The 121,896-nt window shown below is 45.0% G+C and overlaps 5 protein-coding genes, 2 long non-coding RNA genes and 3 other non-coding genes across 22 annotated transcripts; 4 read left to right on the forward strand and 6 right to left on the reverse strand.

The window, feature by feature from the left end:
* The first annotated feature begins 18,157 nt into the window (after positions 1-18,157).
* On the forward strand, positions 18,158-25,286 carry LOC130536178 (uncharacterized). Of its 2 annotated transcripts, XR_008953300.1 has the most exons (4): positions 18,158-21,282; positions 22,117-23,550; positions 24,105-24,278; positions 24,531-25,286. It is a non-coding gene; the product is annotated as an uncharacterized LOC130536178 (long non-coding RNA). The 2 variants fall into 2 exon arrangements; XR_008953299.1 differs by lacking the exon at positions 18,158-21,282 and having other exon boundaries at positions 21,542-23,550.
* A 1,955-nt stretch (positions 25,287-27,241) lies between these two features.
* trnak-cuu (transfer RNA lysine (anticodon CUU)) lies at positions 27,242-27,314 on the forward strand. Its single transcript has one exon. It is a non-coding gene; the product is annotated as a tRNA-Lys (tRNA).
* Positions 27,315-30,820: 3,506 nt separating this feature from the next.
* Positions 30,821-39,421, reverse strand: LOC130529492 (ras-related protein O-RAL). 2 transcript variants are annotated; one of them, XM_057039772.1, is made up of 5 exons: positions 39,215-39,351; positions 33,207-33,415; positions 32,824-33,032; positions 32,254-32,431; positions 30,821-32,087 (listed from the first exon to the last, which is right to left on the reverse strand). In XM_057039772.1, the coding sequence occupies exons 2-5, from the start codon at positions 33,318-33,320 to the stop codon at positions 31,965-31,967; spliced, it is 624 nt and encodes a 207-aa protein (XP_056895752.1). In that variant the 5' UTR covers positions 33,321-33,415; positions 39,215-39,351; the 3' UTR covers positions 30,821-31,964. The 2 variants fall into 2 exon arrangements, with proteins under 2 accessions (XP_056895752.1, XP_056895746.1); XM_057039766.1 differs by lacking the exon at positions 33,207-33,415 and having other exon boundaries at positions 39,215-39,421.
* Positions 39,422-39,749: 328 nt separating this feature from the next.
* On the forward strand, positions 39,750-39,831 carry trnal-aag (transfer RNA leucine (anticodon AAG)). Its single transcript has one exon. It is a non-coding gene; the product is annotated as a tRNA-Leu (tRNA).
* A 256-nt stretch (positions 39,832-40,087) lies between these two features.
* Positions 40,088-41,410, forward strand: LOC130531171 (uncharacterized). The gene is made up of 3 exons (XR_008952029.1): positions 40,088-40,698; positions 40,912-41,019; positions 41,209-41,410. It is a non-coding gene; the product is annotated as an uncharacterized LOC130531171 (long non-coding RNA).
* Positions 41,351-44,489, reverse strand: nepro (nucleolus and neural progenitor protein). Of its 2 annotated transcripts, XM_057042976.1 has the most exons (10): positions 44,351-44,489; positions 43,912-44,002; positions 43,598-43,752; positions 43,404-43,492; positions 43,198-43,314; positions 42,882-42,959; positions 42,550-42,806; positions 42,214-42,272; positions 41,946-42,142; positions 41,351-41,844 (listed from the first exon to the last, which is right to left on the reverse strand). In XM_057042976.1, the coding sequence occupies exons 2-10, from the start codon at positions 43,994-43,996 to the stop codon at positions 41,508-41,510; spliced, it is 1,374 nt and encodes a 457-aa protein (XP_056898956.1). In that variant the 5' UTR covers positions 43,997-44,002; positions 44,351-44,489; the 3' UTR covers positions 41,351-41,507. The 2 variants fall into 2 exon arrangements, with proteins under 2 accessions (XP_056898956.1, XP_056898965.1); XM_057042985.1 differs by lacking the exon at positions 41,351-41,844 and having other exon boundaries at positions 42,214-42,232.
* tex30 (testis expressed 30) lies at positions 44,216-45,484 on the reverse strand. The gene is made up of 4 exons (XM_057043000.1): positions 45,380-45,484; positions 44,990-45,226; positions 44,650-44,919; positions 44,216-44,504 (listed from the first exon to the last, which is right to left on the reverse strand). The coding sequence occupies exons 1-4, from the start codon at positions 45,395-45,397 to the stop codon at positions 44,343-44,345; spliced, it is 687 nt and encodes a 228-aa protein (XP_056898980.1). The 5' UTR covers positions 45,398-45,484; the 3' UTR covers positions 44,216-44,342.
* A 121-nt stretch (positions 45,485-45,605) lies between these two features.
* Positions 45,606-50,334, reverse strand: poglut2 (protein O-glucosyltransferase 2). The gene is made up of 10 exons (XM_057042964.1): positions 49,879-50,334; positions 48,567-48,772; positions 48,277-48,482; positions 47,433-47,510; positions 47,149-47,321; positions 46,830-47,067; positions 46,503-46,712; positions 46,320-46,409; positions 46,081-46,185; positions 45,606-45,959 (listed from the first exon to the last, which is right to left on the reverse strand). Exons 1-10 carry the CDS (start codon positions 50,070-50,072, stop codon positions 45,942-45,944), a joined length of 1,518 nt encoding a protein of 505 aa, XP_056898944.1. The 5' UTR covers positions 50,073-50,334; the 3' UTR covers positions 45,606-45,941.
* Positions 50,335-53,070: 2,736 nt separating this feature from the next.
* Positions 53,071-121,129, reverse strand: stxbp5l (syntaxin binding protein 5L). Of its 10 annotated transcripts, XM_057033112.1 has the most exons (30): positions 120,202-121,129; positions 109,435-109,532; positions 91,553-91,634; positions 90,183-90,283; positions 84,249-84,383; positions 79,962-80,025; positions 78,563-78,646; positions 77,427-77,550; positions 76,821-76,896; positions 76,498-76,652; positions 76,335-76,407; positions 75,505-75,652; positions 75,235-75,302; positions 74,794-74,834; positions 74,125-74,339; positions 73,794-73,966; positions 73,460-73,585; positions 72,489-72,640; positions 70,122-70,190; positions 69,167-69,232; positions 65,979-66,083; positions 63,775-63,828; positions 61,734-61,913; positions 57,970-58,071; positions 56,714-56,953; positions 55,244-55,607; positions 54,829-54,994; positions 54,267-54,378; positions 53,914-54,134; positions 53,071-53,622 (listed from the first exon to the last, which is right to left on the reverse strand). In XM_057033112.1, the coding sequence occupies exons 1-30, from the start codon at positions 120,367-120,369 to the stop codon at positions 53,581-53,583; spliced, it is 3,804 nt and encodes a 1,267-aa protein (XP_056889092.1). In that variant the 5' UTR covers positions 120,370-121,129; the 3' UTR covers positions 53,071-53,580. The 10 variants fall into 10 exon arrangements, with proteins under 10 accessions (XP_056889092.1, XP_056889110.1, XP_056889129.1 ...); XM_057033130.1 differs by lacking the exon at positions 70,122-70,190; XM_057033149.1 differs by lacking the exon at positions 65,979-66,083.
* On the reverse strand, positions 91,287-91,360 carry trnat-cgu (transfer RNA threonine (anticodon CGU)). The gene has a single exon. It is a non-coding gene; the product is annotated as a tRNA-Thr (tRNA).
* Positions 121,130-121,896: the final 767 nt, after the last annotated feature.

A 121,896-nucleotide genomic window follows, 5' to 3' on the forward strand; every position in this document is an offset into this window, starting at 1 on the left:
GAACAGAAACAGATCGCTAACCAAACTTTGGAACAATGAGCTGAATTCCAGGAAGTTCGGTCCAATAGCAGCTCTGTGCTTGTAAAGCTTCCTGAAACCAGAGGTGACTGACCCGGCGGGGCTAAGCTAAGCTAGGAAAACTGCTTATTTAACATCCAAATGTCGTCATAGATCACACATTAACCCGCGGATTCTTCAGGCAGGCATGTTCACGTGTACTCGGGCTGTGATGTGAAAATGAAGTTGATACCTTTCAGGCCACGTGATTTTACATATGAAAATGGAGTGTGATGCTGCCTTCACACGTTCCACTTCATCGCTGCAGAGGAGTGTCAGAGCCTGCTCTTTTTTCTTTTTTTCCCTCCCTTTTTCCTCACTCTAGTTTTTAACAGATCTGATTATGGTCATAAAATGATGTCTATGCTACTTATGTTACAGAGCCTTGACATTACAGCCGACAGCTAGCACATATTTCTGTATTAAAAGGAAAGAGGTAATTAGCTTTCTGGCACTGCAGGAGCAACAAGGGGCCACAGTCCCGGGCAGATGTCAGGGATCAGTATTGAGACGGCCATAAACGTCTGTCCGACATGGAGAACCAACAGAAATTCTTCCAACGGACAGCAGAGGTTAGGAATTCCATGAATCACTGATTTTTGTGAGTGGCCTTGCTGGCTTCTATTGATGATAACAGCTGCAGAAAGATCACAAGAGCCCACACAGGCCACACGTTTGTAGTAACATGGAATCCACGAACGCTCCTCGTGCAACCGTCCCCTGAGTGCATCTTTTCATGTGAAGGGCGGGTAAAACACTATTGACAGTGCTGCTTTGATACCATACTCATTAGGGGTTACATATCCCCATTGTCTCTACCAGAAAGACCCCCCTGGATGCAGGCCTCCACCGCTGAGGCGGCTCTGGGTGCTCTTGGGGAATGGTTTAAAAATCCCGCCTCTGGAAGCAGACATGGAAGAGTCAGGCCTGTTTAGATCTTGTGTGGTTTCTTCTTCGTTTGACCCTCGTGGCGCTCCAGTCAGATGTGACGTTTGTGGTCTCTGCAGGGAGCCACGCTGACTCAGTCCCCAACGGTGATTGAAGGGGCCCATTTAAATTGTTACAGTCGTCATTAACGTTTCAGTTGCTGATGGTTCGGCCCTTCGTAGAGGACACTTGCTAAGTGCCTCGAAATGTGCGTGGTTAAAGCAACAAGGTTTGTGGTCTCTTGCGCCAACCAATCAAGGGTGAATCCTTGGCTGCCTCTGCATCCCAGACGCCTTCTTCCCAGCAACACAGAACAAGAGTTTTGATGCTGATGCTCCTCTTCATTGTTTCAACAGGAGATTCTGTTGGATGTGAGAGGAGCCGGGTGCTGATCCTCCACCTACACACTCACAAGGCAGAGAGAAGCGGCCCCGCCTCGTCATCGTAATGCCCCTCATGGCTGCTCTTCTGCCAATATTGTATCAATGCCTTTAGTCTTTACATTGCTTCTCAAATATTGACAAAGCTGTATTGTCATTATTGATTATCCTGCCGCTTTAGTATAGTCGTGCAGTTAGTTGACCTGGAAACCCATAATTAAGACCGTTCACGCACACCCTAGCAGCAGCCACATTCTTTACTGCTCCTTTTTTGCTTTCCCCCTCCTGTTTTAGGTGATTTTTATCTATTCGTCACAGCAAATTATGGGTGCTTTCATCCGCTGTGAGCATTATATGAGTTTCACGTGTTTGCAAGTGCTGTGTAGCACTGCGGCACATCTAAGTATTGTTTCATTAATGAAGAGATTTAGTCATTGCGTGCTGGAAGACGCAGTGTGATGCGTGCGATGTCAGATTATACTTTTGTTCCCTCTTTGTTCAGAGGGATTTCAGAGAATCGAGGATCACATCTTACAGCTGCATACTATCATTTCTGTTCACACAATTTAAACTCACCGCTTTGCTCACAACCCTTTGAGCACATTGGACTCATTGTCATGTAGGCGCTTTGTCATTAATTTGAGGGGTTTCTTTTGTTATAGCAGCACTAATCACACAATGCAGCAATCAAAACGAACCCACTGCTGGGCCTTTCTTGGAACGTTTATTTCCTGGCTTGGGTTATAATCTCCTTTTCCTAAATTTGTACTGCTTTAGATCACAACTGGGAGTTGGAATGCTATTTAGATTTGCTTTTATATTGACTTTGTGGACACGTGGCGACACAGGTCCACCACAAACAAGCCTCAACGGAACAGAGCGGGATATTTAAAAAAAAATCCCCCACACCAGTTCATAACAATAGTTCAAGGTAGGTATGTGCTGAAAGGTGAACCTCGTAATTACATTTGATATTGTAAATAATCATTTTGCGTTCCCCTGTGTGTTGCATATATATATGATAGAGCAAGCCCCAGTCACCTGCACGCCCGTGTTTAAATGTATGCTAATATATTAGAACCGTATAAATGAAAAATGGATCACTATTGTACGAGGCTAAACTCTCAGGAGCCTGAACGGACTGTTTCAGCAGCCGGGGCCCAGAGCTGAAGGCACTGTGAATTTCTCTGGCAAAGCTCGGTGATTGGCACCGGATGGATGAGTGCAGCCTGAGGCGGTCCAGTGTTGCTGGATATCAATCACGCTTGATAAATGGCCCTCTCTGCTGAAAACAAATGCCCCCCCTCCTTTACCACTGATTTAGATGAAGCAGCCAAAGGACATCAACATCCCATCGGTCTCGCCCGCTCCCCACCCATCAAAATACACCTGTTAGCCATCTTTTAGTGGCAAGGCAAATGTCCTCTAAAAACCCGCAGAGCCTCAAGGAACACAGAAGTTTTTGGCGTGAAAGAGGGCCGTAAATAACAGATCTGATTTCAGGCCGTCCAGCGGCCATGTGGCTGCACTGTTTTATGTTTCTTTCCTCTTAGCTATAAAAAGCTGCACATTTTCCACCAACGCTCAGAAAGTTCAGCAAACTTTGCATCGTCATGGAGCCGAGTGCATGAGGTTGTTTTCATGAAAACCCTCCATCCATCCATCCATCCATCCATCCATCCATCCATCCATCCATCCATCCATCCATCCATCTGTCCACCCAGCCATCCATCCATCCATCCACAAAACCTAAACAGGCTAATTATGCATTTAGCCTCTTAAAATGTACGGTACTTAAGGTCCTGCAATCCATCCATCCATCCATCCATCCATCCATCCATCCATCCATCCATCCATCCATCCATCTGTCCATCCATCCATCCCTCCATCTGTCCATCCATCCATCCATCCACCCACCCACCCACCCATCCATCCATCTGTCCATCCGTCCATCCATCCATCCATCTGTCCATCCCTCCATCCATCTGTCCATCCCTCCATCCATCCACCCACCCACCCACCCATCCATCCATCCATCCATCCATCCATCCATCCATCCAGCCATCCATCCATCCATCCATCCATCCATCCATCCATCCATCCATCCACCCACCCACCCATCCATTCAGCCACCCGTCCACACACATCCACACACACCTGCACACCCAAACCATGCTCAAGCATGTGGACATGCACTAAAAGGTTACCAAGGTAAAATCTAAACAGGTAATTTGCGTGCTTGTATTAAGGGAGAAACAGAGGCAGATCTCTGTGACCAGACTAAATCGGGCCCAGTATTCCAGCACAGGAATATTAATTGTGGTTCCACCTTGTGTACGCAGCCTTTATTGGATCCCCTTGTTCTTCCAAACGAGCCTGAAAATGAGGGCAGCTTGTTCTTTTCCCTCATTCCCCCATTGATTGTTTACCTAATAGGTTAGCATTCGAGATGAGCTTTGTCTCAGGCATTATTAATTGAGTCCCTAAACTGACAATGAAAGAAGGTGTTTTGTTTTTTCTTCCCCTCTTATAGAAGGCTTTTTCCTCAAACACAGAGAGAGAGAGAAGGATAGAGAGACATAGAGAGAGTGCACTGCCCTATACTTATCCTTGTGTCTCCCCATACATGAGGACGGTCTCTTTGCTGGTGGTTCACTGCCCCCAATAGGCCACAACAGTAAAAAAACTAATTCTGAAAATGCTCCATCATAACTACAGCACAGAGGGCAAAAACATACAGCTAAGAATTCCATTCCGGCAGATATTTACACATACATTCATCTCAGTAGATTGCAGTAATGTATGTATTTATTTATAGAAGCAGAATCAATGTAAACATGATGAACAATGGAATTAATTAAAATTAGCTGCCTCAGTTTAAAGTGACTGGGCCGGTGCCTGACAAAAGAAAATTGCTGGCCGGCTTGAATCGAGCCTCTGCTAATGTTATTAGCGACGCCTTTGCCAGTGATATGGCAAAGAGATTTGGGGGTGTTTAATTAGCAATGATAAATGGAGCTGCAATTTTGTTTTATAACAGAGGCTAAATCAGCGAAGGGGCATAAAACTAAGATGTGGGGTCATGTGGGAAGGGCAGGACAATTTCCAAGTCACACAGAAACTCCCTTTATTTAATAGCTGACGAATTGGAATTGACTAAACGAGAGTGACGCTTTCCTAAAAACCTTAAAGGAGGTAATCCTAAAAGGCCAAAATGACTCTTTAACATTGAAAAAAGGAAAGAAAGTCTTCTGCCTTTGGCGTTTTGCGACATAGATCACACTTCCTGGTCACCTCTTTGTGTCCCTGTGCTACAGCAGATGTTGTCTTGAAATGATCCCAAGCTGCTTCTGTCTCGATACTGCAGCGTTCTCCTTAGCTCAGGTTCTCTTGGTCAGTTGCTTTACTGCTATTTTAATCTGCTGACGTGCCGGCTGCATCTTCCTTGGCGGGTTTTAAAAAGTCCCGTCTGACTCATCATCATTGTTTCTTCATCTCCCTCATGGGTTCAGGTGGCATACAGCTTTCTTTTAGAAGTGCTAACAGAACCCCACACCAGCAACATCTGCTGGAGGGAGCGAGAGTGTAGCATAAATTCACCGGGATGGTGTGACTGACCAATCTTTTGCGCACCTCACCTGGATTAAGGGCACTGGCAGATTCACAATTTCCGCAGGCTGCGGTGCAGAGAAAGACATTCTCCTTATTGATCGCAGCTCACAGCTGATATCTCTAACAGCTTGTGTTTGTCTGATGTCTGCCCTTCCCCCACTCACTGACCCATTCTTAGCTCGTTCTGAAGCCCTCTGACTGACTGGTAACAAACGCTCATCCCCGGGGCTCCTCAAACGGCCGCCGGTGACTGGCTGCTGCTCCCATGCAGGAATCGAGGCGGCTGGTTTGGGGGATTGAGCTGACTGGAGATGGATTCCCACTGTCATTCTCTTCTCAAGCATGCCAGACTATTTGAAGAGATGAGCCGTGTTTGAAACAATGTCTCTAATTAGCCACACAGGCCTTTGCCTTTTCGCAGAAAGCTATTATACTGCTCCATAACTTCCACCGCTGAGCCCTGAAAGGGAATAAATAACATGTTCAGTTTAAATATGCCATTGTCTCCGCGCCGAAAATAAATTGGCAGCACAGAACTGCATTTGTGAGGATTTGTAAGTGTGTTAATGGTATTAATAAGTAGACGCGTGCATGCATGCATAAGCTAAGGGTGCCCTGTAACAATGACGGAAACGGCAGAGAACTGGGTCTTGGATGATTAACAGCTGCCTCTTTCTCCCAGCGTGTTAGTCTCTGGAGACACATCATCTTCCTGATAGTTTCTAGGCTGAGCTTCGGCCTTCTGACAGATGACAGAGAGACGCCCGGCTACGCTTCCTTTGTCTAGTTCAGGAGGGCAGACTGCTGCACCTAGCTTTATTCATCTTACAAATGACTCTATCTGGAGGCGCCGATGTTTAGACTGCACAGGTAACTGATTGAGAGTGTTGGCCTGATGTAAGATCCACTCTTCTCCTGTGTCCATTACATTTTCCCCACAAAGACATTTGAAATTCATAAACCCTCCTCCTGTTAGTCCCAAAACAGGTGTTTTGTCTTGTGCAGCATGCTGGTAATCGGGTTTGATGTGGTCCTCCTCAAAATTAGTATTCTATTAAACCAACCCTTGAGTATTTGTGATACTTAACAGATAAAAACTTGATCCCTCCTTTCCTAATTAGGCAGCACGTGGCCTTGAAGGGGGAAGAAGAAAGAAAATGAGGAATCCTGAGGTAATTACATCTTTTCCACGTTTCAGTTCAGAGTTGTTTCTCTTTGCTGCCCTGCTGTAGTTTCTCCATCCGTTGCTCGGCTCCTATGGAGACTGACCTATTTGGAGACGAAATGTCAAGCACGAGGCAGGGAACTGATGAGAGAAATAGCAGAGAAAGGAGACAAAAGCAGACCAAAGCCTGCACTCAGATCCACTCATGCAGGAAATGGAATGGGGAAAAAAAAGAGAAAAGAAGATCCAGTGTTTTCACAGCGAGCTTCCCCTGAGAGGTCACCCACTCTCACATTTACGCGGTCAGACGTGGGGTGAAGGTGCTACATCTCCTCTCTGATGGTTAACAAGATCAGAGTGTGATTACAGGCGGAGCGAATGTTTTAGATTTGTGTCGTGCATCTGGTTTACCCGCTCCAGGAGTGCGTCTGCGCCTGTTTTGGCTGAAGCAGCTGTAGGACCCCAGGCTAGAGAGGAAGGTGGGAAGACATGAGCAATGTTTTCATAAAGTTTTCGTTGCCCGTATTGTGTTATCTCCAGTCGAGGGCAGTCGCTGTGACCACCGGCTATATGAAAGAGGAGTTTATCCAGTCTCCCAAAGACAGAACTACTGCGACCCAAACAATCTGCTCAGGTTTAAAGAGCTTTTTAATGATAAACTGAAGAAAAAACACACACACACACATCATTCATGTCACAGCCTTGCCCAGTTTTCAATTGGCTCAGGTCCACTGCTTTAAACTGATGTTTCATTCATTGTTTAATGAAGGAAAGTGGTCTTTCAGAAATGTTTTATCTTAACCCGGTGCTGTTTTTTAACATTGATCTTTAATTTTCCCGTGGTACTCTTGATCAGAAGGGGGCTTTAATGGCTTTTAAGGAGGTTTAAACTATCATCAAAGTGCACCAAAGTTCTGCCAACATGTTCCCAGCCGCCGAAATAGTCGGGATCTGCCCCATCGTTTGTGGAGGGCGCCCGTTTCTGCTTGCGTCACCAATAACCATAATCCGTAATTGGATCTTCGCCACATGCCTGCAGTAAACAGTGCATTAGGTGTTCCATTAACCTGAACACCGGCGAGCCGCGGAGCCGCCAGCGCGCTGCTCCTCCTGTCAGTCAAGCAGCAGGAGCCGCTTCTCAGGAGAGGTGCTGAAGTGGCAGTTTATGAAAGCTGACAACATGGATAAGGCGTGCTGAGGGAATACCCATCGACCACTTTTGAAAGACAGCACGGAGCTAAAAATACACACGGTTGCCAGTGAGGGAAAAGGAAATCAGTGTCTGACAGATGTTTGATGTATCCGCATTATTGAGCCTTTATTGGGTCTGTTTTCATGGAGCGCTTTCAGCCTCCCGCAGATTGATAATCTCTGTGGCATATTTCGTCATTTTAATGGCAGCGTGCCCCCCTCCCAAACTAACCAGACACGACTTAGATGATGTTATTGTACGATTTTTCACAGGGGCTCAGAGACACTGAAGAACTGACACCGAGCCTCTGGGATATGGTGTTCGCTGCTTCCACTTTGAAGATTTAGCTTTGATAGCGCGCCGACGTTTATCCACAGCAAATGCCGGCGTCTCCAAACTACTAAAATGTACAAAACATCTCGATCACCCCCCCCACTGCTATCAGGTGTAAAGATGCTGTGGCCAAAACCACTCAATCCCAGGCAGCAAGAGAAAACAGCTGGTTAGAGTTGCAGCTCTATTTCCTTGGAGTAGTTCAAATCACATAAATGCCGATATTTAAAATAGTCAAGAACATCTCTTGGAAATTACTTGTCTCAGATTATACGGGTCTAATTGAACCCTCTTCTGCACAGGCTTTACCAAAGCCACATTTATCTTTGCAGTCCAAAAAGCTAAAGTCAAATGAAGGATGATTCCATATTCCACGAGACAGGTGGCAGCCCCACCCTAACCCAAACCCTGACCTCAAACTAAACCCAAATCTACCTTCCCCCCTAAAACCAAGTCTTAAAATTCCAAAATTAAAATTCCAAACACTCCTTTGGACTTGTGAGGATCAGCCAAAATATCCAGGTTTTGACCGTCAATTAAAAAGAAAAACCCTGAAATTCATGTTTTATTACGTGCCGTACGTTGCCTTTTTCCAAGTGGATTCAGTCAAACCCTGATTTCAGCCTGCTCGTTTCCCCCCTGGACACGGTTATTTTAGATTGAAATATGTATAATGAAACCATTGTAACCCCATCTGATTAGGTACGTTAGGAGTTGGACTCTGGCTTTATTAAAAGTTTCTTAGCACTCTCCATCGAAACGGCCTCAGGGGTCCAGCAGAACTCAGGTGTCTGGAAAAATTAAGTTTCAGTCTTCAAAAATCCATCTCTCGCGTTTATAACCTTTAAAAAAGTAAGAAAGAAAGATATTTAAGTTCTTACAGGCTAATTATTGAGGACAAATCACACCTTTCATCTCATGTTTTTTTTTTTTTTTTTGCTTTTTCGGTAATTAGATGGAGGTTTTTGATCCTTCCCTGTTCTCCAGAACTTCGACAAGTGAGTCCAGACTAATGTGACGGGTCCAGAGCGACGCGTGACGTGTTCGTTCACCTGATGCTGTCATGGAGGAGAGCAGACAGGCCTGTGTGGCTCTACTCTATCAGCCAGGCCATTACACCTCTGTAAGGACAATCACCTGCAGCATCCCTGAAGAGAGAAGGGATGATCAAGAGATGAGGGTCTCGAGGGGAATTCTGCAGCGCCAGGGGCGCTTCGGTTAATTCCCAACACGCAGTGAGAAGGAAGCTAACCTCGAGTGTCATTCGTTGACTTCACCGTCAATTTGTTTGTTTATGATGTGCTGTCAGGCTGACTGGCGATTACCTGCCGAGCGACTGCTGCACACCGATCGCCAAGTGGAAATTAATAGAACGGGAAGGATCACTGTGGAATAACAAAGCAACACTGACGCTCCCATCCCCAGATCCCCATGGGAATACTTCCAAGCATATTCCCCATTTGATATCTAATATGCAAATAAAGCTATCAAATGAAACCACATAGCTCAGTTGACAATAAGGTCAAACGTGTCCGGTTGCAGCCTTTGTTGAATTAGGCCACTGGAACGTTGGGAGAACATACTCTGCAAGGTCAATTTTACTGACTCTGGATGAGTAAAATGGGTTGGAAATGATTTAAAGGGTGTTTGCGCGCGCTCATTATTCCGTGGGATCTTCTGATGCTGAGCAGCAAAACAATGGAAAAGCTCACCTGCTGTTTACAGCGCGGAGCCAAATCTGCAGGGCCACAGAGTCCTGCCTCAGAATGTTCCACTGCAGAGGCGGTGGGGGTGATTAGCTGGTTCCTACCGGAATTTGTTGGATTCTGTTTTATGTTTCGCTCCATCCATAATAGGGCCTCGATAGATCGTTAATTTCCAGGCATGTCCCATAGATGCTCAATTAGGACGGGATCTGAGGAAATCGGGGGCCCATTTTCAAACCCTGAGCTCATTTCACTAAACTGTGGGACTTAATTGCCCCATTAGTGCTAAAATCAAAATAAGTTATAAAGAATTCAGCACTGACTCCTGATCTGCGTGTTTGGTTTTTATGTTGCTGTTGTAGAGCGTCGGAACAACACCTCAACATTCTATGTTACTGTACTAGAACATGTTAGTCCTTGAGGTGACATATAAGGTATAATTGTGAGAGGTGTGTATGCTAATGAGCAAGTGCTAATGCTAATCTGCAGAGTGGCGTGTGAGGAAAAGTTGATTAAACACTGTGAATGCAGTCAACATATTCACTAATAACACAAATTTATGACATTATAAATGAATCTGTTCTATGCAGTATTTAATTTTCTGGTTATTTTCTGTCTCCAAATGAACATTTGTTGGTTGTTGTTGAATGGGGGAAGATAATATGAACTATTATCTATTAGATTGAGTGAAAGTATGAAAATATAGTTGCTTTTGTATGAAAGTTTTTCATGGGAAAATTAATGTTTGATTTAAATATTGACTTTCCCTTTAGAGTGCTTAGAAGGGGATTTTAATTAAAAAAGTGAGTAAAACCGAGTTAGAAATTAGGTATTCATTATACCAGTAATTTCTTTTTTAATCATTACTGTAAATAACAGGCAAGACAGTGGTGCTGCAGGTCAGAGCTGCATGGACTTGATATTAAACAGGACATTTTTTCACTACAGTTTTTTTTTGGGGGGGGGGGGGGGGGGGGGGGGGTTATGCTGTTAGTAAAAATGCACAATGTACTGGTGTTAAATTGGAGGGGGGAAAAGCATTCATCTCTATTTTAGTCTTTTTTGAATAATTGAAGATAAACAGTTTTTACCAAAGTGAAAGAAAGTGTTCTGCTGCACAGTTGAGTGGATTTTATCCAGGAAACTTCTCTCCTCATTCGGGTTGAATCTAAACGATCGTGATCTGAGAATCTGCTTCTGCCATGTTCTTGAATCTACCCCCCCCCCCCCCCCCTCATCGCACCTACAACTGTGTGGCATTTAACCTCATTGTGTATAAAGAAGAGCAAACTGTCAAAACGTAAAATGACATCGTGTCCTCGAGGGATCGGAACCCGTTCCTGCCCGATGCAGAGCAGCACCAGTTCAGTTATAAGGTTTAAAAGGATTATTGTTTAATTACAGGAATGCACAGTGGTGCTGCGACAACTGGGGGGATTTTAGGAGTTTCTAGGATCTCACCCCCCCTTCCCACACACACACACACACGCACGCACGCACACACACACACACACAACTATGACTTTATTTGATAATTTCACACAGATTTTGGTGCACTTATTTTACATATTCACCAAATATTGCTTCCAAATCCAAGTCTGATGACAGAGATACAACCTGAGCTAGTTTCACGTTGTACCACCTGTGTCCACTACAGCTTCACTACCACCTGTGTCCACTCCAGCTTCACTTCCACCTGTGTCCACTACAGCTTCATTACCACCTGTGTCCACTCCAGCTTCATTACCACCTGTGTCCACTACAGCTTCACTACCACCTGTGTCCACTACAGCTTCATTACCACCTGTGTCCACTCCAGCTTCATTACCACCTGTGTCCACTACAGCTTCATCACCACCTGTGTCCACTACAGCTTCATTACCACCTGTGTCCACTACAGCTTCATTACCACCTGTGTCCACTCCAGCTTCATTACCACCTGTGTCCACTACAGCTTCATCACCACCTGTGTCCACTACAGCTTCATACCACCTGTGTCCACTACAGCTTCATCACCACCTGTGTCCACTACAGCTTCACTACCATCTGTGTTCACTACAGCTTCACTACCACTGTGTCCACTACAGCTTCACTACCACCTGTGTCCACTACAGCTTCACTACCATCTGTGTCCACTACAGCTTCATTACCACTGTGTCCACTACAGCTTCATACCACCTGTGTCCACTCCAGCTTCACTTCCACCTGTGTCCACTCCAGCTTCATTACCACTGTGTCCACTACAGCTTCATACCACCTGTGTCCACTCCAGCTTCATTTGGACCAGATTCTGATCCATTTGAATGCTCTAAGGACATTGAGAATAAACCTGTCTGATTAAGAGCTTAAATCTTACTACCAAAGGCTTTAACTACTACATTTTTGTTCCATTTTTGTGAGGACTTGTACAGACATGTGAGACATGCACAAACACACAACGTTCAGACGTTATGACACAATTCTTAAACGTCTCTCATGTCGTTGAATGTGATGGATGTAGATATGGTTAAAATTGCCACCAAAGCAAGCGTCCTTGAGCTTTCCTCAAAACCAACCAAGTTTTTTTGGCCATCCCAAGTGGAACGCACCTTAAAAGGCTTTAGTCTGTGCATGTGGCAAATTGAACCTGTAGCGACAACATGACAAATAGGGCTGAGCCGCAGCCTCGCAGGCTTAAATCTCAACACGGACCCCGGCACTTTCAAACCCAACAAAAGCGCCGCGGTTAAATCTATGCAGCCGAAAAGAGCTACGTGATTGTTCGGTGAGGGGTATCAGACAAGCACGGTGCGTGATGGGCGCTCTGCAGCCGGAGAGCGCGCTAGCATCACTTTCTGCGAAAGTTGTTTTAATTGCGCCATCAGTCAACCTTGCAACTTTTCTTTCGTGTCCCCAATGCTCTGGGTGCTTTCATGTGTGTCTCCAATTATGGCATGCCTCCCTTCCTGGCGCTCTCTCTGAGCACATTCATGTCTTTCCTCTCTGCACACTTCTGTCCTTGCTTTTCTCTGCTGCTCTGTCAGTGGATGGTCTTTACAGTGTAAGGACATGTCACTCATCCCCGTTGTAATGATCTCCGCAGAGACCCGGTGAAGCTGTTCTAAAATCCCCAGTCATTTGTTGGAGGGCTGTTGCCATATTAATAAAAAAGTCGCGACACGCTGCAGCTGGCAAATCAGAGCCTTCAAGACGTTGCAGAAACGTCGGCATCCAGATGAAGGGTCATTTTAAAATACTACACAAGAGGGAGGAGAGAACAGCTGCAGTGGGTCCTAAAGTATTTTCAAAGAATCTTTCAGGCACCGTTGAAGCTGATAATTACTGCGCAAGGACTTGTGCCACATTCACATCACACACCAGTGTGTGCACAGGCTGCCAGCGCAGGAAAACATTTGTCTTGGCCTCATAGTGGTAATTAAAAGTATGATGTGAGAATTTTCTATATCTCCCACCTGGTGTCCCATATTGCTGGAAAGTATGTCAACCCAGGCGGTAAACACAACCATTAATCATGTGCCAGCGGTCTACGGCAATGGAAATAAAAAGAAAGAAAATGAGGTGATAATATAAAGCGCTAATATATCTGGCACTATTTAGGGAAACCGAGGCGCTGCGCAGTCTTTGACGCAGCAGAAATGATGACATAACCTGTGCGTTGTTGGGTTAAGCAATCCCTTAAACTTCTATGATTGGTGCTTTCATCCAAATCAAAACGATCCGAATGCCTGACACCTTTATACTGTCAATATGTTGATATTTAATCGTGAAGTGTTTTACTTATTGGCCACAACAGCAGTGTTGAAGACATATTTCAATCCGTAATGATTCAAATACCTTCAGAGAGCCGTTGCTCAAGTATCACTGAGGTTAGCTACATTTTTACTGCCTCTCCTGAGTTTTCACCGACGCTTTAGTCTTTTTATAGCTGATGTATAAAAAGGACGCTTCTTATTGCCATTTTATCAAATTGCTGTCCACAATATCTACCCGACTTTTTCCAGACAAATGACTGAGCAAAGCTCGCTCCTACTAAGCTAAGGTCAACAAATGTCACTGCTCCTGCGGCAGGATGCACTTTTTTCCATAAAAATGTCATGATGGCTTGTTGCCACTGAGGAATGTCACATGACATTTTCCAGGAAGAGCAGGCTGTACATTTAATCTGCCGTTCATAGGTATTATAAGAAATTTTCATCATTAGCAAGAAAAAAAAACAGATCCTGAATAAAATATTATGTGTTAATGCTTATGTAAAATGATGCAGTGCTAAAACTGTGCAGAAGCATCTGAAAGGAAGAGACAAACAGTCAAGAAAACAATAAATACCATGTAGAAACATACCCAACTGAAGACTCCTGGTGACTATAATGTGTCATACTGTACAGGGGCCATCGGCTGTTCTGATGGTGCCAGCGTGAATGGGTGAGTGTGGAAAACATCATGCAATTACGAGCCCATTTACCTAAAATAACACAAGATTAGTCCTCAGCACCCATTACCAATGCCCTTTTATATGGAGCCGGCTTTTATCACCACAGTGCTTTTATAACAGAGGCTTTTAGGGTATTTAGAAACATTGTAATTCCAAAAGTATTGACCAGCAGCCATCTTGGCTAAACATGCAACATGAAATAGCAAAAAAAAAAAAAGAAATGTAAAAATTGACTTTGAAATTAAACCTTTCTAAACCTCCTTTTTCACTCTTGTGTGGATGCCTACTGAATGGATGCCTATTACAGAAGATGATAGTCTCACCTCTTTCTTTACCTCCTGTCATGGAGGGTTCATGAGGAGAGTGTAGTTTTTCATCCAGTGACGGAGCTGCGCAGGGACCTTGGTGACAGAGTTGGCTACAGTATATGCAACCATCACCACACGTGTTGAAGATCAGGCTGCTCAATGCTCTCTCACTGAAAAACCTTTCAAAGAATGAAACATCCACTGGAAGACCAGGCGCTGGTGAGATTGAAATGCATCTCTAGGTGTGCGGTTCAGTGGCTGAAAATTGACCCAGGGAATGAGAGGAACTCTGCAGGAAAGTGAGGGTCAGAAAGGTCATCAGTTCATTCAAGTGCCACGATTACTAAAAGCTGAACTTCAGCATACCCCCGCGAGTTTAACACGGAGGAGAGGGTGACTAAAGGATTTCTGATTTGATTTTTCTACCTAGAAATGTCTCCAACTTGATGTGGCAACAACTAAAATGTGGCAAACTAAACTTCTGAACCTAGAGGCAGCAACGACATCTCTGGGTTTCCACCCACCAACAGTCGGACAGCGGCCAAGGGTGATATTAGGATATACAACAATTGTTTTCACTCTTCTTTGGCTTCAATATTCAAGTCTGTGTAACTGTCACAATCTTTAGTGGTGACATTTGTTGGGTAACCTCAGAAATCTGCATTGGCTTTTTCAACTTTTGAGGGGGGCAGATTGGGCTTTAGCATGACCCACTCTCCTCGGGGTTGCAATTCTGGCAAATTCCTGGATGATCACGGCGGTGTCACCAAGCAGAATGGAAAGACCTGCGCGGTAGGGTGGTGTAATGTGATTCATGGTAAGGGACAGCTCTCTGCATGCTGCACGATGTCTCTGAGAGAAATCTATTGTCTGGAGAGTGAAGCAGCACTAAACCAGTCAGTGGTACACATGCGAGGAGCTGTTGAGTTTTCTGGGAAATCAGAGACACCTCAGAAGCAGCAGGTTCCCCTTTGTCAATCTGATACTCTTTCATTATCTACCAGGTGGAAAAAAACATACAAAAAATATGCTAATAGAATGTCTTGGCTCTATGTCATCTGCATGCTTGCAAGCCCTGGCAGCGAGGAGGCACATCGCTCGAGTATGAAAACCATCTGTAATTGAGTTGGCAGCAACACGTCTGGAATGCAGGTGAAAAACCGCACGAATGGCTGTGGAGAAATGCTTCTCGCAGATTTGTGCTGGCACCTGAGTGCAGGGTGCAGTCAGGTTCACAGACTCCTCCACAGGGGCTGGATCCCGCCACACACAGCTGTCTGCAAGGAGCTGTTTCCCTCTCCAGGGATAATTTGTGGCAGTGTATGGTGAGACATCTATTCCTTCTGACACGGTCGGGAGAAATGGGAGCATTTAAAGGGCCTTATTTGTCATAGTTTGTCTTGAGAGGGGGAAAAAAATGTATTACCACCGAGGTCACTGGCCTTGAGGCACCCGGGCCTGGGTTATTGTGCATCATTTTCATGCTCCTCTGTTCGGAGTAGGTGTGCGCTCTCTCTTACTCCCGTTCAGACTTAAGCAGACTTGTGTCATAAATTGATACCACAGGTAACTGTCACACTCATCACATCCAACACTAAAGCTCCGTTATTTAGGGTTCGGCGCTCGATACACTGAACAAACGCTTGATACGAGTGGGCTGCAGGACGAAATAGCATGGCGCGTGTGGATCGCTGAGTGCAAATTAGCAACACTGCAGAATAAATTAAACACATCGTACTTAATTTATTCCCATTTTGAATTCACGGCAACTCGCTGTAGCTGCCTCATACTTGGCAGCAAACTTGCGAAGGAATACACAGCGCAGGCAACTTCCGCGTCAATTTGACTTGGTTTGTCAAACGGCTCGCATGAATAAATATTCCATCTGTCGGAGCCGCTCTCATCGCCAGCGTTGCACCTAATCCTCCTCCTTAGACGTCAGACCGCTCGGGCTTCTCCTCCAAGTCTCCATCTCTCTGAGGGAATCAAACCCCTCTCGCCTTCCAACAGCTTCCAAGGTGACATTTTAATCTAAAACCTCTCTTTGCTGTTGTCTTCAGCTCATCCGCGCAATGCTAATAATGCTAGCAGATATGCCACACACACATCCAGGGTGACGTCACGTATTATTGTTCTCTGACAGGCAGTAGGAACACATGTGAGTAGAGAAGCGGCGCTCACATGCACAAACTCAACCATAGCCGGGTTAATGTCATCACAAACAGGGAACAGAGGTGCGAAAAGAAATAACGCACATTCCCGCCAACAACTGAAGACATGGAAATAAAAAAGACCTGGCAGCAGCGCGACGCAGCACCAGAGAAAATGCCAAATGCCTTATTAGCGGTTTGGTACCATTTGCTGGGAATCAATGGGCGACCTCAGAGGTCACAATAAAGACCTCCTAGAGATACAAATCATGGCAACCCGTTGACATAACAGAAAGAGGTTGGTAAAGCAGAGCTGGAGAGTACCTCGCTTATAGACAACTCCTCCTGTTCTGCACTTTGGGAGGGATGTGCGAGTGCTGTTGAACACAGGCACAGGTGGCGTCAGGGGCCCCTTTGGTCCTGTATGATGGTTCCACCACTTCAGGCTCAAACTGCAAAAAAAAAAGAAAGATCTTTTTTGGGAGAGAGGGGTAAAAAGGATCACATAGCATCTAATTTGTGTTTATCCAAATAATGAAAACAGTGTAGGGAGGAAATTATCCACGGCTCATTTAAATTGCCTAATTAAGTTCTGTTTAAGTTCCATTTCATGCTCGGTTTGAGAAATGGTGGTAACGGTGGATGATGGAATAAGAAGCCTTCCAAACACCAACATGTTTTTGGTGAAACAGCAAGATTTGTGCCACTTGATAGTGATACGCGCTGATACATCCGTGCCTGATTCCTAACTGGGAAAGCAGCCCCAGGTGGAACCAGAGCTCCACTTCCTCGTCACCTTTCCAGACAAAAATCCGCCACTGAAGTCAAGTCTACATCCCATTGTTCAGTCTCTGTTCTAATTAATGAGGTGGGGTCTCTCCCATGACCAGCAGCAGCAACAGCTTGACCCTTCTTGACCTGAATGTAACAATACCTTCATTAAAACCATCGCGCGCCGGTAATTACCCGACAATTACGGCTGCTGCTCCAAAAAGGTCTGCTGGGTAATTCTGCCACTGAAATCCTTGTGAAAACAAAGACAATGGATGGAGAATGTCTGGGAATGTGTCCCAGTTAGTGCAGAGTACATGTGGATTATGTGCTTGTTTGTTCTGATATGTGCCAAATTAAATTCCATTTATAAAGGAAAACTCTTCATTTTTCCTGCTACACTGAGAGATGAATGTAGTCATTCATCTCCCAGTTTTCTATTAAATGTACCAGAAGTTGCTACCCAGCGATAATCCTGGTATAGGCAGAAAGACCAAACTGACCTTGCGGCCTTCAGGCAGAATTCAGGACGTTTGTGTCACACTCAAGGCTAAAACACCCACAACTCCATCAACAAATGGTGCCGCTGTGAGAAATAGAATAATCCTTTCTGAGCTGCCTTCATCTGCTTTAGTTCTCTACCTTTCTGTAATGATGTATTCATTACTTCCTGTGTCCTGCCTCAAGGTGACAGTAAGTGTCTTCACACGTTCCTTATCAGAAATCCATCTGTCTCGGTAATTAGATCGACAGACACAATAAAGAGCAGGCTCACCACGATTCCCCTGAGCCACAAATACAGTATGTCTGCCAGTTTGACAGACTGCATTGATCCACAGCGTCCCAGCCTCTCCGTCTATAGCGACACACATTAACACCTAAATGTTTGGTGGGTGTTTTCCACCGTTACAGTTCGTCCTCTCATTCGATGCATTTTAGAAGGTTTCTGCTGAAAGGCTGAAGATGAGTCATTATCCAGGCTCCATCACTTATACATCAGCTGCAATTCCATCAAAAGTACCCCCCCCCCACACACACACACACACTGTGAAGGGAGTAGTTTTGTTTGTGCTTGGCGAGATTTCGCCGTCGCTATCGCTGCAGCCCGTTCGGGGTGTAATCCCAGCTTCCGGTGAAAGAGGTAGATCTAAACGGGCTTTAGCTGAGCACCAACGCTGTAACCTTTCCAAGACGTTACGCAGCAGCAGAGATTACGGGACGGCACGGCGCCTCTAATCTTGTTTTTTCATGCACGTCGTCAGCACTTTGCCTTTGAGTGAGGACAACCATCCATTGACTGTAAAAGAAAAGCAACATTTCCTCTCAACACTTTCATTGGTTTTATAGATAATATCAGTGAGTGGAGCCGGGCTCGGGGGGGAGTTACTCTACTAAAAGATCGCACACAGCAGCATGTGGGTCACGCCGCTGAAAGCACAATCTGCCTCGTTGGTGTGCGACCTGCACGCTATCTGAGATTACGATCAAACTGAAGATGAAATAGAACAACAAAGGATTTTATTTAACTCATTACCAGGAAAGACGACGTCCCGAGGATTCATCTGTCTGTGGTGTTAATGACATATCTGGCTCTTGTTGTGCCACAGATGGACGCCCAGACTTCTGACACCCCCCCTCCCCAAAGCCACTGCAGGGCCACGAAAACGCGGCCACCGATGATGACGAGGATGATAAAGTCACGTTCCAGGTCTTCTGACACGCGCAGGATGGTGGCAGCAGACACAGGGGATAAAAGAAGAAGCTTATCTCTGTAATAAATCCAGCTTAATTCAGAGGGCTGATCAGTATGCCGCCGGGCCTCTGTTTCACACGTATTCGGATCTGTTAATGCAACGGCCCAGCGTGTGTCAGAGGATCTGTAGAAAAAGTTGTGATGTCTCCTCTGTTGGCCCCAGAGAGTTAGGGCAAGGGCGGTGCTGAGGGGGGGGCATTAAGTGTGATGTCAGGGTGTTCAAAAGCCACATAAAAGAATTTATTTTTTCCACATTTGATAATGAATTACTTCTTTCCTGAGGGTTGATTAATACAAGAAAAGCTCATTTCAGTCTCTCTAATTGCGAACCCGCACAATAACAGGCTCAATAAGACGCCTCGCCAGGCATCACCGCGGCTTTATTTTCTTCAGGGGTAATGAAACCAACACGGCTCCTTCAGCTAATATCTCTCACCCTGTCATATTTGGAGAAGCCTTGTTTTAACAAGCCACAGATTGGGACTGTCGAGGCTACACGGAAAACAACACTAGACGCATGTTTATAAGACAAGGACAAAGGATATTTCCCTGTAGATGGAAAATAAATGTGATAATTGGGTCCCTCCACAGTATCTTTTATCCCTATATGATGTGCAGTGGAATTTGAGTGGCAGCTAGCAGGGCGCGGATGCAGGCAGCTCCTGCTGCTGTATGTTTAACCTAATCTCAATCCTTGGGTTGTCTGGCTACGCATCGCCATGGCACTAATGCACTTTGCACCACAAAAAGATAAATCACTCTGGACACTGCGACACAAACTGGAGCAGAGGTTCCTTTGATCCGAGTCCCGCGAGACCTGCGTGGATAGCAATAGCTCATCGCACTTGCACGTGACCCGCCGCCGCAGATTCGCAACATAACTTTACGGTTTTGCTGCATAAAATATGCAAATATTATGCTTCTTTTAGTTCTCCCTAATACCTGAGGGAGATTGGAATGTAGGTGCGTTAAAGACCTTCTGGCTGCAAATCGACTAGGAAACAGAAAACCTGCTGATTAGCACGGAGATCAAACGTGCTGCTGGGATCCGAATAGGAAGTAATCCCACAGCAGCGGGACGGGTCAGCACCTCCCGAACAAATAAAAACGGCCCTCGTGCAAGGATCAGTGTCCAAGCATGCGTGTGATAACACGTAAACATTTAATCGGCCATGAATTACTAAATGCATACATCCCACCATTTGTTTGAATTAAATATGTGAATATGAAGGAGATTTCTATTCCTAAAAAGAGATCCAAACACACACATGCATTTAATATGTTCAAATAGATCCAAGTGATCACTATCAACAGCAAATATGCTAATGTTATTGCCAGTCAGTTTGTTTCCGGATGATTTGTTGGCTGGCGGTCTGTGGAAGCGCCTGGATTTCAGAGCAGATATGCCTGTATGTTCCACAACCACAAACAAACAGCCAAAAGCTACTAATTACACTTCCATAGGAGACTGCCAGGAGTTTACAGCCTCTGATGAGGACATTTTACTTGTCAAGACCCGTTTGCAGTAATAGCCTCTGCTGCTTGTATCATCGTGTTACTTGACAATATCAGGGTGACAGCCAAGTAATGTGTCTCTACGCTAATCAAATCTTAATGAAACAGGCCTCGTGTTGGCTGCACTCATAAATTAATTCCCCATAATGATGAGAAATTCATAGATCCCTATCCTGCAGAATGGCTTTCAGATACATCCTGGTGACCATCAGTCAGTTTATTACATTCACTGATCTTCCTGAGAGGTTCAGTCTTTCTACAGAGCGGTGTCAGGCTGTGTGCAAATCCTTGGATATGCATCGGCAATTCATGAGAAGCTCAAGCATTCACTCATTAAGAGTGGATGTCCACATAAAAAACCCTTCTCCTGAATCCCGAATCGGCTCTCCTACGTGCACACGGTGCCACAGATGTCTCTCCAACACTCACAAGCTGTGGCCGACACATCTTGATGCTGATTTTTCCGGACGAGCTTCCGCTGATGAATTTAACTAAGCAGCGCGGCTGCGTCCAAACGTCTCGGCTTTGCACGCGTGTGAAGTTGGCGCAGGACTCAACCCAACATCTGCTCATTGGGATCCCCTCTATCCATGGCCTGCTGCGTTGGGGTACATCTGTACGGCTGCACACACTGGAAATGAATTCATCTATCTTCAGTGAGGTCTCTGGTGTGATTATTACCCCACATTCTCTGCAGGTACAGTATGTCTGCCGGAACCCTTCATTCTCTGTTTGAGTGTGATACTAATGAACTGCTTCTTCCCAGATTTTGAGTGCTGCGTTTGCTGCATCAAGATTGCATGAAGGTTTTTGGGCGGTTTGATATGAACCCTTTCTGCCATCCCAACAGCTGCTCCAGTTCGGAGAAGCACCTGATTCCAACTCCTGTTAAGACCAGTTTACCTTCCTGCGACCTGCCTGATCTGACCTCGGATCCATGCCAGTTTACATCAGATTCTGGTCTGGGCTACTACAAATCTTGTAAGTTGGGATACGTGATAAATTCAAATATAATGTTTGATATGTTCTGTGGGAAAATAAATTCTGCCCTTTTTTGATCACCATTACCTTTTTTCATTATCACAACAAGACTCTTAATGGTTTAACTATTTCTGATCAAAGCACCTTTATTAGATAATAATTTGACTCAGCTTTAGCAACATCACGTTTCACCTTAACGTGTCCAGTCCTCGTAGATTTGCAGGGAATGATTTCAAATGCATTGTTTTGTTTTTTAAATTAAAAAAAAAGACTGAAACACAAAGATTGATACTCATTCAACAAAAAGGAAAGTCAAGTGCTTTTCACTTTTTGAAGCAGCAAAGCCACTAATATTACAGGAAATAAAGCTTAAAATTGAACACTTTCAAGGTAAAAAAAACAAAACAAAACAATAATAAGTGAAGCTGTTTGGGATTTGTTGAAAGTAGGTGCCACATTACTGTGCTTCTTTTAAAGTGGTGAGCAATTTTCCAGAAATTACACATTTCACATCTGAAGTGATGATGACTGAAACTCTTGAAATAACTGTTATTGTCAGTGGTGACATTTGGAAAATGGAGCCGTGAAGTCAGCATATGAAGTCAGGTTCAACAGAGAATTAAACACAAACGGCTGGATACGTGTGAAATAGTGATTAATTAATGCAAAAAATAATATTTCAAAAACAAGAAAAAGATTTGGTGCAATCATGTTTACGACTAAAGTGGAAACAAAGAATCATAGAATCGCAGTTTACACATAAAATCCTATCAGTGAACGCACTCCTTGTATACAAAATGTCTTTCTTCAAAATAATTTCCTTTGTCTTTTCAGAAAAAATACGTTTTACATCTGTCCAAGAGATTGACGTCTCCGAGTGTCACAAGACTCAAACCTGCCATTTTAAAAACCAATTTCTTTATTTTAGAAAATAAAAAAAAGACTGACGGGTTAGAAACAAGAAAATGCTCAAGCAGAGACCCTGTTCAAGACCCGGAGAGAGCCCAAATGGTGCAGCTGGAAAGCTCTGAGCTGATGACGTAACAGAGGACAAATGTGACGTCGAGACAAAAAAAGGACGATTACCAGAGCTTGGACCACAATGGTCCAAACGGGAAGAGCCACAAGTCTGGAAGTGTCTAATTAAACGGATATTAAACGGACCTTGGGACCGTTCCGCCCACATCAAAGCGGTAGCACGCTGTCGTGGAAACGGCCACATCCGAACCATGCAGAGCCGGGACAGTGTAGCGCTGTTTTTATGGACGTCCAAACATGACTCCAGTAACATTTATCACGCATGATTTCCAACCAACTAAATGAAACAGATGTTAATCTAATCAACATTTCAGTGCTAAATTAAGTGTAATTCCGCCGATTGGCCACTAGGTGACCAAAACATGGACGCGATTTAAATGCCCGACATGGGATAAAGATTAATGCATTCATAAAGCAAATTAGTGTCTTAACAGCCTGGCAAAAAACAAGGTTTTGTTTTTGGTTACGGGGAATCACATTAGCGACGATTGTACAGGATTTTATATTTAAGACGTCGACATCGCTTCCACTGATTCTTCCCAATTAAAACACTGAAATATGCTGCATAATTCCCTGACTGAGCCCTGGATAGTTTGAGACTGATGAACAGCAGGAAATTAATGCGCACGGAGACACTGAAAGCTGTTACAGTCCGCCGTCTTTTGTGTGTAATTTAAAGGGGTCGAGGCTTCTTGTGGCATGTAGGCAGAAGCTCCAGCGGAGTGTGTGTTCGCCTGAGGGCAGAAGATTAAACCGCTCACGGGAGGGGGGGGGACTGGTCATTGTAGCTTTTCCGTGGAAAACAACAAAGTAGATGATTGAATAAATTTTGAGACAAGCTTGATAAATTGAAGCCGCTTAGCATAGCTCCAAGCCCGCTGGCGCTACCCCCGGCGAGCGAAAAGCTGTATAAGCCCAGCCAGTCATATGCGCCATTCAATCTTTCGACAGCCAGTCGCGTCGCCGATCCAATCTTTCGACAGCCAGTCATATGCGCCATTCAATCTTTCAACAGCCAATCATCTGCGCTTTTCAATCTTTCAACAGCCAATCATCTGCGCGATTCAATCTTTCAACAGCCAATCATATACGCGATTCAATCTTTCGACGTCCCGCCTTAAATTAAACTGCGGTCTCAAACTTTGGAAAAGCCAATCGATCCTAGAGTTGATTTATTATTTAAAAGTCTGCCCGCTGTTTATTCCGGACATCTACGTGGATTTTGACAAGGTACGTGCGCAAATTGCGGTCTGTTATTCGTTACGTTTTTTTTTTCATTTCACATAAAATATCACCGTAAATGCTTAATGCAATATGTCCAAGTCCTGTCAGGCATTTGTAACGCTAATGTAACTTGATCATCGGGAGTTTTGCAATAAAGTTTGTGCAGTTGCTGCCGGAGCTTTAGCTGGTTGTATTTTTTTTCTGCCGATGAAATTGCTTGTTTTCTTTGGCAGTTGTACGCTGGACTGCGTCGTTTCTGATTACTTGTTATAACATTATGTTATGTTATGACAGACAAAAGAAATGGCATGACCTTTACACTCAGGTGAAACGACCAACCTAAAACGACTTACATTAATCATTTCAGATAGCAGACTACATTTTTCCCTCAGGTATAGACAGAAAGGATATAATCTATCTAGATTTATAACTATTAGCAGGATAAAAATACCTCTGAAGAACTTAACACGGTGAACTGTTACATTCAGCAGGGTGTTTACACATTTATTAGTCAGCTATTATGTTATGTGAAACAAGAGTAAGTTTTTTTGTTGTTACAGATAGAAAAGTGCCATCTGCAGCTGAGTTATGTTATGTTATAACATGACAGAAAATGTCTACCAAAAAAACCTCCAGCCGTGCCTCCTCCACCTCCAGCCGTGCCTCCTCTTCAGTCATCTACAGTTTTGCTTCAGCCCCAGCTTCCTTCTTCCATGTCCTCTTCACAACAGGATGTAAGTGATAAATAAATAAATTCTCAGTCGATCTATAGATCACCTTCCACCTTCCCCAACTATTCTATCCTGCCTGCTCCCGGTGAATCCTGTCTGCTGTCTATTCCTGATAATAAAGCTGTGTTCCGTCGAACTCCGGTGTTGCATTTGGGTTCTCGTCGGGTCCCTGACATCTGTCTGTCTGCAAGAATTTAAGTAGTGACAAGGAAATTGTGATGCCACAGAAGCTAAATATCAGTTTTTATTTTCCAGGCTGGAGACAACCGCAGCATTCCTGGAACGGACCGTGTAGATGAACTGGCTGAATACTTGGTGGAGCTACGAGAGCAGACGGGATTGACCCTGAACAATCAACAAGTTAGCACCATTCTGGGTTTGTGGCAGAGTCTTGACAAATTTGACAAAGACAGGATTGTGTATGCTGCAAGACATCAGGACCGGTTGCTAACTGGGCGGTTCAGGTCTCCTAAAAAGAAGGCTGTGTTCACTCCTGGGGTGGAAAGTACAAAACGGTGGTGTGTTCTTGGCTCAAGTGGTTCACCAGCTCAGTGGCCAAACTGCTGTCGCCTGATAGAGACCATCTTCGCGAGGCTGTGCAACATTCATACGAGCCCCAAAAAAGAGGACAACACAGCGTATCTCGATGGTCTCTAATTTTACAGGACTACAAAAAGATCCGGCAGCTGGTTCTGTGCAATGGGACACTAATGCAGCAGACAACCCTTCAACTTGTTGTAGTGAACCAGACCACCCTCATGCAGTGGTATAACCAACGGCTGAAGGGTCAGGAGGCGTCTGTTCTTTTGCAAGGTGTGCAACTGCCAGCTGACCCATTGCCCTGTGCAAAAACAAAACCCATCTCTCTGCCACAGTACCAACGCCAGCCCCCAGTTTACCAGCTGCACACCTACAACATGCCAGCAAATACAGCTGGACAGGCAAAACCTAGGTTACGGCAAATTGATCCTGCAGTTGCCTCCAGTGGACCATCAGCCACCCTCTTCAGTACAAAGGAAAAAATATACTGTCCAAACACTGAGGCTCTCACCAAGGAACAGTGTCTGAAGCAGATGAGACAGTAATGCAATATTGTTACTTTTAATATGCTTATCCCTGTGGCCTGTTCTGCCCTTTTTTGATCACCATTACCTTTTTTCATTATCACAACAAGACTCTTAATGGTTTAACTATTTCTGATCAAAGCACCTTTATTAGATAATAATTTGACTCAGCTTTAGCAACATCACGTTTCACCTTAACGTGTCCAGTCCTCGTAGATTTGCAGGGAATGATTTCAAATGCATTGTTTTGTTTTTTAAATTAAAAAAAAGACTGAAACACAAAGATTGATACTCATTCAACAAAAAAGGAAAGTCAAGTGCTTTTCACTTTTTGAAGCAGCAAAGCCACTAATATTACAGGAAATAAAGCTTAAAATTGAACACTTTCAAGGTAAAAAAACAAAACAAAACAATAATAAGTGAAGCTGTTTGGGATTTGTTGAAAGTAGGTGCCACATTACTGTGCTTCTTTTAAAGTGGTGAGCAATTTTCCAGAAATTACACATTTCACATCTGAAGTGATGATGACTGAAACTCTTGAAATAACTGTTATTGTCAGTGGTGACATTTGGAAAATGGAGCCGTGAAGTCAGCATATGAAGTCAGGTTCAACAGAGAATTGAACACAAACGGCTGGATACGTGTGAAATAGTGATTAATTAATGCAAAAAATAATATTTCAAAAACAAGAAAAAGATTTGGTGCAATCATGTTTACGACTAAAGTGGAAACAAAGAATCATAGAATCGCAGTTTACACATAAAATCCTATCAGTGAACGCACTCCTTGTATACAAAATGTCTTTCTTCAAAATAATTTCCTTTGTCTTTTCAGAAAAAATACGTTTTACATCTGTCCAAGAGATTGACGTCTCCGAGTGTCACAAGACTCAAACCTGCCATTTTAAAAACCAATTTCTTTATTTTAGAAAATAAAAAAAAGACTGACGGGTTAGAAACAAGAAAATGCTCAAGCAGAGACCCTGTTCAAGACCCGGAGAGAGCCCAAATGGTGCAGCTGGAAAGCTCTGAGCTGATGACGTAACAGAGGACAAATGTGACGTCGAGACAAAAAAAGGACGATTACCAGAGCTTGGACCACAATGGTCCAAACGGGAAGAGCCACAAGTCTGGAAGTGTCTAATTAAACGGATATTAAACGGACCTTGGGACCATTCCGCCCACATCAAAGCGGTAGCACGCTGTCGTGGAAACGGCCACATCCGAACCATGCAGAGCCGGGACAGTGTAGCGCTGTTTTTATGGACGTCCAAACATGACTCCAGTAACATTTATCACGCATGATTTCCAACCAACTAAATGAAACAGATGTTAATCTAATCAACATTTCAGTGCTAAATTAAGTGTAATTCCGCCGATTGGCCACTAGGTGACCAAAACATGGACGCGATTTAAATGCCCGACATGGGATAAAGATTAATGCATTCATAAAGCAAATTAGTGTCTTAACAGCCTGGCAAAAAACAAGGTTTTGTTTTTGGTTACGGGGAATCGCATTAGCGACGATTGTACAGGATTTTATATTTAAGACGTCGACATCGCTTCCACTGATTCTTCCCAATTAAAACACTGAAATATGCTGCATAATTCCCTGACTGAGCCCTGGATAGTTTGAGACTGATGAACAGCAGGAAATTAATGCGCACGGAGACACTGAAAGCTGTTACAGTCCGGCGTCTTTTGTGTGTAATTTAAAGGGGTCGAGGCTTCTTGTGGCATGTAGGCAGAAGCTCCAGCGGAGTGTGTGTTAGATTAAAGATTAAACCGCTCACGGGAGGGGGGGAGACTGGTCATTTGTAGCTTTTCCGTGGAAAACAAAGTAGATGATTGAATAAATTTTGAGACAAGCTTGATAAATTGAAGCCGCTTAGCATAGCTCCAAGCCCGGCTAGCTCAGTCGGTAGAGCATGAGACTCTTAATCTCAGGGTCGTGGGTTCGAGCCCCACGTTGGGCGCTTACAACTTTTTGGGAGGTGGGGGGGTAGTTGAAGCAATGTTCGCACTGACTCGCCTTTCACAATGGTTCCATATTCTTCTGTATATGATTGTCTTTTTGCAGTTACCGTGGTAACAAAGCGGTGACGCAAAGGGTAAAAGCAAGAGGAGAAGCTGAGGGGAAAAATATGAGGAGGAAATAAAGAGAGCTGGGGAGAGGCTGCAGAGAACGTCGTGCCATTGAAATGGAGTTTATTTCAACATTTTTAACATTTTTGTTAAACATGTTCGTCTATTCGCTTTTGAAAGGCGTCCGATTGGCGAGTTGGTTTAGGAGGCTCCTCCATTCCGTTTCATCCAAATCTATTCATCAAATAGAAGATTAGCTGTGCACATCGTACTTTATACTTCTATATATTTATGTGTATGACGGAGGCAGAGTTCTGTTTTCCATGACATCATTCTGGATCTTTTGTTCCGCCGACGCCCCGTTGAGGACTAGTTGAGAGAGCGCTCTACTTGTTCATAAAAGACTGGGAAAAGAATCGATGGTTCAAATGTGCTTTCTTTCTCCCACTGACAGCCATTTGTGTTACCCTGTGAGGTGTTGATAGCTTGGCTATTACAGACACAGTGGAAGTAGAAGAAATATGGGTGGTTTTTTCCTTGACAATCCAAATAAATCTGCTCTCTTCTTCTGACAGTGATAACAGAAGCGATTCTCAGCTCCGTTCTCAAACGGCTGCCATGCTCGGAATGGGAATATGGCCACATTTGATACATATGACACAGACGGAGATTAAAGATCCGTTGCTGATGTATTAATTATGACTACATGTGTGCTTTTCTTTGGCTTGGCTCTCTCGCCGTCCCCAAGCTAACGCGCTTCAGATCAGGCCGTGCAGCAACGTCTGCATGTTTAAACAAGAATACGGTTTCCATTTCAGATTAGATCTCCTGCAGATACAGCTTTCTATGCTCCTCACACTTTTACATTGTGTTTCCTTTTGGGCTGAGAAAAGAAAAGAAAAGCCAAGCACCAGTCCTAGGAGCAAACCAAGGCACAAGTGTCCTTTTCATTCCCATTTCCCTTCTAGGGAAAACAAAAAAGCATGCAGATATTATTTAATGCTGGCAGAACAAAGCAAAATATGGAAAATTGATCACTAGATGTCAATGAGGGCGATCGCACACATGATCAAATTCAGCACAGGCTGTAAAGAACGCTCCAAAATAAGAGATCTTAAGAGATTAAACTGTGTTTTGTTGTGGTATTTGTCTTCTGTTGCAGGTTACAATATTCTTGCTGCCATTAACAGGGATGTGTTGAGGTCACATCAGAAAATTGTAGCTAATTAAAGTTGAGAAACTACAAGGCTTGTTAATTAACATGGTGAAAGTCATTTGGTCATTCACTGTGATTTTGTTTTCTTAACCGTGCCCCATTTCTTCAGAAACCCCATGAAAACTCAAATGTTACCCAAAATGTGGTGCAGATTCTAGCTTTATTTGATTTTATTAAAATCCTCCCTCTATCCTTTCTCCACATCCACTCACGTGGCACTGGGTTTATGCTCCCTTTATGAACCCATACACCATTTTTGAAACAGTATAGTGCTAATGATGTGGCACATGTAACAATCAAACATAAATCGTATTCATTAATTCTGCGCCAAGGTACAGCGTAATGAGCTGCCAAATATCCCTTCTTTGTCGTTCATTTGGTCAACACTCACCAGTGAATAGAACCCAGAGGAGAAAAAGCAACACAATGTGAAAACACTAATGATGCTGAAACAGCGCTGAGCTGTGGAACACCAAGACTGCCATCTAGCGGCGACGCCGCGAACTGCCTCCCCTCTGAGGCGCACGGCGCGCAATATGGCACAGTCACTAAAATAGAACTTATTCTCTGTCCGATTCATTTATCTTTCAGGTGGAGCACAATTCCACTGAGTGTGTTTCTCTTTCTGTATAATGAAGGTCCGTGATGGTGCTTTATCACTCGAACATCCTCATTCCCAACATTAGCTCAGATATAATGAGGGTTACTCAGAGGACGGGGGTCCTCGCTGCAGCGTGATAAAAGACCCCAGAGTGTGCTGGTGACACAGCATCGGTCATTAGCCTGACTCACTTTGCCCTTTCATATATTTCTAAATAAGTGCCTTTCCTGTGGGTTTAAGAGACCACCTAATCTGCCCACTTAGAGCCGCAGGGATGAGAGCGGGGATCCAGAGAGGTGTGTGTCACCGAGGCAAATGTGCTTATCAGAGCTGTGACACATGTTTGGGCTCTCTGGTGGAATCACAGCCACCAGTTTAAAAGCCTGCTTTCACCACTGGTGCATCCCATAAACGTAAGAATGGTTCAAAATGGTCTTCAGAGGTGCAAATGTACTATAAGATCACGCTTGAAGATGATGAGAAAAGCATCCTTGTGAAAAACTAAATTAAAAAAGACCCAGTAGCAATACTAAAGCTAAGCTTTTTTTTGTTAGTTTTTCTTGTACTGAAGTTTAATTCTCTCTTCTGAGGATGATAAAGGACATAAATATTCAAGTTACAAGTGTCGGAAAGGTCTTTTTTTTCCATAGAGAAAAGAAAAACTGCAGCATATTCAGTCCATTACAGCTTTCCTCCCCTCCGCTCTCCCTTTAAATCTAAGAATTCAGCGCCTAGCCTGTCTGATCAATACTTGTAAATAAACAATTCTCTCCGAAAGGCCAGAGAAGTTAACATTCTTATCTTCAACGCCCTTAAGATGCAAGGCTGGGAGCCGCTTCCGCGCTGACAAATGGGCAATTGATTCTTGAACATCAGGGATATTTGAGTGTTGACAACAAAGAAGACTTAAAGCTACAATAACACTTTGGAAGGATGAACTTTCCAGTCCCCAGATGTGCCAAACAGAAATATCACACCTAATTATCCATCCCTCGAGAAAGACTAATGGTTCTATAAAGAAAAGAAACCTGTATAAGGGCTTCATAGACTGCTGAGCAACAAAGGCCGACCCCTGCAACATAAAAGCAGTTTTCCTGTATCAACCAGTGAGGACACTAATTTCTAGCACTACAATAATATGTGATGTTTGCATTATGATGTAGCCAACACTTTCCACAGTATGAAATGAGGTTTCCAGACCTGGCGAAGCACCCACAACCAGTTTGTCTGGAGGGTGAAGTCAGGCTCATCCTGGCATTAAGAGAAGCCTGGAAGGTTACGGCACAGCTGCACGCTTCATCCCTGACAAACCCGACCGAAACAGGCTGCTGGCACTTCTCGAAATGGCAGAAGAACAGTCGGTGCAGATTGAGGAAGTGTGAAGGGAATTCATATGAAGTGGGACACAGAATAACCCAGAGGTGACGGGAAGTAACAACCAAAGAGTTCAATTGCCGAGTCCGAGTGTGCAGTACCTCTATTGACCAGCAGGGGGCGCATCTCACTAGACTGGTGGAAACCTTAAAATAATACCAGTTAGCCTGTAATAACTGTGTTTTTCACAGAAATCAAGTCCAGGGTTTACAAAGAGGGGGGAAAGCATTTATTCTGAAACTCTCGCTGCATGAAGACAACAGCAAATTCACAGTAGAAGGAAGGCATAGGGGGGAAAAATTTAGAACGCGATACAAAAATGGTTTCGGGCTGCGGTTGGAAATTTTTCGCTGCAGCATTTGATTTCACAACCTTTAAAAAGTTGGCACCCGCGTCGAGGCTTCCCTCAGTCGGACAGAAAGGTTGGAGGACTGCTGCCAAATGCACACATTCATTTATCCCTCCTTATTTTGTTGGCACAAGCTTTAAAAAGAGTCCAGTGTTTCTTCGTTCACAGTGGCGTCGACGGCAACAGAATGTAGTGTATGAAGTTGAGATTCAGAGGAATTCACCGACTATTGTGCCATCATGAGCAGATGGAAGATGACTGCCTGGATTGTCAAAACTTTCCTGTGGGGATGTCCAGATTACACGAGAGTGGCAGGGCGCCATCGATAAAAACACTGTTGCGATGTCGAACAAGTACATTCAACAACAAACCAAACACCAGTAAACACGGCCTTAAAATGTCTAACGAGCTCTGAAGCGCAGAAACCATTCAACCCTTTTGTGATGTGCGGACTAAAACCCGCCTGATGGCAACTCATCTGCTAGCAAGTTACTGGATCATGAAGAACATCGTTAAAGAAAAGCAGCATCAAACAAAATTTAAAAAGCTACTCCGACGGCACAGAAACCAAGTCTGCACAAAAGGAACTGGCATCTAACGATGACGTACATTACAAGTCGAACATCTGGATTAGAGTTTCTGGCAACTGGACAATGAGGGATTAAGATGAAGATCAAAGAAGGGGTGAAGGAATTAAGAGCACTGTTTACTGGACGAAGGCAGTGGAATCGCTGGGTTAGGCAGTGGAGAGCAGCGGAGTTAGTGTCTGTCTGGCCACCAGCAAGCACCGCAGTCCCAGATCCAGCAGTGGTCACCTTCCCATCAATCAATCAGATTTCATCCGTTACAAAAGGAGGGAAAAAGAAGGTGGTTGAGGAGCAACGCTAAACTATAGCCTGGTACGGCGACAGGCCTCTTTTAATCTGAAGGACAATGCCGGGTGGGTCGCCTTGGCTTCCCCAGCGCAGGTGTGGGTTGGTGGAATAAAGTCTGTGGAGAGCTCAAAGTAAACAGCATCTCTCCCTGAAACTTTTCTTGTTCTTCTTGTTCTTTCCTTTCCCGTTTTTGTCTTTGTTTTCTGACATTTTCTTGCCTCGGACTTCGCGCATCAGGTCAAAGAACACCTGGGGGGCATAAACAGAGGGTCATTAATGTGAGGAGGGCTGACTGCTGAGCCCTTTAACAAGCTCTGCTCCGCAGCAGCTCTGACAAGCAACAAACCGCGGCGTTCACCAACGCACGGGCCGCTTAAAAGGCGCTAAGCTCCCAAAGACGGCGGCGTGGACGCACCTTGTCAACATTGGCTCTGGTTTTGGCAGATGTCTCCACATACTGGACCCCCCACTCGTCAGCCTTGCCCCGGGCCTCTTCCACAGATACCTGCCTGCGCTCCTCCAAGTCCGACTTGTTTCCGACCACCAGGAGAGGGATCTTGTCCTCCTCCGCCTTCACCCGCAAGATCTGCTCCCTGCGGACGTGATGGGTCAGGAAGACAGTCAATATTTCATCTTTAGGGGTTTTGATTTAACACCAGGGGTGCCAGGGGGGCCCGCAGGAGGGCGTCACTGCGATTCTGTGCACGCAGGAACAGAAGGACCACTGTCAGATGCCTAAAAAGTGACCTCCAGCAGAGCCCTCCTGTGCACGTTTCTACACTAAATCGTAGAAACAGACCGTGCGGTTGGCATGGTCCCCGCCCCCCCCCGCTAGCACTAGAATTGGCCCCGTTTCTTCATCATTCTTCGCAGATGATGACGGTTTCGCAGCGGGATGCTGTGGAGGAGGTTCTGCTGCTTGTGAGACCCTCCAGCACCTCTGACTGAGCGCCCCGCTCTCCCAGTTACTCTGGTGTGTCTGTACCTGAACTCCACAGTGGCGCTGAAGGACTCCTGCTCTGTAATGGAGAAGACCAGGAGAAACCCCTCCCCGCTGCGGAAGTAATTGTCCCTGATGGCAGCATAGTCCTCCTGGCCAGCCGTGTCCAGAATGTCGATCTGGACCTCCTCCCCGTCCAGAACCACTTTTTTCCTGTAGCTGTCGGCCTTGGTGGGCTCGTAGTCCTCCACGAACTGTGGAAGACAAAACAGGACACAGTCTGATATCTGCAGATGTGAACGGAACTGAAACAGGGGGAAATAATCATATTAAGAAGCTACATTTGGAAAACAGTTGTCAGCTGGCTCAAGCAATGAGATTAGAACCTACGGTGGCGGGTTATTGGATGAGCGATGCGGCTGCTTTACCTCATCATACATGAACTGCAGGGTGAGGGCCGACTTGCCCACACCGCCACTGCCCACCATGATCACCTTGTGCAGGGCCAGGGAGCTCTGGTTTTTGCCTTTACTGGTTGCCATGCCTGGAGTAATTTGTCGTGCCTCTCGTACACACACTTACATACACACACACACACTCACGCGCACAACTGAGCACCTTCACACTCTCACAGCACCTGCGGAAAAAATAAATAAAAGAGGAAACATCAGTACGGTTCTGAGCCTCGCGAGCACACCAGAGCAGGAAGCGATGGCCCCTGGTAATTAATGCTACACTTTGACAGTAACCTGGCCTGCCAAGGAGCTTGGCTTGAATCCCACAAACCAGAAGTCCCGGGATTACCTTTTAAAGTGCCAAACGGCCCACTTAGAACCCTTGAACTCTACAAAGTTCGTCATCAAATCATCATCCCAGCTGATTATATGCAATTATGCCATCGTCGGAGTGTGAGACGGCACTTTGGAACACATTAAAACAGGAGTGTATGTGCTGAGCTGGTTCTAATGCAAGGAGACTCCACTGGCCGTCTTTCAGCACTATACCAGCCCTTCCCCAACACGTTTAAAGGTCACAGTCAATTTCTCTGTCCTGACTTCCGTATTGTCTGCCTCTGATAGGACACCCACGCAGGTTATAAATACCTGCACACAGTTTGTGTGGACAGAATGAAAGCCCCAAAAATTGAGACGCCCGGGCCCGGGGAGATTTATGTGTTCCCCACAGAAGCATCTATTACTGGGAGAAAGGTTGTCGTGACGTTACTCAAAGCCTTTATAATTTCGACAGCATTAAAATATATCTAATCTTCAGAAGCTGAGACAACCTTTTTCCTTTTTTTCTTTTCAGTGGCCACAAGCTAAAAGAGAATGATGGAAAATAAGGGGGAAAAAAAAGAGTGCAATTCTGCCCAGCGAGACCCAAGATCCATTTTCTTCCGAGACAGCAGAAATTTAAGCCCCTCACTTCCTCTGGAATGACACAATTCCTCTGTCTTCTGTCTGGTAAATACTAATGTCAACAGTTATCCCCTTGTGAAATACAGCAAAGCATCTGCCCACAATGTCAACAGATGTCAGATCACATAAATACAAACTACATCATCTCCAGCCAAGGAGCGGAGCTCCGATTTATCTGGCACGTCTGTCGCTAATGCAGTTCCGCTGCTGTCACATCACAAGTGCCGCTGTATTCTTTACCATTTATCTTCTTTCTTACTACAATTTGATCTCCATCTGCGGAGCCAAAGCGCGCTCCCCGTCCTGCTGGGATGTCACTTTAATGCAGGGAGCCCATCTGATTTCCTAGCAAAGGAAAATCCGCTCCACCCTAAAAGTAAACGTATCAGATGATCCTAGGAGACAAGTGTGCACATAAAAGTGACGTGGCGAGGTAAAGTGGAGGAGGAGAGGAGGGGCGGATGAGCCCTGGCTTGTAGTGCCTGTTGAGGTTGGACTGAGGTGTCAAATATAGAGAAAATCTGATAAATGCATATTAGCCAGTAGATCTTGGAGCCAGTGTGGTGTCCCTCTGAGCCAAGAGAGATGCTAATTGGACAAGTTATGTGTTAATTTAATGTAATGAAACCCCAAAGCAGTCATGGACGGAAAGGATCGGGATTTAATCAAATGAATAAGCAGCTATAGTGCCATGTGTGGTGGCTGCAAAGGCACAGGAAGTGACGTCATGTTGACATTCCTCTGAGGGGAAGTAGGGACTGACCTGTGCCCTTCCCCTCTTTGTTATCCAGTAATGAACGGGCTCATGAGGAGACAGCTCACAGACATCGAGAGATCCAGTGAAACCCTCAGCTCTTAAGCAAAGGGGGTCACGTTTTAAATAATTCATCTGTAACCCACTTCGTTATACTTATGAACACTGGCTGATCTCTCAGCTGTAAACACATCATATATACCTTACTTACCATATGTTTCTGCCATGAGACAGGACTCAAGGTTACTCTGCTTTAACAGAACCTGAAGTTTAAGTTCAGGGCAGCACCTGCCATTAACTAGACTCTAGACATTAACTAGACTAACTACATTAGAGCAGGTATAGAGCCAGACAGAGGCAGGCTGGTGCTGGTCCATTTTGGTTAACGCTGGGTTAGGAGGGAGGCATGGAGACTAAAAGCCCACTCGAGTTGTGACGCTCATGAAATATAGATGGCACCGGTGCAATCGTGGGCCACAGGAACTCATTAAAATTCTCTTTGGAGAATAGACCAGTGTTCTCTCCCTGCTCTTCTTAACGCTTTGGCAAGGGCGAGCAAACACCCGCCAGATCTCACACAAGTAAGGATAAAAAGATCCCACTGAGATCTGCAAATTAGCTGTTTACCTGAATAAGAACGTGATTAGCCATCCCCCCCCCCCGTCATACGAGAACGCTTCGGCTGATTAGAAGAAAGACAGACAGGTTTTAATTACTCAACTGGCTGATTGTAATGACATGAAAACAAATTAATTCTGATTTCCACTTGGCGCCATGATGTGAGGATCTCTTTGTTTGGAAACCTTTTCTCCTCAAACGGTGACACACGCGGAGCTTTTTAGAGCGTTTGGAGATCAACTAACTTACACAAGCACAAGTCCTGGTCTCGGTGCGCTCAAGTCGAGCTGCGGGGGGATGTTTCTGCTTCTGTGGGATCGATATGTAAATCTGTGTTTCGCATCACTGCTAGCTTTATAAAAATCATCTGGCGGGGCCCAACAGCAAAGGGAGGGGACGGCGAGACTCTACCCCTCCGAAAGAGAGCCTCCCTTTGATAATTCTTCTGCCAGAAACACAATCCAACGCCATAAAATAAAGTTTGGACCGTTTCACGCTCAGCTGGCGTCACCCCCCCCCCCCCCCACACACACACACACACACACACACACACCCCCGAGACCGAAAACATTATTCATTAGTCACAGCGAGGGTCAGTAATGGAGTCACGCAGCAATTCACTCACTGGGGGGAAAACCCACATAATCTGCTCCAGAACTGTGCAACAATGGCTCATCGTGACATGCAAACCACCGAGACCGAAGGTGTAGCGTTTCTGCGGCTTCAGAGCGAAGCTCGGGAAAACATTTAGTCGGCTTAAAGCGGTGAAGCGCTGCGAAATCTCCACTAAAACCTCCGGCCAAGGGAGTAGACGGAGGAGATACTAAATCAGCTCAGAAATACCAAAGTCCATGATTTCTTCCATGTGTGGGGAGTAGATGCTAGCACTTTTCAGACTACTATGGTATGGTGTCAAAACACTGGATTCAATAGAATAGGACGCCTCAACCCTGTCCCAGCCCGACACCAAGTGATTTAAGGTGAGGCCAGAGATTAGATCTGAGCATAGCAATCCTTAATAAGAGGATTTGTTCCAGTCCTGAAACGCCCAACACTCCTCTTATAAATCTACAATATATGTTTTCATTCTTTTGGAAGATAAACATAATCAGTGACGCTCAGTCGATGCAGTCAGCAGACAAAACTAAGATCTGAAAACACAATATAAAAACCCCTCAATCCATTATCATCACCTAAATATACCGTCATGCAAAAGGCCTTTCACACAAATAGAAGCACTCAAGGAGGCAACAGATGCTGCCTCCATCAAGAGAATCCCACAGATTCTCCCGCAATCCCCGGCCTCCACTGGCGGTGAGGAGGACGCCGCTGTGGGAAAATAATTCGAACTTATTTTAAACAGGCGCACGGGTGCGGTCAGCAAAAGGAGCGCGACACCGCTGCTGATGCTTCCGCCGGTCCGCAAACGGGTTCCTGTTATTACAGCTGAGGGTGAGAATTCATCAGTTACATTTGTAAAAGGTTCGTGAGGACAACCAGTGGAAGATTAACAACCAACATTAAATAATCTGACACAGCGGACGAGGCCGCAGCAGAGAAACGACGCCAGTTACATCGGACAGTGGCGGCACGGCGTGCAATTAAAAAGTAGAAGTGGATGTTAGACAATAGACGCCATAAAGAACTGTCAAACAAAATGGAAAAAGGAAAATGGCAGAGGTCTATTCAATTACTTATTAGTAGCAGAAGTCATGAGCGCTGTTCTAAAGAGATGAGGATGAAATGCTGCAATAAGCAGATCCAATCAGGGGAAACAGTGTTCACTCCACCAGAACAGGCTTTTGCATACATCAAAAAAGTAGTTCTTGCTTTTTTTGGCACTTTAGTTCCCCTTCTCACTCTAAACCTGTGTTCGCCATGCTGTCGTAGAGGAGACAATTGGTGGCAGAGACACTTAGCAGCACCTCCTGCAGAACCGTCATGCCCAGGGAGAAAATGACCCTCAAAATGGAAGAGCCTTTCTGCCCATTTTCCTTCCACTTCACTGCCATCAGCGTTTTGAGACACCAAGAACCCAGGATATTCCGGATGAACCTCATCAAGTATCAGGAAAAAAAAATGCTCACAGCAGAAAATTGGGTTCTATGATGAGGAAGCTGGGTAAGGAAGCAGCAAAAGGAGGGAAATCGAATCCAGCAGAAGATTCTTCCCAGGGTCACAGAAAGTAATAGGACAGATGTGGGGAAGGCAGCAGAGCGTGATTAAAATGGGCCGCAGACACTTTGTTCATCTGTGAAGTCATTCGCATGCTATGAATCTGTAACTATGCAGAAAACTTTGCCAGATCTTGTCTCAACCCAGCTGTGGGGAGGTTTGCTGCAGGCTGCTCTGGTGTTGTTCAAGTCCGTGTCAGTCAAGGTGGAAAAGTTTTCCTATTTAGCACGGTTCAAGTCCAAATCCTCCTTACCAAAGTTGAATACTCTGGGGTAAAATAGCTGAGCTAATGGAGATCATGCCAATGTAATTACAGAACGGTTTTCCTGAAAATGCTAAGAATGTGCAGCAAACAGCACTGAGCTGTAGAATGTTGACAGGAAAAAAGGCTGCAGTAAATCAGGAACACAAGTTACAACAATGGTTTCATTTTAGAAAAACTCCTTTATTATTAGTCATTTTTTATGATAAAATAGTAAACTATGTGCTGCTTCTCCAAGTATGTGCTGAACTCGTCTCACATCGATAAATTAGTGGCATTAAATCTGTCAACAAGAACCTGTTTGGCAACAGATAGTCCACATATGAGCCAACAGGCATCGTCCAAATACTCATAACTCTTTTGTGGCACATCTCCAGTAGTAAGAGAAACCGCATCACCTTTAAATTGGGTCGTAATCGATTTGAAGATCTGTGAATTGTTGCCATCACACCAAGTGTTTGTTTACCATGAACTCGTCACCCATTTACAGCCGAGAAGGGTGACAACGCTTAAAAACTTCACGCCCTTCCTCCACCAAAACGGGGCATCACTAAACACAGACAATGTATAACAGTAAATAAAGCACATGCTGGTTTCCCAGCAACCACATCCCCAAAATGGCAAGCGTTGTTTTCACTTCGGCACAGTTCTATTTAAAACTTTTATGCACCAGAGGACACTTTTAATATTACCATCATGGGAGGACACAGATGTGCTGCCTATTCTATGGATTCTGAACGTAGAGGAGAAACAAAAAGCAACCTTAAGGGATCATATATACATTGTTTAGGTAAATGCGCGATGCTTGCTGACGGTGAAACCAGATGGCAGCCTGGGTGTTAACATCTCCTCAGGGGAAAAACCTTCAGGATATAATTCAAACGGACTTCTCCACCCGGATAGTAATTACAAGAAGAAATTCGAACAGGTTCTTGTCCAAGCAAAGCAAATAACCGACTCGGCGTTACAATCTGAAGCACACAGCTAGCTAACACAAACACTATATATAGAGATCTTGACCCACTGGCCAAAGTTGTGTTTGTGTTAGCTAGCTGTGTGCTTCATGTTATGTTAATCGTTCACCATTTGTGGGTCCAGCGGTCGCTTATCATCCTTTAAACAGGTGTCGGACTTTTCGATCCTCCCAACGCTGTGTCGAGGAAAAACTACACACCCTGAATAAAAATTACCAGGTTTCCAAAGGCTTACCGGGAGGATTTGTTGCGGGCGTCGACGGCCGACGTTATCTCGGTGAGTGTATCGATAGAGCTCTTCGAAGCATCGGTTCTCTAAACGCAAACCGCCTCTACAACAAAAACCCCACCTTCCGGATATGAACCTACCATGTGACCGGATGTGACGCACTCGGACTGCTCGTCTATTTCTGTTGACCAGTTTCATCCAAATATTAAATTATTGCGTGTTTAATGCACTATTGTGCATAGTTACTAAAGGGGAAAATATTTTCTTGTTTAACAGTTTTGTACATTTTTCAAATGTGCTGTAAGTAGGCCTATTTAAATGACGACCATTACACAAAACGGTGCTAGAACAAGTTACATTTTTACATTAAAACCACCACTTTGGGAATCCTACATTACAAGTTGTCGTCAAAAAAGAAACAACTTCTGTTAGAAAGTTTAAAGTGTTTGTGAGAGGATAGGTAAATAATATTTCTATTTTAAACGTTTTTTATTTTACACGTCCTGTTTTAATTCAACACACTTTGTGTTACATCACATCCGGTAGCGTGGCCGAGCGGTCTAAGGCGCTGGATTAAGGCTCCAGTCTCTTCGGAGGCGTGGGTTCGAATCCCACCGCTGCCAGGTTACTTTTCTTTCAAGTTTTTAAATATTGCAATCGTAGTTTACAGTAGCAGTAATATAAATTTGATATTATTAGTGTCCTTTTTATGAGGTGTACTGATAACATCAGTCTGACAGGACAGACACATAAACTTTATTTTTGATGCACTCTAAGACTTTGTTTTTCCTTAAAGCACCTTGTATCATCAGTAATAAAGGGTCTGTTTAAATAACTGTATTATTATAACACAGCTATGAAAGGGCATTGTTGCAGTCACCCCATTTTATCACTTCTTCCTTGTCAGAATCAATGACTACATTCATTTAACATTGTTTCTGTAATGAAATTGAGAGAATATTGTATTAAAATTATAATAAAAGGAAAACTTGATTGTACCAGACACTATTTAAATAAGGTTGGTTGAATTGGATTGAAAAGATACTATAAGAAAGGTTTCAGTAGATTAGATACACAAAGAACACAATAAAAATCAGTGCAATAATCTGGTTTCAAGATGTTACATAATATAATTTGATGTAGGGTTTATTTTAAAGTCAGCGTCTTTGTCTGGCTTTAACTGGAGCACATATTTTTCTTCGTTCCCAGACCACTGAGCTATTTGAGGTTTGACGTATGCTACTTCTTTTGTCCCAGTGGAGGTAATGTGATGGATTAACACCAAACATAACATTCAGAAACCCCGTGTGATAGTGAGATCTGAGCTGTGTATAATACTTCTGGTGCCATTAAGGTGACGGAGAAATAAAGCTGAAGGTGGACGCTTTCATGTTCCCTATTCTGTGTTTTAGGTCACATTGTAGCCTCCAGGCACAGGTCATAATTGATGCATTCACCAAAGCCCTAGAGAACCATTCACTCCAACAAAGGTATGCATAATTCCAGAATTAAAAAAATAGACAAAAAAGGTGTCCCATTACCTGTGGTAACAGAGGCATTGGCTGAAGTCAGATACAGTGTCTCATACACCCTTCTTCAAAAGAAAAGTATATTCCTTAAATGATGTTACTCTCTGTTTGCTGAGGAATAGCCTTAAAATGACTGTTGACGCTGCCAAAACAGCCTGCTACTATCACTTACAGCCAACAACTGTGCAGGATGCAGATTGCTTTTCTCCATGGTTGCAGAAACGAAGATCTCAACAAACTGGTGTGAATAAAATTATTAACATGGGGCAACTACTCAAGTAGGTAATTATCTATTTGGCCAACTGGCCACCACCCCATTAGGATTTTAAAATGTATGCATGATACTGGCAAATTAAAGCATATGCTTGGAAAGATGAAACATCAACATAGAGCCAGTATTCCACAGATCTCAGTATACAGCAGGCTGGTGCAACTCTTTCTGAACTGACGTCTTTTTTTTTTTTTTAATAGAAAAAGAAATATCGGGATGCAATTTCATTCGACTCCACAGGATGGCGCGAGTAAGGCCGGAAAATGGGATAACACGAAATCAGTATTTCATGACTCAACAAAACTAATTAATCATGGATCAATACATTATAAAAATTAAAACACCATGAAGATGTGCATTTATTAAAACCATAGTTTAAAAACAGTATATATGGCTTAAAAAGTTCAGTTGTCTTGTGTTTTTCTCACATTGATGATCTCACCATTCACTTTCAGTTTGTCAGTCTGAAATTTTCGTTTTTTGATTGTCAGACAGTGCATCACAAACCTATAGAGGCAAATATGTCATCTATGTCATTATGGATGTTTTGGTTGCTGGTCTCAGAAGTCCCCTCACATCGACTTTTGTTCTGCTGTTTGTCCCTCAAGCGCCCAGACAAAGATGACCGACTCCTCTTCTTTTGTCTTTTCCTCTTTTTCGCCTTGTCACTGGCTCGGAGTGCCGAAGACTTATTTTGGCTCCTGACTGAATGCAGATTTGTTGAGCGTTTATTCCAATGGGTCAGAACAGGGGAGCGGGGGCTTTTCGGGCCTCGCCTCTGAGGTGACAAAACCCAGAGAACTTTCTGTCTGAAGGTTCGTAGCTTCTCCTGGACACTGCAGAGAAGGAAGAACCACACAAACATGCGTCATTATGAATTATTTTGCTTTAACAAAGCACAACAAGAAGGAACAGGATCTAACCCTGTTGGTCTTACTTGTGACCTTCTGCCTCTAAGCATTTCATCCTTCGGCACTTTAAAAGCAGAAAGTTTAAGATGTGCTTTTCCCTTTTACTCTTGTGGGCTGTGCATCCTGCAAGCCTCTCCTGGAGCTGGGTTGCCAGATCAGTGAACGTCTCTGCCTTGCTGACATTTTTCCAGAACGCTGGTCCGTGGTCGGCCTGGATTATTCTCTGTGAGACGGTATAATTTAATAATTCGCTGGCGTGCTCAAACACTTCACAAGGCTGCTGTATTGACGTACCCGTGTAGACGCTCTAATGCTGTTGAGGAAAGGTTTCAGGTCAGCCTTGAGGAATGAACCTAATAAAAACACATCAGGTTTCACCAGAAGATGAAAGCATTCCACAACATTAGCCAGTGTGTCCCATTACACGTTCAATATGATTTTATGTCAAAGCCAATGTAAAAGAATATCTTCTCTCTAGATTATCATCAGGGATTGCATTACCAATAAGTTGCAAAAGTTGACATTTAGTGTTTAGAAAAGCTGATTTTACCTATGTCATAAACAGTTATGATTTCATTGATAAATGAAAAATGGTAAGTTGATAAATAAGGTGTTTCCTGAATACTGTACCTCTGTTAATGGAGACACCCAGGTCTTCGTTCGCCTTCCTCTTCACTCCCTGCTGCACTTCCTGCTGTTTTTTTCTCTGGGGAATAAGTCTAGCCTGTAAAAATGCATCAGATGGGGGCAGAAACTGACTCATATCCACGGGCAAAGAGAACTCCTTGAGGAAAGACATGGGATGGGCCTCGGCGACTTCTCCGAGGAGCTGTAGGAGGTGCTGATACAGGGAGGAAAGGCTCGCCAGGATCCCACGGCAAATCACCCTGGTGGGGCAGGAAGGTTTCAACCATTAAAAGAGCACATTCAAGCCTTTGAATGCCCATTTCAGATTCACTCACCAGAGGCGACTGACCATGCTGGTTATCACCACATTCAGGATAACAAACTCCTCCAGTTTCATCTGCTGCTTAGACAGCCTGAAATAAACATCTGTTAAGGGCAAATGCCAGAAAAGGGTCAGACCTGTCCAACTTAAACCACCCTTAGACCAGAGGCTAATTAAAGTGCTGTTGTAGAAATAGACATTCTATTTACCCATTCGGCTGTAACAGTGCGATAAAAAACAAATACATTCGTTTAACTCATATGACTGGAGAAGGTGGGCTGGGATGAACTATCTCAGCACTCGTAGCCAGGAGTCAAACACAAGGATACATGAAAGCTCTGCTGCAGCGACTCAGACTGCAGCTCATCAGTTGGCCACCTCCAAGCACTTTGAGGCAGAGCCACTCTAGAAACGGCTGGCTGGGAGCATCCCACTCGCCGGCCCTTCTGCTCAGTTGACCAAAAACAGAAGACAAACGTGAAAACAAATACAACATCATTGGTGATGATGCCCAGCATGTCTCCTTTCAACAAACCTTTGAATTCTATCAGGACATAGTTCAGTCAGGTCCTGCAGAGCAGCCTCAAGCTTCATCATCTTCAGCCTGTTTATACATTGTTCAACCTAAAAAAAGAAGGAAGCAGAGAGCCACACAAGAGCCATACATTACTGTTGGTTTGTGAGCTAGGTTATTCATTAGTAGAGCTTCATTGCAGAGCAGCACCTTACCTGCTTTACGCCCTTGAAGGTCTTGTTGCCTCTGTAGCTGTTGTTCAGGATGTACAGAAGCTCGTACATGACTCGGATCTCCGTCTGGAGAAGCTCGCTCCCGATTAGCTTGAGCACCTTATCCTTTTCTGCCAACACGGCTTTGACTCTCGAATCTACACAACAGCAACAAACTCAAACTCAACAATCTCCAAAGAAACAAGGTGGTGAACGTGTATTAACGCTCCCCCACGTGGGTTTCGAGAGGCAAAAACACCGTTTGATGAGCAAATACTGACATATGAACGCCACCTTCTTAGAACAAGAAACTTTACCTGTTGTTGAAGTAAATGGTATACGGACAGTGGAAACTGCACTAGGGAAGGGGATATGTACTCTGTTCCATGGCTCTCCAGCCATGTTTTCCTGAATAAAAATAAGCGGAAGTGAGTAAGCCAATCAGCGCACGAATAGATCGTCCTTCCTGAAATGGGCGTGGCCAAACGATCCTATCCTCACCGGATGTATTTTATGGAAATACTTCCGGAAGAATAGTAAAATACTTATTTTAGAGCTACAGAGTTAGTACAGTACATCCTAGTTGGTCCACAAAATAAGTTAACAACAAAAGCACCCAAGTTCTTCTTGGTCATGTTTTTAAGCACAGAACTAGCAGACTTTTTTTAATATATATATTTAAAACCAATACTGTATATACTTTATTGACTCAAAAAAACACATTGTAGATAATATAAAATAAATTAATCTATACACCTTGTTTATTCAACCAGGTGAGGACTTGTAAATTGACTTCATCCATCACAGAATCTTCAGTCCTTCCCTTCACTGTCAGACCATGATTAGCCCCTTTCAGCCAAAAAACATCAACTCCAGCTTTCATTTCTTTGACTGTCTCTTCAAAAAGCACCTGGACACAGAAAGTCCATAAAAAAGCAACATATTCAAGGTTAGGTTGTAAATCAAATTGCACTAAAGCTCTGGTTTAGTCCATGTACATGCAACAACAAATAATCGCCTCATTTAAACTGCATTAAGGAGCTCTGCAAACTCACCCTGTCACACATGTGGTCTTCAGTGCCCGACACAAAGAGCACAGGCAGATGTTCAAGTAACGCCCTGAGATCTTCACTTCGCTGCCGATGGTCGTGTGTCCGTCCAGGCGGGTGCAGGGGAAAGGACAGACATAGAACACCCTGTACCGCCTCCTCTGGTTCACTGTCACTGAGCTGTCTGGCTAAAGCCACTGCTGCACGACTTCCCATTGACCTGCCTCCAACAAATATGTGCTTGATGGTAAACTTTTCCAGTGTTTTCAGGTAATTCTAGAAGGGGGGATACAAGTGTATATTTAGGTTGTGTTAGACTGCTGTTTATGGAATTAAACATGCTTACCCACACAGCATGGTACGCCTTCACCCTATAGCCCAAGTTTAAACATTTGCAAGTGAAGCGCATGCAAATGAAGCCTGCTGACGCTAAAGCATGTGCCAGAGAGACCAGCTGTTTAAAGTCCATGTCTCCCCCGGCGCCATGGGTGAGAGTGACGGCTGTCTCAGCATCTTTGGCGGAGGTTGGTATGCACAAGGCGGCATCCAGAAATTTTGTCCCAAATGGCACCTTTACTTTGACCTGAAAACCAGCAATTAGTTGGTTAGTGAGACCGCTTATGATGTTGCAACAATGACGTTAAATAGTTATAGCACGGTGCAACCTAGTCACCACCATTGAGCTTTCAAAAAGTTAATGAAACTCTTATTCAGTCGAACGCAGAACTCATGGTACCTCATCGAATTGATCCATGACTTATTCTTCAACAAAATTCACCCGGATGTACAAGTTACGTCACTGCCCCCTGTCGGTCGGGGTTGTTACTACAAACCCACTGGTAATGAGCGGTGTTTGGTCGCAGTAATTCGCTTTGTTTGTCAGACTGATTAAACATGAAATATACCTTTGTATTCAACTTTCAAATGTAATTTAATCTAGTACATGATAATACACCGAAAGCACATGATGAAAAGTTTTATTAAGTCCAGGGATTTTGATCAGCAACAGAACAGCATTTGGAAATTAAATGACAGATCAGCACAGAGAATGCTTGAAAACTCAGCTTGTACATGTAGCTTTGTCTGTAGTACTTGTTAATATTACCTTATGAACAGAACAAAAATGATAAATGTTCTAATTGTGCAAGTTGTACTTGATTTATGAAGTGCTTGCATGTATGTGTGAGTAAAATAAACAGCGACAAAAATACAATAATTTAAAAGTAGAAAAAATACATTTCATTTTGAAGAAAATGGCACCATGTGAAGATTTATGGCAGCTGAAGGTGGACTGATGATCAGAGTTCATCTTTTAGCTGGAAAAACAGAGTCAAATATTCATTAGTTAAAAGGTTCAGAACACAGTGATGACAAACAGCTGTGACATCAGTGTGTATAGACTAAAACGCATCTCTCTTTGGTAAGAGCAATCCTCACCCTCTTCCTGTGGCAGGAACATGGGAATAAGTCATCAGTGGGCTGTTCCACCCGCTCCATTCCTAGGCGAACCTGAGGCTCAGTGATCTGCAGTTGGGCATATTGCTACAAGAAGACATTGGAGAGATTATTGTGGGTAAAGTGTGACATCACATGAAGGCAACATAGGAAACCATTTCAAAAGCAAAAGTTGGTGGATTTTACTGCCTCTGTTGTTTCTGCAACTTTGGAAGCGTTACCTTGAAAAGTTTGTAGTAGTAACACAATATTTTGTCTCCCATAAGATGATTTCGAGCAAACTGCTGCCCTGCCAGTGCAATTTTCTTCACCTAAAATGGGGCAAAATCAAGTATTCAATATTCTCCACAGCAAACATGACAGCGATAAAAATATAAACAACTACTGCCAAACATAATTTTTACTTCTTCATCGTGGCTACGAGCCCACTGGATCTTGTCCAGCAAGTCTCCAAGGTCCGCCCTGACTGGGATGTAGTGCTCCCATGGCCGGAGCTCATTGTAGAAATGCTCATAGTAGCCAGAATCCTGCTTCAAAACCACACTGTCTCCTGCTAACAGGTACGGAAGTCGGTACGCAGCCACGGTGCCATCAATGTTAATTTGGTATTTATACTGAGGATGGACACATGAGGGAAACAGAAATCAGCAAGGCTGTTCTAACACCCTTCTATGCAGTGTCTATAAGAACATGCTAGTTGATGGATGAGTTAAGAAACCAGCCTCTCTGACCTTGAAGAAGTCAAAGAATGAAACATGTTTGACCAACGGTCCATAGAGGCTCTCGTCATGTTTGAAGAAGAAGAAGTTGGTGAAGGCCGCATCGATCATGTCGGGGTGAGCCCTGGAGAGCTTGACGAGCTCCAGGCGTTCCTGCCGGCTGTCCCGGCCCCTCCAGAAGGCCGTGGCGTTTTTCTCTGCCCACGGCGGGCCCGTGTTGGCCTGCACCGACGTCATGTCCAGGCTGACTCTGTGGGGTCCAAGCACAAAGATGCTGAAAACTCGAGGTGCTGGAGCTCATTATGCTACTGTGCTTCACTGAATTTTGTACCTTCCCATGGTCTCAAGGACAGACTCGGTCAGGTCGTAGGTCGGCATGACGATGTCCTGCGTATTATTAGAGCCGCACCAGGAAAAGATGGGATGGATTTTGTCTGTGAGCTTCCTCTTCTCCAGAGGCCAGTCGCCCAGATTAACAAAAAACTCCACATCAGGGAGCCACACCTGCAAACAGACCCGAAGCAGCAATAGACTCACATGACTGAACACTCTTGAAATAATATTGCATCAGCAAAATGATCAACTAAAGTTGTTAAGAGTTCCTGAATGTTTTACCTTCCTTGTGAGTGAAAGCAGGATGGAATCCGTGAATATCCTGAACCCGACATGCTCTCCAAATGTAGTCACATAGACCTGGAGAGAATGTAAAGCGACATCATCACCGTTATTCAGGCGTAACTGGACCTGCAAATGTGACTGCCGGGCCTTCAAGGGTGGTAACTTTAGAGGCAGTTTTACACAGTAGTTGTAGGTCATGAATGTATGTATAAAGCTTTGTAAATAATAAAGGTGTAAATCACAATGGCTCAGTAAATCACTGACAACAGCAGGGATTAACACAAAAAATAGAAATAATGTATTTTCCTGGCGAAATGTTATATTCCCCATTTATCTTCGTGCAACACAACCATTTAGAGAGCTCTGGATAGCATTATTGGTTGAGAGGGGCATCGGTCTAATGCTTCGAAGATCCGATTTTAAATCCAAAACACAACAAAAACAATCATGAAGGTTTTTCCCCCCTATCGAAATTCTTGCTGACAGATTTCCATCTGGCGATCGTTAATCCCTGCGACTGAATCATTGATGGACGTCTCCAGGTGACACCCTCGCTGGGACAATGCAGCTTCGCACGTACAGGAAGCCACGCTGACGTCTGTAGTGATATTTTGAGAAGACTGACGGACTTTATTTACAGGTGTGTGAAGTAGCCTCGGGGTCTCTGACCCCACCTTCTGTATGACCTGATCTTAATTACTCTTGTGAATAAGTGAAACCCCATTCTTTGCCAGTTTACTAGCCTTTGGTTGTGATATTTGAAAGAGAACCTGGGGGATTGTCATAAAAGACAGCTTGTTTGGGTGATAATTACTGCATATTGTGTTTATGCTTGAAATACCTTATTGTCTTTAACTGTGTAGTGGCAGAGGCTCTGGCGTTGGCCAAAGCGCTGCGGGATCTCCTGCGCGATACGATCGGGATCAACATTAGGGAACGCTGACAGGTCCCTGTCTATCTGAGGGAAGGAGTCGGGACAGCGCATGTGGGCCTCCCAAACAGGACCACTGGGCTGGGGACAGTCACAACCCTCGTGGTAAACTGGGCCTGTAAAAAAGAAAAACTAGTGAATGAAATTCTGTTGGTATTTTTTTTAATGTTTTGTGGTTATATGGGGTTTTTTTTCTCAACCTTCAAGAATGAAAGGGGAGTTTGCGACATGCTCGTTTTTGAGCAGGATGTGGATGTGAATCTCTGGGTAGGTGGAATACATCCTGTAGCGGACCAGAAAGGAGCCATCCTTACGATCCAGGACCTGCAGCCAAATCCTGGTTAGATGCTCCCCCGGGGAGGTTATTTTCACCTCAAAGGTTTTCTCACCAGGTGATGTTGTGAAGCTGTGGTGGAGATCATATGAAACAAACATCTCCCATATTAGTGGGACAAAGCAGCTACACAGCAAATTCACATTTATCAGCGAATAAACAGCTAAGTGCAACACTTTGCTGATTCTGCTCATCTTTAACTACACACCCCCACATGAGTACATTCTGCTGAGGTTGTTTTGGACACATTTATGCATAAATTGTGCATAAAAATGCTTTGCAAACATTTAAACATATCCTAAAGATGGGATAGAATATGCACCTTTAGGCTAAAATCGGAACAAGCTCTGCGTTATTCACTCAGATAATCCAAGACTTCTTACTATTGTTGTGCTTTTACTATCTTGTGTAAGCAGACAACAACAAGGTGGCATGTTTTTGTGTGCATGAATGGAAGAGAGAACATGATATCCATCTTCACACACGAGATTTGCGTGAAAGGGACACACAAGGCAAGTAGCTGCACATTGACTGGGATACCTTTGGTCCCATTGGAGTTTTTTTTCTTAAATGAAAAGGGGTTACTGGAGCTGGTCTACGTCGTCTTCCCGGAGGGCAGAACTTTACGGCTGCTCTCTCAGGATTGGGCAGCTGCTGTAGATTTACTACAGTTTTCACTTTGTAGTCCTGCAACCTCCTGGTGCTCACCTTCTATTTTACAACACCAGTAATTGTCCCGTGTTCGCACGAAGCAAAGGTTGGGTTTCTGCATCGGACCTATGGAGACCTGCAGCTTAAAAATATAACCCCATAAAGCATGAGTACAGAACTTTACTTTACAGAATTCTTAATTCAGTATTTTCCTGTCCCGTTATGGCCAGGTAGAGGCCCAGCTTTGCTCTTTTTGCAGGTTTAAACTGCCAGTTGATTTACTGAGGCTTCAGCGATAGATCTATAAAAGTTATTTTTTTAAAACTGTAGATTTTGAGTGCCTCATGAAAGAATTACATAAGATAAATAGTGTGTTTATAATGGAATGATTGTTATGTAGAATATGTATAAAAGAAAAAAACGACATTCTCATGTGACTACAAAGGCTTATAAACTAGGGAAAAAATGCAACATTCGTTTGCCTTTTTTAACCCATGGACTAGTAACCTAGTAACTACTATACTCACTTTCTCCCTGAGCTGTCCACTGCTTGGATGTAGAAAAACCGAGCTGGGAGAACGATGTTTGCATGGAGCCCCGGTCCCCAGACTAAGGTTTTGGACGCGCTGGGGACCTCGTCTGCCTGAGCTCCAGGTTGTCCACGCCTGGACCCCTCCAAGCAGAACAAGAGCAGCAAACGCAGGCTTATGTGCAGAGACATGACCGTCCTCTGGAGCGTCGCCTCCTCCACCTACACACACGCTCTGCCAAAGTTTACCATCCTCTGGCTTCCAGGAATTACGCAGACATCAGAGCACAGACAAGCCCTCACTATGAGCCGGTTCCTGTTTTATCTATTTCAAATTTACATTCCAAAATATAAAATCAATATGAGCGGCTACGTTAACGTGAAAAAATATTGCTTGAATGCCGTTAGCTAGTCGCAGTACGCTCGTAACAGTTTGGGAAAACTATTCTCTGAATGGGAAGGAGGCGGGACTTGAAAGGCTCTCTCGGCGATTTGATTGGTCAAAGGTTCACAGAAGATGATTTTCATTGGATAGAACCGCCATCGGTTTTCAGCCTATGTGACGTATGATTGGACAGTGAGGCGAGTGAAAAGCGGAAGTGGGTGAAAGTAAAAGTCCAACCTCTGACATCGGCGGGTTGGGGTCTGTTAATTTGTGGTGAAAGCGTGAGGAATATAATCTCCCTTTTCAATTTGAATTTTCCCCCTCGATCATAGCGAACAATCATGGGTTTTTAATAATCTTACGTCTGAAAATATGCGTAATGTGAATCCAGTGAATATAAGAAATAAAAATATCGGTAATTGACATTGTCATTTACAGATGATTGAGGAATTTGAAGCCACATTTCACAAAAAAATGTATCTGTCGATGAATGAATTTACAATTCTGAGAGTTAGATGTATATCAACAGTGTAATATATACCGGCCATCATTTCTAAAAGAAAAGTGGAGCAAGGAAAACCACTCTCAAATGAAATGTGTACATCAATCCATGTTTATTTCAGTTTGCTTTGCATCAACATATTTTTTATGTATTTTTTGCCAAGTAATTTGTAGTACACTAGTATAATATCAATAAGAACGAAAAGTGGTAGAATCCATTTAAAGAAGACAAACTTTGCTGCCATCATAGAGAAAACCAGAGATTTTTTTCCAGGATATTACAGTGTGACAAACTACAGAGTTCCAATGGTTTAGACAGAGCCAGAATACCAAATACAGTACCAGCAGTAACAGGTACAACATATACCGAGAAAAATAATATGTATATTTTATAGGGTTTTTTCATTTTATTTTATTTTTTTTTTGCTCGTTGCAACTTTCAAGTTTGAGCTGTACAATTAATATAAAAACCAAAAACGTACAAACCAAAAACATACTAACAAAACACCCTGTCAGTAGAAGTGATTTTTTTTTTTACACTTTTGTTTTGTGGGTTTTTTTGTAACTTTTTTGTTTGTGTGTTTGTGGTTTATCTCATTGAAATAACTGCACTGAACACAAATCATTGACGGTACAGAGATAACGTTTTTCCTCTTCTTTTTTTTGACATCTTGGACTCAAAATCATGTAACTCTTGAAACATTTGCAGCACTGCTTTGAAACTCCAAATTTTGGGCAACAGTGGATAACGTTTTGGCAGAAGGCCGATCGATTCAAGCGTGATTAACTGATCGAGGTGCGGTGCTTCATACAGGATTCTGCTCGTGTGCATAAAGGAGTTTGATGATATCAGTAACCTTCTCTCCGATTCAACAATTCAAAGTTGAGACACATACACGAGTACGAAATATCTTCCTCTGATGTTTGCCAGCGTCAGGTGGCAACCCCGTTTACATGTACAACACAATCACAAGTTGATACACAACCATGTATCATGAAACATCAGTGATTTTTAACACACAAGAGCCTTGAGCGAGAGAGGCCGTCACCACCAAATATCAGGACTGCGACAAAGGTTATCATAGTCATCAAGAACAATATAGAAAAAGAAAAATTAAAATAAAAAATCTATATTCACTTCCAGTTGAAACCATTGCAAATGTTTCACACGTACACAATTTCTTCACTGACTCACGTCTGAACATCACTGAGAAAAATAAAAATACTGTAAGTTCTCCGGAATGTGCCGTCGATTGTAAATGGATGGCCGCCGTCTTCCCGCCCACAGGGACGGCGGCCATCTCTGAAGGATTATCTGTGATCACAAATAGAGAACAGCTTGGAGTGAAAACACGGCCCCTGACAGACCAGGGGTGGAGGGCGTCCTTCACTTTTGATTGCTTTGGTGCAGAAAGAGTCCCATTATTTAACAAACGTTGACTCTCCCTCTCTTACACACAGTCCACTCAGTCACTAAGCTCTGACAAAGGCAGCTGAAGTCTTAAATGTGCCCCTGCGATAACAAACAAAAACACCCTTGTTCACATTTATATATATATATATGTATTTATAATGTGAACACACTGCTCGATAAAGGCCCTTTGCTCCAACATTGCATCCCTTGTGATCAAACAGGAAACAAAGTTTCAGTAGCACTTTAGCTCTTTGTTAGAGAGTAGGCTCACTCAGCTTGATTTTTATGGCACATAATGAGCAGTGATAGCTTCAGGTCAGACATATTAACACACCAACACACTGCGGATCCAGTCTTATGCCCTTTTAGCCTTTGCACATGCCTCTCATCACTCCTTTCTCTTCTAAAACTGGAGTAGGGGGAACGTTTTCTTGTAAATCAGGCCTTTAGTAAGAAGAAGCACTCAAAACGAAACCATAGCGTGATCAGGCTGTGCAGAGGTAAGTGTCAATCTCACTGGAATATGTTTGCACTGTGAAGGCCAGAGTAAGTGGTATGGATGCAGCTGTAGCAGTCATTTAAATATGTGTCTGTAAAGCTAACTATCTATAGATATCTACTGAGACTAAGAAAAAACCAAAATGAAAGAAAGAAAGAAGAAAGAAGAAAGAAAGAAAGAAGAAGAAAGAAAGAAAGAAAGAAAGAAGAAAGAAAGAAGAAAGAAAGAAAGAAGAAAGAAAGAAAGAAGAAAGAAAGAAAGAAAGAAAAAGAAAGAAAGAAAGAAAGAAAGAAAGAAAGAAAAAGAAAGAAAGAAAGAAAGAAAGAAAGAAAGAAAGAAAGAGAAAGAAAGAAAGAACAGGCTAACAAAACAAGTTTTGGCTTTATAGCAATTGCAGGTATATATTTCCCTTTTTAATATAATTTTTTTTTTATTCAGTCAGTGTTTTAAAAAATATAAAACTTTTTCAGAGTCTCTCTTCTTGGTTTACACCAATAAATAAAATTTGTGTGTACTTGCTGTTAAAGTAGCATGCTGCTTTTTAATATGGCAGTTGGATAGTTTTAGTAGTCATCCATTGTAGTTTCATGCATTTCTCGTTGGTTTCTTTGCTTTCGAGTATCTACACAGTGAGGTTCAGATGTTTCAACCACACACTCTTTCACACATTCTGACATGTTGGAAATTCCCTGTTCCATCTTCATCTTTCGCCACTGTTTCTCTTCAGGTCTCTACGTGAGACTAGCCGCCCTCGCCGTTCACCAAACGCTGTAAAAACAGCCAGTCTGGAAGCTGTAAAAGACAAAGTCACTCTTGAGTCTCTCATAGAACTGCTGTCGTTTGTAGAGTGAAAGTCCTGGCATCAGGGTCCCTGCAGTTGTCTCATCGGTGTGTCTGGCTGTTAGAACTGGTACCACTTCTTGTCCTTGCACTTTAGCATCAGCTGCAAAAGGAAAGAACAAACCAGTGACAACTTGTGACTTAAAAAAGGGTCAAGAGTGGACTGTCATTCTTCCTTTTGTTACAGGAGAGCATAATTCTTACTCATACACACGGGCGCCAATATAGGGAATAAACTGGTACTCTGTCTCCCTCTTCTGGTAGAAAGCGCAAGTACACAAGGCGACTCTATTAAATTAATGTTATATTGTAGTGTCATGTAGATGCATTCTTATATTTTTATGTCAAATGTGTCAAAAAGAGTGTACTAAAATCCAAATTTGTTGATGTATACCTCATGAGCATGTTTGGAGAAGGTCTCTGCACTGGTCATCATTAGAGCGGTTCTTTCCTCCAGCTCCCCCAGCCTCTGACCTCTCTCGTCCAGAGCGATGCGGGCCCGTGCCAGCTCACCCACTGCTCCGCTGGCTGCCACCTTCATACCTTCCACCCCAGCCTGCCCGGGGATGTGTTGGGCAAGACTACGAGAAGCCTTCCCGGCAGCCGCCTCACCAACTGCAGACAAGTTGTTTAATTAAAAAAAAAAAAGATTAAGAAAAGACACATGTGGGAAGACACTTTGCATTTTATATCACAGATTTGCATGCAACCCAATAATATACATGAAACAAAATCTAGGAAACGCACAGAGCTCTTCTCTGTCGAAGGTATTTGCATTTCCTCCAAAGAAGCCCTTTAGAAAGCCCCTGTTCTGCGCTTCTGGCGTCTCGATTGGGGTAAACAACTCTCCAAGCATCTCCTGTAATAGGAAAACAGGCCATTATTTACCAATTCATACTGAATCTCCACCACCAGATGTTTGCTATGACTGTTCTGACACGTTCTAGTACCCGCTACTGCCTGTAGAGGGCACTAACGCAGCGTCATTTTGCAACGTGTCTCTTGTCACCGGTGCTGTGGTGACTTTTTAAAAATAGACACCTGTGAATATGTATATTCTCGTGACTCCACGCAATCAAGCTGGAGGAGGTCAAGCCATCCGTGACAAGTGTGACATTTTCCTTCTAAGGCCTGACAGAGGGTGGGGATAATGGTGCCTACTGCGCAAATACCAAAATATGACACAGCCACATGGTCAGTGTAGCTGTCTCATCCCACCCTGCATTCGTGGGGGAAATTAATGTATGAAAATAATTGACGGGCAGCATGCGTGTGAAGATATGCTGCTAAAAAGAGCTGCAGTTCTGACCTGCAGGTTGTCACACATCTCCTGGCTGTACGTAATTCTCTGAATCTCTGTTGGGGAGCTGAGGTACAATGCCTGACCCCCATTGGTGAAGCAAAAGGTTCTTGCGATGCGCATGTCTGTCAGTGGCAGGTAATTTATGTCCATCAGCGGTCTTAAACTCGGCAAACTGTGAGTAGAATCACAAGAAAATGACAGTTGTTAAATCTGTAAATGCAATCACACTCGAATTTACACAAATGCTACATGTAAATTCCCCCAAAATAATAGAAGAGTCAGTTTGCACCATAAATTGGACACAAATGCGCTAATTAAACACAAATATTTGTGAAGTGAATTCCAGGTAAATTTAATCAACTTAAATTGATTTAAACATTAAATTGAGTAAAGACATAAAGGTGGTAATTGGAGCCGATACCTGAGCGTCATGACGTGTCCATTAGCACAGAAACACGCCAAACACACGCTGTTGTAGACGGTGACCACGTCAGCTCTCAGCACAAAGGACGACTCGGTGATGTTGTGGACAAAGAGGCAAGCCTGCGAGGGCATCAGGAAGACTTTGGCCTGTCGTTCCGAGCACACCACGGCAAGATGTCCGTCTCCGCTGGTGTCCTGAGAGGATGACGGCGAGAAGTGGACCAGCTTGCGCTTCCGCGGTCTGTCGGGATCCTCGGGGGCATTGGGGTCCCGCCAAATCTCGTAGGGGCCTTGGATGAGCGCCCCCGCGCAGTCCAAGAAGCCAAAACGGAGCACGGAGCCTTTCAGCATAAGGACGGCCCCTGGGAGCAAAGAGGGCAAAGGTGAGGCAAACGTCTGTCTTTCTGTCATAACCACGGATAAACGCTGTTTCCACGTTCCGCGGACGTGATGGATCACGTTGGAGCAGCTGGGTTTGGTTCACGCCACAAGGCTGCACGATCTCCTGTCACGATCACTCAAGGTGCTCAATACTTGATCGTACGTGACAGGAGCCTCGGTCGGCCCAAAACAAGGTTCGGAGACGGACCGGGGCAGAAACTAGCGACACGCAGCGAAGCGTCAAAGCCGTTGAGAAATGACCTTCACGTCGCATCGATATTCAATTACTTCACACGTCTGTCTCAGGAGGGGGCGGCCACGGCAGGTGGACCCGAGCGGAGAGTAAATGCTTCTTTGTCCAGAACTCCACCAAACTGGTGGGTTGTGAGAAAGAAGATGATCATAATAAGGATCTGCTGGCGGCTGCGGAGCGAAAACTCTTCCTTTCAAACACAGAAGTGGAGCATTTAGCAGCTCCAAATATACTGTCAAACGCCTGCAAACGCCCATCTTTACGCGTTTTATCGTGCAGGGAATGGAAGCAGGTTGTCAGGGTGCGTTTCTTTAGACGTCCGTGTAGTTTGGTGAATGAAACCACGAATTTAACAGGACGTCGGGATTCGATGGAGCAAATGACTGTTTCCCATTTAGAAAATAGAGCAGCCATTCAGAGGGACTCCAGAGGGTTTGTGACAGTTATACAACCGGGGAACTGAGAACAATGCGGCCAAATTAATTTTTTTCTTCATTGATGACATTTAATCAGAGGAAATTACAGTAGAGCAGAAGCCATTATCATAACAAATCAAGAAAGACACAATGAAACGACTGCTGATGGCAGGTTTATGGCCTGATTGTGGCGGCGGATGGCAAGATTAATGAGGACTGAAAATCAAACATCTGGGGAGTTTATACACTATTTTGGAGGTTTGATTCACTGTTCTGCTGCAACAACAGGTGTAGCTCGATATCAGGGCAGGATGATTTATCGTTGATGGACGGCAAAAACGTCTCTAAAGCAAATAACATTAGAATAAAACCCTGAATTCTAAATAACCCGCCAATACAGTCCGTGACTGGGACCTACCGCTGGGGCCAATCGTCACCGGCTCCTCCATCCTCTCGTCCTCGTCAGTGGGAATGGACATCGGGAAGAGTAGGACCACGCCTAAACTGGTGCCCACCCACAGGCAGGGGGTGGGCACGACGTCCCCTTTGCGGCCGTAGGACTCCCCGAACTGCAGCGTGGTGATTGCCTCTTTGGTATCCCGGTCGATGCTGGACACGCTGGAGCTGCGCGAGCGGCTGAAGGAGTTTTCTCGACTTTCTGCGGCGGCAGGAGCACGACAGGTGGGAACAATGATGGAGGAGAGGGGCCGCAGAGGGGGTGGGGTGGAGACGGGGAGCCGTGGCGGGAGAGGTGTGGGGGATACAGCAAGATGTGTGGGGGAATGAGAAAGCACGGAGGGGCGAGAGGATCGATGGTGGCAAAGAAAAAAGGGCAAAGTGAGGCTAAAGGTGGTCGAGGATGGCAGTAAATGTAGTAAATATGCTCACATTTAGCAGGTCTGCAGATTAAATGTCAGGTGAAACACAAATGCAACTGGAAAATATCAGTATGGAACAAAATGGCCATTACAGAGGGGACATCTGCAGACGGAAACAAAACCTGCACACACACACACACACACACACACACACACGCACGCACGCACACACACACACACACAACACACACACACACACACACACACACACACACACACACACCTTATCCAGTTCAGCCTAAACATTTAAATAAACAGCATGAATTTGACACCTAAACACTCACACACACTCAAACACACACACACACACACACAAACACACACCTACACCCACACTGATAGGTGCACTATTTATAAATTAAAAAAACCTCTAAGTGATGCCTGTTCTGGTCGTCCATTGTGTACTTAAGGCCTCCATCATAAAAGTATTTCAGTATTGCTGCGTTTCTGAATTATTCAGGATCAGAAAATGTGCGGCGCTTCATTCCCATCCTAATGTAACCCAGAGTGCAGATTTATGTAACAGATGGGTGCAAAATCCAGCACGTGAAGTGAGCTGGGCAAAATAAAACTGTGACAGCTCTGTCGTGTGTGCATTTTGGGGTGATTTATGCTAAAAATATTAAAAAATGACACCCTGCCCCGCCCACCCCCACCCCGCCCTCCTGGATGCCGCTCAACGGCACGCTTTTACATGGAACAGGGCCACAGGACGGACTGACATACTGACTGATGGACGGACGTGTAATAATCAGCAGGACAGCTGTTGATGGGATTGTGGCCGAAGCCCCCTTACCTCTTTCACTCCAGCAGTAGGAGGCGCTGGTGTGGTGCTCATCGTGGGAGTACATAGTGACTCCATGTAACTGCTGAAGCATTGCCCTCCTGGATGCATAACCTACTCATGAACCCCATATAACCAACCCCAGCATGACCCAGAGCAACACATACAAGTGCAGCGCCGAGAAAACAGACGTGACAGACAGATGAACAGCAGAGTGAGAGAAAAGGGAAGAGAGAGAGAGAGAGAGAGAGGCAGCTGAGTGTGGAGGGTCAACAAATATATACTGAGACAGAGAAAGAATGCTCCTCTGTGTTTCTGGTGGCCACACGACCTCTGCTCCCTTATCCACCTTTCCTCAAAACACCACCTGCAAATGAGTGCAGGCGAGATCAGCGGATCGCTGCTCGTGTCCTGGTCTCCCCATCAACAGAAAACAAACAAAAAAACCCCAAAGAAGCTAAAATACATTAGTCGCTAAGTGAGCAGCATCAGTATTTCTGTTATTGTGAAGTCGTCTCTGCAACAATAAACTCAATTGGAATCACTTCCGATGAATTCTGCGCAGTCTTGCGTCAATATTTAAAAAAAATCCAATTACCATCTTAATCAGAGTCTTCCTCCCTGCTAAATCTGGAATCACGTCAGCGCAGCGAGGGGCCGCTGTTCTCTTCTGAAACCTAACTGGAGTGTAAATCTTTTCATGAGATTTGTTCAGACGTTTGAAAGGCCGAATTTGACAAATACTCCAACAGCATCAGATCATTGTAGCGAGGAGATTCTTCATCCACTGTCCATCAAAAGATTCAGAAAAATCAGGACAAAGATCAAAGCAGGACAAAGGGCGAGATGGGAAACCAGCGCTGCGACCTCCCACCGACCAGGAGCGGCTGTATGTAGTGTCGCCCGGCGTGTCACGGCGGCCGTAAAAAGCAAATGAAGGCTTCCGTGACTTTGATGTCATCCTTTCATGTGAATCAGGGACACCGTGTCTGCTGGGCTGAAGAGGAAAAGGAGCATTCCGTGGATGGGCGTGGGCAGGTCTGACTAATGCTGACAGGTAGAAACATAAGCCACCAGCCAGATGGCGCCTTTTCCAGGGACATTTTGGAGCATATAGCAGGCGACAAATATAGAGGTGTGCAGCAATAATATATGTCAAAAGCTTATAATATATGTTGGAAACAGGTGCTGTTATTGAATCGTGACAACTGGTCACGAATACAAATGTCTCCGTGAATCCAGGCGGCAGTTCCTTTTTTTTTGGCGGCGGCGTGTCACTGAAGAGGGTTTATGCTGTGTGACAGACCCGTTGGGGTGCTGGCTAATGAAAGTCTGGCACAGTGGTACTCTAGCGGGACACGGGCACCCCTGCAGGGCGCTTTCAGGGAGATACGGGCAGGCGGAGCGGGGAGCGGGAAGGTGATAACGGAAGGCAGACAATTTGAAGTGGTGAGGCAGACAAAGTGCCAGGATTAGAACATGCAAATGCACACAGACGTACAGACCAACAGAGATTTAAGAAAAATCCATAAGCTGGCCAGACTATACAGCTATGAGCCGTGTTTAAAGGCACATCAACGCTGTGTTTGGGAATTCAGAAACAATACATTACACTGCGCCATTTTTCTATTGAAAGTTTCCACGGAACACTTTAAAACAACTCTGAATAATTGAAGCGATACAACGTGGGGACTGTAAATCAATAATATCAGTCTACAATACTGCCCCCAATGTTTATCGCGCCCTAGAAGCTATAGAATTTTGCTTCTTTCAGGGTGTGTTTCAGCGTTTTCCCCTCATCCGGCGCACCGTCCTCATTATCACCAGCCTCATCTTTTGCCCCGCTTGTTGACCTTTAATTATCCCAGTCATCCCGCTGGCTCCTCGCTGCGGCAACCCCCGTTTCAAGTGCTACACAATGGCGCCAGAGTGAGGGAACGTATAGGGAACCAGGAGCGAGCTGTGGAAACGAAGCAACCCAACGCGTAGACCAGAACCAGCAAAGAAAACTGAGACAACAACACACACACATGTTACACCAGGAGGCAGGCGTGAACAGGTAACACACAGATGTGTGTAACGCAGCTGCTCTCATGTTTTCTCTCCTGATAGCAACATTTGCTCAGCAAGGAACATTTTTCTCTCTGCTTTTTTAGGAGACTCTTTTTTTTGGCTTATTCTTTCAAACTTTCTTTAATCAATGTCGTTGCTGTTTTTGTTCAGTTCTTCTATGATAAATGCACTTAATCAACCGGAGGAAAGAGCAGTTCCTGCCGTGAATCCATCTCATGGTGCTCGCTGCAGCGGCGGCTTTAATAAAACCTTCAGGTTCTGCTAATGAAGAACCTCCTTCAGTGTCGGGCAGAAATCAGCAAAAGCGGGTCACAAGGAAGCCAAAGTACTGAAGAGTTCTGCACGCCGAATATTGCAGAGCAAGTTTGCTGTGCGTGCATCTCGTCCGAGGTGCACGCACGGGCGGCGTCAGTAAGTGTGACATTTTGGGAGCTGTCATGGTGCCTGGGACTAACGTTTTGTGACCTGACGGCAGCTTTGTTGTGCACGCACCTGGACGCAAGCGCAGGCAGGATAAAGAGCGCTGAAACCACGGAGCCCAGACATCCCTGAACGTCTCACACGAGCATGGCAGAGCAGAGGGACAACAGGGCCGATCATCCGTCACGACCACGGGGCGGCAAACGTCCCTCCACAACTGATGTTTTTAAAAAGACAAATGCCAAGTCTTCCTCGAACAAAAGGGTGGTGGGTGTCATCTCGAGGAGGTTGTTAAGACAATTGCAGGCCTGCCTCAATGGCCGTCATCCGGCCGTGACGGACTAATGCGAGATTTCAAACTTCCCCCGTGCGATGCAAAATTTATGTGTCACATCTGTTTTTATGCTTCCAAGAGTCCCACTTTAACGCCGCAACTGACAGCAGGTCCTTTTGGTGTAAGACAAGAACCCAGATGCCAAACAAGCCGAAACCATGAGGAAAAACAAGCTGACGTCTTTCTAAAAATGGTTTTCTTCCAGGCGCAGGCTTATTCTACACACACACACACACACACTGCTGAAAAGGACTACCGGTATTTAAAAAAAAAGAAGCTATCACACCAACAGAAGCATTACATGATGCAAAATAAAACAAAGTAAACATCTCCCTCACTTAAACTTTTGTGGATTATGAGAAAACCAGGAGGTGTGGCCACACTACATAAAAATAGGTCACAATAAATAAATTAATCAATGGCAGAAATGGTGAGAAAACCCACAAAAAAACCTATTTAATAAATACATTAAATAGATTGCAAATTCTTTTTAAAAGAAAAAGAGAGAAAACAAGGAAGAAATAAAAAGAAACATGTATAATATATAACAACCAACCTTCAGCAGGCCTGAGTCAGTACAAGCAGCAGTAGGGATAAAATGCAAGGGCAGATTCTTGCATTTAAGGGGAGCAGAACCTGTAGTCCAAATACTGTCATGTGATGCTAATGCAAGCTGGCAGACTACATGAAACACTCTCATTTCCAGCTCCACATCATAAAACTTCACAGATACATCGTCGTGAGAGTCAGTGACTTATTTGTGGTGGGGCGTTGTTACTTCAATGTAGCATCGCGCTAACTTGCATTAGCATCAGTTTGCATGTAGGTGTTATTAATGTATCGGGCTTGAATCAACTTACCCCGGGGTGAGAGAAGGGCATGCACTTGTTAGGTGGAAAGGTAGGTTAAAGAGAATTAGGGGAGGGGAACTGGGAGGTCAAGCACACACCTTCAGTGTGGGACACAGGCAAAGAGATCTCCATGCAAGCGGCGGACTGGGCCTTGCGGAAGGGCGGTCGGCCAGGGCCTCTGCGGGTAAGCCGTGGCCCCTCGGGACCCATCGGGACGCGAGGTTTCCCCGCCGTGCACGGCTGGGAGGTGGGGCTAGTGCAATGTCCATTGACATGATCTGTAACAACGGCAAAGCATTAGCAAAAAATTCAAGGAGGGAACTTTGTCCATATTCTGTTACACTGCGGCAAGATCCATCTTTTTAAGACTCATAACAAGCAGCAAAATCTGGGAAAGTAACACAATTCGTGCGAAACTGGTGCAGGTTTCTCACCTCATTTGGACACGGTATTGAATGACTGAGAAATAATAGTACTATAACTTGTTACGATTCTTACGAAGATGGACCATTTCTGGCAGTGTAACTGAAGCAAGCTAACGCTGAAAAATGTCCAAACAGGGAACAAAAAAAAATGGTACAGAAAGAAAAAGAGAAAGTAGGTGACAAAAGGCTGGAGAGTGTTTAAAGTATGTGCAGGTAGAACGAGATGCAAGAGGGACGAGAAGAGAGAATGCAAAGGCTTCATCCGGAGTGTGCCAGTAAATCAGAGAGAAAAGGAAAACAAACAGGCTGGTTTCATCTCCAATTTGTATTTAACCCTTTTGTTTTGTTGTTGTTTTAAATTATAAAATTTCTAGAAAAACTGAAAGCAAATCGGAAGCTGCGTGAAACGGAGTGAAGGTCAACGGAACAGAAAAGGATGACATAACTCCAACATTGACTCCTGTTCTGAGGTAAAAGAACCTCACAATCAGCTACACAGGCCTGTCAGGAAGGATTTGCTACAAGCTGGAGTTGGACCTCACCTGAACCCCCCCCCCCCATCCCACTACTGATGATGTAATCATTCCTTTTAATAAAACCCATTACAAAGACAAAAAAGCACAGCATTACGTGGAGTGGGTGCCCGCTTTAGTTTGTGTACTTGATATAAAAAGCACGACTTATCATGATTATAGTCAAAAAGTAAAAGATCATTTAGCAATAAGTGTGTTTGGTCTAGGTGGGGGGGTAGGATCGGTGTATAGTTCTCATCGCCGACTAACAAAGGCTGTGTGCTGTCTGTGTCTGTGGGGACCACCTGATGCCCAACGTGACACAAAGCCGTCATGACAAACATCACTCCGGGGTGCCACCCAGTTCACGTGAAAGTCCAGCGTCGCAGCCAGAAGGACGGAATTGAGAACCGCTCATCCAGGGTCAACCTGGAGCAACGCCAGTCACATGACAGCATCGTCCTAGATCTGTCTCATGGTTTTAGTTGACCTTTTTTTGTAGATTTCAAACAGAAATGAAGAAAATCTGCAGGAAACCAGTACAATGCACATAATCACGCACGCACACACATGCACACACACACACACACAGATATCAAAATATGGTGGGGTAAAGAAAGGCCACTGAGTGTTAACCCCTCACGCGTTTGTGTTAAAGAAGCAGATTTTTGAAGGAGCAGCATGTGTGACGTTGCAGGAGCAAAGCAAAAGGGAAACCTGAGATCAAGATGTGTTTGTGGAACAGTTAGAGAAGCATGGAGGAACACGCGTTCCTTCAAAACGGAGGAGAAAGACTGTTTAAGAGAGAAATGGACCAATCAGAATCATGGGAGCAGCGAGCCAGCCAACCACGTGAGCAAGCCTGTCAATGGAGGAGAAGTCGTGTAACTCAGAGGATGGTCCGATCATGGCGATGTGAGAGAGAACCTCCGGTTTAAATATGCGCATGAGGAAATCACCTTTATAAACACTTGCAAAATGTGGAGGGAGGATAAACACGCGTAGAAAGAAGGTTAGGAGGTTAAAAAGAAAAAGATCAGGGAGTAAAGAGTGACGAGGAAACTGAAAGAAGAAGGTTTGAAAGAAAAAAGAACGCTCAAAAGGAAGAAAAGCAACATAAAAGCCTCGAAAATGTGACAAAGGCAGAAAGTTAATGACTCAAAGGAAATCAAGTGGAAACTGCTGGCTTTCGCCTACCGTACCAAGATCAGTCTTAAGATCTGTTGGCAGACTTAACTTTCTGCCCGGCCCCTTTACTGAAACAAAAGAATAGGAAACACAGCACCAGTTAATCCCTTCAAATAATAAAAAAAAGAAGAAAAAGAAAATAAATCAAAAGGTGAAAGTAAACAATGAAACAATGAAAAAGGTTTACAAAAAAGCTAAAGCTAAAAATAAATAAACCAAATGAAAAACAACACAACATGCAAACTGGTGCAGTTGCACACAGCATGCATATTTCTAGAAGGCATGCCCAAATGGTGTCCCAGGCCAAGTATACCAACAGGGTCACTGTAGGTATAGAGGTGACCTTCTGGGCGTTGTGTAACATTTTGGTAAATTCCAGTCATGTTGTGGTGGAAGCAGCATTAAACCATTAATGAACCAGATCTGATTGGGAGAAGAGCTGAAATGTTGCATTCAAATCAGGTTATCTATGGCCTGGGATGTCTGACATGGAAACACAAATAAACAGGTGTGTCACAGTCTGACACTGGTGCCGACAAAAGAACTGAGAAAAACATTTTGCAAGCATTTTGCAGGAAGTTGACAACTTAGGTTGAACTTGAGATGCAATGGTCCAGTTTCCCCCTCTAACAGAAGGCAATAATAATTCATTGATTCTTTCCGCTGGATGTTTGACTGGGATTGGGAGAGATGAGGCGCGTACGGGACACTTGGTCAGCACGAGAAAAACAAACATGGCCGTGAATTCAAAAACCTAGGAAGGTGTCCGCTTTAACCCGTAACACAGAGAGAAGACAGGACTAATATAAAACAGTTTACACAGCCAATGATCAAATTTTGATTGGAGAAAAGTCATAGTAACAATCAACAGATACCCCCCCCCCAACGAAGCAATCAAAATGGTTGAGATGCAGTAATGAGAGCTTAGATGGGTTCTCTGTGTCCTCCTGTGAGTAAAGATGTCCAAACGCTCCTACAGCGATAAAGAAAATGTGAAATATAATGTTGAAGACTGCTCCAAAACACATCTCTGCAAATACATAAACACTCAGGAAACGCTCCTCAGACCAAAATGGTCTTTCTGCTGTGTGTGGAATATAGATGATCCCACCTTTCAAAGCTGTGCAACCTGACCGCGACCCAGCAGCACCATCATCCTGTGACTAAACACGACACATATATTCCTCTTGTTTCCACAGTTTCACCCGAGATCGACCCTTTTATGAGCTCAGGAGTCCCAACGTCGCTCCATGATTCAGTCACATGACCCTTCCAGTGTCATGGAGGTGTCGAAAACTGATTAAAACCTTCCTGTGAAGAATTCCGATGTTTTTTAAAGACATATGGAGTCGTCGTTTGGGATCTTTTGTGCAGGGGCTGAAATGATTTTGTGGGTATTTGGCATTCGGATTTATTGCTGCTGTTGTTTCTCATTGTATTGGAAGCATTTGCCAGGTTGGGCAGAATTTGGCATTGAAGCATGTTTCAGGACCAGTGCCGAGGTCACAAACGGGTCTATAGTTGGACTCCATGGTGCCTTCGACAGATAAATAGGCAAAGCGTGTTGTCATGATCGGGCGCCTCTGCCCAAAGCCAGCGTCATGCAGACTGATGAGATTAATGTTAGCTCGGATGACAACACCATGAGGTTCTCAGACAGACACTTCTGCCACAGACTGTTAAAGAAGCCTTTTAGTCGGAGACGGCTGAGGACGAAAAGTACTCATCTGGAACACAATCCCTCCTTCCTCCGGCCCCGCAGCCATGATCTGCCACATGCAGCGGACGATGTCACACCCCCTGCGGACAGTCTGGGGCAGACAAACAACGGCGGCAGCCATCTGCACACACGCATGGATCGCATCGCCAAAGCAGCGAAAGACAGGCTGGACGGTCGGTTTCGGCAGGTTTGCAATGCAAGCAAGGTGGTCGATGGGCACGTCGACGGCGACTGACTTTGGAAACGTGTGGAGAAACAAATAAGCCCCTCGGACCAATTTTCTCTTCATTACTTCCAAAAACCTTCCGGCCACCCCACACCTGCCACAAAAAGCTCCTCCGTAATCTCTTTTTCAGGATGTGGGAATGTACAGCTGGCATGCATGGGGCAACACTGAACCATCACCTGTCCAAAGGTTAAAGGTTAAAGCAATAATCCCACGATGAATAAAGCAGATGATGACGTGGAGGCCGAGAGCCGACATATTCCTCCTCTTACCATTGTCCAGTAAGTAAAAGACTGGACTGCAGTGGCTGGCTCTCAGACTGGCCACCGGCTCTGGCAGCACGCGCGGGTCATTGTGAAGGGAGGTTGGATAATGAACTGGAACAGGAGATCCAACAGAACAGACAGACTTTTAAGGGCAACAGAAAGGCAGAAACAGTGGAGCAATAAGGACTTGCAGGTAGAAGGGAGGGAAAATGAAACCAACAATAATAAGTTTGTTTTTCACCCAGTCAGTTTGATGCTGCAAACGAGAACATTACAATCATGAGCGACACAGCGATTCTATAACAATTGCAGTTGTTGTTCTGCAATTTATTGTCTGGCAGGAGGTAAAACTGTGCACAGCAGAAACCTGGAGAACGGCGAGTTTTACTGTTGCCACAATCACATGTGAACAGCTACTCAACACGCCAGAGTGGACCGTTCTCCATATTTAGTGGCTGTACTGGCTGGTGGCGCTCTCCAGGATATGCGCGGAAATGCGACCACAATTTGATTTCCAAAAGTATAGGGTGCAACGTATCATCAGGACCAAAGCCAGCCGCCGACCCTATATTGTCCTCCGTAAATTGCTCACCTAGACCTCTGTAATCTTTGGTTGTTGCTTCAGCGACTGACCATGGTGCAGCCCCGGGTCACGCCATGGTGGACGGTCACCGGATATTTTGAAAACACTTTAACACCGAATAAACCAGAGAGGTTTTCTTTTTAAAACTTGTTTTCAGGTCTCTTTAACTACCGTTTACCAAAGCAATCCAAATACTAGACAAAAGCATCTAGTGCACGCCGAGGGTCCTATCAGCACATGTATCATTAGGTGAATGAATGGCACCATCAGCCATTTCGAGGTGCACGAGGCAGAGCAGGTGACATCAGTTCAGCACACGGCGAACTTTTTCGGTCCTCACCTCCTCCCCGTCTCCCATCAAGTGCTCGGTGCTAAATATAACCAGCAGGGTCAGGCACCGATCACTGCCACCTCGGCTTGTTAGTCCATTTCAGAATGGACCTGGTCAAGTAAACCTTGACACATGAGTCACGGAGCTCTCAGAGTGGCACATAAAAAGACATCCCGAACCCACATAGCAGTCTCTGAGACCTAAAAAAGAAAGTGGGCACTGGGAGTCCAGATGACAAAGGTGACCAGATTCAGAGCAGGAAATGGGCAATTACAATGTCTCAAGAGAGAAAGAAGACAGGCTATAAATGAGCAAAAATAAGACGACAATCTGCACAGGGGAGCTTGGACAAACAGGGGGAACCAGGACAATGGGTACCCTCCTAATAAGCAACCTGCTGTTGGCATAAAGACAAGAACACACCCGATGTGCAGGAGAGAAGCGGCCGGCCTGAACAGCTCATAGTCAACAAGGGATCCATGAATTCCTAACCTAATAAGCGCAGCCGAGCTGCTCCTCCTCATTTGTCACCAGCAAGAATCAGTTTAAACGTGTCTTACATCACTCCTGCTGGACACTTTTTAGGCTGACATTTCCTATAGCGTCACACCGCTGTTAACCTCTGCTGCTTTTCCAGCCGGATTGCAGCTATGAATCTATAATTCAAACAATATTGCACCTCTGCCAATCTTCCCTATTATCTGCAGAAATGTTAAACTGAATCAGACGCCCGATGTTTTCCATAATTCTTCCTGTCTGGCCTCGATGTAATTAGCACAAAACAAGCCTGCGAGGGCAGGATGACCAGAACTTATTTTGTATCAAATCGCTGAATGCCATTCTAATAAGACAAGTGAGGTCATTTTGACCTGGTTCTGTTACTTTTACGCACCTCCCACCACGGCTCACAGGAAGGCTGGTAGATTGGAGTCATGGAAAACAAACAGGGTGACCTGGCCTTCTGTTAACGCAGATGTTTTGAAGACACTTTGAATTATTTTCTGTCACGCTGCTTCTTTTTGTAGGTATAGCAACAGTATGCAGCAGTTTTCTAGCTCTTTCCCTCAACACGACAGATACATGTTCACACTCTCTCCATGTTACCGGCCATATTTTCCGGTCCTGAAGGTGACTTTTTTTCCACTCCTTCTGTTCAAGAACATAATCATTGTCCATCTGTTCAGCACACATTATGTGCAGATAATCAGCAAGATGCTGCCCCTTTAATCTCACATCAAACACGACATGAAATGTACAAATTAGCCATCCAGGCAAACATTAGTCATTTTTGGCTAATTGGTTAGCAGGGGGTGATATTGCAACAAGCTAGTTTTAAGCAGAAATGTAATTGTGGGGACAAATGTAAACATAAACAGTACTGACATTATTCTAGAGATAATCTTCTGCCTGATCTCCTGCATATATGGAAGAACAGCAGTGAAACTGTTATCACTTAATAGATCTGTAAAATACAATAAAGCCCCCAAAAGCAGACAGGATGTTGTGGACACAGCTTGCAGGCTTGGCAGTATCTTTGCACTAACTTACATACACACACAAACACACACACACACAGACACGCTTTTTCGCTCTTGGAGTTTAACATTTGCTGAAATAAAGCGTTTTCTTACAACAGACTCAAAAGTCCCTGCTGGGAAATCTCCTCGTCTTACTCCATTGCACATTTCTGACTCCGGCTTCACACTCACAAACAATCTGACTTTTCAGCTGCCCCAGTTCCACCCACACAAGCTCCACTCCTGCATGTCTATAGTCTTACTCTTTCATCTCCTTTGTGCTTTATTGTGCATTTTCAGTCCTCGTTGACCTCCTACATCACCTGGAAACACTGTAAACACGCAGTCTAGCACTCATCTCGCTCTCTTCGTGTTCCATCGACCTACGGCGGTATAAAATATTCATGAGTCTAAAAATATAAATGCAATCAGTCGAAACTCTTCTAATCTTGTTTCAGAAATAACTTAATTGCGATCAGTGGGTAATCACCATCACACCAAAATGGCTGTTGTGAAAAGGTCTAGAAGGAGGAAAGAGAAAACTACATGTGGACTGACACGCAAGATAAATGTTCCGTTTTAACACATCAGACAGGATTTGAATTGTCCAACAGCCATTCATAACTAGTGAAGACAAGCTGGTGAAGTGTGAGGGGTCCGTGTGCTGCAGGGATCGGAACAATAGCATCAGAATGCAGTGCTGCAGTGTGCGTGCATGTGTGTGTGTGTGTGTGGTGTGTGTGTGTGTGTGTGAGTGTGCTACCTGAGGTGGGCGACTTGCTCCTCTCCATATCAATGGACTGCTGGTTGTCAGAGAGCTCAGTAAGGCCTGCCGAAATTGTGGTAAAGAACACACACTTACAATAATTCCACCAGAAACTGAGAACAAATGGTCATTTTGGATGAGGTCGGCCACTCGGACGTCTGAGAAAGACCCTAAAGTGCAGTACGGTCAGCAAATTTAACATTTGTCCGTCATTTTTCGTGTGATAAATGTTTTATCGATGTTATGGGGGTCTTCGTAAATATTTGATGTTGATGTTCGTAGGATTCCTGCAGTCTTTCCTGAGCGGAGTGGCTGGCACATCCCAAAACCACCACTTCCACACACACATCCATGTTTTCCATATCACGATAGGCACTGGGAGGACAGCACGTCGTCCACATCTCCCGACATCAATACATACGAGGACAAACTCACATTTCCATCACGTCAGATCACACATGCACCGAGCCAGAACGAGAAGTCAACTCCTGTTACGAAGAGCCAAAGCAGAAAATTCTGCACTTTCGTTTTGATTTACTCGGATTTAAAGCGGGGAGGGGGGGCTCAAGAGGTGTTCATCACTCAATATGAGTTATTGTTGTCCCACAGACTTGAAGTAATTAAATTGTTTTTGATGAATTCTGGAATAATTTCCCTCCAGGGCTTTAATAATAAGAAAATACATCAAAAAAGACTAATGAAGCCTTAGTGTTTTACTGAAATGTCTTTGTAATACTTTAAATTTGAAAATATTAGAGGAATAAACAAGGATTTATGCAGGCCACTCTACAATAATGCAGCTCATATATTAAAACCTGTATTATAAGTCAGATAATCAGAGGAGTGGCTCTCTTTCTGCCAAAGAGATATTGAACATGATCCCCCTTAAACCCTCCCAAGTGCCCTGCACACAAACACTGGGTGTCCCAGCCTTCAGGAGAGCTCAACTTACTCTGATAGGATGTACGGATCCTTTTCTTTGAATCTGAATAAAAGTTAGACAGGCCACGCATGCAAAGCTCTGTCAGGCAGGCCCACATGCCCACACCAGCAGCCACAGAGTCACCAAAACGGTGCGAGGAGGAGGAGGAGGAGGAGAGGAGGAGGAGGAGGAAGAGGAGAGAAGGATAGAGTAGAGTGTCAGAGGAGAATCAGGGTCGGAAGGTGATGAGTGAGGGGAGGGGGAGCAGGGGTAGAGGAGAATGAGTCAAAACAATTGGGAAGAAGAGATATAGACTTGGGATGTGGGGAGAGGAGGGGAAGGAGGGAAGGAGGCAAGGGAGGAAAAAGTGGAAAAGAAAACGAGAGTAAGCAGCAACTGAGTTAGTGTCGGGGAAGAGAAGAGATGTACCTGAAACTGATACAAACCCAGTGGTCAAGAAGTAAAAGACTTGGCATTACAGGTGATTTATTGCTAAACAGAACAGCATTTTCAGATCAAATCATCACTTTGGATCAATTTCAACCCTGTGGCCTGCAGAGAGCAAGTGTAGCTACGACACACCTAACATAGCATTATTTTATGGATCTCACACACTAATTTGATCTGACACACACACATATATATAGCATACACATAAGATCGTGTATATGTGTGGTGAAGACAGGTAAAAATGTAGGAGTGATGCGAAATATGTCAGGCCTGAAACTTAAAGATTTGGCCTTTTATTTCTTCTCTCTCTTCTTATTGAATTAGCTGCTGCAAAAGCAGCGGCGCAGATTAGACCGCCGCCACCTGGGGTGAAGAAAAAGGGCACAGTTTCTCTATTTTTACTTTCTCCCCCTTTCTGTCTCTCCAAATTGATTCTAAAGACCCACTGTAGAGCGACTCTCACAAAAAAAAACAACAGGAAGTTGAACAATACGAGGCTGAGGTCAATAAATGCATTTACGCAACCGCTCTGAAGTCTGGCGCCCCTGCAGCTGCTCTGAAAGCAGGTGAGACGTTTATTGAAATTATTTAATGGAAAAGTTCTGCGAAATCCTAAAGCAGCCGAGCTTTTACAGTATGGCTGCAAATATAGAGTTGGAAAAATGTTTGAGAGGAAACACAAAACCTTTGTTGTCATTAAATACTCCTACAAAAACACTCTTTGGTATAAATAAAGGGGGCGGGGACAGGGGTCAGAACAAGGAGACCTCTGTGGCATTTCTCAAGCAGGACTAGAGACAGAAAGGACGGATATATCAAACAACAACATGCATAATAATGTCAATGCAAAATGACAGGCAGCCTGTTAACATGCACTTCATCTCATAGTGCAGATGTGTGACAGGCGTACTGAGATGGACGGGTGTCTCTGTGTCGGGTGTGTGAGAGGAGAAGAGGAAACAGAGCAGAGAAACTATTGGACTGATGCTGCTGATCCTGCTGAATATTTGCCGTTGTGGTTTTAAATGATGACTACTGTTTCCCTAACACGGCAGGACTCCTGCCCACAGGTGGGAGTCCAGGCTTCATATTTGCTAAATCACAGAGTGTCTCTTTTTGCCTTTGGTTCCTTTTCCTCAGCAAACATTAGCGAAGCAGCAAAGATCTGCTGCTTTATGAAGGCCGGGATGATTCTTATTTGTTTGGTCTGCCTGGAGAGAAATTTTCTTCAAGGAACTGGCTGAAGACATCCATCACAAGGAGACACCTCTTGTCTGTGGAGGACGAGGATTCGGCTCCCTTTTGATACAAGAGGGTGCCCGATCCAGACCGTATGAGAAACATCACTTTAGCCTATACTTTTAAAAACATCTCAGAATCTGTTACAGGCACCTCCTTTTTGGGTGAGCAGTGTCAGTGCAAAGGAAGCAGTTTTTCATTGCATCCACACGTATTCTAAGATAATATTATAAATGTTGACAAAACTGTCCTGAGAATGAATCAGACATTAATTATCCTCTATGCCAATAATGAAAATAATGGACTACTGAACTCTTCTACATCTGAGAGTACTATAACAATATTAACAAATAAAAATAATAATTAAGGTTATTTAATGTGTGTGGACTCCAGATATCTTAAATGCACAGAGGTACCATTAACCTGATTAAAACAAATTGATCGGGGTTAAAAGGTATGGCCCAAATCAATCCTGCGGAAGAATTAATCAAGATGCGCGCAAGGATGCAGATTATTCCTCAGAAATGCAGCGCGTCCGGTTCACCAGACGGATCAGTGGAATCTTGGAAGGAGGAACCGACAGAAGGTGACAGAAGAAAGAGGAGGAAAGAGAAAAGCTTGAGAGGACAGAAGAGGACTGTGTAATGTAGCTGCATGGTGTGTATGGTGAAAGGATTGAGGAAGGGTGTGTGTGTGTGTGTGTGTTACCTGACGTGGATTGTCTGTTTCTACGAGGCGAGCGAGTGAGGCGCTGGTAAGGGTCAGCGGCTCCGTACATTTCCAATGTCGACATGCACAAAAGGAGGGTTTTCTGCAAGTAGTCCACCACCGCCAGGCCGTTGCAGTTCCCGAACGCCAAACTGGACGCGTGCACGAGGGATGAGCACACACACACAGACACACACATTCGCATTTACATGGATCAGTGACAGCATCGACGACATTTACACTGATTTATTTCTGCAGGTTATCCCCTCAGACATTAAAGGTGCCGCGTGGAGCAGCGACCAACAGGGTCAGATTAGGTGTGACAGGGTGGCGTAGTAAATGTTGGCAAAACCTGGCCTTTATCTCACCCTGCTGCTGCTGCTTTCGCTGAATATTTAGACTAGATTTCCCTCAGGCTCCTTTGCCACCTGCTATTTGAAACTGCTTTGCGGCCTCGGGCATAACTGATCATCCAAAACGTCTTTCTTCTTTTCTTTTATCGGTCTTAAGATTTAACGCGTTCTTATCAATTTTTAGAAGCTCACAACAAATACCATTAATTCCACACACAAGGGAGATATTCTGGATGGGCTGAGACAAACGCAAAAAAAGAAAAAGAAAAGGCAACAACAAAAAAACCCACTGTGACACTCCAGTCCCTGATCCACCAGATGTCTGGATCAGTTTACATGACAACCGCATGGTCAGATGGTTCTCGATGCAACAGCAAACAGGGCGTCCTCTATTTCGGAAACACTGATTCACTCGCAAACACGATTATCTTCGGAAAACACTGAAAACACGTTAGGGAACCGGAAAAGTGTCAGGAAGGGATAAAAAATATCAGGAAGGTTGAGACAGCTGCCCAAGCTGATACTTGGTAGAATATAAGTGTAAATCTGTGTTTTCCATCACACAGATGAATAAACAGAGCGCTTGAGCAGCACAGCGCCACGCCTGTGGCGACTTACAGGCCGTATGCAGAGTTGATGTCCAGACTGGTGATCTGCTGCGGCGGTTCTCCATCAACCCACAGAAGCTGGATGACCAGCTCCGCCTGGTAGCCCGGAGGAACCCGCACCATCCGATCCTTCACCCTGAGACACATAGGTGAGACGGCGGCGTCAAACAAGACGCAGAGAGGTGGAGCAGACAGGAAACAGAGGTGTTCTAGAAGACCAGCTGAGGGGTCAAAGGGTCAGTCATTTATTAGATTTATTATCTTCCATGCCTGAAACACTTGCGTACCACCAAAATCCACATCGTTGCCTCATTTCATGCAGATAATTCCGGAGGAACTCTTACTTGAGGCAGGGGACACTGCCTTTCTCTCCACTGGGGCTGGCTGGGTTTTGGTGGTGGTGGTGATGGGAAGGTTGGGGTGAATGGGAGCCGGGCTCTGAGAAGCAGGGGTTGTTTTCGTTCTCAGACGGAGAGTTGACGTCTTCGGGCTCGCACTGGAGGCGCACGTCTAATGACTGAGCCACAAAGATATATTAATATAGGCAACTGGTTAGCGAGTAACCACCCAGTCATCGTTAGCGTGGGTTGCTGACAAAGTGGGAACATTTCTAGGCAGCTCAGAGTCGACGACATCGCATCCACAGACATTTTGGTTTATTTCCTCCTCACTCACCACTATCTGGTTGTTGGCCTCGTATTTACTGAAGCGATACAGGATGATGTGGGCTGAGATGCCCACCACGCAGAAGATGCGACTCTGGGGGCACCAGCTGACCATCTGGACAGCGAAGGGGTCCTCCTCCACCAGCTCAGCCGCTCGGCCTTCCCCCACCTTTGGCTTCTCAAACACCTTTGAGGTTTTTAGCTTGTACAGCATCTGTAGTGTGACTGGTTCAAAACCCCAAAAAAAACATCACTTTTTGGCCCAGAGGAAGTAGATTTTTTGTGTCTCTCAGCTTGAAAATTTGACAACAGAAAGCCACCATTGCAAATAAGAGAACAAAACAATAATTCCAGCAAGGTTGCTCTGACATGAGGCCACCAGTGTGAATGTCATCCTAACAACACAAATGTCAACATCATTTTCTTCTTTTCATCTTTGGAAACGCAGTCGTTTGTGTTCCCTCCCACCTCAGATGTGGGTGCTATGAATGTGACAGCAGGCCTTGAACCTAATTTGTTATGAAATATCTCATAAATGCAGCTATTAATTTGGGAGTTCAGTGCCTGTGGCAAATGTAAATTACTTTCTGAAAACAATACTGCTCCTTCGAGCGTGAGCTGAACAAAACACATCTGTGGAGATTAGAGGAAGTCAGATGGGCTTAAAGGGCAAACTTACTTGCAGATGCGTCCCAAAATTTAATTGATCCATCAGCATGCCTGAACAAAGGAAGGGAAGAGTTTTGTTAGCATAATTGATTATTGAAAAAAAAAAAAGCATTGGCAAATTCAGGAAAGCAATTTTTTCTTCTCTCAAAGGGCTAAAATGATGTTTTTAAGGGTGGTTGAATGCTTGATTTTCTTCTTTCATCCTCTAGTGGCTAGAAAAGTGGTTTTCTCTTGACTGCCTGCTGAAATCCTCAAGCCTTGCTGGAAAGCAGACACACTTCCCATTGTGCATGTTTCAAAACACAGCAAACATCCCTGTTGACGTCTTTATATTCTAGTGCGCCTCTGCTGGACGACCCATTTTCTCTTCTCTGGTGGGAGTTGGTGCAGGCTGACAGAACACGTCTGTGCACATTAAATATACATATTTTAATGAATACTTCTGACTTACCCTGTGATGATAATTTCTGAGAAGATGTGGGATCCTAACGTCCACGTTCCCCCGCTGATTGGCCACTCCTGAAACGGTCGAGTGTTATTGTGGGGGTGCTTTTCTTCCACACAAGTGCTTTAAAATTGCGTTCATCATTAAGGATTTACATTTTAATAAGTAAGAAACCGGGACTATGATTAATTTGTCCTCCATTATGGTGGGAAAACAATCACTTTAGAAAGGCAGTGGACAGGACTGGGAACATTGGACGCATATCAGAGACTGTACCTTCTGGCTGTAGCCTGTCTTTTTGTGTTTAGCCCCTATAGAGTAGAGGATGGGGATAATGTCAGGTGGACAGTCCGCAAAATAGGCTGTGCAGGTCACTGGAGACTCGTGAATGTCCATGGGATAAGGGTTCTCAAAGACAGGGAAGCTGCACAAAACAGACACACACAGTCCAAGATGACTGTGACATCCGTATCATGTTGCATGGCTTGGTTTTAATTAAATTGTAATGACTACACATCTCTGACTACATCTGACCTCTGCCTAACTGCACTAATGCTACATGTAGAAGCAGGGGAAATAAACAACAGTGTTATTTACTGGCATTAAATGCCGTAATAAAATCATTAGACTCCAGTTTATATCAGTTGCATTCTAGTTATCAATTCATCTATAAGCAATTGAGGTAATGAGCTTGCGTGCGCACACTGTGACCTATCCATGAGGGGTCATTTCAAAACAATTATCTGATAATCAATCAGAGAAGCATCATGAAATCATTACTCATAACAGTTTCAAGTGGGTCAACTAAATGAGTAATTTACAATCCTGACCTGTCAAACCAAATTTTGCTTCCCTGGGAGTCTTTTAATGTGGAAGAACATTTCAGTTTCTCTTCCCTGATGTGCCAAAAAGAAATGTGTGTGTCATGTTCATCTGCGCAGCAGAGCTCTCTTCCTCCCTGTAAATCTGAGGCATGCAGGGGTGTGACAGCATTTCGCTAAAGGATTAATGGTACGAGGTGATGGTGACGCCGTCATCAAAGATCAAAAGCTGACATGGTGAAGGGGGCAGAAATCCTGGAAGGTGTGTGCACGTGAGACACGTACTTGCTCTGTGTCAGATCCACCACAATTAGGTCCTTCTCTAAGAGGACCACCACTGCATACGGCTCCTGGACCTCTGGAGCAGACAAATAGAATACTTTAGCCTAAATAATGCCGGTACGGCTCAACACTCCACCATCAGGTCCGCCACTGTGGTCACGCCCACCGTTGTTGTATGGAGTCTCGCAGAGCGCCATGAACTCTACGATGGGATAATCCATCTCCAGCACCGTGATGGCCTTCCCGTGCATGATGGTCAGCGTGTGCCGCCGGCCCGCCTTGTCGTACGAAAGGCCTCCGGAGAAGATAATGAAGGGCTCGCTGTTGTGAGGGGAGAACATGGACATTTCAGCCCTTCTGTTAGTTCAAAGTAACCACTGAGAAGAACCAATAAGTCGTAAATGACTTTCCTGTGTGCTTCTGAGAGCATATATTTAATATAACTTCACTTCAATTTCAGCCAATGGAAGCTCAGGGATGAATGCAAACCTGTTTCTGGAAGTCTTGTATTCCACTTTAAGGATGGGCTTACATGACTCCTTTCTCCCGTCCTTCTGTATCTTTCCTGAGAAAACACAGCAAAGCAAAACGCCTTCAAGCCGTCGCATTTGTGGTCTCGTCTATTCCCTCTTCTGTTTCTCTCACATCTCTGAACAACAGGCTCCAGACATGTGAGGCTAACGGCTGTCCGGCGGCAACATCTTTGTTGTCCACGGTCGCAGATTTACTGTGTTTCAAATGTCGGCGGTTCACATTTGACAGCAGGCGACCAGCCCTATAAGTGTGACATCCAAACACAAGAAATAAGACGCCCCCTGACAGCAGCATCCAGCCATCAAGGCAGCAACCTAAGCAGGTCTGCTTCTGAGATGATGATACTCCCTCCTGCCACATTCAGCACAGGGACGCGCGATTTGTTCAATCCTTCATTTCCATTTGCTTTGCAGCCTTTTAAGCGTCACCCTGAGTAGTAATAAATACATATCCTGGTTGGTAATCCCTGTTTATCTGCCTGTGATCCCAGGTTATGTGGCCAGACTGCACAGCTAGCCCCACCTGTTGCAGCAATGCTTTGGAAAGGCTTTTGCTCCTCACCGTGGGGGAAGGTGATCTGGATGGGTTTGGTGGTGTTTCTGAGGTTCCACATCGTCAGGCTGCCGTCTGAGTGGCTGCACATGAACTGTTTCCCCTCGTGGTGCCAGCCGACTGAATGGATCGCCTGCATCACAAATCCAGAGAGGGTGAAGGTAAAGTAAGGGTTGTGGGACACGCTGTGCAAGTTTTACCGTTCACCTGTGCAAGTTGACACACGGCCTTAGGTGTGTCAGCCGCACATGGAGCTGCAGTTTTATCATAGCGGTTAAACAATCTACGGAAAACCCTAAAACGTCTGAGACCTGCATGTGACAGGTCGGAATAATATAGTGTTTGCTAACAGACACAAGATGCAGAAAATCTGAAAACTGCAGGTGAAAACTCAATATTCAAAAAGCGAGGGCTGCCTCATTATGCATTCATGCAGGAGCTCACTGAGGTTTTTTATTTCCTCACTGTTTGGCAGGAACAAAACGGTCACAAACTAGAGTACAAAAATACTAATATGTAATTTGCAGGTGTTTTGGATGTAATTCCTACAAAATGCTTCCTTAGTTGTCAGTGCTGATGTCTGCACTGATATACTCAAACACATGCAGCTCTAATAAAGGCTTTATGGCAAAGATGTGTCCCAAAATGGAGCACCACGGGATTGAATCCAGTTTTTGTGACATTTTTAACCAGAAAAAACCCTCAAATAATCCCAGTGGATTTGTGTGCAAAAGGAAGACACAGGCTTTGTTATTTCAGTAATGCAGCACTTTCTGTGACTTAATTCCCTCTTTCTCAGGGATTTTCCGTCTTCATACTCAGCTTCCTGTTGCCCCCAACAAAGGCTCCCTGGTGAAACTGCAGATATCAAACTGAATTTCTATCAGCGTTGACTGAAATATGCCGTAAAGGGAGGAAGTGTTTACAAAGAGAAACCCGCTCCTGACAGCAGTGCAGTTATGGGAGCTGTTGGAAATGGAATCATAACAGCCAGACAAACAGTCATTACTGCTGTTTTTCTCCAGTGTGGGGGGAAATATGTGGATGTGCACCATGCACTTATATCGTCCTGACTGTCCAGCAACCGTCATGTCTGTCGATTTAAATGTGAACATGGAGGGTGTCACGCACACAATGGAGCTCACCTCATCATAATAGATCCTGAAATCAGCCTTCTTGGCCCGCAGGTCCCATTGTACAATTGTCCCACTTTCAAAACCTATGAGCAGCTGAAGACGGACACGACAAAGAGCCAAAGACATTTTAAATCAGAGACATTTCGAGAGAAGACGATGAGCTGACAGCAACAACAGTATCAGTGTCATTTGCATAATTACTCCCCATGCTGTTGTCTGCGGGACCCATTCTGTCTGTGCCGGCCTGAAAAGAACTCGTGTTCTTCTTTTAGGTCCTTACATCTCCGTTTTTATCACTTATAAAAGCCAACACGGGCTGTTCTCATCTACAGGGCCATTTATGTACACACTCTCTCAGCACATACACAGACAAATGATGCCTTTTCTAACCGAAGCAGGGAGATTCTTGACTGATGGTGACAAATGTGGAGAGACTTTGGACTGTCTCAATTTCAGACAGTCATGTTGGTACTTTTACTTCGTTTTTTAAGCAATTTTCTTTTTTTCTTCTTTTTCCTTGACTGCTTTATCTCTTTTGGAGTCACGGGGAGGATGCTGGAGCCTATCCCAGCTGCGTTTCAGGGTTTGGTGCCTTGCTCAAGGGCAATATTAAAATATTCTTCAAAATAAAAGTCAGCAGTTTCATTCGATTGATGTTCTGCAATAACAGTGAGGCTTGCTGAGTAATAATGTGGAGTAATTAGTTAAAATAATGTCATGCGTCTGTGTGTTACAGACATGATTGGCAATTACGGCTCATTATTTCAGCTCCACACTGTCACAGATGGTTCGAATTAATTTTCCCGGTGGGAATAATATCTCTTTTGTGCAGGCTCTGATTTAAAAAGAATAAATACCTTAAGAATCCAACTGGATCAGTTAGATTTTTCCTCCACCCTCATTTCCCTGAACCCTAAATGCCACAGTCACACACTGGTGACATTCTGTGTCAGAGGCTCTGAAGAATCGTGCAGATTTTCTAAAAAAAATATTTTTTCACAGCTTGTCGGGTCTGCTTTTACACAGATGCAACAGTCCAGAGGAAAAATCAATACGGCCACTTTTATCTGCCACCTTCCGGGCTATTTGACTGCAGCGTGACCCCGAAAGGCTCTGCTGTTCTCAGAGGACGAAGCCGCCATCCTTTCATATCCGTTTCTTCCTTTGAATACGTGTCAGAAGTTGAAGGACAGAGGAGAAAAAAAGCAAAAGCAACAGGAGGAGAATCTGTTGATGGAGAGCTCGGGGAAAATTAGAGAGGAGGTGAATAGCAATGAGAGTCTGGGAGGAACAGCTGGGAGTTGAGGGTGGAAAATAAATAGATTCAACTACGGGCGGAGAAATGAGAAACATGGACAGCAACAGAGAGGAGGAGAACAAGAGGCTCTTCCTCCCTCTGCCGACCCACCTTGCCTTCGTCCTTCGGGCTGTCGCTCAAATGAACCACAGGTCCTGGATGAGTTTTAGTGGATCTGTGAGGACAAAGATTTGGAGTTAAAATAACATCACTCTGTGTGTGTGTGTGTGTGTGTGTGTGTGTGTGTGTGTGTGTGTGTGTGTGTGTGTGTGTGTGTGTGTGAAAGCCTGCAGTCTTTTGTGGAAGGTTTTCATCAATAGCTGATCTGACCCCAGCCACTGGCTTCTTTCTGACTGCAGACACCTCTTTTTCTTTCCTTCCCAGGTTTTGAAAGGGAGGCAGCTTAAAGTTTGCTGAAAAGTTGTCTGAAGGACACAGGTGAATAGCTGTTGCCAACAGTAGGTACGGAAAAATCCAGAATCTGAGTCGTGAGGCTGAACACAACTGTCAAATGAATTTCTCTCCCACAGCCACAAGAAAAATGAATCGAACACACAAATCACACTGCGGTTCCTTTTTTTTTGCACTCCAGTCTGCCGAAGTTGCCCTTAAATATATTATCGCTAGCAAGGATTTCCTGCGGTTCAACCTCCAAACCCCCTCTCTTAGGCTCTTTCTGACTAGTCTGCACTCAGCCCTTTGCTCTGCTCCTGAGTGTTTGCTGAACATTAGTCTTGGTTTGAGCGGTGAAACCAATCTGGTCGCCACAGAGGTGCATTAGTTTTACGCCTTTCTGTTGTAAACCCCCCCCCCCCAAAAACCTTTGATCATCTCTCCCTGCTCCCCGTTTGAATGTTTTCCCTGTTGAACAGAGATGGGAAAACAACGCGGTAAAGCACGCGGCGTGCCGATGTGGCACATATCCCGCATACATGACGATCACATTCATGAATTAGCAACTGATAACTGGGGAGGATGTTCAAAGGCGAAATGCAAATCAGGTCTTTTTTTAATCTCACACACACACAAAGGCACGAAACTTCACTTCCCAAAGGACCAACAGAACATGCAAATGCCCGCTGGGATCGGTGCACGTTTGTCTTATCTCATCTTGTGTTGTGAGAGGATGTCAGGGTGGGACGAGCAGTGCTAAACCAGCCAAAGAGCTACAAAAAGCTATTCTTTATATAATTCCAGGTACATAAAGGAATCTATTGAGTCAAGGCACCAAGAACAGAACAAAGACCTCTTTGAGGACGTTCAAGGTTAATTTATGGGATGTCGTTGCAACATGGGTAAGTTCTTGATGTACTGTGCCCCTTTACAATGAGATAAAGAAGACGTGCGGCTCCTTTGGTATAGTGAATACTCTTGTGATGCAAAGGAAACAGGATGTTACATGTTTTGCTGGGCTCTGTAATAAAAACAATATTTTTGCTGACAGGTTTCTGCAGGTATGTCTGGTTTATAAAATAAGGACATTCATTTTCCGTTTTTATTGAAATAACAGCCTGATGTGTTGATTATATTACATTTTTCCACTCGTTCTTGCATCTCGCTGTTTGCTGATTCTCTCGTTTTTGGAAAGACTGTCCCAGCGGAGGAAATCGCACATTAAATATGTTGGAAACCAATTTGAACTGCAGCGAAAGCTCGGGCCTGCTCGCGCCAGTCGCCTGCGAGTTACCAGCATCACCGTTTTATTTAGGGGCAAACACTTTCTTTTTCTATTTACGTTCACTCCACTTGAACGCCACGCGAGCTCTGAGAGAACCCAGATGCACACGTGCGTTCGCTCTCCTTTGTTCACTCAAAACTCAACAGAGGGGGGAAGAAGAAACAAAAGCAACCCTCATCCTTATTCATTTTTGGCATCGAATTTCCCCAGTCAGACCTCCCCAGTCACCGTGCACTGATGTGGGGTTTTGTTCTGCACTCTTCCTGAACTCCACTTCAGAGGGTCGCAGAGTGCTGACGGTTCTAAAATGGAGAATATATTACAGAGAGGGCTGAAGGAGAAGAGAACGTGGATTATCTCCCAAACATATAATTATTATACTGATTATCAGACCTCCTGAATGGCAGAAATGGGCCGTAATCGGCGCCTGCGACACCTTTTAACCTGTGCTGTAGATAATAAATGACAGCTTTTATGAATGCAGGTGATTATAATCAGGCTCTGCATTCCAGCCATCCATGCTGGGCGACCTCTAAAGAGCTGCGGCGCTCTTCCCGATGGTCGATCCGCACGTACAGACCTTGTTTGGGTGGGCTCATTTTAAAGCTTTTGTGAGCGAGCCCCCTCATTACAGGGAAGCAAACAAAGGTATCACAGCGACCTGCAGCACAAAGCCGGGACGAGACGGACTAAAAAGATTGATGAATAAACCTGAGGTAACCGTACACGAAAGAACACTGATGCATAACAACAGCCGCGCTAACAGATGCTTCTGGTGCTGGAGGTTCCGAGAACTTTTTATCCTCATGAATGTTGTAAATCCTGAAGCTGAAGTATCACGTTAATCATCTGCAGGTTAAAGAACCGAAAGGCACCATGTTTTTAAATTAAAATCAATTCTTTGGTTACAATACAAAACAGCTCAATCATGTATATTAAACTGTGAGTAATTCTAATTTACTATAGTGCAGAATAATGAATCAATCATTGTTATTTGAAGCAGACAGCATTTTTCTTCTGGGACCTCCAGTCCATTTAATTACTGTGGCTTTTATAGCAACTTTACCTGGGTGAATTTCTATCTTAGCCTCCATGTTTTGTTGGAATTAATTTTTTTCTAAAAACAAACAAACATTGCAAGAAATATCAAATGTATTAAGGTTTAGCCTGAATCACATCCTGACACAAAATGCGCCGAGGGGGAACCAAAAGATTCCCCGACACACAAACAAAACCAATCCGTGGCTAAAATCACAACCATCCGCGTCTGATTGGCAGACAGCCCTCCCACACATGCACACCAGCGTTATCCCCGCTGACTGTCGTGTAAGCTGTCACGCGGCAACAAGATGGTTGGCTATGAGAGCGACTGCTGACTGACACTGCAGCGGGGAAGTTGACAGGGTAACACCAGGAGAGCGCCGCGTAGGTGGGGCGAATCCGAGGGAAACAAATGGGCACACAATGTACAGTAAATGAGCACCCCTGGTGTATTTAGGGGCACTTAAGATGTCATTCTGGCTGACAGTCGTCATCAACTCGATGCAACCCGACACATTATTAAAGGTGGAGCTGTCACACACGCATTTATTCTGGAGTATGAACCCAAACTGGGAACAGATCGAAAGATATTCATTGTAATTTGGTTCTGTGGTTTCATTTATTGCTTAGTTGGGCTCAAAAAAACCACCAAACATGTTTTTGTATTCTTGGATTTTGCTGCCATGCACGGCCGGCGCAGCTCCGCCGAGAGCGTCTAAATCTCACGCTCAATTTCATTTTGAAAGGATGAAGGATTGATGGACTCATAGAAACACACACACACACACCACACACACACAAAGCAGGGTTTAGCCCCACCCATATACTCTGCACTACGATTGCACCATTCCAGCGAAGTCTGTCTGTCTGTCTGTCTGTCTGTGGGAGTGATTTAGAAACTGTTGGATGGATCATTACCAAGTTCTGGAGGCCAATTAATCTGTTTCAGATCATTAACCGATTCAAATTCGAGCCCTGTGGAAGCAGAACTGACAAAATCACGAGAGACAGAGCGAATGTATGAAATATAATCCAACACAACCCATTAGCCAAGTGCAGGGACTTCCTTCATATGCTACAGATTGCATTTTCATAACCACTGATTGCGCTTCAGAAGATCAACCACTTCAGTTAGAATCTAGTTTAGCACGCGGGGGTTTAAGCACTGCCCCTGGTCATGGACGTTGCATACAAAAGAGACAGTTGGTGTATCTGAGACACACACAACATGCTGCATCTGTGCCTAAAGTAACTCCAGGTAGAAGGTGGGGAAAGGTCACCGTTGGTGAGCTACATGGATGAAACCAACAAGACACTGCTAAACCCAAACCGCGAGGTGCTAATGTAAGATAAGTTCCCCTGAGACCGATTAGGTGGTCAGAACAAATGGCCCATTTGGAGTGATTTATGTGACTACACTGGTTGGAGGACAGGTCGCAACGTCGGATGATTTATGGCTCCTTCGGTGCTTTCTTGTGGCAACATGCTGTTGCTCATCATGACATTGAAAGAGAAAAAGATGCATTAAATGACACTGTAATGGAAGGAAACCATAAACTTCCTCTTTCCTAATTGGCTGAGGTCATGTTTACCACCCATCCATCCATCCTCTCATCCATCCATCCATCCATTGATCCATCCAAGTTGTGACAGGACAGATCAGAACTTGAACAACTTACAGTTCTATGGCCTTGTTCCACATGATGACGTATCCTGACAAAATGAAGGACTCGATGTTGACAATGTGTGTGTTCCCGCGCTCCGTCCCCACGTACAGCCATTTACTTTGAAAGGGAAGGTGGCAAAAGGTGATCCTGGAGAACAAGAGGAAAAAGGAAGTCTGTCAGAATCAACAATCAGAAATGCAAATTTGATGTTTTTCCCAGGTTTCAGATACGCGCCGCCTGCTCATCTCCATAGGAACAAACTATTTTTAAAGGCTGGATAATTAAACAACACAAAACATGCTTTTCAAGATTCTGCATTTACCAGGAAACGTAGCAAATCAAGTCCAAACGCCAACATTTTATTAAACACACATCTGAGAGGCAACTGGGAGGGGAAAAGTAATTAAACCTGCATTGGGAGCCCATGTTTAGCGCTGCCGTTGGTAATCCGTAATCGACGTGTACAGTACTATTCATGGCACTGGGGCTGGGTGACTCACACTGACGTCAGTATTTCATGACCTAGGTAGGAGATTCGGTGTTTCGCAAGCTGCTCGTTTGACGTACGCCTCACCAAAGTATAGCGGTTGTCGGGGTTTTTTTTGACAGAAAGACATCAAACCCTGACTCTCCTGAGCTGAGGAGAGGAGGCATCATACGCTGCACTCCTGCTTCTATCTTGATCGAGAAGTTTTGCACTAAAAATAGCTCATAGGGCTCTTTAGAACTACCTGCCAAACCGCTCGGTTACATCACTGAGCAGTCAATAGACACTTCGGGCTGCACCGGCCCACCGCTCATCACATCCACACACAACTTTAAATACTGTAAAGTGATGCTCATTGTTGAGAGCTCATGTTCAGCATCGCTGCAGCACCCAGTCAGTTATTTAAAATCCTTTAAAAGGGAAAGACCTGAACTTTGGTAAATGACTCCTCCCAACTGGATGGATGCCGTGACAGATTATCAAGGCCTTCTAGCAGCCATTTGTTTTAGAAGGGTTCCTTTGTTAAATGAAATTAAAACATGTTGGGGGCAGGACTGTGGAGGCTGCAGTGGAGGAACGTCACTGTGAATAAAAGCGTCGGTTATTACTGGTGAATGTGATTCATCCACACGCCAGATTTGCTATTGTTGTGATTACAATATGCTTAAATATACCTAATGCCGTCACGACCAACAGAACAGCACATCCATTTAGCAAAAAGCTGACTTTATTTCATGTGTAGTTTCTTTTTTATGCTGGACCAGATATACTATTTCCATTTTAATCAATAAATCTGCCTACAAAAGGATGGAAAATGGCTCTAATCCATTCCATGATTTTATCTAAAGCTGTAAGCTATTCAAACCTAACAAGAGGAAGATGAACCACTTTTCTTTCAAAGATAGAAATAGGGCAGCTTTTTAGATGCTTTCAGGAAGTATGGTTCTGCTCTGCCATCTTCAGTAATGTGCTCTTTTCACCACTGGAGCCTGAAAGGACAAAGTCTGGCTGCAGAGAGCGACCGTGGTGATCTCAGAGGGGAAAGTCGGGTCATTGAAGTGGGCCTTGGCTGGAGCTCAACGCCAGCAGGTGTTTAAAATGGTGCTGTTGCCATCAGTAGTTCTAGTAGCTATAAATGTATTAGAAAATGTAAGACAGGTACATCCTTTGTTTGGTTAGCGTCTGTTAGCATTGGGCACTCGACGTACATTAAATAAAATCAGTGCACCTTTAATATATTCTGGTTTAAGATTTTAAAAACCTTCACAGGCTGAGTCACCACTGAAGTCAATGGCAGACTGCAGCAGCAAAACCAGCAGAAAATTCATGAAAACTCGCCGCGTCTGAGAAAACGTTGAGGACATTGACGTCTGAATTCCAGCATCGGAGCGGCCCTCGTCTCCAAACCTGCGCGAGAGCCGCAGCAGCGGGTGATTATCTGCCTTTCTCACCAGTCATGATGCTGAAATATCTGACTGGACACAGCAGGTCATCTGTCTGCTGCTTGCTCTCCTCGCAGCTGGACTGCTTCAGCCATCTATTTCGCTTGTTTGAAGCCAAACAGACGACCCGTCACTCACCCGGCTGCGGGCAGCATCAATGTTTGCGACACAGCATTAAGATTTTGAATAAGTATTTTTTGAATCCTTTGAATTTTATCAGCGTTGCGCTGCATGGCCACCGCTGCATGGCCACCGCGGCTGCGTCCATTAACTTCAAAAAGGTGGAGACATGTTTTGGTTAAAGCCCGAAAGACCCCCGTCAAGCGAGTGACAGGATTATTAGACAGAGGACAAATGAGACGTCCAAAAAAAAAAAATTCAATAAGGATTTTAGGGGCTTGTGGAGATGACAATATTCACCCTGACAGGGGGTCAGAAGTCTCCTGTGTGTGACGGTGGATTAAATAGTCTTCAGTCCTCTGCAGCAGCAGTTAATGAAGCAAAATACACTTCCAGGAGAAGTGAGAAAACTCTTTAAACACAGATGTACATCCAATGGCAAACACTCTAATAGTGCAGTCATTCTAAATTAATATAACCTCATTTAAACCAGTATTTTATTAGTGCACTTGTTTGTTGTTTGCATCCCTGACTTTAGGGGGAAGCAGAATATTATTAAGGGAATAAAGCCAATTTGCTTTAAGCTTTCCCAAGCCTAGGAGGAATAATATCTCCATTATTATTGCCTAAAAGTGAGTGGATTCTTTATTTACTGCACCTGCACATTAAGTTGCACCGTTGCAAATGCAAATCTAGCTAATTTGTACATTGCTGGCAATAATTCAAATCCACTTTTAGTAGAAAATAAATCCAAACCAGGCTTTTACCAAATCAAACATGCCCTGCAATGAAGAGGTAATTACCCTTAATGAAGTCAAAGACACACATATTGAATTAACGCCTCATTTCAACTCAGGCTCAGGATTGCATCTAACTGGTCGGCAACATTCTACATCTCATGAATGCTATTCATTTACCTGGAAAAGGTTAGAAATTCAAGACTGGCAGCACACCTCACAAAGGAAATAACTGACCCCGACGAAGTTTGGATTCTCAAAATATTTTGAGTCAGGTGTCGCGAGGGGGCTGGCGCTCTTCTCACCATTTTCTGTGACTCATGTCTCATCTTGGGGCATTAGATACGTGTCGCGCTGCTAATTATCAGAGACTTAGAGCTAAACAGCAAGTTGCTGCTCGGCCACTGACGGATGAGTCACGATGCCCTTTTGTTCCACTTTTATCTTGGAGCGTGATTCACTGGCCTGATGTTGTGCTGAAGTGGTTTCGCCTCACAGCAGCACCGCGGCGCTGACGCTCGGCTAATGACGCACCGGCGGAACGCCGCTCACATCAGCATCCCAACATCTACATGTAAAAGTGACGGAGGTCAGCAGAAATGGACGTGACCATGAGCACATCTCTGAGCAAAACCGGCCTTTAGTTCTGTGTGTCCGACCCACAGCCATCGGTGCAGCTGCTCGGCACTGAAACGTGCACGCGTACAGGCACTGGCGTCAAGATGATTTCTCACGCAGCTGCATGAGCGTGTAGGTAAGAGGAAAATCTCTGATGCAGCACATATAAGCCATGACGGCTGGTTCCAGGCCAGTTTTCAAAGTGGGGTTGGAAACTACAGGTGAGCTCTGGAACAAACAAGGTTGAAAGAGAATCTGATGCACGAGCGGAACAAATGCACCACTTTAGGAAGTCACTGAACTGGTGAAAAGGTCTGCGCTGGATTTACTCCATGATTTACCACTAAAGTCACGGGATTAGATCTCTTTGGGTGTGTTTGGGATGGTCTGGGCTTCCCTGGTAACCTTCCATCCCCAAAGACCCAGAACCAGATGAATAGAGGAGGATAAAAGAACAAACTTTACTGTGTTTACTCATATGTAAATGATCAGGGGTTATTACATTTGAATGACATGCAGGCTCCGTCTTTTGGTCAGGAAATTATAGATAACTGAACTGACTTAAACAATAATAGAAGGAAATGGAAACGATCAGCCCTTTACGAGCTGAGACCAATATTCCATTAACATTATCACACGACAGGCCACGTGGGTTAATATTAGAACCCGTATCAACGTTCTTTCCTGTGGTAATTTCACATTTCTCCTTACTCGAGCTGTTTTTATCTCTGTTATAGCGTCAGGTTTCTTCTTCCTTTCACAGTTTCTATTACAGTGTGAGTTTTGACAAAATGCCATGAACTTGAACCTTGTTGCTCCAGACACAAACTTCTTTTTGATAACCGGCAGCCAATTAAGCAAACTTCTCTCCCCTTAGCCTTTAGGGCTGTGCTGAATCACGCAACAGCCTCTTGTTAAGTTTTATGTTTTATGAGCCAGATTAGGCTGAGTCTGTCTTAATTTAAAGGCCCCTTTCTCCCTTTTTTGATAGAAAGTTTCAGTAGACAGAAAAAAGCTGATGCTATTCATTCAGAGTCCTTGTATTATAACACAAACTGCTGCAATCTTTGCTGTGAAAATCACCAATAAATACATAACTGCCTTCGCCTTTGACACCAAAGGAAGTTGATTTTTGGAAATAATCAGTGATTTTCTGACAGCAGAACTGATGATACTGAGAATTTGATTCAGAGAGACGAGTTCAAAACTGTGTAACTTTGACTTGGCAGCAACGATGTCTTCGTGCATCTCCCATTTTAGGCTGTCATCTTGATTTATCTACCGTATCTAACCAGGTTAGCGCCACTGAGATCAGACCAGTCCGACGGTTCAGCTTCAGGCAGCTGCGCTTCAGCTTTACATCACATGTCGAAAGTGCAATTTTTAATTGACAGAGTCGTGAGTCTAAAAATAACCACACTCCGACATGAGCGACTGCGCAGGTAATCTTTGTGTTTTGATGTTTCCGTGCAGCCTGGGTGCAGAGATCTGCAGGCTTTTGTGAAGGATGGAGAGCAGAGATTATGCTGCCAGTCCTGAGAGGAAGAAAGGGAGAGATCCAAGCCCAAGCGTACAGTAACATCACAGAGGAGGAGATATGAAGTCAGATAAATGATTGATTCAGAGCAGCTGGGCGCGCACGTGGTGCACGCCGAGACAGGAGGTGTACGTGGCAGATTGAAATCGCTGCTCCAAACAAGCTGAAGGTCTACCTGTAATCTCAGAGGATCTTATCAGCGATCATCCGGCCTGTTCTCCCCACAAGATGTCAGCCAGGCTTCTAAAGCATCCACGTTTTAACAGTAACACCATCGAAATGTCGGTCGAAAATCATTTAGAAAAAGAAGCAGCTGCAGCGCTCGCTCCGTGTTTGGCTTCGCAGGCTCCATCAGCTCCGTCCGATGCTGATTTGATTCTAGTGTCATAATAGATCCTGTGAAATCACTCAGAGACGGATTCACTCGGGAGCGAGCGGCGGGAAAACTGTCTGTCGTCTGACGAGGGGAAAGGTGATGCTCCCCGAGAGGGAAGCGAGAGATTCCAGTTGGCAGATTCGGCTCCCCGGGATCATCGGATGGTGAAACGGGATCAGAGTGAAGACGTGAATGAGGGGAGAGACTGACTCAGACTGACTGTGACTACAAATCATTCCGGTTTCATGGTGAAAGGCTTGAAAATACAGGTGACAAGCGACCTTTTCCAATCACGTTTCATAAGACATGCAGATTAAAAGAAATCACCATGTAAAAAAGAATCATTTAAAGGTTCAAAAGAAATATTTCCACCTCACTGTGCAGGTTATTCAGAGCTCCATCCCTCAGTTTCAGACTTTGGCATGAAAATGTACCCTGTCCTTCGATTTAGTTTCTACCATCTTAAAAGTTCCTCTTCAAAATGTCACAGTGTTACATACAAGGACTCCAGAACTGCAGCTTTCCACAGCCTACATTAACCTTTATTGACCTTTTTTTTTAAGAATATACAAAATGTGTGTGCTGGACATGTATGTGTGTGTATTTTAGGTACATGAAATCATTTCTACCTCTCTCTGTTGAATTTGAGGGAGTGCAGGATGGCGGGCCGCCTCTGACGGAGATTCCACAAGTGCAGCGTGTCATCTGCGCAGGCGGCGACCAGGGCCCCCTGTGGGGAAGGAATATTAGCAGTGGTTATTAGCTCTGCTTCACATTTTACTGGGGAGAAAATAGGCCGCAATCAAGTTTGATTTGTATCAGATCCGATTTTTTGATGTCCTTCTTTTAGTCGGTTCTGATCTTTCTTTAGAGTGACACACTTTTGTTCCTCCCCAAAGAGGAACCTCATCATAGGAAACTAGTGGCTGATTTAAATTTCTTTATTCACCGAGCAAGACGATAAATTCTGGAAGCACAAACAAACGGATTATTATATAATTAGAATATTCCTACCCTCCACTGGCTCAGTAAATCTCACAAAATGGGGAGAGAAACAACGAGGGATGATCCTAAGAATGCCGCGGCAGCGAGTCGGGAGCACTAAATCTGATGCATCGCCGGAAGATTATAAAGTCGTCTGTCAGAACTGCAGCATATGTGGGGGCAGTGAACACATAAGAGAATTATTACCCCAGGTAATAGTCTTGTATATGTCAGATCTACACACGCAAACTCCAACACCGACTGCATAAAACATCTACGTTACCCTCCTTCATGCCCCACCACCTCCATTTGCCCCAGACACGTCACACACATGACAACGAGCGATGGAAATGTGGCCCGAACGACCCAGTGGGCTTTAAAAGAAAGCGAGTAGGTGAGGGAAAAGGGCCAGTGGGGAGAGGTTGAAAGCAGAAAGAGGAGAAGCTCAGCTTAGCTCTCCAGATCTGTGGATGATCCCCAGCGTCAGCCCTTCAGTAACCCCTTATGTTCTCAAACACACTCACAGAACTTTAATAGTAAATATGTTCCATCAAACTGGAGCAGCCTCCATTTTTCTGTTCCCCTAAAACGTGCAGGGAAAAGGGCTGACAGCAGGGAATCAAACAGCAGGTACAAATATAGCACCTTCCATATGGACCATCACACCCTCTGCTGACCTGGGCGAGGACAGGACCTCACCGCCAAGACAAATTATCCATGAAAACAAGCTCTTAAAGGTGCTATAAATCAGGCACTGCTGGGATTTGAACCCAGGATCTCCTGTTTACGAGACAGGTGCTATAACCAGCTAAGCCACAGCGCCACATACATAAAAGGACAAGATAGAAGAGCATAAATTAAATTCTATCAAATTCCATTTCTTAAATGGAGAAACCTGTTGTTTTCCTTAGCTTAATGAAGAGTGTCGTTAGACTAAAAATGTGTTGTCTGCAAAACCAAAGAAGAAACTGTGAAATGTGACTTGTGGTGGATCAAAGATATCCGTGTGGCTCACCTCATTGATAAGGAACTGCAGCTGAAGAACAGCGGCGCCGCTCTCGTGCTGACAGTAGGAGTCCACCCCCGGCCGTCCCAATCTGATGGTGTCCCAAAGGTCAAGGAAGCACAGAGAACGACACATCTTGGACAGGATCTTCAGCGAAAAGGGTCAGATTAAGTTTACCACAGTCTCTATTGTGAATTGTTTGATTTGGTTCCCAGTTAAGTGTTTTTACTGTGCCAGAACTCCTGCGACTTTTCGAAATGTTTTGTAAATTCCTCTTTGACTCCCCCATCAGCAGGAGGGTCCTCCCTCCCTCCCATAAGGGCCTGGTCCTGCAATGTTAGTAAATCTTTGAGGAAACAGGCTTGTGGATCAGACCAGTGAGCTGCCCAAGGTGGTGGAAACGCGCAGGAAGAGGAAATGACATCACTGCCAGGTGGATCTGCTTTATTCACGATAGGCTGCTCTTGTGGTTAAATATTTAAAGAAACGTAACAGAAACGGTGCTTGACAGAGACGGATGGATAGAAGCAGGCAGAATAGACGCGTTTGGCTTCAGATTGACATTGTTTTCAGACTCCAACAGTGCACGTGAGTCTCGTTTCGCCATCTTATCACAAATGTCGCAGCAAAACCCTGATTCGAACTGCTGAAGCGAGCCTCCGAGCTCAGGTGCAGCACGTCAGCAAAGACCAAGATTCGCCATCCAAACTCAAGCGAAGAGACCAAGGAAACGCTGAGGTCTTATCGCACCTCTGCAAAACTTTCTGGCTGAATAAATCAGGCAGCAGCGGATGGATCCGGTTCAAGAAACCAACAAATATCCAGTTTCAAGGGAGAAGCCAATGTCAAATTCAAACGAAAACCAATGAAATTCTGTATTTATACAAGCAGCAGAAGCAGCGCTGCAAACATGGATGCTGGGATCTTTTCTGGATGAGAACTTCTCTGGAGCTGATGGCATTTGCCTGATTCTGTTGCCATTTTAGGTGTTGCTTGACTCTTGAAGTTGACACACACACGCACACGCACACACACTATAGGGCTGTTTGGATTTAGTGTTGCGATGCTAAAATAATCCAGACAAACTTGAGCATAATTAGATAAAACATGGTTCAGCACCTCCCTAATCCAGCTAAAGCCAAAACTAGACAACATGAGAGAGAGAGAGAGAGAGAGAGAGAGAGAGAGCAAATATTCCTTAAAGGATCCAACATGAAATTGAGGTATAAGAAAAAAAAACCACACACTTCTGAGAGTTTCGGTCAAGCAAAGTGCTGGAATTATTTATCAGCCTTTTATTTCCCATGGGGTGTACACAACACCTCACTTTTCTTTTTTATGCAGCAGCCCACGTCCCTGCAGCCAGATTCTGTGGCTTAAGAACAGACCGAGGTCTTTGTTCCTGCCGGCTGTGCCCAGCCCAGGCCCCATGGGTGCAGACCCAACCACCCCCATGCCAGGAGGGGGGTCCTCAGTGACCCGTGTCTGAGCGCGAGAGACCAATCTTTTTACTCATCATAGGGTCCATGCAGAGGGGTCCACCTAGGACCTGTTTGGCCTGGGGGGTCCTACCAGACCAGCTGTCTCATCCAACATCCAGAGAGGCCAGATGAGGTGGCTCAGGCATCTCCAGAGACCCCCCCAGCAGGGCGCTCTTCACTGGCCCCAGGGAAGCCCAGGACACGCTGGGAGCACCTACGGAATCCCTTGGAAGAGCTGGATAGAGCGGGAAGTATGGACTTTTCTGTTTAACCCAAAAAATACACACCCGACTCCAAATAAGCGGCAAAAGATGGATGGAAGAACAAATGTTTTTAATGTGTTTTTTATGATGCTTTTGTTCCTCATATATCAACATAGTTACTGTGGATTCCGATCGTTACCATATATAATGGCCTGAATGCACATTCTTGTTATAGGGATGCTAAAGAATGTCGTCTAAGGCCATATTTATGGTATATAACACACTCATAGAACTGCTTTTGCAGCCTAAACAGTGCATTTCTCTGAAGGATCTGCTGTAACGTGCTCAACAGTGTCTCGTGATCAATAATAGGACCCTCACACAGTGAAACACACCTATTTCTGAAAGGAAAACGTACATGTATGTATCAGAACCCAATTATCTGCCTTTTCATTCAAGAGAGTACATGGAGAAATTTAGAATTTGACTGTGATGTTTGTGAAATGTTTCATGCTCCTATTCTTCAACAGGCGGGCTTGTTAGCATGTTAGCACCCACACAGAGACCCAACAGTTTTTTTTTAACCTCTGGCAGCGCTTAAAGAAGAAACAGGCCTGAGTCAAACAGTTATAGTGTATGTTTTCTTCAACTACCTACACTGTGTGTGTGTGTGTGTGTGTGTGTGTGTGTGTGTGTGTGTGTGTGTGTGTGTGTGTGTGTGTGTGTGTGTGTGTGTTTCAGTGCAGAAGGGCATAAATATAAAGTCAGAAGTAGCTACAGTGTGTTGCAACAGGGCTGATGTGTCAGACACACCCACACAAACCAGACCATTAAAACAAAGAGGCTAGAAAAACAAAAATACACTTTTATGCCAAATCTTTAATATTCCCAAGCTCCGTTTTTGATTTATGACTGAAAATTGTGACATAGGAAGTCATAGGAACTATAATTTTAAGGAAAAAGGAAAACCTTTTGAATTTGGACCATGATTTTGTGCGGCTAGATAAAAATGTTGGCTGCTGCTGAAGTGTGCGTCTGGGTGCGTGCACGTGCGGACGCCCGTGCCACATTCAAGGCCCCATTTGTGCAGGGATGGTCAGCAACAGGCTTAAATAATCCCTCTGTCAATCTCAATCATTTTCCTCCTGACAGGCGAGTCTTTGTACAGCCAAATACGCATTCACGTCACGCTCCCGAATGCAACAAAGGACGCTAAATGATGCCAGAACATGGAGTTAACATGAAGGTGAGGTTGCTTCCATCCCAGAGACAACAGCGACGGTGACAAATTAGCAGTCTGCTGTTGATCTACACAGAGCGAAACGTCATTCAATTCAATTAAAATGTCCCCGGGGTCGACATCTGAAGCACTGTAACCCTAAATTTTGGGGGCTTGGTCATTTTTTTGAATAAGGACACGAGCAAATCCATTTAGTTTCGACCTACTCATGGAGGAAAGCATGAATACAGCAGCAGGTGCATGTTGTTCAAGGGCTGCACGTGATAAGTTAATTAGGACACAATAAAGCAGTTAGACTGGCATCATTCAGACATGCGTGGAGGAAGCAGAGTCCCTGCTTATCAGCTTATGTCGAGGACTTCCCAGTGGGAGACTGGAGGCCGGTGCCAATTCACACTGGTGTTTCAGACGAGCAAGAAATGTCACGAATAAATCTGATGTCATGTTGTGCTTCGGAAAACCCAGGAAAACGAAATGATCCACGATATTGGATAATGCATTAGCATTGTGGTTGCAGTTAAATCAATCAGCAATATTTGATGGAAACAGCAGCACAGGAGAAGAGCAGAGCTGATTTATTGTGTATGACCACAGGGTGGTACAGGGTGGGACGAGGGGGCACAGACAACTGCGGTCCTCACTAAATGATCAGCCGCAAGCCTGCTGTGGATAAACAGACAAATTAGCTTCAATCATGAATCCAGACACCACACAATGGGCAGTAATCAGAGCAATGTGTTTATCTCAGCGCTGAGAGCTCAACCTCACCGTCTCTGAACGATGACAACGGTGTTTTTGTTTGTTTGGAAAAGACAACAAGCTGAGAAAAGAGCCCGAGCGGCGGGGAGAAGATGGGCTGGCTGCATTTACGGGATCCAAATTTTGAACACTCTTTGTATTGCTGTATATCGACTAGTCTCCTCTCCTGGAATATAAAAAGGCCAGATAATAAACAGGAGCAACACACACACACACACACACACACACAAACAATATTAACGCCACCAAACTGCTTGAAGCAGAACAAAGATTGGATGCAAACCATGAGTAAGTTACCTTACAAATCTGAAAACAAAGCTAACAGCTAAGCTGAGGAGCATTGAAGTGTGTAACTAATGACGACAGGAGGGGCAGAAGAACCCTTCAGTACACACACGTTAAATGTAAATATCCCGTCATGGATCTAACGGAGACAGAAGGAATGAGCCAAAGAGCTGAAATGGACAAAAACAATAGCAGCACATGAGGGTTTTTAGCCCTGAATCTCTGCCAGCTGATTTGACGGCCTGCGCCACCCCCCCCCCCATCCATCAGGTTTGGGGGGGTAACCGCTGCCTAAGCGGTGGCGGTGACGCAGCAGCACGCCGACCTCCGCGTTGGCCTCATACGGTACATTGGCAGCAATTTAGAGATCCATCATCACAAAGATGATTGTAGGAAAACTGGTTTTGGCCATTGACCCTCAGGAAGAACACGACTAGCGTTCGCTCGGAATTATTTAAGCACATGTGAAATTGCCTTGAATGACTAATCCTTAATTAATTCCTCTCGTCTACGTGCAATTGCGTGTTTATTCATCAATCCGGGCTGCTAATGAATCGGTTGGTGTGGGATTCACACAAAGAAGGCATGGATCACTGTAAAGATCACGGCCGCTAACGCGAGTGGACGCGTCGCTCCCCGCCGTCCTCTGATGAGACAGAAAGAGGGAGGGAGGCATCTGTCTTCTTTAGGCTCTCATCATTTAAAGACGCGCACGTGTAATTGGCTGTTTGTCTCTCTCACATCATTGTGATTAGGATGCCAGCGCACACCTGCTCTCCGCCGGCCTTCGCCTCCAGACCAAGGACACACTCGTCAGCCCAAGTCGAGGCTGGACGGGTGAGAATTCGTAGTGACACGTCTACGGGACGAAATGTCAAACTAAGAGACGCGTTTTTCAAATTGTGGTCCCGTGCGTTTTTTTTCTTCTTCATTTGCCTTTCTCGTCTTTTGACTGCATCTATTAAACAGCTATACATTTTTTCAATGCTTCGTTCTATATGTTAGATGTTGGTGATGGCCTCATGGGGTTTTTATGATTCTAGTCATTCCAAAAATGACTATTGTGAATAAGCAACTATACAGGCGTTTACCCTCAGTGCATGCGATTGTGCAGCCCTGACGTGCAGCTCCGTGAGTAATTAACCTGCAGATAACCTCCTTTGAAGGGCTATAATTGGCTCTCCAGAAAGCAGAAACACGTCTGAATTATAGAAATTTCTTAAGGTCAAATAAAATAACAACATGGCAAATATAGCAGAATGCATTAGGGGCACCAGCAGCTTATTAAAAAAGTAATCTATTGGTTGTTAAGATGATAACAATCCCAGACCTGGAGCTGCTAGTGTGTTAGCAGCTAATGTAGCTGCTGCTGAACCAGATCGTCTCCCTCCTGCTGATATGATTTGTCCATTCACCTATTTTAAGGTAAAACAAATGTCCTCTTTTTCAGCACTCTATGCAGTAAATTTAATGAATAGATGCTAATGATTACAAACATCATTAGCGTCCTGGTGACTAATTAACGACATCAACAGTGAAGTCGTAGCGTATGGCGCAGCCATGGAGGATTCGGTGTGCTAATGTAACATTAATGGTCGGACGCTGGTGTCCACACCTGCCAGGCAGAGCTGCTGCTCTTTTACCCACGCACAGGGTCAGTATCACTGCATAAATATTAATGTCACATTTGACGAAACCCCATTCTTATGTGCAGAATTATAGCTGCCAATCGTCTGAAACAAAACAGTTTTTCAAAAACCAGCCTGGGTTTATCACAGCGTCGGGTACGAGGCTGCCGACCTTCCACTTGACAGTCACACAGAATCAGGCAGATATGAGAGGGAGACACACACTCGATGCCAGAACGCGACTTGACAGCAGCAGACAGCGATACAGCTGCTTCTAGGCTTTTTATAGACGCTAGCCCCGTCATTACTGCTTAGAACGCAGCCCTGGCTGCCTTTCTGCCGGCCCTAATGGCTTTTTTTTGTCTCGGCAGAGACGCTGTGAGGAGAAAGACAAACAGGGCTGACAGTAGGGGTGCGAGAGGGGAAGTTAATGATGCCGGTGGTAAACAGGGTTAAATGGAGTGGAATTGAGAGGAAAGGGTGAACGGATGAAAGATGGTAAAAACAGTGGGCAAAGGTGGGCAAGAGTGTGTTCAGAGTGCACGTTTTGTCACTCGTAATTAATATGGATTCAAAAACAAAAAATTCTTCAGAGGTTTTTATTTCGGCGGTTTAAAAATTCCATTTCCACGACGGTGTAGAGGTGAGGAAAGTTGGAAAAAATAAGCCACCGTCTGTAAATGAGGTGGAAATCAACAAACAGAAACCAATAAACCGGGAAAACCGTTTGCCATTTACTGCCTGTTTTTGTACGAAAACACAGATAAATTTGGGGGCACACTTGACAAAATGCGCCGCTGATGTTTTTTAAAGAGCTTCAGGGAGGTTTGGAAGTCTTATAATGGGGAACATTACCAGAATCATCCTTCTGCACAGCGTTTGAATAGGGAGGAAAATTAATATGGCTTTAACACTTCTCCAAACACAGCCAAGGACCTTCCACTTTAACATTTTAAAATGCAAATGTAAACCTAATCCTAAACGCAAGGAAGCCAGCTTGAATGATGTAAACGTGTGGGGGAGTTTATCCATGAGATCCACGCTGCTTCGCTGTGCGTTTCACATGTTTTGCATGCGTGTTTGAAGGTGGGAGCCAGGATCTGGGATTTCACATGATGATGTCACTGATTCGCTTCGCTATCCACATTTAGATATGTAAAATATCCCATTGCACTCAGACTGAATGTGGAATTAGTTATTCTCTGCAGTGTCTTCGATGTTTAAAGCTTAACAACGGAGTAAAAATCCTGAACCAATAATTCAGATCAGTCCAACGTTGCTAGCTTACTTTGCTAGCAGCGATATTAGCATTAGCCACCTGGTGGAATTCTGCGGATGATTCCAGAGCAGCTCTACGGTGGGTTTATCTGCCGGCTTGTGGACAAATCTCCGGTTCTTTCGCTGCTACCAGAGCAGCTTTCACCTGTTTGGACAAGCTGCTCCTCTCTCATCACTGCTGGTGAAAATAAATGGAGTCGTTTCATTGATGACTCTCATAAACAAGCACATCGAAGTGCAAACAGATGTTTTATTCGACGACAATCTGTGACGATCATCAGGGGCGTTTACCTGTGTGTGTGTGTGGTGTGTGGTTGTGTGTGTGTGTGTGTGTGTGTGTGTGTGTGTGTGTGTGAAGCTTCTGCTTCATGTTGAATGTAAATGAAGGAAGTGTCTACTGTACAGTTTTGAACGTTAGCGCTTGGCTCCGATGACGGCCATCACGTCAGGGCCAAACGCCGCCGTCCTCCCACGGTCGTGTGTAACGAGGTTACTGTATCTGTGCTCGCCCTCAGCCTGGCGCCGCCGACTGTGTCGACGCGTTCATCGGGCAACATCAAAAAGAGCCGAGGAGGTGGTGGCGGCCTCTCGGGGGCTCGTCCGGTCTCCCGCAGCCCAGCTTTGGGGAGCTGATTATGTTAATCAGCTCATCTCCACACATTCAGACGTCTTTGGATCAGCCGTGTTCTAAATCAGCCTTTCATCTTCATTGAAATTCTTCTCCTTTTGGCTTTTGTCTCCAGGCTGGACGCAGCGAGAGAGACGTTAAAATCTTAAACTATTGTTTCTGTCCCTCCTTCTACCCCCCTTCCACACACTCACACACACACACACACACACACACACACACACTGCTCTCATTCCCCTCTTTCTGTCTTTTAGTGGCTGCTTTGAAATGTAAACTGTACGGCTGACAAACGGTGAGTCACAGTGTGGGAAGATAAATCAGCCCAACTTTGCCAGGCTGCCAAGGACCCATCTCCCTCTCTCTCCCTCTCTCTCTCTCTACCTCTCTCTCCCTCTCTCCCCCCCCCCCACCCCTCTCCTCGCGGGCGTCTTTACGTTCGGTGTCGTGCTTACACCTACACCCAACGCCTGCTCACATGTGGAGGCGGCCGACCCGCCCGGCCAGAGCTCAGAACATCTCCCACCATCGTCCTCGTCCTTGTTTCGCTCCATGGGGGGGGCTGAAAACCGACTCATTCGCATCCAATAATTGATTTAAAACACCGGAAGTGAAAGTATCAAACGAATAATCCACGTAGACCAACAGGACATGTGGTCCGTAGCTGTCAGTTCACAAAGCTGAGTGAAGATGAGGAAGATGAAGGACGGCAGCGTCTCATTGTGATGCACGTCAGCCAGGACGGGCACGACAGTGAGTCCAGGAGCACTTAGAGCTCATGATGGTTCCGATGGTCCTCATGACAGTGCTCCTCATCACGTGACAAGCTGCCCAAAACAGCAAACAAACAAACAAACAAACAAACAAACAAACAAACAAACAAACAAACAAACGGCCTCTTTCTTCCTTGTTTGCAGCAGACAAAGCGGCGCCTCTCTCAGCCTTTACGTGGACGCTGTTGCCGCTGCTCGTTCCCGCCACTCTACCACGACGCGTCCACATCTGCCCCTCCTCTGCCCGCCGCGGCGCCACGCTCCCGCCGCTGTTTCGCCATCGCGCTCAGCTGCTTTTCTCGTCCGCATCTTCTCGTTTTTACAGCACGGCAGTCGCCTCTTATCTGTCACAGGGAATTTGTTTCTCCCTGATCACCCCCCCCCCCCCCTTAGAGGCCAGAGGAGCAGATAAAACAGGCGAGCCCACGAACGAGATAAGAAAGCAACTGGACAGAGCAGCAGCAGCTTCCTGTTCCTGCTTATCTCCATTGTCCTTTAAGGTACGACAGGTTTCTTTCTTTTCTTTATTTCATTTATTTTTTTTAAAAAAGGGGTTATTTATTTCCCATCAACCCTTGACCTTTCTCGCATTCATCTGCACCCGTGCGGGTCCAGCAGACCCGGGACGCTGCCCCCGGTGGCCACGACGACTCGGTGGCGGGGGGGGGGGGGGGGGCGTGTTGGCGTGACGGGGACGGAAAAGAGGCAAGAGCAGAAAACCTTTAGTCCAGACAAATGAACGCGTCTGACAGCTGCAGGCCCAAACACCGAGGTGAGAAATAAAATTAACAAGGGAGGCAGCTGGCGCCGGCGAGGCCCTTTGGCGAGGGTCTGTTGTTTTGATGATAGGCAGGGCGAATTAATGAGATATGATGCGGCGCCGCGCCGCCTCACCTTGCTGCGTGGATGACGGTCACGATGCGTTCGCTGTGCTCGCCAGGGACGAACGTTCGTGTCGCTCCCCGCCAGACGCCACAAGCAACGGCGTGCTCAGAAACCCGTGCACACAATACATCCCATGATGCCGTGAGGTTTTTTTAGATCAATTCTAGGACCTGTTAGTGTGCACGGGCCCGTGCGCTGGGGTGCAGGGATCACGTGGCGCCTTATTGCGTTTAGCTGTGAGACCCGTAATTTCTTCCTGATGTCCGTCGTTGTGTTTGTTTCCTTTATCTGATAAATGAAACAGATGGTCACGTGCATCTGGCCTGTCCACATTAGACGTTTGGGGCTACGTTTCCATGGCAACCTCACAACACCAGGCCCAATTCTGGCCAGTTTTGAGGTGGAACTTTGGACAAATTCCGACTGAAACAACAACAGCAACATTTCAGCGGGTTGTTATTAGACGTCCATGAGTCGACCCCCCGTTCCCGTACAAAATGATGAATTTTCCTTTTTCAATTTTCAAAAACAGAAGAAAAATCCTGGAAACGCTTGACTCACTGTCGCCGTTCGCGTAGTTTAACAGCGACGAGTCTGACGGGCCCTTCAAATTTGATTGACTTCTTGAAAGGGAGAATTGTTCAAACGCGCTCCCTCATTATCCTGCCCGAGTGTTCCTGACTTTAGTGGCGGAACGCAGACACGGATCTAACCGGCTGCATCCTCCGCCGCGCTGCAACACGCACTCTTCCGTGTGACATCACCGGAGGCTGATAAAAAAGCAGCGCGGCTCTTTGTCTCTTATCTGTCACGCAGCCTCACGAGTGCCAGCATCCTTTTATCCCTACACTCGTCCTCCCCGCTGAGACGGAGACAGCTATACATTGTGCGCTAGTTTGAATGTGAAGGTAGTGACAAAAGCGCATGTATACATTCAACACATGCACACAGAATGTGGAGAAAGTGACAGCGGCCCCGGTACCAATAGACCAAATTCTATAATTCAGAGGGGTGTATGAGCAGATCTGATTAAATACTTATTTGCAGTGTTTTGGGGCTGCAAAGATGGAGAATTTCTGTGCATTACAGTGAAATAAAGCAGTCAGACTCCAGCTGAATTCAACAGAGAATCAGGCTACGATGCACAAAGACCCAATAACGATGACGACGGAGGTACAGCGAAGTCAAGGTCACAGACAGACTCCGTGCAGCAGGATGTGCTCACACATTTTAAGGTAGATGAGCTAAGGTAGCACCGTCTACATTGTCAGCACATTACAGCCATTAATGCTACTCGCACAGTTACAGAGTTACATGCTGAGAAAAGTCTTTGCAGTCGACTTTCAGCTGAGGATGCAGCTGAGCATCGATCAGCGTCGCCCCGGATACACGACCTGCAGCCGTTCGTCTGCTCAGAGGAAAATAGAGAGTAGAAGTCTCGACTTTACAAGTACTTACAGGCTAGACGTGCACGTTAGCGATGTGGATCAATTAGCAACTCAACTCATATTAACTGTTGTCATCTACAGATGGGGGATGGTGAGCAGCCCCTTAATGATTCTATATGCCAATAAATTTACTTAAATTTGTATGTTTTACTATAAAATAAATCCAGCAGATCCTGTTTGGAGTTACAGATCAATATATGCTAATGCTGTTAGCATGCTGTAGCGCTCGGAAGCTGCTGGGTGACGGTAAAATAGAGAGAAAGCAGAAAAAAGCCTTTTTTTCCTGTTTCCTTGACAGAAGTCAAGCACTGTTTGCAATAAAAGCAATGAAGGAGAGTTTATGTGGAGCGATGCAAACAAAAGCATAGATGATTCTATTTTGTAGCCGTCACTGATTTAGCCCGTGGATCTGCCATGGATAATTGCAGCTTGACTGTGCTGCACTCCAATTAGAGTGCAGATGGTCCTCAGACAGGCTGGTGAAAGGAAAATGCTGTCACACGACACGCCAGCGAAAGAGCCATTTGCTTTGGAACCCGGGATGTGTTTTCCATCAGGCGCCGTCCGCCGCCATCCAGCTATCCGCGGCTGAAATTTGGGGGTATTTTCGCTCCAGCGTCTGACTCTGGGCTGGTTCCAGCCACCTGTTGTGGCTGCAGAAGCCTGTCCTCGTGCACACGTGCCACCACAGATGCAGCCCAACCACACCGATGTTTTCTGCCTTCCTGTTGTTTTTGTCTAAAACGCCTCGCTGACGGGTTCGCTTGAGTCCGCCGGATTTGGCAAATGGTGAAGCGCACGTGTGATATTTGTCCAGAAGACCTCGGTGTGGGCATGTCGGAGCGCATGTAGCGCTGCGAGCCCGAGGGTCGATGAGCAACAAATCTGAGCCAGTTTTAGGTCGTTTTAGGTCGCTGGGGCTCCAACTTTTCTTTTCCTTTGTGCTTTTCTCCTGACTTCTTTCTGCCATTAATCTCACGTTACAGTAATCTGAGAAGCTTCCAGCGACCTTTGTGTTGTAAAGGTCAGCAGGCTAACAGCATCTGATAGAAGCAAAGGTCAGTCAGCCCTTTCTCGTGTGCAGCCGTGTTTCTCTGAATCCAAATCAGTTTTATTTCCTCCTCCATCTTCCCACTGATGTCAATGTTACTTTTCCCAGTCTTGTTGATGTTCCATCAGAGGAAGAACAGAACTCGATTGTTCAATCCCTGCCGGCACCGCAGGTGGTCCTCACACAAGTGACTTAATATCATTTTTTTTAAATCACTGCTTCATTCTGTAGAGTAAATCTGGCTTTTCAACACGTCTGTGTGAGACTCTCGGTTCTCTGAAGAAGCCAGACGATGCATCATTTGGCCACCAGTTCACAACCTCCACCAGTGGCATTTACTATATTATTCCCAGTGCTGCTATTAATAGGCACCTGACCTTTAATTCCTCAACTACATTAGCATCCCTAGCAGAGTAGAAGAAAGGCCAACAGAGGAAATAAACACAGGGATACGTGTTCAAATCCAGTATATAACAAGTGTCAGATAAACTAGCTAAAAATCAGACAGGGAGAGTCGGGAGACGGGAATAACTTCTCCAGCCATTCCATCTTCCTAACCACGTTTACTTCTTCACTAGCTATACTATCGAGCCACTGGGGGCGCTATAGTCTCCTCCAGCAGGCAGTGGGTGAGAACGAACCCCTGACCCTGGATAAACGCATCACATCCTCCAAATCTCCATATCTTCACTTCCACAATTAAGATGGAGGTTGATTCAGCGGACATAAATCATTTATTGTCTAGATGCAGCGAACGGCCATGAAAGTAGGACAGATTCTGGATATCTGGCCCTGGGCAAGAAAAAAACCTGAAAAAGAGCATCAGCACGTCAGTATGTTTAACACCGAGGGGGCTACAGACAAAATGAACACAGTCGCCCTCTGAAGCTAATGACCAACATTAGCGCAACGATCCACCGTCCTGACTCCCACCGCTTCTCCTCAATCGACCGACCTTTTTTCCAGCACATTTTCACCAAATCATAGTTTTATTTCAGACGTTCAGAATCAATCACCGAGAAAATTTATCAGCTGATTATCTGCTCGGCTAATGTGAAGGCAAAACAGCAGAGAGCTGCAGGGAGGAGAGCAAAATGGAGATTTGGGCGTTTAAATTAGTTGTTTCTTCTTTGGTTAGTAAAAAATACCCAGCAAGGGGGCGTGGCCTTACCGACGTACGACATATCGCAGCCACACCAGAGAGAGAGACAGAGACAGAGACAGAGACAGAGACAGAGACAGAGACGGAGACGGAGACGGAGACAGAGACAGAGAGAGAGAGAGAGACAGAGAGACAGAGACAGAGAGAGAGACAGAGACAGAGACAGAGAGAGAGACAGAGACAGAGACAGAGACAGAGAGACAGAGACAGAGACAGAGAGAGACAGAGAGAGAGAGAGAGAGAGAGAGAGACAGAGACAGAGAGAGAGACAGAGACAGAGACAGAGAGAGAGACAGAGACAGAGACAGAGACAGAGAGAGAGAGAGAGAGAGAGAGAGAGTTTAGAGCAATTCAAGCAAAAACAATCACAAATTACAGCAATTAATCCCAGCAAAACAGGGTATTAAAGGATGCATGAGGAAGCATGAAGATAGTTGGGAGCTCCGGCATCTTCTCCGAGTCCTCTGGAGCCGTTTGTGTAATCTGGAGCGATTTGAATAACACAGCATCGCCACGTGCACGCGAGCACGCAGAACCACACACAAACAGCTTAATGAAAGACAGAAATACAACCGGACCGCATATCCATGCCACCGAGACTTCAGAGCAGATATCTGTCTTCAGAATGAAAGCGTGTGTGAGCGCGCGCACGTGCATGGGTGTGTGAGTGAGTGAATCAGTACATAAAATTGCACATGACGTGAGCTGTACTCAAGGCCAGGGGAAGTGAACTGCATAAATCACATCAGCAAGACAGACAACGTTCTAAAAAGGGAGGAGTGAGGTTGACACACCGGTGGGGGGGCCTGGGGTGGGGGGTGGGGGGGTTGTTTGTGTCGTCTCACCGATGCCACAGCAGAAATGAGAAGGTAGAGGGAGCATTTAAAGGTATCTGGGGCATCTTTCATGTGTTGGGTTTAAAACTAGCTCTTTAGCTAATCTGATCAAGCGGACAATTGCGAACTAGCTGGAAATTTGGCTCTAATCCCATCAAAGGTGCCGTCGTAAATGCTCAGCGTAGCACAATTTCATCTAATTTTATTTACATAGTATCTGTCAGGAGAGAAACCTAGAGCCCGGCTCCCCAACACGCAACAGTTCAGGGGGAAAAAGTACCTTTTAACAGGAAGAAACCTCGAGCAGGACCGGGCTCATATGTTTCCTGTAGGTTTTGTTTTCTGCGATCTTTAAATGTAAATCATTTCCAATGAGGGCTTATTTAGAAATATACACTTAATAAAAAACAGTTACATCATGTACACACAATGGCCTGGTTACCGAATTAAATACTAAGCAAAGCTCACTTAAATAATTAAAGATTTATTCGCTTTTTAATTGAAAGCTAATTTTACACGCGTATCTGGATGGTTAATTTGAGTTAATGCTGTCTTCACAAGCTAATCCTCGTGCAATCAAATTGCTGTGATTGGTTGCTATATATAGGCTTCTTATATATGGAATCCATCTTCCCTGGCTGTTTGACCTCACCAGGACTGATGGAAGCATGACTGGATTAGAGAAATGAGACAGAAATCCTCAGCCAGGATGTTCATTATTCATCCGTGATGTAAGCATATATGGCGAAGCTAACGAGGTCAAATTTTCATCAGAGGGGTGCATTAGCAAAAGGCCTGTTAAATATACACCTAATTACAAGCAGAAACATGTAATCCTGAATCCAAATAAACGCACCTGGAGGTTGAGGCAGGTTGAGTTGGAAGGCCTGAGCTGAGTTTGTGTCGGCGGTGAAAGATTGTCCTGAATCGCAGCTCTGTGGGTGATAAAACACCCCTGATTTTGATCTGCGGAGCAACTGATGACGCTACTGACCAGACAGTCATCAAGCTAGTGGGCCTGTGACAGTGTGACAGCGATGAATGCCTAATTGATGACTGTTTACCAACATGTAGGGCTGGATGATAACCACTAGGTTATCTGTTGCCCCATCAGTGTCGGCCGACTGTCGCGCTGCCACGTGTGCTTTGTTGCTAATTTTAACAAGTGAGACGGCCGGCTGTTGCACGTCCCAGTGAAACAAATGTTTAGCTTGATTTGTATTTGCAAAGCTTCTACACGACTGGGTCGGACTTCAGTATCAGAACAAAGACGAGTTTTCCACCATCTGCAGACAGTCTGATGTCAGTGCGAGTGAACCGCCTCCAACAGGCACTCAGCAGCATTTGGTGCCTTGCTAAAGGGAACCACTGCTGCAGCAATGTTCCACCACCTCTCCTGCTACCACCCCTTTTTCCAGTTTTTGATCTGCGGCTGGGACTCGGACCAGAAACCCTCCAGCTCCAAGCCCAGTGTGCTGTAGGTGGTTCGTTACCGCTGTAATTATGTTAGCAGTTACGCTAATCGTGTGAATGGAACAAAGCAGATCAAATCCCAGAGTTTGACCAAAACATACACTTTTGGCGTGTGAACAGACGGATTATGGACTAATCCATTTATCAGGAGTAGTTTTATTTACTTTATCACCTTGTAACCAGGCAGAAAAAGATCTTCAGATCTACAGTATCCTCTTTAGGCTGAGCTGTGCTAAATTCCGACAGCTGGAAACTGTGTTGGCATAAGAAGTCAGGATGGGCATTCCCAATGTTTATGTTTCACACTATCATGGCTCCACTACGCACGCACGCAGGCACCGTGCCGGAGGCTAATGCAATCTAACGCAATAGCTCTGCCATAAACGGGCCCTCGTGAAGGTTCTAATATACAGTATAACTGTTTCAGAGACTCAACTCGATAATGAGAGGACATTACCGAGTTGCCTAATAAAGTAGAAACCAAAGACAGACAAATTCCTGAGTCTCTATTTGCCTCACATGGTCAGATGCTCAGACCACATCTGCTGCTGTACAGGCGCACGAATAGAATCAATACAGTGGAACAAATAAGTCTCTCAATCGCATACTGAGGCGGGAATTGTCTGAATCCTCAAAAATGAGCGGCCAGAGCTTTGCTGTTTCATGGTCAAAACATTCTTGGATAAAAGTCAATGAAATCAAAGTGAACAAAGAAAGAAGAAGCTTCTGCTCCTCTCCTTCCTCCTGTTTGGCTCCACGGCTGCATATTTAAACTCCCCTCTGATCTTGACTGTTATGAGAAGTGACTGTCTATCAGACTCCGGACGATCCTATTACGTGTACAATTTACTGAAATTGCATCTACTTTCACTGCATCAACACACAAAGTGACACATAAAAAGATTACCGCGTGCGCGCACATGAATGCATCTGTACGTGCGCGCTGCACAGAGACACATGTAACACTGACGCAGGTACAATCTACATATAGATGCACTCGCAGCGATCCCAGACAGATCCAGCTCAAAAATAGCCGGGACACACACCCATACACCCTCCGTCTCTGCGCTACTTGCACTGAATAAACCGATTCTCAGCATATTGCACCCGTGCAGGAGGAGGGTGGGGGGGGGGGTGGGGGGGTTTGGGAGCCCACTGCAGAGTGCCACATTGCCAAGCCGCTGCGCCAAACCAGATGACATCGTCACTGCACCATTCACCATTGCAGGACCTGCCCAATTGTGACTTCACTGGACAGGAAACGCTTAACATGTCGACCAGCTGGAGGCAGTTTTTGAGTCTTGAATTGTTTGTGGACAGTGAGGAAGGAGCCATATTGAAGAGCTCAGAGATGCCTCGTGTTGGTCTTTCACAGTCTGCAGCAGAAGCCGTTAGCCTGACGCACCCTCAAATAACTCTCATGATTGCAGGGAATTTGATTCGATTATTTCTCCATTTCAATACAAAACATTCGCTCTACTTCATCCCATTTTCTCAATAATATTAAAGTCATCTGTATTGTTTTGTGTATATATAGACAAAGGCCTCCATGCCACGCTGGAAGAGGCCCCGCCCACCTGACCAAGTAACGGAACGATGATGTCATCTGACTGTTTAACCACAAGCTCTGAACACCTTGAGGTTAATATTTCTGTCACATGGCGATATTTGAGGAGGGGGTCTGGCAGAAGCACGTGTGGTCAGTCACAGTGGAAAAACAGGAAGCTGCTGTTTACAGGAAGCAGCACCCCAGGAGAGCCCAGGGCAGAAGTATCCCCGGGTGGGTATTTATGAGGAGCACGAGCAGCACACCGCAAAAGGCCGAACTATTTAAGATGATCATCACATTTATGGAACGCACCCTGGAAAGGAAGGGAGGGAACATCATAGAAGAGATGGAGATGGACCATGACACCAGATGAAAGGCTGAGGTTCAAAGCCTCGGGAGGACAAAAGAAAGCAACATTCAGTGAGGCTGTGAAAGACAATGGATGGTTGAATGAAATAAAATAAATAAAGGGGGGAAGTGTCCTCTAGACAGGAGGCGGTGGAAGGTGAGGGAAGTGCATTTGAAAGCTTGAAACTGAGGAGGGGGGGGCTGCAGGAGAGAGACTGTGACTGGCCACAAAGAAGGAGACGAGAGTGTGTGCTGCATGTCAATACAAATACTAAGTCAGTCAAGGGCTTCCATCCAGGTAAAAGCCTCATTGTCAGCCAGGCATTCATTACAGCAACAGACAGAAACAGATTCCAGGGAGGGAAGAGTAAAGAGTATCAAACAGCCACGTTGGCTTCTGCTTATCATCTAATCAACTCTCAATTCAGATCAAACGCCACGTGCACCGGTCACGTCCCTCCCGTCCCTCCATTTACCACCCAGCGGGTCCCTGAAGGCACCCTGAGAACCAAAGTATTGATGAGGAAGTGGACTCCTACCTGGCTCCCGCGTCCCCCGTCTTCCCGAGGCTGACCCTGGAGATGAGCTAGTTGACAGCTCTCGTGACATGAAAACTCACCATGTGAATTGGTCTTATGGGTGGGGGCAGGGGCATTTAGAGATGGGGGGGTTGTAGTAGGAGGTGACACTGTAACACAGCATGTTTCAGTTGTGTATAAAACATCATATTCCTTCTAAACGCGTTGCAACATTGTCGGAGGGGTAATAAGAGCAGCTCTAAACAGTTATTTCTAACAGTTCTTTTGCTCTCTGCTGCGGCTCCACAAACAGGACGGAGCGAGTGAACGAGTGAGGGTGAAAGGATACATCCGTATGCCGCCGGATCTGGAGCCGATGGCCAGGATCTTCTGCACGGGGTCGAAAGCCAAAGCGGTGGGCTGGTAGGGGAAACCATGACGCACCGTCTGCGGAGGAAGGAGAAGAAGAAGAAGAAGTGCATTTTATTTTGTTTCACTTTCATTTACGGGGCTCTTTCATTAGGACAGGGGGTCACTGTCCTCGCCGTGCACGCACGGGGGTGAATTAGCGATGAGTCATGAGTTCCCGGCTCTTCCTGCTCCTCTCCCACTGGGAATGCAGCTGTCTCATTTTGTAAAAACGCAATATCAGGTTTTTATGAAAATGGCCCTTTGAGTTCGCCCAAGAAGTGATTTTGAAATGAGCATTTTAATAATTGAAGCAAGTTTTTTTTTCCTGCAATAAATGGCGATTCCATGTGTCTGCAGTGGTAACCGGACAGTATGTCGAGTCTGTTTGCATGATCCTGCTCAGCAAAGCATGAAAATTTGATGTAGATGGACAGAAAAATTCTTTTTTTGTAGAAACACATTCCTACTTGCTTGTGCCCATTTATCAATAGAAGGAAACTTTCTGAAAGCAGGTTTCTTTCAGTAAACATGCCGATTCATATTGCGGACACCGTCGCAAGGTCAACATTCTTTTCTTCATGAGAGTTCAGGACGTATAATTACAAGGCAGAATAGAGCAATTGAATTGATTTGAGAGTCGCTCCAACATTCATATGCCAAGGTCTGATGAGGCAAAACAGCACTTTGAAGTGCAGCACATCCACTGCAGCTGTGTGCCATTAGGCACGCTGAATTTCCCAGCAGTGCCTCGCTTACAGTTGCGTGCTCGGGGGTTTGTAGGAGACAAAGACTTTACCAGGGCTGAAATGAAACCTTACAACGATTAAACCCTTTTTTACCGGCAAACTGCTGGGAGAGAAATGACTGTTGTGAGCTGTGCTACAATGACATGCATAATAAAACCCCACATTATAAATATTGAAAAAAGACCTTCTGGCTTTAACTTTCTCTCTATCTGCACACTCTTAAATTGTGTCTACAAGCCTGTGCAAGAGTATGAAATCCTCTGTGTGTCTGTTCAGCTTGAGTGTAAAAAGAAGAAGCGCACCTTCATTTCTGGAGCAGCGTAGCGTAGGTAGCCCCACCGTTTCAGAAAATATTGAAAATCTAATCATCAGTGTGAAAATGATCAAAAGAGAAATGGATTTAAGAGTGTTGCAGTGCTGCGGATGCAGAGGCAGCAGTTAGAGCATTAATGATACTCTGATAACTCCGTTTTCCAAGCCTTTCAATAACAGCGTCAACATTTTGGTTGATGCCGTTATTGATTCGGATGGGTTGATTTCCACCCTCGCTAACGCACGGTGTCAGATGTGAGGCACCTGTGTGCGTCACGTCACGCATCAGTCTGCGTGAGAAAGTCAGCAGACCCAAAAATGCAGCTGCGGACAGACCGTGAACGCGTCATGAATGAAAGACCTGCCCAGATGCACAAAAATTCACATGTTCATCCATCAGGTCTTGCCACGAGACCTCTGTAGCCCAGCTCTGGTGCACGGTTGCTGGGATACAGGCGAGCCACACCAATATATACATGAGAGCTGAAAAGTGGATGGAAAACGCTTTTCCTCGGGTGAATCTTAGAGCTTCTCATATATATTTTAAGGCAAAAGTCCATTTTTCCCCCTTCCGGGCACGGAAAGGGCTCTCTCCCCATTAGCTTCTCCATATAGGCCAGATTGATCCTATACATACCTCAGCCAGTCATGATTCTGTTGAGAGAGCGCCACGTTCTTTTATTTATTCACTATTACAGCATAGAAGTGACTCAGCACTATTCAAAGGTCTTTACACGGCTGTCCGCCTGGTATCAAAACACAAAAGCAGGAGAAAATAACCACGAGTCCATCGGTGAATTCAATATATACTTTTTATAACCACAGTTTGACAGCGGATTGTTAACTTGCTGAACCTGTTCCATGGCTGCCAGAGGCTGCATGACATCAGCTCTCCATCCACCACCTCCCCGTTTCTTCCCTACTGCTGTGCTGTTCCCTCCTCTACCGGCTGTGATGATGAAACGCCATGCAGACATGCTCCAGAACCCATTACCACCTCGTACAACCACACTCTCCTTTTCTCTCAAACAGATCAGCTGCAAAACTGGTCTAAACCCCCGATGCTATAAATAGCAACGAGCTCCAATATCTGTCACCACCTCCGAACGGTGCAGCTGCTGTACACCGACTGTCTGCAAACACACAGAGGAAATCTACAGTTTACTGCACCTTACTGAAGCTCAGGGCATCTCACATTTGATTCTTAAATAGACAACAGATCCGGCCACATTTTTAAAACATCGGAATTAACTTGCTGTTGTCACGCTGAAGGAAGCGTTTATTGATCCTGCAGGACTCCAAGTCTTTGTCTTCTTCAATAACACACACAGCTCGCTGCAAGCTTTTAGGGAATGCATTCGAGTTAGCATGAGCAGATGACTGATGGACTCTACATCCTGACCTTTCTGGTGCTTTGATATCGGATACATGTACCCACACAAAAACTGAAACAGAAGCACCGACGGGCAGTAAATAATGCACATTTTAGCCCAGAACAGCATCTTTACTCTCTTCCTTTAGAGGTCTACCACTGCAGCTGGCCTAAGTCTCACAACACAAAACCCCAAAAGGTTTTAAGTGTCACAAAAAGGACCAAAAAGCAAAACTGTTCACTAACTGATTTGTGTTTGTGTGACCTGAGCGCTGAGCCTGTAATAAGACTAAAAGCAAAGGCCACACCCTCGCAGGAATTCATAATTTCTGGATCAACATGAGCGATGGAAAGTTGTGGCCATTAGAAGCTATGATTTGTCTGCACGGACTTTAAAAATTTGCATCACACATCACCTGTGTGCATACAAATGACTAATCTTATCACCTTTTTAGCAGCTGTCTCCGTAGGCAAAATGTCAAGGTGTGAGACAGCGGAGCGGCGAAATGTGAAGTCTTCCCTCCGTGATTTCACTTTCCATTTAGGCTTCTTAGAGTCTGGGTGCCCATCAATGCAAACAGGGACGTGCACGGCTTCTCCTACCAGCGTTTGAAGCAGGATATTTTGAGGTTGCTCTAAAATTCTTTTGATCTGCATGGGAAAGGCCCACAATTGGTGTGAAAAACAGGCAAATAATGTGGGTAGATTAGAGGAAAGAAGCGGGAATGAGGGAAACAAGTGGAGAAAGTCGGCGGTTACACAACCCAGCAATTCTGTTGTAAATGAGTGGCTTTTTAAGTCTGTTTTTGACTTTTCAGCAACACTAAAAACACAAAAAAACATGTTTTCCATTCATGTGCGCTCAAACTTACATGTCAAAGAACATTCATATAAAATTGTATTCAATCATTGGACATAATTTCATGGGGATGGATGACAAGGAAAAGGCGGAGAGGAAAGTATGAGTAATAAAATGGTTTCATAATCCTGGTGTCTGATAGAGACAACTTTAAAGGTCATAAACATGTCAATAATTACCCACCAGCCCACCAGTTTTAATTTTAGAAGGAACTGTCAGTGAAATATTTGGTCATTTTTATTACTTCAACTCAATATTTAACCTCCAACAGAGCCGTCTGGGATAATTGTGCATTTATTAAATGTGGGCATTTGATGCTTTCATTTAAACATTTAAACTAGCAAGAGCTCTTTTGAAGACTTTGTTTAATTGATTTATTACATTCTACTTTGTGAGAAACATCACGCTCACCGCTGAGAGCTTTTCCATCCACACTGAAAAAAACCCAATGTAATTGGTAACCTGTACTCTCTTGCCATAAACCCGATAATAGATATTAACAAAAGCAATTAGAACGTGCACTCAAATGGAGGAAAAAAGAGGAAAAACAACCAAAATGCTTCACTGAGAGTTGGGTTAAATTCCGCAGACATGATTGCTTGGCACCAAATGGCACAAAGACTCAGTAACGGGCTCATGAAATTCATGGAGAGCCGTAGTTTCTGGTGTCTGACCGTGTGTCTGCATTAGTCTGTGTGTGAGCTGCAGAGTAACTGCAGTCATAGCAGCAGTGGATGCTTGTATATGAAGTTCTGAATGGAGGTTCTGCATCTATCAGGGGGACACGGGAACAGTTTCAGCAGGTGGTGAAATGTTCCGCTGCAGCTTTCAACACAATCTAAAGGTTCAGATGTGACTGTTGGTAATGATGTGTCCTCAGATAAAAGTGTGGGCTTAACAGACACTTGTTCTGCTCATCTTTCTATTACACGAGTGCACGGCGTCCCTGTGTGTATGTGGAGGAGGCGACTGTCCGCCGGGATGCTGTGTTGTGCTTTCGTGGGGTCAGAAACAGTTATGTGTGGCTCTGCCGTGGATGCGGGTTAACCCTTTAGCCGCACCAGCAGCTGTGTCAGTAAATCAGCCACAGCTTCAGAATCCAGCCTCGGGCTTAGGTGGAAAGAGCGCAGTCACGCGCTGCTACCCACAACAGCGTAATGCAACATGTCCCCGGGTTCCCTCATGGGAGCCCACCTTCAGATATGGTGGATTTTCACTGTGGTGCCTTTTTTTTTCCACATATCACCTGCATTTCTCAGTCAAGAAGCCACAGTATCATGAGAATCTTTGGTGTATTGTGTTGACCCTAACATGGGCGCCTTTGTTAGTCTTGCCAGTCCAGGTGTGGACATATAGATTAGACTGAAATCTCTAAATTAGAGATGCGAGGGTGGACCGGGTGACCTGTCTCAGCTGGTGAATGTTGGGGAAAGCTCACCAAGGACAACTAGGTTCACAGAAGACCAAAGAATGAGTGTTGTAGATAGATGTGAACATGGGTAAAGGCAGCGTGCGTGACTGAATTCAGTGTGGAAAGCGACAAAATAACAAATTATACATTTTGTTACGGAAGATATAAACATAAAAACATGACATTGCCGCTGAGTGAAGGAGCCGCATAAAGCTTGTTGTCTCCATTTTCAAGGATATGGTAGGAAGTAATAAAAGCATTACAAAAAAGTGCTTTACTTTTTTTAAATTTAGCAAACCTCAGCTCTCACATCTCGGATAAATCCGGTAAATACCGAGTAGCTGCTGTTAAACAAGCGTTATGGAAAAGAGCTCTTAGCTTAGCCATGAAGAGAGAAAAGAAACTCATGTTGGTTTAAAGTGTCTGCCGTTTGACGGTCAGCCACCGGTCCTGGTTGCGTTTACTCCAGCAGTCGAGTGGACAGAAAGGTGGCGAAAAGCAAGAAAGTGGTTCCACAAGCGCCCAACTGACAAACAAGCAGGAAAGGACGACGGTGGCAGCAAGGACGTCCTGCGCTAACGTTAGGTCACGGTGATAAATAAAGCCTGTGTATCTAACGGGGTTTTTTTGTCCGCGCCGCAGCTTGTAACTCGAATTCCGTGTGTGGCGTGAAATTGGCGAAAGCGAGCAGAGGCGGGCCTCAAACGTACAGCTGGCAAAAGAGAAAGTGCAGCGTGAAGATGAAGGTTTAAGTGTGAAAGTGAGGAAAGGTCACATGTTCCCCCGTTTCCTCCTCTTCTGTCTTCTGACAGGCAGAAATATTGGCAGGAATATTATCTTATTGTTGAATCGACTCTACTGTTTTAGACCATTTGCAAAGCATCTCTGCCCATTTACAGTATTTATTGGCCTTTACATGCAATCAGCGGCGAGTTAATGCTGCGGGTCAACAGTGGTTTAACGGCACACGATTGATTTCCGCCGTGTTCCTTCACTCCTTCCTTTAATATTGATGCAGCTCCGGAGGCGCTGATGGGAAACACAATCAAATTCATTTGTGGCTGGAGCTTTCACGGAAACTTTCCTTTCTTTCCTTTCATAAATCATGAACGACTGTGGTGCTTTCCTCAACAAGCACGACAGAATAACTCAGTTGCGAGGCGAAATAAAATCAAAATTTGTGCAGCACCGTCTGTTGGGGGGGTGGTGGGATGGGGACGGGGGGGCAGGAAGAGTTTTCTTTTTGCCTTTTTTATTTTTCCAGTATTTCCACACACACCACCTACAGGGACGGGACTGCAGCACGACTGATAAAAGAGCGTCTGTCACGGCCGGAGCTGAATAGAAGAAACAAAACAAGCCAAATACCTTCTTTTGTGGCGTAACGACGCCTTTTATTCACATCAGTTCCGAACTGAATTAATGAGACGCTGACTCAACAAGCGTCGTTATTTGTGGCGTTTAGCTGAACGTCTCCCATGGCCTCCCCCTCGTCGCCCCCTCCCCGCCTGACATCAGCTCCTCCTTAATTGATCCCACACTGTGGCTTCTGACAGGCGGTTGACACGCGGTAATGTGAGACTAGCTGGAAGTGAACCCACTGAATCATCACACCCGTGGAGCGACCTCACCGGGCTTCTGGTGAGGAAGTCAGGCGACGTCATCCTCACCAGCCCACCTGTCTGTCTGCCTGCCTGCCTGTCTTTCTGTCTGTCTGTCTGCCTGCCTGCCTGTCTGTCTGTCTGTCTGTCTGTCTGTCTGTCTGTGTCTGTCTGTCTGTCTGTCTGTCTGTCTGTCTGTCTGTCTGTCTGCCTGCCTGTCTGCCTGCCTGTCTTTCTGTCTGTCTGTCTGCCTGCCTGCTGCCTGCCTGCCTGTCTTTCTGTCTGTCTGTCTGTCTGTCTGTCTGTCTGTCTGTCTGTCTGTCTGTCTGTCTGTCTGTCTGTGCCTCAACTGCAACAATCCAAAAATGACATCAGCAAATGGGACTTTTACCACAAACTACAGTTATGATTCAATTTTTTTTAACAATAACTTGAAAAGGAGACTGCAGTCATTATGGGCCAGATATTAGATTACTTTAATCTGATTATGTCCCCCCCCCCCCCCCCCCCCCGGTCTGTTTTAACAAAAATATATTAAGTAAGAGAGATTAATTTAATTCGGTTTTATTGTTATGGCGGGAAGAGCAATTCATTTAAGATGCTTTACAGAAGCCAGGAGAGGAGAGGAGAGGAGAGGAGAGGAGAGGAGAGGAGAGGAGAGGAGGGGAGGGGAGGGGAGGGGAGGGGAGGGGAGGGGAGGGGAGGGGAGGGGAGAGGAGAGGAGAGGAGAGGAGAGGAGAGGAGAGGAGGAGGAGAGGAGAGGAGAGGAGAGGGGAGGAGAGGAGAGAGAGAGGAGAGGAGAGGAGAGGAGGCCATATGGTCCACTATGCATTCGTCAGTTGTTCCTGACCCCTAGATTTTTACTTACTATTACCATAAAATGCTAAATTAAATCATCCTATCCAAATAAAACAGAATATTCTGCATCAAACTAATGACAGGAAGACAAGCATCCCATCCAACACTGAGAGAAGATAAGAAGAGGAGGAAAAGAAAGAGAGAGTGTTTGTATGCAGCCTCGCCCAGGTGTGCTCAGGTGGGCATAGAGCCGGTATGAATTCAAAATAGGAGTAAATGAAAGAAACAAAAACATGAGAGTGCAGCTGGACAGGAGTAAACCCCAGAGCAGAACCTCAGTGAACATCAGTCCTCCTCAGCTATGAGAACGTTAGTTGCCATGACAGAATTATCGTGCAGCATTGAGCAGTCTGACAGAGACGCTCACATTAATGGATTTCTAAGTGACAGCCCCTTAACAGAAATGGAAATTGTCACTTCCCATTAATTGAAATACTATAAATGCACTTGAGAAAGGTGAGGAGGTAAAAATGGCACACTGAATATGAGCGGATTCATCCAGGCTGAAGACGTCTGGAATGCAAATGGAGCCACTGTGAGAGTGATGATTAGCTTTAACATCTGGCCGTTCCAGCTGTGAGTTTTGCTTCCTGCGTGTACAGTGTCTGTTTACTTCAGTTCCATTCTGCTTTTTACCGCTTAAAATTGGATATGTTGAATTTTGCTGCTGATTTTTTTTAACTGCTCCATAATGGAGGCAAATTACTGTATTTTCTGAATGTTTATAACAATAACTGTGATTATAAGAGATTTCTGCTGGCTACTCAAGGTGACCCCTGAGTGAGTCGTTCTAATCACAACATGTGTGTTGGGATACAAAGGAAATATACTCCCTTTGTGGCTGGAGTTCATCTATACTTTTAGAGCAGAATAAGTAACTTTAACACCACATTGAGTCTTTGCAAACATTACTGCTGTTAAAATCTATGTTATTTACTGCACACTGTTATTAGTAAAGGCTAAAAACATCTACAATAAGTCTCAGACTGGAAATATCTGTGGAGAAACCTGTACGTTGTCACCACAGGTGTCCACAAAATCGTACACCATAATAATAAATGCATTGTCGTGCAGTAAACCTACTTGCTCACTCCTTCATGCTGTGTTTTAAAAAGCTAATTTGCATCAAACAAAGCAATAATCAACCTTAACTGTCTGATATATTCCACATCGCCGCTCATCCAGGTGTCTGAAGGGAGACTTCAGAGCGCCTGGTGCTCTGTGGTCCACCTCCACTCAGGAGTGCTCCACCAGTCAGACATCTGGAGACAGCGCCATTACGATGTCAGCAGCCATGTTTACTTACAGCGTGCAGAGCACTCAGACTGGGCACATGTTTGACGAAGCACGCTCCGCTGCACCAGTAGCTTGTAACAGTCACACGAACCACCCCCCCCCCACCCCCCACCCCCCCGCCTCTGATCAGGGGTCTGTTTGCGTACCACAGCTTTAATGTCTGAGAGATTCTGAGGAGTAACACAGGTCATCTGCATTCTGTGCGTGCCCAAGCTCTCCATTCCAGCAGTCTGAGGCCATCACCAGGGAGAGGGTGTTAGTACAGTGAGTGATTTACGTGCACGCTCGAAGGTCTGGCTGTCCTGCCTCTTCCTGTTTCACTGTATCAGCACACTCACTCACTCATGCACGCGTGCTACCTGTCACAGAAGCACCGAGCGGCTCCTGCAACAAAGTGAGCTTGATGTGCACCTTTGCACACAAGCACGAGCGCCGCTTTTTTTAAAAAAAGAAACGTTTGCCATGTTTTTTAATGGCGACACTCTTCAATGAAACCTTGGCAACAAATCTTGAGACAACTTTAGAGCTTTTTAAAATATAGTTTTGGTGGTTTTGTGCATTTAAAGTATACAGATGAGATGGTGGTGATGTAATGTTTGGTTGAAGATGTTATCGCCCATCAAAAACAGATCTGCTAATGCTAACCCGCCAGGCAGCGTGTGCTCTCTGCTTAACGAGCGCCGATGCCGACCCAAAAGAGGAAAGAACGAAACCTTTGCTTTCCTCCAGATATCTTTCATTAAATGAAAAAGTGGTGAGGTGAGGAGTGCAGAGTAATGTTTGGTTACACAAATATTCGATGCATCTTCCCACACGGAGCAGCCGTGGCTAACTTTCCAGTGAAGTTAGCTACAGTGAAGAAGCCAAATCCTCCCACACGTTCTGTAGCACACAGACCCAGGAATCTGTTTTTAACAAGGATAACCTCACCGAGCAATATTGGGAGCAAAGCTTTGGGAACAAACCATTTGCTAATTTAATCAACTTACTGAATTAATTTATCTGTTATTGAGCAATCCAGGGTACTTCCTCTCAGCCAGAGAGCAATTAATGTATAGTGTATACATCATTTATTAATTGGATAAAGGTCACAGAAGATAATCAATTTCTGTGCGCCTTGTCATCATCGTTTCCAGCTGCCTCCTATCTAAAAATACCAAGTTTATTGCTTAAATTTCACACATATTTTCTTCTGTTTCGCATTAGCGGGTTCTTCTTGGCTACGATCACACGCCTCAGAATAGCTGTGCTGAGGTGATCGTGATTAGATTGTTTCACACTTAATTAATGAAGATGTATCTCCTCTGTCAGACACTCCCTCGCACCCACAGAAACGGGAGCGCACGCCTGCTTCCACGAGGCTTTTCCGGTCTAAAACAGAGTCCTGCACGGGACCATGGCTGTTCTTTTTCCAGCACTTTCTTCCTGTCTGCCTCCCTCGCTCCTGCAGCATCCTTTTCAGTTTGTGAATTAACTCCCCCCCCCTTCTTGTTGCTGCCCCCACTCTGCCTGTTAATAATACACTGTATTTCTGTGCAGAACCCATTTTCTGTTGGCCTCTACATGAATTATTGACCGCCTTATCCAGAAATGTACGTTTTTCCCCAAAGCCCGCCGAGCAACCGTTGCTGTCTGTCCCCCCACATTAAAAAATGGGGGATGCAACGGCGACAGAGGCGGCTATAAATACCACCCTCCACCCAACCAGCACATCAGCTGAGGACAGTATACTGCAGGCTCCTTCCGCTGGCTTGGCTGTGCACTTTTTCTTTTTTTTTACGCAAGCCAGGGACACCAGTTATGTCACCGTCCCTACACTGGTCGTGCCTGCGAGCTTTGCTGATGCATCGAGGATAGCTGCTATTGCATTCATCGGCTTTTGTTTATGTCGTGAATGCGCGCGCGCGCGTGTGTAGGCTACCGCAGCCTGTGCAGCCTGCTGACGAGAGGTTGCAAATTCACGGCGCACACGAGTGAGAAGCTTAAGTGTGCCCAAAACCACACATGCGCGCACCCGCCAATTCCATCCGCGAGAGCTGCTGTAATGGAAAATCTATCTCTGGTGGTGCTTTTAGTTGTTTTGGAAAATGATCTACCTGTCTAGTGATAGCAGGGAACAGTGAGTTATCCAACTTTCTCCCCAAACAGGCCAGTGGACGCTGCCACTAAACTCGCCCCGAGTTCAACTTTTACGCAAAGATCCAAATGAACTCATCCGCAAGGCGCGTCGGCGTGCTTTTGTCCACCCACCTTGCACAACTGAAAGTTTTCCGACACTAGCGTCTCCTGGATGTCGATCTCCTTGGGGGTTGGTGCCGCGGTGGGAGTTCCCGCCGCGCTGCCACACGATGGAGATCCCACGGTCCCTCCGGGGGAGGACGTGGTTAATCCGTCCAACACCTTACGAAACTTCTTCATTTCTCCGGGCCGCTCTTGTGTGTGCTCGGGTTGATGGGCGGGAAGCAAAAGGCGCCTCTGTCTTCTCGGGCTTCCCAGAGTTTGCGACCTCCTTTCGGATGCAGGACCCTGACTCGTCAACGCCTCTGGAAAACGAAATCGTCGCCTCCCAGAAGAAGGATATTGCACACACGCTCTCTTTTAGGTGCAATTTAAAAAGTCACAGAGGCACCTCATCTTGCTGTCTAGCTGCTGCCCACAAAATGCAAACGAATGCGTCTAAGTCAGGCTGATGTGAGGATTACAGCCCGCGTTGCAGATGCAGATAGGTCATGTCAGAACATGCACGGGCGGCCACTGATCATCAACTTCATCTTCCCCCTGTAACCTAAAGTGGAATCCACTCCCGGGTTTGCAGAGAAATGCGACGTCTGGACATAATCTGTCAACTAAGCAGCGATGTTTCGTAGCAGTCAGTCCACTCTGCACTTTCACAGCATGCTCTTTGCTGGAAACAGAAAAACAAGGAGGGGGGAGAAATCAACCTGAAGACGCAGAGACAATGCAGTTAAAACGCGGCTTGACTCCACGCTCGGGCCGGGGGGAGAAAAACAACTCAACCGTGGAGGAGAAAGCAGGGCAGCAAACAGGGAGAGGAGCTCGGTGCCGTGGACCGTTGGATCTGGAGATGGAGGCTTTTCTTGTAAAATCATCCAGTTGTGCGTAAGAGTCGCCTCCCTGCAGTCCAGAGGCAGGAGACGGGGGGCTGTCCAGGGTGCTGAAAATCATAAGCGACAAGCCCCGCCCACCGGGCACCGGCCCCGCCCCGCTCCTCCCCCTCGCCGCTGATTGGCCGAAGGCTGTAAATCAAATAGTGAATGACGAAGGAACAGAAGCTGGGAAACGAGATAATGGCTCAGCCAAAATGAAGTCAACAGGAATTCATCATTGCTGCTGCGAAACGGAGGGCTGAGAGAAGAAGGAGCAGTCATTTTGGAATTTTGATGGGAGCAACTGGAACGCTGATGGGATGTGGTGTTTGTTTCCACGTCCAGCACCAGCAGTTACTTCTGTTGTCTAAGGTGGACAAATGTGGTGGCTAGTCTCTCTGCAGGGTAACATATGTTTTCACTGATTTGGCAAATGAATGATTATGATTACCTGTGATGTCATCATATTATATTTTGCTAGGAATAACAAAGTCCAGCTGATCCTACATCAATGTTTGGAAAGAGATGACGGAAGCATCTGCTTGGAAATTCTATTTAACACAACATAAAAATCACATTTTCTTGTAGAGAAATGTACGTTCAAATCACATGTCCTCATAGCGTAGATGCGTTTAAATAAATGGAAAATTTTGTAGTGTATTTTGTTAACCGCAGCAAAGAAAACAAAGGGAAACTCAAAACATGCCTTTTTCCTATCCACATGCACACTTAATAAAGAGATTAAACCCAGAGCTGAGCTGGGATGGATCATGAATGAGTGTGTCTGTTAGGAAAATGTTGGTTATTAGGAACACAGAGTGATTATATATAAACCCAG

This window comes from Takifugu flavidus, chromosome 1, assembly GCF_003711565.1.
Source record: "Takifugu flavidus isolate HTHZ2018 chromosome 1, ASM371156v2, whole genome shotgun sequence".
Classification (NCBI taxonomy): domain Eukaryota; kingdom Metazoa; phylum Chordata; class Actinopteri; order Tetraodontiformes; family Tetraodontidae; genus Takifugu; species Takifugu flavidus.

Excerpts from the sequence above, each read along its gene's own strand:
- nepro (XM_057042976.1), bottom strand. The coding sequence starts at position 43,996 with ATGGCTGGAGAGCCATGGAACAGAGTACATATCCCCTTCCCTAGTGCA. Across the intron at positions 42,807-42,881 it reads AGCATGGTCAGTCGCCTCTG|GGTGATTTGCCGTGGGATCC; the intron begins GTGAGTGAATCT and ends CTGCCCCACCAG. Across the intron at positions 41,845-41,945 it reads TTAGAGGCAGAAGGTCACAA|TGTCCAGGAGAAGCTACGAA; the intron begins GTAAGACCAACA and ends CCTTCTCTGCAG.
- LOC130529492 (XM_057039766.1), bottom strand. The coding sequence starts at position 39,406 with ATGAAACTGGTCAACAGAAATAGACGAGCAGTCCGAGTGCGTCACATC. Across the intron at positions 33,033-39,214 it reads GCCCGCAACAAATCCTCCCG|TTCGTGGAGGACTACGAGCC; the intron begins GTAAGCCTTTGG and ends TGTCTTCCACAG. Across the intron at positions 32,432-32,823 it reads AGCGCCACTGTGGAGTTCAG|GGAGCAGATCTTGCGGGTGA; the intron begins GTACAGACACAC and ends TCACGTCCGCAG.
- stxbp5l (XM_057033112.1), bottom strand. The coding sequence starts at position 120,369 with ATGAAGAAGTTTCGTAAGGTGTTGGACGGATTAACCACGTCCTCCCCC. Across the intron at positions 84,384-90,182 it reads CTCAAATTCAACAGAGAGAG|GATCACCTTTTGCCACCTTC; the intron begins GTAGAAATGATT and ends CTTGTTCTCCAG. Across the intron at positions 75,653-76,334 it reads GTGGATCTGACACAGAGCAA|CTTCCCTGTCTTTGAGAACC; the intron begins GTACGTGTCTCA and ends TGTTTTGTGCAG.
- tex30 (XM_057043000.1), bottom strand. Across the intron at positions 44,920-44,989 it reads AGGCGTACCATGCTGTGTGG|AATTACCTGAAAACACTGGA; the intron begins GTAAGCATGTTT and ends CCCCCCTTCTAG. Across the intron at positions 44,505-44,649 it reads AAGACCACATGTGTGACAGG|GTGCTTTTTGAAGAGACAGT; the intron begins GTGAGTTTGCAG and ends TTCTGTGTCCAG.
- poglut2 (XM_057042964.1), bottom strand. The coding sequence starts at position 50,072 with ATGTCTCTGCACATAAGCCTGCGTTTGCTGCTCTTGTTCTGCTTGGAG. Across the intron at positions 48,773-49,878 it reads GTGGACAGCTCAGGGAGAAA|CTTCACAACATCACCTGGTG; the intron begins GTGAGTATAGTA and ends TCTCCACCACAG. Across the intron at positions 46,713-46,829 it reads CATTCTTTGACTTCTTCAAG|TATAAATACCAAATTAACAT; the intron begins GTCAGAGAGGCT and ends GTCCATCCTCAG.